The sequence below is a fragment of the Lactuca sativa genome, chromosome 8 (genome assembly GCF_002870075.4).
Source record: "Lactuca sativa cultivar Salinas chromosome 8, Lsat_Salinas_v11, whole genome shotgun sequence".
NCBI lineage: Eukaryota > Viridiplantae > Streptophyta > Magnoliopsida > Asterales > Asteraceae > Lactuca > Lactuca sativa.
The window spans coordinates 191,995,169-192,139,347 of NC_056630.2; the positions used below are offsets into that span (position 1 = coordinate 191,995,169).

The window sequence follows — 144,179 nt, forward strand, 5'->3', positions numbered from 1 at the left end:
TTATTAATGAAAGAAATCATGTTGTTCTTGAGAACAAATTTTTATTGTATTGACTAGTAGATAAAGATTGTAATAAACCAATTGATCGAAAGCTAAAGAAAAACCACACTACACCAACCGTTAAATTGGAAGTCCAAAACTGAAAAGCCACAACAAACGACACTCTTAATGGAATTTAAATAAACCTTCGATGTAAGGGAGTACACCATGAAATCGTAATTGTCATTGGAATCATTAAGGTTACCGCATCTAAACAGTCTTGATAATCAAACCTTGCATAGTTTCGTAAATAAACTAAAAACTTGTTAATAGTCTGGAAAATTTTGTCTATAACTAAGGACCCCTAAATGCCACATAATACTTCATTTTTATTTATATTTTCTAAGTTTATCACAAAAGAAATAAATGCATCTGAAAATAAGAAAATGAAATACAAAAAAACCGCACAAAAGAAAATGCAACACATTTTTGGAACTCTGGCATTAGATTCAACAAAATAATTCCATGCATATTAGGGTTTTGGATCACCTCTAATGGTAGCATACTCAATTCGTCTCTCCTAATTTAGATCTCTTTCCCCTTACATCCTTCTTGGCATCAACAATCGTTAACCTTTATTTTTAACCTTTTCAAGCAGCCATGATCGACACCTCCTCATCATTTTTCTCAATCTTGGGAGCCTAAACTATGATTCCCGACAAGAAATATTTTACACACATAATATTGGGTTCAATGTTTTTTTTATCATACTGACGAAACATGTCCTAAACTCCTACTACACATTATGATCGTGAGAGCATAAAAATCGACTTGATCGTCAAACATTCGATCTACGGTATAATCTAACAGCTATATTTTATAAAATAAAATGATCCTAAACCGAATACGGCTACCATGTAGATTCTCGAGAAATCTGAGACCTTATTTCTTGAGATGTTAAGGGAAATCAACAGTTGTATAATACCTCTACTACCTCTACTGGGACCCGACTAACAATGAGTATTACACCTAAATCATGTCGGTTACACTTCTCTTAGAAAAAACTGATTTGATAGTCGTGTATTAGAATTTCCTCATATATACCGTTAAAGATTTGTGTTGCCATGAAAATGACGACATTGCTAGTATCATTCAATTATGTTCCCACGTTCTCTATCAACGTTTTTAATACGACAACATTGGATGGATATATTTAGAAATTAATATGATTTCCATTTCGATCACTCCTAATCACTCATGGTTTTAGGCGAAGGTGAAGTTCAAAGCCCAGGAGTGTAGTACCAAACGGTGACGGCCATAACACTTTAATTATTGGTCACCCTTAGCCACCTTCGTTTGTCAAAAAACCAAGGTTTTTTTTTGTATATATAAAGAATAACTATTGTGTTTGTTTGTTTCGTGAGGCGACTCCTAATGAAATGCTTTAGAGACTTTGGTTTTTCACATATCTCACACCCGATGGAAGTTAAAAAAAAAAAAAAAAGTATTGGCTAATAAAGCTTATAAATGGTGGAGGACAGATATTTCCACCAATAGAACTTTAGTTCTTCACCCACAAACAAACAAGGGGGTTGAATAATCCACATTTTGAGAAAATTTTCCGATGAAAAAGTTTTTAAATTAACAAACAATAATAATATAAATTAATAACATACAATCAAAAGTTACATTTAACATTGAAAATAATTGATGAAATAATTATCATGATTGAAATCATAAAAATGGCAAAATGAATAGTTTTTAAATATACTTTTTCAATTTTGATTTTCAATGATTTCCCTTTAGCACATTTTGTACCTTTTAAAACATATCTTCACGATTTCCCTTTGTTAACATGGTAAACTGGCTTTTTTCTTCTCCATTTTAATTTGGTGGGCATGTGGACAAGTTTGCTACAGTAATATTGTGGAAAATGAGCTTGGACAGGGATAGTTCGCACAAGGTCAATGTTGGTGCACACTATTCGCTTTGATTGTCATTTTTGAGGAGGTTTTGTCAAATAAGTATCGGAGTATCATGTCGTGACAACCGACTTCAGGGAAAATTCAGACATCACATCGGGCATCACTCATTTTTTGTGAAATGTGGCCGTGAAGAAGCATTCATGCATTATGGCCAAATTAAAATTCTGAAATATTATTTTTCTTGATCGTTTTGGGAATCCTGCAAGTCTTGTTGAAGGGATCATTATATATTATATATAACAAGCTCCTTGCAATTGCAATGTATGTTGTGATGAGATTGATATTGCGTACAACCAATCAAATTCTTTTACTGGATAGTATTCTTCAAATGCATTGAATGTGTGGGTAAAGTTCACATAAATCAAGACGGAGACAAATAGAATAAAGGCATGCATATCTGGGTTTTGAACATCTAAAACCTAGACAATTTAAAAAAAAAAAATTAGAAATAAAAAAATATCTGGTACGTATCAGACCCTTAGAGAATTTTCTTCATATAGGTCACAACTACATACCAAAATAATGGCCACGCTATGTTCAGCTTTTACATAACCTACCTATGCGTGTGTTAAGAAAACAAATTAGCACAAAACAATTTTAGTCAATAGGAGTATACTCCAAAAGGAAAATCCAAGTAAATTACTGGCATCAATCATAAATCTAAACAACGTAACATGTGTGTTTTCCTCAAATTTTTGATTAATATATATCAATTGAACATCTTATCTTCCACGAAAGGTGATATATTTCCTAAACAATGACGAAACCATGCGATTCTATATAAAGCCGGGCAAAGAAATTATTCCCAATCATTCACATCCATTTTTTCTTATCTCTACCAGAACTATGACATCAACAAACCAGACAGCCCTGAGTTTTTTGGTATTAATCTTCTTCTCTGCTACTTTGCTTTCACACACTACATCTAGGCTGCTCCCTGAAACTTCCAGCTATGAGAGCCACGAACAATGGATGGCTCGTTATGGACGCCTGTACAAGGATGCTGATGAGAAAGAACAACGTTCAAAGATTTTTCAAGAGAATGTTCGGTACATAGAGTCATCCAACAGTGTCATGAACAAAGCTTACAAACTAGCAGTCAATGAGTTTGCAGACCTTACAAACCAAGAGTTCACGAGCACAAGGAACCGATTCAAGGCACACGAATGTTCCCCATCGACCTCTGCTTTCAGGTATGAAAATGTGACAGCAGTTCCATCATCAATGGACTGGAGAAAGAAAGGAGCAGTAACACCTGTTAAAGACCAAGGCCAATGTGGTAAGCAAAAACTACTACCGGGATTTTCAAACTTGAGACGTAGTCCAAGTAGTAATTAAGTTATGTTTGTTAACAAGACCATATTTAATTAAACTCGATATCGCATCATATATGTTTGTAGGGTGTTGCTGGGCGTTTTCAGCTGTGGCAGCTATGGAAGGAATAACCCAACTGAAAACAGGTAAATTGGTGTCTCTATCCGAACAAGAGCTCGTGGACTGCGACACCAGTGGTCAGGATCAGGGATGTGAGGGCGGTCTTATGGACGACGCCTTTGATTTCATCCTAAACAATAAAGGCCTTACTACAGAGAGCAACTACCCGTACAAAGGAGTCGATGGCACCTGCAACAGCAACGAGGAATCTAACCATGCTGCAGCGATTACGGGTCATGAAGATGTTCCTGCTAATAGTGAAAGTGCACTTTTGAAAGCTGTAGCTAGTCAGCCTATTTCTGTGGCCATTGATGCTAGTGGGTCCGACTTCCAATTCTACTCTAGCGGGGTGTTTACGGGAGAATGTGGTACTGAACTAGACCATGGTGTTACTGCGGTTGGTTATGGAGCGAGTGCAGACGGAACTAAATATTGGCTGGTGAAGAACTCTTGGGGAACAGGTTGGGGTCAAGAGGGGTACATAATGATGCAAAGAGATGTTGATGCGCAAGAAGGCCTTTGTGGCATTGCCATGATGGCTTCCTACCCGACTGCATAATTGTGTAACATCAAGAGTAATTATTGTAAATTAAGTGTATTTACAGTTATGTTATTACAAGGAAACATGTAAATTACAAAATGTATCCCAAAAATTAAATATTTGTAAGAATCGATGCAGCTATATATATATATATATATATATATATATATATATATATATATATATATATATTATTCATAAGAGAAATTGTGACCATGAATGTATTTTCGTATATGCATATTCTTCTCCGAGTATTGCAAATTAATTTCGGACAAACAATCACCCAAGCAAAACATGTTGAAACGAGTGAATTCTTTTTTGATCAAACGAAGGGTCAAATGAACAAGAAATACTTTTGACCAAATAACAAAGTTTACCATAAGTTGGTAGCAGATTCAAGTGCAAACTTCCAAATAATCCAAAATGAAGCACATCACAAATCAGGGAATGAGAATCTGCAGGCCAGATAGATGTCAGACCCGAGTCAAATCCAAGTCATGCCAATCAAAACACCAACTTTCCTTGAGAACCACTTGAAACATTTTTTTTGGGTGCTAAGCTGCATTTGGAAGTACCGATGAAGTTGCTTTGAGAGCTATGCAATTTATTGGCTAGATGGAAGAAGCTATGAAACCGCACATGTTATTTTTAAGAAAACTATTAACATTTATGTATTTATAATAAAAAGAAAAGAAATTGCGTGTATTTATGTTATGTGTATTTATAATCCTACGTTTTGGCCCATGTATGGCCGTTTTATATATAGTTTCTTTTGTACAACGTAGTTGTTAATATATTATTATTAATGAAAGAAATCATGTTGTTCTTGAGAACAAATTTTTATTGTATTGACTAGTAGATAAAGATTGTAATAAACCAATTGATCGAAAGCTAAAGAAAAACCACACTACACCAACCGTTAAATTGGAAGTCCAAAACTGAAAAGCCACAACAAACGACACTCTTAATGAAATTTAAATAAACCTTCGATGTAAGGGAGTACACCATGAAATCGTAATTGTCATTGGAATCATTAAGGTTACCGCATCTAAACAGTCTTGATAATCAAACCTTGCATAGTTTCGTAAATAAACTAAAAACTTGTTAATAGGCTGGAAAATTTTGTCTATAACTAAGGACCCCTAAATGCCACATAATACTTCATTTTTATTTATATTTTCTAAGTTTATCACAAAAGAAATAAATGCATCTGAAAATAAGAAAATGAAATACAAAAAAACCGCACAAAAGAAAATGCAACACATTTTTGGAACTCTGGCATTAGATTCAACAAAATAATTCCATGCATATTACGGTTTTGGATCACCTCTAATGATAGCATACTCAATTCGTCTCTCCTAATTTTGATCTCTTTCCCCTTACATCCTTCTTGGCATCAACAACCGTTAACCTTTATTTTTAACCTTTTCAAGCAGCCATGATCGACACCTCTTCATCATTTTTCTCAATCTTGGGAGCCTAAACTATGATTCCCGACAAGAAATATTTTACACACATAATATTGGGTTCAATGTTTTTTTTATCATACTGACGAAACATGTCCTAAACTCCTACTACACATTATGATCGTGAGAGCATAAAAATCGACTTGATCGTCAAACATTCGATCTACGGTATAATCTAACAGCTATATTTTATAAAATAAAATGATCCTAAACCGAATACGGCTACCATGTAGATTCTCGAGAAATCTGAGACCTTATTTCTTGAGATGTTAAGGGAAATCAAAAGTTGTATAATACCTCTACTACCTCTACTGGGACCCGACTAACAATGAGTATTACACCTAAATCATGTCGGTTACACTTCTCTTAGAAAAAAACTGATTTGATAGTCGTGTATTAGAATTTCCTCATATATACCGTTAAAGATTTGTGTTGCCATGAAAATGACGACATTGCTAGTATCATTCAATTATGTTCCCACGTTCTCTATCAACGTTTTTAATACGACAACATTGGATGGATATATTTAGAAATTAATATGATTTCCATTTCGATCACTCCTAATCACTCATGGTTTTAGGCGAAGGTGAAGTTCAAAGCCCAGGAGTGTAGTACCAAACGGTGACGGCCATAACACTTTAATTATTGGTCACCCTTAGCCACCTTCGTTTGTCAAAAAACCAAGGTTTTTTTTTGTATATATAAAGAATAACTATTGTGTTTGTTTGTTTCGTGAGGCGACTCCTAATGAAATGCTTTAGAGACTTTGGTTTTTCACATATCTCACACCCGATGGAAGTTAAAAAAAAAAAAAAAAAAGTATTGGGTAATAAAGCTTATAAATGGTGGAGGACAGATATTTCCACCAATAGAACTTTAGTTCTTCACCCACAAACAAACAAGGGGGTTGAATAATCCACATTTTGAGAAAATTTTCCGATGAAAAAGTTTTTAAATTAACAAACAATAATAATATAAATTAATAACATACAATCAAAAGTTACATTTAACATTGAAAAAAATTGGTGAAATAATTATCATGATTGAAATCATAAAAATGGCAAAATGAATAGTTTTTAAATATACTTTTTCAATTTTGATTTTCAATGATTTCCCTTTAGCACATTTTGTACCTTTTCAAACATATCTTCACGATTTCCCTTTGTTAACATGGTAAACTGACTTTTTTCTTCTCCATTTTAATTTGGTGGGCATGTGGACAAGTTTGCTACAGTAATATTGTGGAAAATGAGCTTGGACAGGGATAGTTCGCACAAGGTCAATGTTGGTGCACACTATTCGCTTTGATTGTCATTTTTGAGGAGGTTTTGCCAAATAAGTATCGGAGTATCATGTCGTGACAACCGACATCAGGGAAAATTCAGACATCACATCGGGCATCACTCATTTTTTGTGAAATGTGGCCGTGAAGAAGCATTCATGCATTATGGCCAAATTAAAATTCTGAAATATTATTTTTCTTGATCGTTTTGGGAATCCTGCAAGTCTTGTTGAAGGGATCATTATATATTATATATAACAAGCTCCTTGCAATTGCAATGTATGTTGTGATGAGATTGATATTGCGTACAACCAATCAAATTCTTTTACTGGATAGTATTCTTCAAATGCATTGAATGTGTGGGTAAAGTTAACATAAATCAAGACGGAGACAAATAGAATAAAGGCATGCATATCTGGGTTTTGAACATCTAAAACCTAGACAATTTAAAAAAAAAAATTAGAAATAAAAAAATATCTGGTACGTATCAGACCCTTAGAGAATTTTCTTCATATAGGTCACAACTACATACCAAAATAATGGCCAAGCTATGTTCAGCTTTTACATAACCTACCTATGCGTGTGTTAAGAAAACAAATTAGCACAAAACAATTTTAGTCAATAGGAGTATACTCCAAAAGGAAAATCCAAGTAAATTAGTGGCATCAATCATAAATCTAAACAACGTAACATGTGTGTTTTCCTCAAATTTTTGATTAATATATATCAACTGAACATCTTATCTTCCACGAAAGGTGATATATTTCCTAAACAATGACGAAACCATGCGTTTCTATATAAAGCCGGGCAAAGAAATTATTCCAAATCATTCACATCCATTTTTTCTTATCTCTACCAGAACTATGACATCAACAAACCAGACAGCCCTGAGTTTTTTGGTATTAATCTTCTTCTCTGCTACTTTGCTTTCACACACTACATCTAGGCTGCTCCCTGAAACTTCCAGCTATGAGAGCCACGAACAATGGATGGCTCGTTATGGACGCGTGTACAAGGATGCTGATGAGAAAGAACAACGTTCAAAGATTTTTCAAGAGAATGTTCGGTACATAGAGTCATCCAACAGTGTCATGAACAAAGCTTACAAACTAGCAGTCAATGAGTTTGCAGACCTTACAAACCAAGAGTTCACGAGCACAAGGAACCGATTCAAGGCACACGAATGTTCCCCATCGACCTCTGCTTTCAGGTATGAAAATGTGACAGCAGTTCCATCATCAATGGACTGGAGAAAGAAAGGAGCAGTAACACCTGTTAAAGACCAAGGCCAATGTGGTAAGCAAAAACTACTACCGGGATTTTCAAACTTGAGACGTAGTCCAAGTAGTAATTAAGTTATGTTTGTTAACAAGACCATATTTAATTAAACTCGATATCGCATCATATATGTTTGTAGGGTGTTGCTGGGCGTTTTCAGCTGTGGCAGCTATGGAAGGAATAACCCAACTGAAAACAGGTAAATTGGTGTCTCTATCCGAACAAGAGCTCGTGGACTGCGACACCAGTGGTCAGGATCAGGGATGTGAGGGCGGTCTTATGGACGACGCCTTTGATTTCATCCTAAACAATAAAGGCCTTACTACAGAGAGCAACTACCCGTACAAAGGAGTCGATGGCACCTGCAACAGCAACGAGGAATCTAACCATGCTGCAGCGATTACGGGTCATGAAGATGTTCCTGCTAATAGTGAAAGTGCACTTTTGAAAGCTGTAGCTAGTCAGCCTATTTCTGTGGCCATTGATGCTAGTGGGTCCGACTTCCAATTCTACTCTAGCGGGGTGTTTACGGGAGAATGTGGTACTGAACTAGACCATGGTGTTACTGCGGTTGGTTATGGAGCGAGTGCAGACGGAACTAAATATTGGCTGGTGAAGAACTCTTGGGGAACAGGTTGGGGTCAAGAGGGGTACATAATGATGCAAAGAGATGTTGATGCGCAAGAAGGCCTTTGTGGCATTGCCATGATGGCTTCCTACCCGACTGCATAATTGTGTAACATCAAGAGTAATTATTGTAAATTAAGTGTATTTACAGTTATGTTATTACAAGGAAACATGTAAATTACAAAATGTATCCCAAAAATTAAATATTTGTAAGAATCGATGCAGCTATATATATATATATATATATATATATATATATATATATATATATATATATATATATATATATATATATATATATATATATATATATATATATATATATATTATTCATAAGAGAAATTGTGACCATGAATGTATTTTCGTATATGCATATTCTTCTCCGAGTATTGCAAATTAATTTCGGACAAACAATCACCCAAGCAAAACATGTTGAAACGAGTGAATTCTTTTTTGATCAAACGAAGGGTCAAATGAACAAGAAATACTTTTGACCAAATAACAAAGTTTACCATAAGTTGGTAGCAGATTCAAGTGCAAACTTCCAAATAATCCAAAATGAAGCACATCACAAATCAGGGAATGAGAATCTGCAGGCCAGATAGATGTCAGACCCGAGTCAAATCCAAGTCATGCCAATCAAAACACCAACTTTCCTTGAGAACCACTTGAAACATTTTTTTTGGGTGCTAAGCTGCATTTGGAAGTACCGATGAAGTTGCTTTGAGAGCTATGCAATTTATTGGCTAGATGGAAGAAGCTATGAAACCGCACATGTTATTTTTAAGAAAACTATTAACATTTATGTATTTATAATAAAAAGAAAAGAAATTGCGTGTATTTATGTTATGTGTATTTATAATCCTACGTTTTGGCCCATGTATGGCCGTTTTATATATAGTTTCTTTTGTACAACGTAGTTGTTAATATATTATTATTAATGAAAGAAATCATGTTGTTCTTGAGAACAAATTTTTATTGTATTGACTAGTAGATAAAGATTGTAATAAACCAATTGATCGAAAGCTAAAGAAAAACCACACTACACCAACCGTTAAATTGGAAGTCCAAAACTGAAAAGCCACAACAAACGACACTCTTAATGGAATTTAAATAAACCTTCGATGTAAGGGAGTACACCATGAAATCGTAATTGTCATTGGAATCATTAAGGTTACCGCATCTAAACAGTCTTGATAATCAAACCTTGCATAGTTTCGTAAATAAACTAAAAACTTGTTAATAGTCTGGAAAATTTTGTCTATAACTAAGGACCCCTAAATGCCACATAATACTTCATTTTTATTTATATTTTCTAAGTTTATCACAAAAGAAATAAATGCATCTGAAAATAAGAAAATGAAATACAAAAAAACTGCACAAAAGAAAATGCAACACATTTTTGGAACCCTGGCATTAGATTCAACAAAATAATTCCATGCATATTAGGGTTTTGGATCACCTCTAATGGTAGCATACTCAATTCGTCTCTCCTAATTTTGATCTCTTTCCCCTTACATCCTTCTTGGCATCAACAACCGTTAACCTTTATTTTTAACCTTTTCAAGCAGCCATGATCGACACCTCCTCATCATTTTTCTCAATCTTGGGAGCCTAAACTATGATTCCCGACAAGAAATATTTGACACACATAATATTGGGTTCAATGTTTTTTTTATCATACTGACGAAACATGTCCTAAACTCCTACTACACATTATGATCGTGAGAGCATAAAAATCGACTTGATCGTCAAACATTCGATCTACGGTATAATCTAACAGCTATATTTTATAAAATAAAATGATCCTAAACCGAATACGGCTACCATGTAGATTCTCGAGAAATCTGAGACCTTATTTCTTGAGATGTTAAGGGAAATCAAAAGTTGTATAATACCTCTACTACCTCTACTGGGACCCGACTAACAATGAGTATTACACCTAAATCATGTCGGTTACACTTCTCTTAGAAAAAAACTGATTTGATAGTCGTGTATTAGAATTTCCTCATATATACCGTTAAAGATTTGTGTTGCCATGAAAATGACGACATTGCTAGTATCATTCAATTATGTTCCCACGTTCTCTATCAACGTTTTTAATACGACAACATTGGATGGATATATTTAGAAATTAATATGATTTCCATTTCGATCACTCCTAATCACTCATGGTTTTAGGCGAAGGTGAAGTTCAAAGCCCAGGAGTGTAGTACCAAACGGTGACGGCCATAACACTTTAATTATTGGTCACCCTTAGCCACCTTCGTTTGTCAAAAAACCAAGGTTTTTTTTTGTATATATAAAGAATAACTATTGTGTTTGTTTGTTTCGTGAGGCGACTCCTAATGAAATGCTTTAGAGACTTTGGTTTTTCACATATCTCACACCCGATGGAAGTTAAAAAAAAAAAAAAAAAAAGTATTGGGTAATAAAGCTTATAAATGGTGGAGGACAGATATTTCCACCAATAGAACTTTAGTTCTTCACCCACAAACAAACAAGGGGGTTGAATAATCCACATTTTGAGAAAATTTTCCGATGAAAAAGTTTTTAAATTAACAAACAATAATAATATAAATTAATAACATACAATCAAAAGTTACATTTAACATTGAAAAAAATTGGTGAAATAATTATCATGATTGAAATCATAAAAATGGCAAAATGAATAGTTTTTAAATATACTTTTTCAATTTTGATTTTCAATGATTTCCCTTTAGCACATTTTGTACCTTTTCAAACATATCTTCACGATTTCCCTTTGTTAACATGGTAAACTGACTTTTTTCTTCTCCATTTTAATTTGGTGGGCATGTGGACAAGTTTGCTACAGTAATATTGTGGAAAATGAGCTTGGACAGGGATAGTTCGCACAAGGTCAATGTTGGTGCACACTATTCGCTTTGATTGTCATTTTTGAGGAGGTTTTGCCAAATAAGTATCGGAGTATCATGTCGTGACAACCGACATCAGGGAAAATTCAGACATCACATCGGGCATCACTCATTTTTTGTGAAATGTGGCCGTGAAGAAGCATTCATGCATTATGGCCAAATTAAAATTCTGAAATATTATTTTTCTTGATCGTTTTGGGAATCCTGCAAGTCTTGTTGAAGGGATCATTATATATTATATATAACAAGCTCCTTGCAATTGCAATGTATGTTGTGATGAGATTGATATTGCGTACAACCAATCAAATTCTTTTACTGGATAGTATTCTTCAAATGCATTGAATGTGTGGGTAAAGTTAACATAAATCAAGACGGAGACAAATAGAATAAAGGCATGCATATCTGGGTTTTGAACATCTAAAACCTAGACAATTTAAAAAAAAAAATTAGAAATAAAAAAATATCTGGTACGTATCAGACCCTTAGAGAATTTTCTTCATATAGGTCACAACTACATACCAAAATAATGGCCAAGCTATGTTCAGCTTTTACATAACCTACCTATGCGTGTGTTAAGAAAACAAATTAGCACAAAACAATTTTAGTCAATAGGAGTATACTCCAAAAGGAAAATCCAAGTAAATTAGTGGCATCAATCATAAATCTAAACAACGTAACATGTGTGTTTTCCTCAAATTTTTGATTAATATATATCAACTGAACATCTTATCTTCCACGAAAGGTGATATATTTCCTAAACAATGACGAAACCATGCGTTTCTATATAAAGCCGGGCAAAGAAATTATTCCAAATCATTCACATCCATTTTTTCTTATCTCTACCAGAACTATGACATCAACAAACCAGACAGCCCTGAGTTTTTTGGTATTAATCTTCTTCTCTGCTACTTTGCTTTCACACACTACATCTAGGCTGCTCCCTGAAACTTCCAGCTATGAGAGCCACGAACAATGGATGGCTCGTTATGGACGCGTGTACAAGGATGCTGATGAGAAAGAACAACGTTCAAAGATTTTTCAAGAGAATGTTCGGTACATAGAGTCATCCAACAGTGTCATGAACAAAGCTTACAAACTAGCAGTCAATGAGTTTGCAGACCTTACAAACCAAGAGTTCACGAGCACAAGGAACCGATTCAAGGCACACGAATGTTCCCCATCGACCTCTGCTTTCAGGTATGAAAATGTGACAGCAGTTCCATCATCAATGGACTGGAGAAAGAAAGGAGCAGTAACACCTGTTAAAGACCAAGGCCAATGTGGTAAGCAAAAACTACTACCGGGATTTTCAAACTTGAGACGTAGTCCAAGTAGTAATTAAGTTATGTTTGTTAACAAGACCATATTTAATTAAACTCGATATCGCATCATATATGTTTGTAGGGTGTTGCTGGGCGTTTTCAGCTGTGGCAGCTATGGAAGGAATAACCCAACTGAAAACAGGTAAATTGGTGTCTCTATCCGAACAAGAGCTCGTGGACTGCGACACCAGTGGTCAGGATCAGGGATGTGAGGGCGGTCTTATGGACGACGCCTTTGATTTCATCCTAAACAATAAAGGCCTTACTACAGAGAGCAACTACCCGTACAAAGGAGTCGATGGCACCTGCAACAGCAACGAGGAATCTAACCATGCTGCAGCGATTACGGGTCATGAAGATGTTCCTGCTAATAGTGAAAGTGCACTTTTGAAAGCTGTAGCTAGTCAGCCTATTTCTGTGGCCATTGATGCTAGTGGGTCCGACTTCCAATTCTACTCTAGCGGGGTGTTTACGGGAGAATGTGGTACTGAACTAGACCATGGTGTTACTGCGGTTGGTTATGGAGCGAGTGCAGACGGAACTAAATATTGGCTGGTGAAGAACTCTTGGGGAACAGGTTGGGGTCAAGAGGGGTACATAATGATGCAAAGAGATGTTGATGCGCAAGAAGGCCTTTGTGGCATTGCCATGATGGCTTCCTACCCGACTGCATAATTGTGTAACATCAAGAGTAATTATTGTAAATTAAGTGTATTTACAGTTATGTTATTACAAGGAAACATGTAAATTACAAAATGTATCCCAAAAATTAAATATTTGTAAGAATCGATGCAGCTATATATATATATATATATATATATATATATATATATATATATATATATATATATATATATATATATATATATATATATATATATATATATATATATATATATATATATATATATATATATATATTATTCATAAGAGAAATTGTGACCATGAATGTATTTTCGTATATGCATATTCTTCTCCGAGTATTGCAAATTAATTTCGGACAAACAATCACCCAAACAAAACATGTTGAAACGAGTGAATTCTTTTTTGATCAAACGAAGGGTCAAATGAACAAGAAATACTTTTGACCAAATAACAAAGTTTACCATAAGTTGGTAGCAGATTCAAGTGCAAACTTCCAAATAATCCAAAATGAAGCACATCACAAATCAGGGAATGAGAATCTGCAGGCCAGATAGATGTCAGACTCGAGTCAAATCCAAGTCATGCCAATCAAAACACCAACTTTCCTTGAGAACCACTTGAAACATTTTTTTTGGGTGCTAAGCTGCATTTGGAAGTACCGATGAAGTTGCTTTGAGAGCTATGCAATTTATTGGCTAGATGGAAGAAGCTATGAAACCGCACATGTTATTTTTAAGAAAACTATTAACATTTATGTATTTATAATAAAAAGAAAAGAAATTGCGTGTATTTATGTTATGTGTATTTATAATCCTACGTTTTGGCCCATGTATGGCCGTTTTATATATAGTTTCTTTTGTACAACGTAGTTGTTAATATATTATTATTAATGAAAGAAATCATGTTGTTCTTGAGAACAAATTTTTATTGTATTGACTAGTAGATAAAGATTGTAATAAACCAATTGATCGAAAGCTAAAGAAAAACCACACTACACCAACCGTTAAATTGGAAGTCCAAAACTGAAAAGCCACAACAAACGACACTCTTAATGGAATTTAAATAAACCTTCGATGTAAGGGAGTACACCATGAAATCGTAATTGTCATTGGAATCATTAAGGTTACCGCATCTAAACAGTCTTGATAATCAAACCTTGCATACTTTCGTAAATAAACTAAAAACTTGTTAATAGTCTGGAAAATTTTGTCTATAACTAAGGACCCCTAAATGCCACATAATACTTCATTTTTATTTATATTTTCTAAGTTTATCACAAAAGAAATAAATGCATCTGAAAATAAGAAAATGAAATACAAAAAAACCGCACAAAAGAAAATGCAACACATTTTTGGAACCCTGGCATTAGATTCAACAAAATAATTCCATGCATATTAGGGTTTTGGATCACCTCTAATGGTAGCATACTCAATTCGTCTCTCCTAATTTTGATCTCTTTCCCCTTACATCCTTCTTGGCATCAACAACCGTTAACCTTTATTTTTAACCTTTTCAAGCAGCCATGATCGACACCTCCTCATCATTTTTCTAAATCTTGGGAGCCTAAACTATGATTCCCGACAAGAAATATTTTACACACATAATATTGGGTTCAATGTTTTTTTTATCATACTGACGAAACATGTCCTAAACTCCTACTACACATTATGATCGTGAGAGCATAAAAATCGACTTGATCGTCAAACATTCGATCTACGGTATAATCTAACAGCTATATTTTATAAAATAAAATGATCCTAAACCGAATACGGCTACCATGTAGATTCTCGAGAAATCTGAGACCTTATTTCTTGAGATGTTAAGGGAAATCAACAGTTGTATAATACCTCTACTACCTCTACTGGGACCCGACTAACAATGAGTATTACACCTAAATCATGTCGGTTACACTTCTCTTAGAAAAAACTGATTTGATAGTCGTGTATTAGAATTTCCTCATATATACCGTTAAAGATTTGTGTTGCCATGAAAATGACGACATTGCTAGTATCATTCAATTATGTTCCCACGTTCTCTATCAACGTTTTTAATACGACAACATTGGATGGATATATTTAGAAATTAATATGATTTCCATTTCGATCACTCCTAATCACTCATGGTTTTAGGCGAAGGTGAAGTTCAAAGCCCAGGAGTGTAGTACCAAACGGTGACGGCCATAACACTTTAATTATTGGTCACCCTTAGCCACCTTCGTTTGTCAAAAAACCAAGGTTTTTTTTTGTATATATAAAGAATAACTATTGTGTTTGTTTGTTTCGTGAGGCGACTCCTAATGAAATGCTTTAGAGACTTTGGTTTTTCACATATCTCACACCCGATGGAAGTTAAAAAAAAAAAAAAAAAAAAAAAAAAAAAAAAAAAAAAAAAAAGTATTGGGTAATAAAGCTTATAAATGGTGGAGGACAGATATTTCCACCAATAGAACTTTAGTTCTTCACCCACAAACAAACAAGGGGGTTGAATAATCCACATTTTGAGAAAATTTTCCGATGAAAAAGTTTTTAAATTAACAAACAATAATAATATAAATTAATAACATACAATCAAAAGTTACATTTAACATTGAAAATAATTGATGAAATAATTATCATGATTGAAATCATAAAAATGGCAAAATGAATAGTTTTTAAATATACTTTTTCAATTTTGATTTTCAATGATTTCCCTTTAGCACATTTTGTACCTTTTCAAACATATCTTCACGATTTCCCTTTGTTAACATGGTAAACTGGCTTTTTTCTTCTCCATTTTAATTTGGTGGGCATGTGGACAAGTTTGCTACAGTAATATTGTGGAAAATGAGCTTGGACAGGGATAGTTCGCACAAGGTCAATGTTGGTGCACACTATTCGCTTTGATTGTCATTTTTGAGGAGGTTTTGCCAAATAAGTATCGGAGTATCATGTCGTGACAACCGACATCAGGGAAAATTCAGACATCACATCGGGCATCACTCATTTTTTGTGAAATGTGGCCGTGAAGAAGCATTCATGCATTATGGCCAAATTAAAATTCTGAAATATTATTTTTCTTGATCGTTTTGGGAATCCTGCAAGTCTTGTTGAAGGGATCATTATATATTATATATAACAAGCTCCTTGCAATTGCAATGTATGTTGTGATGAGATTGATATTGCGTACAACCAATCAAATTCTTTTACTGGATAGTATTCTTCAAATGCATTGAATGTGTGGGTAAAGTTAACATAAATCAAGACGGAGACAAATAGAATAAAGGCATGCATATCTGGGTTTTGAACATCTAAAACCTAGACAATTTAAAAAAAAAAATTAGAAATAAAAAAATATCTGGTACGTATCAGACCCTTAGAGAATTTTCTTCATATAGGTCACAACTACATACCAAAATAATGGCCACGCTATGTTCAGCTTTTACATAACCTACCTATGCGTGTGTTAAGAAAACAAATTAGCACAAAACAATTTTAGTCAATAGGAGTATACTCCAAAAGGAAAATCCAAGTAAATTACTGGCATCAATCATAAATCTAAACAACGTAACATGTGTGTTTTCCTCAAATTTTTGATTAATATATATCAATTGAACATCTTATCTTCCACGAAAGGTGATATATTTCCTAAACAATGACGAAACCATGCGATTCTATATAAAGCCGGCCAAAGAAATTATTCCCAATCATTCACATCCATTTTTTCTTATCTCTACCAGAACTATGACATCAACAAACCAGACAGCCCTGAGTTTTTTGGTATTAATCTTCTTCTCTGCTACTTTGCTTTCACACACTACATCTAGGCTGCTCCCTGAAACTTCCAGCTATGAGAGCCACGAACAATGGATGGCTCGTTATGGACGCGTGTACAAGGATGCTGATGAGAAAGAACAACGTTCAAAGATTTTTCAAGAGAATGTTCGGTACATAGAGTCATCCAACAGTGTCATGAACAAAGCTTACAAACTAGCAGTCAATGAGTTTGCAGACCTTACAAACCAAGAGTTCACGAGCACAAGGAACCGATTCAAGGCACACGAATGTTCCCCATCGACCTCTGCTTTCAGGTATGAAAATGTGACAGCAGTTCCATCATCAATGGACTGGAGAAAGAAAGGAGCAGTAACACCTGTTAAAGACCAAGGCCAATGTGGTAAGCAAAAACTACTACCGGGATTTTCAAACTTGAGACGTAGTCCAAGTAGTAATTAAGTTATGTTTGTTAACAAGACCATATTTAATTAAACTCGATATCGCATCATATATGTTTGTAGGGTGTTGCTGGGCGTTTTCAGCTGTGGCAGCTATGGAAGGAATAACCTAACTGAAAACAGGTAAATTGGTGTCTCTATCCGAACAAGAGCTCGTGGACTGCGACACCAGTGGTCAGGATCAGGGATGTGAGGGCGGTCTTATGGACGACGCCTTTGATTTCATCCTAAACAATAAAGGCCTTACTACAGAGAGCAACTACCCGTACAAAGGAGTCGATGGCACCTGCAACAGCAACGAGGAATCTAACCATGCTGCAGCGATTACGGGTCATGAAGATGTTCCTGCTAATAGTGAAAGTGCACTTTTGAAAGCTGTAGCTAGTCAGCCTATTTCTGTGGCCATTGATGCTAGTGGGTCCGACTTCCAATTCTACTCTAGCGGGGTGTTTACGGGAGAATGTGGTACTGAACTAGACCATGGTGTTACTGCGGTTGGTTATGGAGCGAGTGCAGACGGAACTAAATATTGGCTGGTGAAGAACTCTTGGGGAACAGGTTGGGGTCAAGAGGGGTACATAATGATGCAAAGAGATGTTGATGCGCAAGAAGGCCTTTGTGGCATTGCCATGATGGCTTCCTACCCGACTGCATAATTGTGTAACATCAAGAGTAATTATTGTAAATTAAGTGTATTTACAGTTATGTTATTACAAGGAAACATGTAAATTACAAAATGTATCCCAAAAATTAAATATTTGTAAGAATCGATGCAGCTATATATATATATATATATATATATATATATATATATATATATATATATATATATATATATATATATATATATATATATATATATATATATATATATATATATATATATATATATATATATTATTCATAAGAGAAATTGTGACCGTGAATGTATTTTCGTATATGCATATTCTTCTCCGAGTATTGCAAATTAATTTCGGACAAACAATCACCCAAGCAAAACATGTTGAAACGAGTGAATTCTTTTTTGATCAAACGAAGGGTCAAATGAACAAGAAATACTTTTGACCAAATAACAAAGTTTACCATAAGTTGGTAGCAGATTCAAGTGCAAACTTCCAAATAATCCAAAATGAAGCACATCACAAATCAGGGAATGAGAATCTGCAGGCCAGATAGATGTCAGACCCGAGTCAAATCCAAGTCATGCCAATCAAAACACCAACTTTCCTTGAGAACCACTTGAAACATTTTTTTTGGGTGCTAAGCTGCATTTGGAAGTACCGATGAAGTTGCTTTGAGAGCTATGCAATTTATTGGCTAGATGGAAGAAGCTATGAAACCGCACATGTTATTTTTAAGAAAACTATTAACATTTATGTATTTATAATAAAAAGAAAAGAAATTGCGTGTATTTATGTTATGTGTATTTATAATCCTACGTTTTGGCCCATGTATGGCCATTTTATATATAGTTTCTTTTGTACAACGTAGTTGTTAATATATTATTATTAATGAAAGAAATCATGTTGTTCTTGAGAACAAATTTTTATTGTATTGACTAGTAGATAAAGATTGTAATAAACCAATTGATCGAAAGCTAAAGAAAAACCACACTACACCAACCGTTAAATTGGAAGTCCAAAACTGAAAAGCCACAACAAACGACACTCTTAATGGAATTTAAATAAACCTTCGATGTAAGGGAGTACACCATGAAATCGTAATTGTCATTGGAATCATTAAGGTTACCGCATCTAAACAGTCTTGATAATCAAACCTTGCATACTTTCGTAAATAAACTAAAAACTTGTTAATAGTCTGGAAAATTTTGTCTATAACTAAGGACCCCTAAATGCCACATAATACTTCATTTTTATTTATATTTTCTAAGTTTATCACAAAAGAAATAAATGCATCTGAAAATAAGAAAATGAAATACAAAAAAACCGCACAAAAGAAAATGCAACACATTTTTGGAACCCTGGCATTAGATTCAACAAAATAATTCCATGCATATTAGGGTTTTGGATCACCTCTAATGGTAGCATACTCAATTCGTCTCTCCTAATTTTGATCTCTTTCCCCTTACATCCTTCTTGGCATCAACAACCGTTAACCTTTATTTTTAACCTTTTCAAGCAGCCATGATCGACACCTCCTCATCATTTTTCTCAATCTTGGGAGCCTAAACTATGATTCCCGACAAGAAATATTTTACACACATAATATTGGGTTCAATGTTTTTTTTTATCATATTGACGAAACATGTCCTAAACTCCTACTACACATTATGATCGTGAGAGCATAAAAATCGACTTGATCATCAAACATTCGATCTACGGTATAATCTAACAGCTATATTTTATAAAATAAAATGATCCTAAACCGAATACGGCTACCATGTAGATTCTCGAGAAATCTGAGACCTTATTTCTTGAGATGTTAAGGGAAATCAACAGTTGTATAATACCTCTACTACCTCTACTGGGACCTGACTAACAATAAGTATTACACCTAAATCATGTCGGTTACACTTCTCTTAGAAAAAAACTGATTTGATAGTCGTGTATTAGAATTTCCTCATATATACCGTTAAAGATTTGTGTTGCCATGAAAATGACGACATTGCTAGTATCATTCAATTATGTTCCCACGTTCTCTATCAACGTTTTTAATACGACAACATTGGATGGATATATTTAGAAATTAATATGATTTCCATTTCGATCACTCCTAATCACTCATGGTTTTAGGCGAAGGTGAAGTTCAAAGCGCAGGAGTGTAGTACCAAACGGTGACGGCCATAACACTTTAATTATTGGTCACCCTTAGCCACCTTCGTTTGTCAAAAAACCAAGGTTTTTTTTTGTATATATAAAGAATAACTATTGTGTTTGTTTGTTTCGTGAGGCGACTCCTAATGAAATGCTTTAGAGACTTTGGTTTTTCACATATCTCACACCCGATGGAAGTTAAAAAAAAAAAAAAAAAAGTATTGGGTAATAAAGCTTATAAATGGTGGAGGACAGATATTTCCACCAATAGAACTTTAGTTCTTCACCCACAAACAAACAAGGGGGTTGAATAATCCACATTTTGAGAAAATTTTCCGATGAAAAAGTTTTTAAATTAACAAACAATAATAATATAAATTAATAACATACAATCAAAAGTTACATTTAACATTGAAAAAAATTGGTGAAATAATTATCATGATTGAAATCATAAAAATGGCAAAATGAATAGTTTTTAAATATACTTTTTCAATTTTGATTTTCAATGATTTCCCTTTAGCACATTTTGTACATTTTCAAACATATCTTCACGATTTCCCTTTGTTAACATGGTAAACTGGCTTTTTTCTTCTCCATTTTAATTTGGTGGGCATGTGGACAAGTTTGCTACAGTAATATTGTGGAAAATGAGCTTGGACAGGGATAGTTCGCACAAGGTCAATGTTGGTGCACACTATTCGCTTTGATTGTCATTTTTGAGGAGGTTTTGTCAAATAAGTATCGGAGTATCATGTCGTGACAACCGACTTCAGGGAAAATTCAGACATCACATCGGGCATCACTCATTTTTTGTGAAATGTGGCCGTGAAGAAGCATTCATGCATTATGGCCAAATTAAAATTCTAAAATATTATTTTTCTTGATCGTTTTGGGAATCCTGCAAGTCTTGTTGAAGGGATCATTATATATTATATATAACAAGCTCCTTGCAATTGCAATGTATGTTGTGATGAGATTGATATTGCGTACAACCAATCAAATTCTTTTACTGGATAGTATTCTTCAAATGCATTGAATGTGTGGGTAAAGTTAACATAAATCAAGACGGAGACAAATAGAATAAAGGCTAGCATATCTGGGTTTTGAACATCTAAAACCTAGACAATTTAAAAAAAAAAAATTAGAAATAAAAAAATATCTGGTACGTATCAGACCCTTAGAGAATTTTCTTCATATAGGTCACAACTACATACCAAAATAATGGCCAAGCTATGTTCAGCTTTTACATAACCTACCTATGCGTGTGTTAAGAAAACAAATTAGCACAAAACAATTTTAGTCAATAGGAGTATACTCCAAAAGGAAAATCCAAGTAAATTAGTGGCATCAATCATAAATCTAAACAACGTAACATGTGTGTTTTCCTCAAATTTTTGATTAATATATATCAACTGAACATCTTATCTTCCACGAAAGGTGATATATTTCCTAAACAATGACGAAACCATGCGTTTCTATATAAAGCCGGGCAAAGAAATTATTCCAAATCATTCACATCCATTTTTTCTTATCTCTACCAGAACTATGACATCAACAAACCAGACAGCCCTGAGTTTTTTGGTATTAATCTTCTTCTCTGCTACTTTGCTTTCACACACTACATCTAGGCTGCTCCCTGAAACTTCCAGCTATGAGAGCCACGAACAATGGATGGCTCGTTATGGACGCGTGTACAAGGATGCTGATGAGAAAGAACAACGTTCAAAGATTTTTCAAGAGAATGTTCGGTACATAGAGTCATCCAACAGTGTCATGAACAAAGCTTACAAACTAGCAGTCAATGAGTTTGCAGACCTTACAAACCAAGAGTTCACGAGCACAAGGAACCGATTCAAGGCACACGAATGTTCCCCATCGACCTCTGCTTTCAGGTATGAAAATGTGACAGCAGTTCCATCATCAATGGACTGGAGAAAGAAAGGAGCAGTAACACCTGTTAAAGACCAAGGCCAATGTGGTAAGCAAAAACTACTACCGGGATTTTCAAACTTGAGACGTAGTCCAAGTAGTAATTAAGTTATGTTTGTTAACAAGACCATATTTAAATAAACTCGATATCGCATCATATATGTTTGTAGGGTGTTGCTGGGCGTTTTCAGCTGTGGCAGCTATGGAAGGAATAACCCAACTGAAAACAGGTAAATTGGTGTCTCTATCCGAACAAGAGCTCGTGGACTGCGACACCAGTGGTCAGGATCAGGGATGTGAGGGCGGTCTTATGGACGACGCCTTTGATTTCATCCTAAACAATAAAGGCCTTACTACAGAGAGCAACTACCCGTACAAAGGAGTCGATGGCACCTGCAACAGCAACGAGGAATCTAACCATGCTGCAGCGATTACGGGTCATGAAGATGTTCCTGCTAATAGTGAAAGTGCACTTTTGAAAGCTGTAGCTAGTCAGCCTATTTCTGTGGCCATTGATGCTAGTGGGTCCGACTTCCAATTCTACTCTAGCGGGGTGTTTACGGGAGAATGTGGTACTGAACTAGACCATGGTGTTACTGCGGTTGGTTATGGAGCGAGTGCAGACGGAACTAAATATTGGCTGGTGAAGAACTCTTGGGGAACAGGTTGGGGTCAAGAGGGGTACATAATGATGCAAAGAGATGTTGATGCGCAAGAAGGCCTTTGTGGCATTGCCATGATGGCTTCCTACCCGACTGCATAATTGTGTAACATCAAGAGTAATTATTGTAAATTAAGTGTATTTACAGTTATGTTATTACAAGGAAACATGTAAATTACAAAATGTATCCCAAAAATTAAATATTTGTAAGAATCGATGCAGCTATATATATATATATATATATATATATATATATATATATATATATATATATATATATATATATATATATATATATATATATATATATATATATATATATATATTATTCATAAGAGAAATTGTGACCGTGAATGTATTTTCGTATATGCATATTCTTCTCCGAGTATTGCAAATTAATTTCGGACAAACAATCACCCAAGCAAAACATGTTGAAACGAGTGAATTCTTTTTTGATCAAACGAAGGGTCAAATGAACAAGAAATACTTTTGACCAAATAACAAAGTTTACCATAAGTTGGTAGCAGATTCAAGTGCAAACTTCCAAATAATCCAAAATGAAGCACATCACAAATCAGGGAATGAGAATCTGCAGGCCAGATAGATGTCAGACCCGAGTCAAATCCAAGTCATGCCAATCAAAACACCAACTTTCCTTGAGAACCACTTGAAACATTTTTTTTGGGTGCTAAGCTGCATTTGGAAGTACCGATGAAGTTGCTTTGAGAGCTATGCAATTTATTGGCTAGATGGAAGAAGCTATGAAACCGCACATGTTATTTTTAAGAAAACTATTAACATTTATGTATTTATAATAAAAAGAAAAGAAATTGCGTGTATTTATGTTATGTGTATTTATAATCCTACGTTTTGGCCCATGTATGGCCATTTTATATATAGTTTCTTTTGTACAACGTAGTTGTTAATATATTATTATTAATGAAAGAAATCATGTTGTTCTTGAGAACAAATTTTTATTGTATTGACTAGTAGATAAAGATTGTAATAAACCAATTGATCGAAAGCTAAAGAAAAACCACACTACACCAACCGTTAAATTGGAAGTCCAAAACTGAAAAGCCACAACAAACGACACTCTTAATGGAATTTAAATAAACCTTCGATGTAAGGGAGTACACCATGAAATCGTAATTGTCATTGGAATCATTAAGGTTACCGCATCTAAACAGTCTTGATAATCAAACCTTGCATAGTTTCGTAAATAAACTAAAAACTTGTTAATAGTCTGGAAAATTTTGTCTATAACTAAGGACCCCTAAATGCCACATAATACTTCATTTTTATTTATATTTTCTAAGTTTATCACAAAAGAAATAAATGCATCTGAAAATAAGAAAATGAAATACAAAAAAACCGCACAAAAGAAAATGCAACACATTTTTGGAACTCTGGCATTAGATTCAACAAAATAATTCCATGCATATTAGGGTTTTGGATCACCTCTAATGGTAGCATACTCAATTCGTCTCTCCTAATTTAGATCTCTTTCCCCTTACATCCTTCTTGGCATCAACAATCGTTAACCTTTATTTTTAACCTTTTCAAGCAGCCATGATCGACACCTCCTCATCATTTTTCTCAATCTTGGGAGCCTAAACTATGATTCCCGACAAGAAATATTTTACACACATAATATTGGGTTCAATGTTTTTTTTATCATACTGACGAAACATGTCCTAAACTCCTACTACACATTATGATCGTGAGAGCATAAAAATCGACTTGATCGTCAAACATTCGATCTACGGTATAATCTAACAGCTATATTTTATAAAATAAAATGATCCTAAACCGAATACGGCTACCATGTAGATTCTCGAGAAATCTGAGACCTTATTTCTTGAGATGTTAAGGGAAATCAACAGTTGTATAATACCTCTACTACCTCTACTGGGACCCGACTAACAATGAGTATTACACCTAAATCATGTCGGTTACACTTCTCATAGAAAAAACTGATTTGATAGTCGTGTATTAGAATTTCCTCATATATACCGTTAAAGATTTGTGTTGCCATGAAAATGACGACATTGCTAGTATCATTCAATTATGTTCCCACGTTCTCTATCAACGTTTTTAATACGACAACATTGGATGGATATATTTAGAAATTAATATGATTTCCATTTCGATCACTCCTAATCACTCATGGTTTTAGGCGAAGGTGAAGTTCAAAGCCCAGGAGTGTAGTACCAAACGGTGACGGCCATAACACTTTAATTATTGGTCACCCTTAGCCACCTTCGTTTGTCAAAAAACCAAGGTTTTTTTTTGTATATATAAAGAATAACTATTGTGTTTGTTTGTTTCGTGAGGCGACTCCTAATGAAATGCTTTAGAGACTTTGGTTTTTCACATATCTCACACCCGATGGAAGTTAAAAAAAAAAAAAAAAGTATTGGCTAATAAAGCTTATAAATGGTGGAGGATAGATATTTCCACCAATAGAACTTTAGTTCTTCACCCACAAACAAACAAGGGGGTTGAATAATCCACATTTTGAGAAAATTTTCCGATGAAAAAGTTTTTAAATTAACAAACAATAATAATATAAATTAATAACATACAATCAAAAGTTACATTTAACATTGAAAATAATTGATGAAATAATTATCATGATTGAAATCATAAAAATGGCAAAATGAATAGTTTTTAAATATACTTTTTCAATTTTGATTTTCAATGATTTCCCTTTAGCACATTTTGTACCTTTTAAAACATATCTTCACGATTTCCCTTTGTTAACATGGTAAACTGGCTTTTTTCTTCTCCATTTTAATTTGGTGGGCATGTGGACAAGTTTGCTACAGTAATATTGTGGAAAATGAGCTTGGACAGGGATAGTTCGCACAAGGTCAATGTTGGTGCACACTATTCGCTTTGATTGTCATTTTTGAGGAGGTTTTGTCAAATAAGTATCGGAGTATCATGTCGTGACAACCGACTTCAGGGAAAATTCAGACATCACATCGGGCATCACTCATTTTTTGTGAAATGTGGCCGTGAAGAAGCATTCATGCATTATGGCCAAATTAAAATTCTGAAATATTATTTTTCTTGATCGTTTTGGGAATCCTGCAAGTCTTGTTGAAGGGATCATTATATATTATATATAACAAGCTCCTTGCAATTGCAATGTATGTTGTGATGAGATTGATATTGCGTACAACCAATCAAATTCTTTTACTGGATAGTATTCTTCAAATGCATTGAATGTGTGGGTAAAGTTCACATAAATCAAGACGGAGACAAATAGAATAAAGGCATGCATATCTGGGTTTTGAACATCTAAAACCTAGACAATTTAAAAAAAAAAAATTAGAAATAAAAAAATATCTGGTACGTATCAGACCCTTAGAGAATTTTCTTCATATAGGTCACAACTACATACCAAAATAATGGCCACGCTATGTTCAGCTTTTACATAACCTACCTATGCGTGTGTTAAGAAAACAAATTAGCACAAAACAATTTTAGTCAATAGGAGTATACTCCAAAAGGAAAATCCAAGTAAATTACTGGCATCAATCATAAATCTAAACAACGTAACATGTGTGTTTTCCTCAAATTTTTGATTAATATATATCAATTGAACATCTTATCTTCCACGAAAGGTGATATATTTCCTAAACAATGACGAAACCATGCGATTCTATATAAAGCCGGGCAAAGAAATTATTCCCAATCATTCACATCCATTTTTTCTTATCTCTACCAGAACTATGACATCAACAAACCAGACAGCCCTGAGTTTTTTGGTATTAATCTTCTTCTCTGCTACTTTGCTTTCACACACTACATCTAGGCTGCTCCCTGAAACTTCCAGCTATGAGAGCCACGAACAATGGATGGCTCGTTATGGACGCCTGTACAAGGATGCTGATGAGAAAGAACAACGTTCAAAGATTTTTCAAGAGAATGTTCGGTACATAGAGTCATCCAACAGTGTCATGAACAAAGCTTACAAACTAGCAGTCAATGAGTTTGCAGACCTTACAAACCAAGAGTTCACGAGCACAAGGAACCGATTCAAGGCACACGAATGTTCCCCATCGACCTCTGCTTTCAGGTATGAAAATGTGACAGCAGTTCCATCATCAATGGACTGGAGAAAGAAAGGAGCAGTAACACCTGTTAAAGACCAAGGCCAATGTGGTAAGCAAAAACTACTACCGGGATTTTCAAACTTGAGACGTAGTCCAAGTAGTAATTAAGTTATGTTTGTTAACAAGACCATATTTAATTAAACTCGATATCGCATCATATATGTTTGTAGGGTGTTGCTGGGCGTTTTCAGCTGTGGCAGCTATGGAAGGAATAACCCAACTGAAAACAGGTAAATTGGTGTCTCTATCCGAACAAGAGCTCGTGGACTGCGACACCAGTGGTCAGGATCAGGGATGTGAGGGCGGTCTTATGGACGACGCCTTTGATTTCATCCTAAACAATAAAGGCCTTACTACAGAGAGCAACTACCCGTACAAAGGAGTCGATGGCACCTGCAACAGCAACGAGGAATCTAACCATGCTGCAGCGATTACGGGTCATGAAGATGTTCCTGCTAATAGTGAAAGTGCACTTTTGAAAGCTGTAGCTAGTCAGCCTATTTCTGTGGCCATTGATGCTAGTGGGTCCGACTTCCAATTCTACTCTAGCGGGGTGTTTACGGGAGAATGTGGTACTGAACTAGACCATGGTGTTACTGCGGTTGGTTATGGAGCGAGTGCAGACGGAACTAAATATTGGCTGGTGAAGAACTCTTGGGGAACAGGTTGGGGTCAAGAGGGGTACATAATGATGCAAAGAGATGTTGATGCGCAAGAAGGCCTTTGTGGCATTGCCATGATGGCTTCCTACCCGACTGCATAATTGTGTAACATCAAGAGTAATTATTGTAAATTAAGTGTATATTACAGTTATGTTATTACAAGGAAACATGTAAAATACAAAATGTATCCCAAAAATTAAATATTTGTAAGAATCGATGCAGCTATATATATATTATTCATAAGAGAAATTGTGACCGTGAATGTATTTTCGTATATGCATATTCTTCTCCGAGTATTGCAAATTAATTTTGGACAAACAATCACCCAAGCAAAACATGTTGAAACGAGTGAATTCTTTTTTGATCAAACGAAGGGTCAAATGAACAAGAAATACTTTTGACCAAATAACAAAGTTTACCATAAGTTGGTAGCAGATTCAAGTGCAAACTTCCAAATAATCCAAAATGAAGCACATCACAAATCAGGGAATGAGAATCTGCAGGCCAGATAGATGTCAGACCCGAGTCAAATCCAAGTCATGCCAATCAAAACACCAACTTTCCTTGAGAACCACTTGAAACAATTTTTTTGGGTGCTAAGCTGCATTTGGAAGTACCGATGAAGTTGCTTTGAGAGCTATGCAATTTATTGGCTAGATGGAAGAAGCTATGAAACCGCACATGTTATTTTTAAGAAAACTATTAACATTTATGTATTTATAATAAAAAGAAAAGAAATTGCGTGTATTTATGTTATGTGTATTTATAATCCTACGTTTTGGCCCATGTATGGCCGTTTTATATATAGTTTCTTTTGTACAACGTAGTTGTTAATATATTATTATTAATGAAAGAAATCATGTTGTTCTTGAGAACAAATTTTTATTGTATTGACTACTAGATAAAGATTGTAATAAACCAATTGATCGAAAGCTAAAGAAAAACCACACTACACCAACCATTAAATTGGAAGTCCAAAACTGAAAAGCCACAACAAACGACACTCTTAATGGAATTTAAATAAACCTTCGATGTAAGGGAGTACACCATGAAATCGTAATTGTCATTGGAATCATTAAGGTTACCGCATCTAAACAGTCTTGATAATCAAACCTTGCATAGTTTCGTAAATAAACTAAAATCTTGTTAATAGTCTGGAAAATTTTGTCTATAACTAAGGACCCCTAAATGCCACATAATACTTCATTTTTATTTATATTTTCTAAGTTTATCACAAAAGAAATAAATGCATCTGAAAATAAGAAAATGAAATACAAAAAAACCGCACAAAAGAAAATGCAACACATTTTTGGAACTCTGGCATTAGATTCAACAAAATAATTCCATGCATATTAGGGTTTTGGATCACCTCTAATGGTAGCATACTCAATTCGTCTCTCCTAATTTTGATCTCTTTCCCCTTACATCCTTCTTGGCATCAACAACCGTTAACCTTTATTTTTAACCTTTTCAAGCAGCCATGATCGACACCTCCTCATCATTTTTCTCAATCTTGGGAGCCTAAACTATGATTCCCGACAAGAAATATTTTACACACATAATATTGGGTTCAATGTTTTTTTTATCATACTGACGAAACATGTCCTAAACTCCTACTACACATTATGATCGTGAGAGCCATAAAATCGACTTGATCGTCAAACATTCGATCTACGGTATAATCTAACAGCTATATTTTATAAAATAAAATGATCCTAAACCGAATACGGCTACCATGTAGATTCTCGAGAAATCTGAGACCTTATTTCTTGAGATGTTAAGGGAAATCAACAGTTGTATAATACCTCTACTACCTCTACTGGGACCCGACTAACAATGAGTATTACACCTAAATAATGTCGGTTACACTTCTCTTAGAAAAAACTGATTTGATAGTCGTGTATTAGAATTTCCTCATATATACCGTTAAAGATTTGTGTTGCCATGAAAATGACGACATTGCTAGTATCATTCAATTATGTTCCCACGTTCTCTATCAACGTTTTTAATACGACAACATTGGATGGATATATTTAGAAATTAATATGATTTCCATTTCGATCACTCCTAATCACTCATGGTTTTAGGCGAAGGTGAAGTTCAAAGCCCAGGAGTGTAGTACCAAACGGTGACGGCCATAACACTTTAATTATTGGTCACCCTTAGCCACCTTCGTTTGTCAAAAAACCAAGGTTTTTTTTTGTATATATAAAGAATAACTATTGTGTTTGTTTGTTTCGTGAGGCGACTCCTAATGAAATGCTTTAGAGACTTTGGTTTTTCACATATCTCACACCCGATGGAAGTTAAAAAAAAAAAAAAAGTATTGGCTAATAAAGCTTATAAATGGTGGAGGACAGATATTTCCACCAATAGAACTTTAGTTCTTCACCCACAAACAAACAAGGGGGTTGAATAATCCACATTTTGAGAAAATTTTCCGATGAAAAAGTTTTTAAATTAACAAACAATAATAATATAAATTAATAACATACAATCAAAAGTTACATTTAACATTGAAAATAATTGATGAAATAATTATCATAATTGAAATCATAAAACTGGCAAAATGAATAGTTTTTAAATATACTTTTTCAATTTTGATTTTCAATGGTTTCCCTTTAGCACATTTTGTACCTTTTCAAACATATCTTCACGATTTCCCTTTGTTAACATGGTAAACTGGCTTTTTTCTTCTCCATTTTAATTTGGTGGGCATGTGGACAAGTTTGCTACAGTAATATTGTGGAAAATGAGCTTGGACAGGGATAGTTCGCACAAGGTCAATGTTGGTGCACACCATTCGCTTTGATTGTCATTTTTGAGGAGGTTTTGTCAAATAAGTATCGGAGTATCATGTCGTGACAACCGACTTCAGGGAAAATTCAGACATCACATCGGGCATCACTCATTTTTTGTGAAATGTGGCCGTGAAGAAGCATTCATGCATTATGGCCAAATTAAAATTCTGAAATATTATTTTTCTTGATCGTTTTGGGAATCCTGCAAGTCTTGTTGAAGGGATCATTATATATTATATATAACAAGCTCCTTGCAATTGCAATGTATGTTGTGATGAGATTGATATTGCGTACAACCAATCAAATTCTTTTACTGGATAGTATTCTTCAAATGCATTGAATGTGTGGGTAAAGTTAACATAAATCAAGACGGAGACAAATAGAATAAAGGCATGCATATCTGGGTTTTGAACATCTAAAACCTAGACAATTTAAAAAAAAAAAATTAGAAATAAAAAAATATCTGGTACGTATCAGACCCTTAGAGAATTTCCTTCATATAGGACACAACTACATACCAAAATAATGGCCAAGCTATGTTCAGCTTTTACATAACCTACCTATGCTTGTGTTAAGAAAACAAATTAGCACACAACAATTTTAGTCAATAGGAGTATAGTCCAAAAGGAAAATCCAAGTAAATTAGTGGCATCAATCATAAATATAAACAACGTAACATGTGTGTTTTCCTCAAATTTTTGATTAATATATATATCAACTGAACATCTTATCTTCCACGAAAGGTGATATATTTCCTAAACAATGACGAAACCATGCGTTTCTATATAAAGCCGGGCAAAGAAATTATTCCAAATCATTCACATCCATTTTTTCTTATCTCTACCAGAACTATGACATCAACAAACCAGACAGCCCTGAGTTTTTTGGTATTAATCTTCTTCTCTGCTACTTTGCTTTCACACACTACATCTAGGCTGCTCCCTGAAACTTCCAGCTATGAGAGCCACGAACAATGGATGGCTCGTTATGGACGCGTGTACAAGGATGCTGATGAGAAAGAACAACGTTCAAAGATTTTTCAAGAGAATGTTCGGTACATAGAGTCATCCAACAGTGTCATGAACAAAGCTTACAAACTAGCAGTCAATGAGTTTGCAGACCTTACAAACCAAGAGTTCACGAGCACAAGGAACCGATTCAAGGCACACGAATGTTCCCCATCGACCTCTGCTTTCAGGTATGAAAATGTGACAGCAGTTCCATCATCAATGGACTGGAGAAAGAAAGGAGCAGTAACACCTGTTAAAGACCAAGGCCAATGTGGTAAGCAAAAACTACTACCGGGATTTTCAAACTTGAGACGTAGTCCAAGTAGTAATTAAGTTATGTTTGTTAACAAGACCATATTTAATTAAACTCGATATCGCATCATATATGTTTGTAGGGTGTTGCTGGGCGTTTTCAGCTGTGGCAGCTATGGAAGGAATAACCCAACTGAAAACAGGTAAATTGGTGTCTCTATCCGAACAAGAGCTCGTGGACTGCGACACCAGTGGTCAGGATCAGGGATGTGAGGGCGGTCTTATGGACGACGCCTTTGATTTCATCCTAAACAATAAAGGCCTTACTACAGAGAGCAACTACCCGTACAAAGGAGTCGATGGCACCTGCAACAGCAACGAGGAATCTAACCATGCTGCAGCGATTACGGGTCATGAAGATGTTCCTGCTAATAGTGAAAGTGCACTTTTGAAAGCTGTAGCTAGTCAGCCTATTTCTGTGGCCATTGATGCTAGTGGGTCCGACTTCCAATTCTACTCTAGCGGGGTGTTTACGGGAGAATGTGGTACTGAACTAGACCATGGTGTTACTGCGGTTGGTTATGGAGCGAGTGCAGACGGAACTAAATATTGGCTGGTGAAGAACTCTTGGGGAACAGGTTGGGGTCAAGAGGGGTACATAATGATGCAAAGAGATGTTGATGCGCAAGAAGGCCTTTGTGGCATTGCCATGATGGCTTCCTACCCGACTGCATAATTGTGTAACATCAAGAGTAATTATTGTAAATTAAGTGTATATTACAGTTATGTTATTACAAGGAAACATGTAAATTACAAAATGTATCCCAAAAATTAAATATTTGTAAGAATCGATGCAGCTATATATATATATATATATATATATATATATATATATATATATATATATATATATATATATATATATATATATATATTATTCATAAGAGAAATTGTGACCGTGAATGTATTTTCGTATATGCATATTCTTCTCCGAGTATTGCAAATTAATTTTGGACAAACAATCACCCAAGCAAAACATGTTGAAACGAGTGAATTCTTTTTTGATCAAACGAAGGGTCAAATGAACAAGAAATACTTTTGACCAAATAACAAAGTTTACCATAAGTTGGTAGCAGATTCAAGTGCAAACTTCCAAATAATCCAAAATGAAGCACATCACAAATCAGGGAATGAGAATCTGCAGGCCAGATAGATGTCAGACCCGAGTCAAATCCAAGTCATGCCAATCAAAACACCAACCTTCCTTGAGAACCACTTGAAACAATTTTTTTGGGTGCTAAGCTGCATTTGGAAGTACCGATGAAGTTGCTTTGAGAGCTATGCAATTTATTGGCTAGATGGAAGAAGCTATGAAACCGCACATGTTATTTTTAAGAAAACTATTAACATTTATGTATTTATAATAAAAAGAAAAGAAATTGCGTGTATTTATGTTATGTGTATTTATAATCCTACGTTTTGGCCCATGTATGGCCGTTTTATATATAGTTTCTTTTGTACAACGTAGTTGTTAATATATTATTATTAATGAAAGAAATCATGTTGTTCTTGAGAACAAATTTTTATTGTATTGACTAGTAGATAAAGATTGTAATAAACCAATTGATCGAAAGCTAAAGAAAAACCACACTACACCAACCATTAAATTGGAAGTCCAAAACTGAAAAGCCACAACAAACGACACTCTTAATGGAATTTAAATAAACCTTCGATGTAAGGGAGTACACCATGAAATCGTAATTGTCATTGGAATCATTAAGGTTACCGCATCTAAACAGTCTTGATAATCAAACCTTGCATAGTTTCGTAAATAAACTAAAATCTTGTTAATAGTCTGGAAAATTTTGTCTATAACTAAGGACCCCTAAATGCCACATAATACTTCATTTTTATTTATATTTTCTAAGTTTATCACAAAAGAAATAAATGCATCTGAAAATAAGAAAATGAAATACAAAAAAACCGCACAAAAGAAAATGCAACACATTTTTGGAACTCTGGCATTAGATCCAACAAAATAATTCCATGCATATTAGGGTTTTGGATCACCTCTAATGGTAGCATACTAAATTCGTCTCTCCTAATTTTGATCTCTTTCCCCTTACATCCTTCTTGGCATCAACAACCGTTAACCTTTATTTTTAACCTTTTCAAGCAGCCATGATCGACACCTCCTCATCATTTTTCTCAATCTTGGGAGCCTAAACTATGATTCCCGACAAGAAATATTTTACACACATAATATTGGGTTCAATGTTTTTTTTATCATACTGACGAAACATCTCCTAAACTCCTACTACACATTATGATCGTGAGAGCATAAAAATCGACTTGATCGTCAAACATTCGATCTACGGTATAATCTAACAGCTATATTTTATAAAATAAAATGATCCTAAACCGAATACGGCTACCATGTAGATTCTCGAGAAATCTGAGACCTTATTTCTTGAGATGTTAAGGGAAATCAACAGTTGTATAATACCTCTACTACCTCTACTGGGACCTGACTAACAATAAGTATTACACCTAAATCATGTCGGTTACACTTCTTTTAGAAAAAAACTGATTTGATAGTCGTGTATTAGAATTTCCTCATATATACCGTTAAAGATTTGTGTTGCCATGAAAATGACGACATTGCTACTATCATTCAATTATGTTCCCACGTTCTCTATCAACGTTTTTAATACGACAACATTGGATGGATATATTTAAAAATTAATATCATTTCCATTTCGATCACTCCTAACCACTCATGGTTTTAGGCGAAGGTGAAGTTCAAAGCCCAGGAGTGTAGTACCAAACGGTGACGGCCATAACACTTTAATTATTGGTCACCCTTAGCCACCTTCGTTTGTCAAAAAACCAAGGTTTTTTTTTGTATATATAAAGAATAACTATTGTGTTTGTTTGTTTCGTGAGGCGACTCCTAATGAAATGCTTTAGAGACTTTGGTTTTTCACATATCTCACACCCGATGGAAGTTAAAAAAAAAAAAGTATTGGGTAATAAAGCTTATAAATGGTGGAGGACAGAGATTTCCACCAATAGAACTTTAGTTCTTCACCCACAAACAAACAAGGGGGTTGAATAATCCACATTTTGAGAAAATTTTCCGATGAAAAAGTTTTTAAATTAACAAACAATAATAATATAAATTAATAACATACAATCAAAAGTTACATTTAACATTGAAAATAATTGATGAAATAATTATCATGATTGAAATCATAAAAATGGCAAAATGAATAGTTTTTAAATATACTTTTTCAATTTTGATTTTCAATGATTTCCCTTTAGCACATTTTGTACCTTTTCAAACATATTTTCACGATTTCCCTTTGTTAACATTGTAAACTGGCTTTTTTCTTCTCCATTTTAATTTGGTGGGCATGTGGACAAGTTTGCTACAGTAAAATTGTGGAAAATGAGTTTGGACAGGGATAGTTCGCACAAGGTCAATGTTGGTGCACACTATTCGTTTTGATTGTCATTTTTGAGGAGGTTTTGTCAAATAAGTATCGGAGTATCATGTCGTGACAACCGACTTCAGGGAAAATTCAGACATCACATCGGGCATCACTCATTTTTTGTGAAATGTGGCCGTGAAGAAGCATTCACGCATTATGGCCAAATTAAAATTCTGAAATATTATTTTTCTTGATCATTTTGGGAATCCTGCAAGTCTTGTTGAAGGGATCATTATATATTATATATAACAAGCTCCTTGCAATTGCAATGTATGTTGTGATGAGATTGATATTGCGTACAACCAATCAAATTCTTTTACTGGATAGTATTCTTCAAATGCATTGAATGTGTGCGTAAAGTTACCATAAATCAAGATGGAGAAAAATAGAATAAAGGCATGCATATCTGGGTTTTGAACATCTAAAACCCAGACAATTTTAAAAAAATTAGAAATAAAAAAATATCTTGTACGTATCAGACCCTTAGAGAATTTCCTTCATATAGGACACAACTACATACCAAAATAATGGCCAAGCTATGTTCAGCTTTTACATAACCTACCTATGCTTGTGTTAAGAAAACAAATTAGCACACAACAATTTTAGTCAATAGGAGTATAGTCCAAATGGAAAATCCAAGTAAATTAGTGGCATCAATCATAAATATAAACAACGTAACATGTGTGTTTTCCTCAAATTTTTGATTAATATATATATCAACTCAACATCTTATCTTCCACGAAAGGTGATATATTTCCTAAACAATGACGAAACCATGCGTTTCTATATAAAGCCGGGCAAAGAAATTATTCCAAATCATTCACATCCATTTTTTCTTATCTCTACCAGAACTATGACATCAACAAACCAGACAGCCCTGAGTTTTTTGGTATTAATCTTCTTCTCTGCTACTTTGCTTTCACACACTACATCTAGGCTGCTCCCTGAAACTTCCAGCTATGAGAGCCACGAACAATGGATGGCTCGTTATGGACGCGTGTACAAGGATGCTGATGAGAAAGAACAACGTTCAAAGATTTTTCAAGAGAATGTTCGGTACATAGAGTCATCCAACAGTGTCATGAACAAAGCTTACAAACTAGCAGTCAATGAGTTTGCAGACCTTACAAACCAAGAGTTCACGAGCACAAGGAACCGATTCAAGGCACACAAATGTTCCCCATTAACCTCTGCTTTCAGGTATGAAAATGTGACAGCAGTTCCATCATCAATGGACTGGAGAAAGAAAGGAGCAGTAACACCTGTTAAAAACCAAGGCCAATGTGGTAAGCAAAAACTACTACCGGGATTTTCAAACTTGAGACGTAATCCAAGTAGTAATTAAGTTATGTTTGTTAACAAGACCATATTTAATTAAACTCGATATCGCATCATATATGTTTGTAGGGTGTTGCTGGGCGTTTTCAGCTGTGGCAGCTATGGAAGGAATAACCCAACTGAAAACAGGTAAATTGGTGTCTCTATCCGAACAAGAGCTCGTGGACTGCGACACCAGTGGTCAGGATCAGGGATGTGAGGGCGGTCTTATGGACGACGCCTTTGATTTCATCCTAAACAATAAAGGCCTTACTACAGAGAGCAACTACCCGTACAAAGGAGTCGATGGCACCTGCAACAGCAACGAGGAATCTAACCATGCTGCAGCGATTACGGGTCATGAAGATGTTCCTGCTAATAGTGAAAGTGCACTTTTGAAAGCTGTCGCTAGTCAGCCTATTTCTGTGGCCATTGATGCTAGTGGGTCCGACTTCCAATTCTACTCTAGCGGGGTGTTTACGGGAGAATGTGGTACTGAACTAGACCATGGTGTTACTGCGGTTGGTTATGGAGCGAGTGCAGACGGAACTAAATATTGGCTGGTGAAGAACTCTTGGGGAACAGGTTGGGGTCAAGAGGGGTACATAATGATGCAAAGAGATGTTGATGCGCAAGAAGGCCTTTGTGGCATTGCCATGATGGCTTCCTACCCGACTGCATAATTGTGTAACATCAAGAGTAATTATTGTAAATTAAGTGTATATTACAGTTATGTTATTACAAGGAAACATGTAAATTACAAAATGTATCCCAAAAATTAAATATTTGTAAGAATCGATGCAGCTATATATATATATATATATATATATATATATATATATATATATATATATATATATATATATATATATATATATATATATATATATATATATATATATATATATATATATATATATATATATATATTATTCATAAGAGAAATTGTGACCGTGAATGTATTTTCGTATATGCATATTCTTCTCCGAGTATTGCAAATTAATTTTGGACAAACAATCACCCAAGCAAAACATGTTGAAACGAGTGAATTCTTTTTTGATCAAATGAAGGGTCAAATGAACAAGAAATACTTTTGACCAAATAACAAAGTTTACCATAAGTTGGTAGCAGATTCAAGTGCAAACTTCCAAATAATCCAAAATGAAGCACATCACAAATCAGGGAATGAGAATCTGCAGGCCAGATAGATGTCAGACCCGAGTCAAATCCAAGTCATGCCAATCAAAACACCAACCTTCCTTGAGAACCACTTGAAACAATTTTTTTGGGTGCTAAGCTGCATTTGGAAGTACCGATGAAGTTGCTTTGAGAGCTATGCAATTTATTGGCTAGATGGAAGAAGCTATGAAACCGCACATGTTATTTTTAAGAAAACTATTAACATTTATGTATTTATAATAAAAAGAAAAGAAATTGCGTGTATTTATGTTATGTGTATTTATAATCCTACGTTTTGGCCCATGTATGGCCGTTTTATATATAGTTTCTTTTGTACAACGTAGTTGTTAATATATTATTATTAATGAAAGAAATCATGTTGTTCTTGAGAACAAATTTTTATTGTATTGACTAGTAGATAAAGATTGTAATAAACCAATTGATCGAAAGCTAAAGAAAAACCACACTACACCAACCATTAAATTGGAAGTCCAAAACTGAAAAGCCACAACAAACGACACTCTTAATGGAATTTAAATAAACCTTCGATGTAAGGGAGTACACCATGAAATCGTAATTGTCATTGGAATCATTAAGGTTACCGCATCTAAACAGTCTTGATAATCAAACCTTGCATAGTTTCGTAAATAAACTAAAATCTTGTTAATAGTCTGGAAAATTTTGTCTATAACTAAGGACCCCTAAATGCCACATAATACTTCATTTTTATTTATATTTTCTAAGTTTATCACAAAAGAAATAAATGCATCTGAAAATAAGAAAATGAAATACAAAAAAACCGCACAAAAGAAAATGCAACACATTTTTGGAACTCTGGCATTAGATCCAACAAAATAATTCCATGCATATTAGGGTTTTGGATCACCTCTAATGGTAGCATACTAAATTCGTCTCTCCTAATTTTGATCTCTTTCCCCTTACATCCTTCTTGGCATCAACAACCGTTAACCTTTATTTTTAACCTTTTCAAGCAGCCATGATCGACACCTCCTCATCATTTTTCTCAATCTTGGGAGCCTAAACTATGATTCCCGACAAGAAATATTTTACACACATAATATTGGGTTCAATGTTTTTTTTATCATACTGACGAAACATCTCCTAAACTCCTACTACACATTATGATCGTGAGAGCATAAAAATCGACTTGATCGTCAAACATTCGATCTACGGTATAATCTAACAGCTATATTTTATAAAATAAAATGATCCTAAACCGAATACGGCTACCATGTAGATTCTCGAGAAATCTGAGACCTTATTTCTTGAGATGTTAAGGGAAATCAACAGTTGTATAATACCTCTACTACCTCTACTGGGACCTGACTAACAATAAGTATTACACCTAAATCATGTCGGTTACACTTCTTTTAGAAAAAAACTGATTTGATAGTCGTGTATTAGAATTTCCTCATATATACCGTTAAAGATTTGTGTTGCCATGAAAATGACGACATTGCTACTATCATTCAATTATGTTCCCACGTTCTCTATCAACGTTTTTAATACGACAACATTGGATGGATATATTTAAAAATTAATATCATTTCCATTTCGATCACTCCTAACCACTCATGGTTTTAGGCGAAGGTGAAGTTCAAAGCCCAGGAGTGTAGTACCAAACGGTGACGGCCATAACACTTTAATTATTGGTCACCCTTAGCCACCTTCGTTTGTCAAAAAACCAAGGTTTTTTTTTGTATATATAAAGAATAACTATTGTGTTTGTTTGTTTCGTGAGGCGACTCCTAATGAAATGCTTTAGAGACTTTGGTTTTTCACATATCTCACACCCGATGGAAGTTAAAAAAAAAAAGTATTGGGTAATAAAGCTTATAAATGGTGGAGGACAGAGATTTCCACCAATAGAACTTTAGTTCTTCACCCACAAACAAACAAGGGGGTTGAATAATCCACATTTTGAGAAAATTTTCCGATGAAAAAGTTTTTAAATTAACAAACAATAATAATATAAATTAATAACATACAATCAAAAGTTACATTTAACATTGAAAATAATTGATGAAATAATTATCATGATTGAAATCATAAAAATGGCAAAATGAATAGTTTTTAAATATACTTTTTCAATTTTGATTTTCAATGATTTCCCTTTAGCACATTTTGTACCTTTTCAAACATATTTTCACGATTTCCCTTTGTTAACATTGTAAACTGGCTTTTTTCTTCTCCATTTTAATTTGGTGGGCATGTGGACAAGTTTGCTACAGTAAAATTGTGGAAAATGAGTTTGGACAGGGATAGTTCGCACAAGGTCAATGTTGGTGCACACTATTCATTTTGATTGTCATTTTTGAGGAGGTTTTGTCAAATAAGTATCGGAGTATCATGTCGTGACAACCGACTTCAGGGAAAATTCAGACATCACATCGGGCATCACTCATTTTTTGTGAAATGTGGCCGTGAAGAAGCATTCACGCATTATGGCCAAATTAAAATTCTGAAATATTATTTTTCTTGATCGTTTTGGGAATCCTGCAAGTCTTGTTGAAGGGATCATTATATATTATATATAACAAGCTCCTTGCAATTGCAATGTATGTTGTGATGAGATTGATATTGCGTACAACCAATCAAATTCTTTTACTGGATAGTATTCTTCAAATGCATTGAATGTGTGCGTAAAGTTACCATAAATCAAGATGGAGAAAAATAGAATAAAGGCATGCATATCTGGGTTTTGAACATCTAAAACCCAGACAATTTTAAAAAAATTAGAAATAAAAAAATATCTTGTACGTATCAGACCCTTAGAGAATTTCCTTCATATAGGACACAACTACATACCAAAATAATGGCCAAGCTATGTTCAGCTTTTACATAACCTACCTATGCTTGTGTTAAGAAAACAAATTAGCACACAACAATTTTAGTCAATAGGAGTATAGTCCAAAAGGAAAATCCAAGTAAATTAGTGGCATCAATCATAAATATAAACAACGTAACATGTGTGTTTTCCTCAAATTTTTGATTAATATATATATCAACTCAACATCTTATCTTCCACGAAAGGTGATATATTTCCTAAACAATGACGAAACCATGCGTTTCTATATAAAGCCGGGCAAAGAAATTATTCCAAATCATTCACATCCATTTTTTCTTATCTCTACCAGAACTATGACATCAACAAACCAGACAGCCCTGAGTTTTTTGGTATTAATCTTCTTCTCTGCTACTTTGCTTTCACACACTACATCTAGGCTGCTCCCTGAAACTTCCAGCTATGAGAGCCACGAACAATGGATGGCTCGTTATGGACGCGTGTACAAGGATGCTGATGAGAAAGAACAACGTTCAAAGATTTTTCAAGAGAATGTTCGGTACATAGAGTCATCCAACAGTGTCATGAACAAAGCTTACAAACTAGCAGTCAATGAGTTTGCAGACCTTACAAACCAAGAGTTCACGAGCACAAGGAACCGATTCAAGGCACACAAATGTTCCCCATTAACCTCTGCTTTCAGGTATGAAAATGTGACAGCAGTTCCATCATCAATGGACTGGAGAAAGAAAGGAGCAGTAACACCTGTTAAAAACCAAGGCCAATGTGGTAAGCAAAAACTACTACCGGGATTTTCAAACTTGAGACGTAATCCAAGTAGTAATTAAGTTATGTTTGTTAACAAGACCATATTTAATTAAACTCGATATCGCATCATATATGTTTGTAGGGTGTTGCTGGGCGTTTTCAGCTGTGGCAGCTATGGAAGGAATAACCCAACTGAAAACAGGTAAATTGGTGTCTCTATCCGAACAAGAGCTCGTGGACTGCGACACCAGTGGTCAGGATCAGGGATGTGAGGGCGGTCTTATGGACGACGCCTTTGATTTCATCCTAAACAATAAAGGCCTTACTACAGAGAGCAACTACCCGTACAAAGGAGTCGATGGCACCTGCAACAGCAACGAGGAATCTAACCATGCTGCAGCGATTACGGGTCATGAAGATGTTCCTGCTAATAGTGAAAGTGCACTTTTGAAAGCTGTCGCTAGTCAGCCTATTTCTGTGGCCATTGATGCTAGTGGGTCCGACTTCCAATTCTACTCTAGCGGGGTGTTTACGGGAGAATGTGGTACTGAACTAGACCATGGTGTTACTGCGGTTGGTTATGGAGCGAGTGCAGACGGAACTAAATATTGGCTGGTGAAGAACTCTTGGGGAACAGGTTGGGGTCAAGAGGGGTACATAATGATGCAAAGAGATGTTGATGCGCAAGAAGGCCTTTGTGGCATTGCCATGATGGCTTCCTACCCGACTGCATAATTGTGTAACATCAAGAGTAATTATTGTAAATTAAGTGTATATTACAGTTATGTTATTACAAGGAAACATGTAAATTACAAAATGTATCCCAAAAATTAAATATTTGTAAGAATCGATGCAGCTATATATATATATATATATATATATATATATATATATATATATATATATATATATATATATATATATATATATATATATATATTATTCATAAGAGAAATTGTGACCGTGAATGTATTTTCGTATATGCATATTCTTCTCCGAGTATTGCAAATTAATTTCGGACAAACAATCACCCAAGCAAAACATGTTGAAACGAGTGAATTCTTTTTTGATCAAACGAAGGGTCAAATGAACAAGAAATACTTTTGACCAAATAACAAAGTTTACCATAAGTTGGTAGCAGATTCAAGTGCAAACTTCCAAATAATCCAAAATGAAGCACATCACAAATCAGGGAATGAGAATCTGCAGGCCAGATAGATGTCAGACCCGAGTCAAATCCAAGTCATGCCAATCAAAACACCAACTTTCCTTGAGAACCACTTGAAACATTTTTTTTGGGTGCTAAGCTGCATTTGGAAGTACCGATGAAGTTGCTTTGAGAGCTATGCAATTTATTGGCTAGATGGAAGAAGCTATGAAACCGCACATGTTATTTTTAAGAAAACTATTAACATTTATGTATTTATAATAAAAAGAAAAGAAATTGCGTGTATTTATGTTATGTGTATTTATAATCCTACGTTTTGGCCCATGTATGGCCGTTTTATATATAGTTTCTTTTGTACAACGTAGTTGTTAATATATTATTATTAATGAAAGAAATCATGTTGTTCTTGAGAACAAATTTTTATTGTATTGACTAGTAGATAAAGATTGTAATAAACCAATTGATCGAAAGCTAAAGAAAAACCACACTACACCAACCGTTAAATTGGAAGTCCAAAACTGAAAAGCCACAACAAACGACACTCTTAATGGAATTTAAATAAACCTTCTATGTAAGGGAGTACACCATGAAATCGTAATTGTCATTGGAATCATTAAGGTTACCGCATCTAAACAGTCTTGATAATCAAACCTTGCATAGTTTCGTAAATAAACTAAAAACTTGTTAATAGTCTGGAAAATTTTGTCTATAACTAAGGACCCCTAAATGCCACATAATACTTCATTTTTATTTATATTTTCTAAGTTTATCACAAAAGAAATAAATGCATCTGAAAATAAGAAAATGAAATACAAAAAAACCGCACAAAAGAAAATGCAACACATTTTTGGAACTCTGGCATTAGATTCAACAAAATAATTCCATGCATATTACGGTTTTGGATCACCTCTAATGGTAGCATACTCAATTCGTCTCTCCTAATTTTGATCTCTTTCCCCTTACATCCTTCTTGGCATCAACAACCGTTAACCTTTATTTTTAACCTTTTCAAGCAGCCATGATCGACACCTCCTCATCATTTTTCTCAATCTTGGGAGCCTAAACTATGATTCCCGACAAGAAATATTTTACACACATAATATTGGGTTCAATGTTTTTTTTATCATACTGACGAAACATGTCCTAAACTCCTACTACACATTATGATCGTGAGAGCATAAAATCGACTTGATCGTCAAACATTCGATCTACGGTATAATCTAACAGCTATATTTTATAAAATAAAATGATCCTAAACCGAATACGGCTACCATGTAGATTCTCGAGAAATCTGAGACCTTATTTCTTGAGATGTTAAGGGAAATCAACAGTTGTATAATACCTCTACTACCTCTACTGGGACCCGACTAACAATGAGTATTACACCTAAATCATGTCGGTTACACTTCTCTTAGAAAAAACTGATTTGATAGTCGTGTATTAGAATTTCCTCATATATACCGTTAAAGATTTGTGTTGCCATGAAAATGACGGCATTGCTAGTATCATTCAATTATGTTCCCACGTTCTCTATCAACGTTTTTAATACGACAACATTGGATGGATATATTTAGAAATTAATATGATTTCCATTTCGATCACTCCTAATCACTCATGGTTTTAGGCGAAGGTGAAGTTCAAAGCCCAGGAGTGTAGTACCAAACGGTGACGGCCATAACACTTTAATTATTGGTCACCCTTAGCCACCTTCATTTGTCAAAAAACCAAGGTTTTTTTTTGTATATATAAAGAATAACTATTGTGTTTGTTTGTGTCGTGAGGCGACTCCTAATGAAATGCTTTAGAGACTTTGGTTTTTCACAAACCTCACACCCGATGGAAGTTAAAAAAAAAAAAAAAAAAAGTATTGGGTAATAAAGCTTATAAATGGTGGAGGACAGATATTTCCACCAATAGAACTTTAGTTCTTCACCCACAAACAAACAAGGGGGTTGAATAATCCACATTTTGAGAAAATTTTCCGATGAAAAAGTTTTTAAATTAACAAACAATAATAATATAAATTAATAACATACAATCAAAAGTTACATTTAACATTGAAAATAATTGATGAAATAATTATCATGATTGAAATCATAAAAATGGCAAAATGAATAGTTTTTAAATATACTTTTTCAATTTTGATTTTCAATGATTTCCCTTTAGCACATTTTGTACCTTTTCAAACATATCTTCACGATTTCCCTTTGTTAACATGGTAAACTGGCTTTTTTCTTCTCCATTTTAATTTGGTGGGCATGTGGACAAGTTTGCTACAGTAATATTGTGGAAAATGAGCTTGGACAGGGATAGTTCGCACAAGGTCAATGTTGGTGCACACCATTCGCTTTGATTGTCATTTTTGAGGAGGTTTTGTCAAATAAGTATCGGAGTATCATGTCGTGACAACCGACTTCAGGGAAAATTCAGACATCACATCGGGCATCACTCATTTTTTGTGAAATGTGGCCGTGAAGAAGCATTCATGCATTATGGCCAAATTAAAATTCTGAAATATTATTTTTCTTGATCGTTTTGGGAATCCTGCAAGTCTTGTTGAAGGGATCATTATATATTATATATAACAAGCTCCTTGCAATTGCAATGTATGTTGTGATGAGATTGATATTGCGTACAACCAATCAAATTCTTTTACTGGATAGTATTCTTCAAATGCATTGAATGTGTGGGTAAAGTTAACATAAATCAAGACGGAGACAAATAGAATAAAGGCATGCATATCTGGGTTTTGAACATCTAAAACCTAGACAATTTAAAAAAAAAAAAAATTAGAAATAAAAAAATATCTGGTACGTATCAGACCCTTAGAGAATTTTCTTCACATAGGTCACAACTACATACCAAAATAATGGCCAAGCTATGTTCAGCTTTTACATAACCTACCTATGCGTGTGTTAAGAAAACAAATTAGCACAAAACAATTTTAGTCAATAGGAGTATACTCCAAAAGGAAAATCCAAGTAAATTACTGGCATCAATCATAAATCTAAACAACGTAACATGTGTGTTTTCCTCAAATTTTTGATTAATATATATCAATTGAACATCTTATCTTCCACGAAAGGTGATATATTTCCTAAACAATGACGAAACCATGCGATTCTATATAAAGCCGGCCAAAGAAATTATTCCCAATCATTCACATCCATTTTTTCTTATCTCTACCAGAACTATGACATCAACAAACCAGACAGCCCTGAGTTTTTTGGTATTAATCTTCTTCTCTGCTACTTTGCTTTCACACACTACATCTAGGCTGCTCCCTGAAACTTCCAGCTATGAGAGCCACGAACAATGGATGGCTCGTTATGGACGCGTGTACAAGGATGCTGATGAGAAAGAACAACGTTCAAAGATTTTTCAAGAGAATGTTCGGTACATAGAGTCATCCAACAGTGTCATGAACAAAGCTTACAAACTAGCAGTCAATGAGTTTGCAGACCTTACAAACCAAGAGTTCACGAGCACAAGGAACCGATTCAAGGCACACGAATGTTCCCCATCGACCTCTGCTTTCAGGTATGAAAATGTGACAGCAGTTCCATCATCAATGGACTGGAGAAAGAAAGGAGCAGTAACACCTGTTAAAGACCAAGGCCAATGTGGTAAGCAAAAACTACTACCGGGATTTTCAAACTTGAGACGTAGTCCAAGTAGTAATTAAGTTATGTTTGTTAACAAGACCATATTTAATTAAACTCGATATCGCATCATATATGTTTGTAGGGTGTTGCTGGGCGTTTTCAGCTGTGGCAGCTATGGAAGGAATAACCCAACTGAAAACAGGTAAATTGGTGTCTCTATCCGAACAAGAGCTCGTGGACTGCGACACCAGTGGTCAGGATCAGGGATGTGAGGGCGGTCTTATGGACGACGCCTTTGATTTCATCCTAAACAATAAAGGCCTTACTACAGACAGCAACTACCCGTACAAAGGAGTCGATGGCACCTGCAACAGCAACGAGGAATCTAACCATGCTGCAGCGATTACGGGTCATGAAGATGTTCCTGCTAATAGTGAAAGTGCACTTTTGAAAGCTGTAGCTAGTCAGCCTATTTCTGTGGCCATTGATGCTAGTGGGTCCGACTTCCAATTCTACTCTAGCGGGGTGTTTACGGGAGAATGTGGTACTGAACTAGACCATGGTGTTACTGCGGTTGGTTATGGAGCGAGTGCAGACGGAACTAAATATTGGCTGGTGAAGAACTCTTGGGGAACAGGTTGGGGTCAAGAGGGGTACATAATGATGCAAAGAGATGTTGATGCGCAAGAAGGCCTTTGTGGCATTGCCATGATGGCTTCCTACCCGACTGCATAATTGTGTAACATCAAGAGTAATTATTGTAAATTAAGTGTATATTACAGTTATGTTATTACAAGGAAACATGTAAATTACAAAATGTATCCCAAAAATTAAATATTTGTAAGAATCGATGCAGCTATATATATATTATTCATAAGAGAAATTGTGACCGTGAATGTATTTTCGTATATGCATATTCTTCTCCGAGTATTGCAAATTAATTTCGGACAAACAATCACCCAAGCAAAACATGTTGAAACGAGTGAATTCTTTTTTGATCAAACGAAGGGTCAAATGAACAAGAAATACTTTTGACCAAATAACAAAGTTTACCATAAGTTGGTAGCAGATTCAAGTGCAAACTTCCAAATAATCCAAAATGAAGCACATCACAAATCAGGGAATGAGAATCTGCAGGCCAGATAGATGTCAGACCCGAGTCAAATCCAAGTCATGCCAATCAAAACACCAACTTTCCTTGAGAACCACTTGAAACATTTTTTTTGGGTGCTAAGCTGCATTTGGAAGTACCGATGAAGTTGCTTTGAGAGCTATGCAATTTATTGGCTAGATGGAAGAAGCTATGAAACCGCACATGTTATTTTTAAGAAAACTATTAACATTTATGTATTTATAATAAAAAGAAAAGAAATTGTGTGTATTTATGTTATGTGTATTTTTAATCCTACGTTTTGGCCCATGTATGGCCGTTTTATATATAGTTTCTTTTGTACAACGTAGTTGTTAATATATTATTATTAATGAAAGAAATCATGTTGTTCTTGAGAACAAATTTTTATTGTATTGACTAGTAGATAAAGATTGTAATAAACCAATTGATCGAAAGCTAAAGAAAAACCACACTACACCAACCGTTAAATTGGAAGTCCAAAACTGAAAAGCCACAACAAACGACACTCTTAATGGAATTTAAATAAACCTTCTATGTAAGGGAGTACACCATGAAATCGTAATTGTCATTGGAATCATTAAGGTTACCGCATCTAAACAGTCTTGATAATCAAACCTTGCATAGTTTCGTAAATAAACTAAAAACTTGTTAATAGTCTGGAAAATTTTGTCTATAACTAAGGACCCCTAAATGCCACATAATACTTCATTTTTATTTATATTTTCTAAGTTTATCACAAAAGAAATAAATGCATCTGAAAATAAGAAAATGAAATACAAAAAAACCGCACAAAAGAAAATGCAACACATTTTTGGAACTCTGGCATTAGATTCAACAAAATAATTCCATGCATATTAGGGTTTTGGATCACCTCTAATGGTAGCATACTCAATTCGTCTCTCCTAATTTTGATCTCTTTCCCCTTACATCCTTCTTGGCATCAACAACCGTTAACCTTTATTTTTAACCTTTTCAAGCAGCCATGATCGACACCTCCTCATCATTTTTCTCAATCTTGGGAGCCTAAACTATGATTCCCGACAAGAAATATTTTACACACATAATATTGGGTTCAATGTTTTTTTTATCATACTGACGAAACATGTCCTAAACTCCTACTACACATTATGATCGTGAGAGCATAAAATCGACTTGATCGTCAAACATTCGATCTACGGTATAATCTAACAGCTATATTTTATAAAATAAAATGATCCTAAACCGAATACGGCTACCATGTAGATTCTCGAGAAATCTGAGACCTTATTTCTTGAGATGTTAAGGGAAATCAACAGTTGTATAATACCTCTACTACCTCTACTGGGACCCGACTAACAATGAGTATTACACCTAAATCATGTCGGTTACACTTCTCTTAGAAAAAACTGATTTGATAGTCGTGTATTAGAATTTCCTCATATATACCGTTAAAGATTTGTGTTGCCATGAAAATGACGGCATTGCTAGTATCATTCAATTATGTTCCCACGTTCTCTATCAACGTTTTTAATACGACAACATTGGATGGATATATTTAGAAATTAATATGATTTCCATTTCGATCACTCCTAATCACTCATGGTTTTAGGCGAAGGTGAAGTTCAAAGCCCAGGAGTGTAGTACCAAACGGTGACGGCCATAACACTTTAATTATTGGTCACCCTTAGCCACCTTCATTTGTCAAAAAACCAAGGTTTTTTTTTGTATATATAAAGAATAACTATTGTGTTTGTTTGTGTCGTGAGGCGACTCCTAATGAAATGCTTTAGAGACTTTGGTTTTTCACATACCTCACACCCGATGGAAGTTAAAAAAAAAAAAAAAAAAAGTATTGGGTAATAAAGCTTATAAATGGTGGAGGACAGATATTTCCACCAATAGAACTTTAGTTCTTCACCCACAAACAAACAAGGGGGTTGAATAATCCACATTTTGAGAAAATTTTCCGATGAAAAAGTTTTTAAATTAACAAACAATAATAATATAAATTAATAACATACAATCAAAAGTTACATTTAACATTGAAAATAATTGATGAAATAATTATCATGATTGAAATCATAAAAATGGCAAAATGAATAGTTTTTAAATATACTTTTTCAATTTTGATTTTCAATGATTTCCCTTTAGCACATTTTGTACCTTTTCAAACATATCTTCACGATTTCCCTTTGTTAACATGGTAAACTGGCTTTTTTCTTCTCCATTTTAATTTGGTGGGCATGTGGACAAGTTTGCTACAGTAATATTGTGGAAAATGAGCTTGGACAGGGATAGTTCGCACAAGGTCAATGTTGGTGCACACCATTCGCTTTGATTGTCATTTTTGAGGAGGTTTTGTCAAATAAGTATCGGAGTATCATGTCGTGACAACCGACTTCAGGGAAAATTCAGACATCACATCGGGCATCACTCATTTTTTGTGAAATGTGGCCGTGAAGAAGCATTCATGCATTATGGCCAAATTAAAATTCTGAAATATTATTTTTCTTGATCGTTTTGGGAATCCTGCAAGTCTTGTTGAAGGGATCATTATATATTATATATAACAAGCTCCTTGCAATTGCAATGTATGTTGTGATGAGATTGATATTGCGTACAACCAATCAAATTCTTTTACTGGATAGTATTCTTCAAATGCATTGAATGTGTGGGTAAAGTTAACATAAATCAAGACGGAGACAAATAGAATAAAGGCATGCATATCTGGGTTTTGAACATCTAAAACCTAGACAATTTAAAAAAAAAAAAAATTAGAAATAAAAAAATATCTGGTACGTATCAGACCCTTAGAGAATTTTCTTCACATAGGTCACAACTACATACCAAAATAATGGCCAAGCTATGTTCAGCTTTTACATAACCTACCTATGCGTGTGTTAAGAAAACAAATTAGCACAAAACAATTTTAGTCAATAGGAGTATACTCCAAAAGGAAAATCCAAGTAAATTACTGGCATCAATCATAAATCTAAACAACGTAACATGTGTGTTTTCCTCAAATTTTTGATTAATATATATCAATTGAACATCTTATCTTCCACGAAAGGTGATATATTTCCTAAACAATGACGAAACCATGCGATTCTATATAAAGCCGGGCAAAGAAATTATTCCCAATCATTCACATCCATTTTTTCTTATCTCTACCAGAACTATGACATCAACAAACCAGACAGCCCTGAGTTTTTTGGTATTAATCTTCTTCTCTGCTACTTTGCTTTCACACACTACATCTAGGCTGCTCCCTGAAACTTCCAGCTATGAGAGCCACGAACAATGGATGGCTCGTTATGGACGCGTGTACAAGGATGCTGATGAGAAAGAACAACGTTCAAAGATTTTTCAAGAGAATGTTCGGTACATAGAGTCATCCAACAGTGTCATGAACAAAGCTTACAAACTAGCAGTCAATGAGTTTGCAGACCTTACAAACCAAGAGTTCACGAGCACAAGGAACCGATTCAAGGCACACGAATGTTCCCCATCGACCTCTGCTTTCAGGTATGAAAATGTGACAGCAGTTCCATCATCAATGGACTGGAGAAAGAAAGGAGCAGTAACACCTGTTAAAGACCAAGGCCAATGTGGTAAGCAAAAACTACTACCGGGATTTTCAAACTCGAGACGTAGTCCAAGTAGTAATTAAGTTATGTTTGTTAACAAGACCATATTTAATTAAACTCGATATCGCATCATATATGTTTGTAGGGTGTTGCTGGGCGTTTTCAGCTGTGGCAGCTATGGAAGGAATAACCCAACTGAAAACAGGTAAATTGGTGTCTCTATCCGAACAAGAGCTCGTGGACTGCGACACCAGTGGTCAGGATCAGGGATGTGAGGGCGGTCTTATGGACGACGCCTTTGATTTCATCCTAAACAATAAAGGCCTTACTACAGAGAGCAACTACCCGTACAAAGGAGTCGATGGCACCTGCAACAGCAACGAGGAATCTAACCATGCTGCAGCGATTACGGGTCATGAAGATGTTCCTGCTAATAGTGAAAGTGCACTTTTGAAAGCTGTAGCTAGTCAGCCTATTTCTGTGGCCATTGATGCTAGTGGGTCCGACTTCCAATTCTACTCTAGCGGGGTGTTTACGGGAGAATGTGGTACTGAACTAGACCATGGTGTTACTGCGGTTGGTTATGGAGCGAGTGCAGACGGAACTAAATATTGGCTGGTGAAGAACTCTTGGGGAACAGGTTGGGGTCAAGAGGGGTACATAATGATGCAAAGAGATGTTGATGCGCAAGAAGGCCTTTGTGGCATTGCCATGATGGCTTCCTACCCGACTGCATAATTGTGTAACATCAAGAGTAATTATTGTAAATTAAGTGTATATTACAGTTATGTTATTACAAGGAAACATGTAAATTACAAAATGTATCCCAAAAATTAAATATTTGTAAGAATCGATGCAGCTATATATATATTATTCATAAGAGAAATTGTGACCGTGAATGTATTTTCGTATATGCATATTCTTCTCCGAGTATTGCAAATTAATTTCGGACAAACAATCACCCAAGCAAAACATGTTGAAACGAGTGAATTCTTTTTTGATCAAACGAAGGGTCAAATGAACAAGAAATACTTTTGACCAAATAACAAAGTTTACCATAAGTTGGTAGCAGATTCAAGTGCAAACTTCCAAATAATCCAAAATGAAGCACATCACAAATCAGGGAATGAGAATCTGCAGGCCAGATAGATGTCAGACCCGAGTCAAATCCAAGTCATGCCAATCAAAACACCAACTTTCCTTGAGAACCACTTGAAACATTTTTTTGGGTGCTAAGCTGCATTTGGAAGTACCGATGAAGTTGCTTTGAGAGCTATGCAATTTATTGGCTAGATGGAAGAAGCTATGAAACCGCACATGTTATTTTTAAGAAAACTATTAACATTTATGTATTTATAATAAAAAGAAAAGAAATTGCGTGTATTTATGTTATGTGTATTTATAATCCTACGTTTTGGCCCATGTATGGCCGTTTTATATATAGTTTCTTTTGTACAACGTAGTTGTTAATATATTATTATTAATGAAAGAAATCATGTTGTTCTTGAGAACAAATTTTTATTGTATTGACTAGTAGATAAAGATTGTAATAAACCAATTGATCGAAAGCTAAAGAAAAACCACACTACACCAACCGTTAAATTGGAAGTCCAAAACTGAAAAGCCACAACAAACGACACTCTTAATGAAATTTAAATAAACCTTCGATGTAAGGGAGTACACCATGAAATCGTAATTGTCATTGGAATCATTAAGGTTACCGCATTTAAACAGTCTTGATAATCAAACCTTGCATAGTTTCGTAAATAAACTAAAAACTTGTTAATAGTCTGGAAAATTTTGTCTATAACTAAGGACCCCTAAATGCCACATAATACTTCATTTTTATTTATATTTTCTAAGTTTATCACAAAAGAAATAAATGCATCTGAAAATAAGAAAATGAAATACAAAAAAACCGCACAAAAGAAAATGCAACACATTTTTGGAACTCTGGCATTAGATTCAACAAAATAATTCCATGCATATTAGGGTTTTGGATCACCTCTAATGGTAGCATACTCAATTCGTCTCTCCTAATTTTGATCTCTTTCCCCTTACATCCTTCTTGGCATCAACAACCGTTAACCTTTATTTTTAACCTTTTCAAGCAGCCATGATCGACACCTCCTCATCATTTTTCTCAATCTTGGGAGCCTAAACTATGATTCCCGACAAGAAATATTTTACACACATAATATTGGGTTCAATGTTTTTTTTATCATACTGACGAAACATGTCCTAAACTCCTACTACACATTATGATCGTGAGAGCATAAAAATCGACTTGATCGTCAAACATTCGATCTACGGTATAATCTAACAGCTATATTTTATAAAATAAAATGATCCTAAACCGAATACGGCTACCATGTAGATTCTCGAGAAATCTGAGACCTTATTTCTTGAGATGTTAAGGGAAATCAACAGTTGTATAATACCTCTACTACCTCTACTGGGACCCGACTAACAATGAGTATTACACCTAAATCATGTCGGTTACACTTCTCTTAGAAAAAACTGATTTGATAGTCGTGTATTAGAATTTCCTCATATATACCGTTAAAGATTTGTGTTGCCATGAAAATGACGACATTGCTAGTATCATTCAATTATGTTCCCACGTTCTCTATCAACGTTTTTAATACGACAACATTTGATGGATATATTTAGAAATTAATATGATTTCCATTTCGATCACTCCTAATCACTCATGGTTTTAGGCGAAGGTGAAGTTCAAAGCCCAGGAGTATAGTACCAAACGGTGACGGCCATAACACTTTAATTATTGGTCACCCTTAGCCACCTTCGTTTGTCAAAAAACCAAGTTTTTTTTTTGTATATATAAAGAATAACTATTGTGTTTGTTTGTTTCGTGAGGCGACTCCTAATGAAATGCTTTAGAGACTTTAGTTTTTCACATATCTCACACCCGATGGAAGTTAAAAAAAAAAAAAAAGTATTGGGTAATAAAGCTTATAAATGGTGGAGGACAGAGATTTCCACCAATAGAACTTTAGTTCTTCACCCACAAACAAACAAGGGGGTTGAATAATCCACATTTTGAGAAAATTTTCCGATGAAAAAGTTTTTAAATTAACAAACAATAATAATATAAATTAATAACATACAATCAAAAGTTACATTTAACATTGAAAATAATTGATGAAATAATTATCATGATTGAAATCATAAAAATGGCAAAATGAATAGTTTTTAAATATACTTTTTCAATTTTGATTTTCAATGATTTCCCTTTAGCACATTTTGTACCTTTTCAAACATATATTCACGATTTCCCTTTGTTAACATTGTAAACTGGCTTTTTTCTTCTCCATTTTAATTTGGTGGGCATGTGGACAAGTTTGCTACAGTAATATTGTGGAAAATGAGCTTGGACAGGGATAGTTCGCACAAGGTCAATGTTGGTGCACACCATTCGCTTTGATTGTCATTTTTGAGGAGGTTTTGTCAAATAAGTATCGGAGTATCATGTCGTGACAACCGACTTCAGGGAAAATTCAGACATCACATCGGGCATCACTCATTTTTTGTGAAATGTGGCCGTGAAGAAGCATTCATGCATTATGGCCAAATTAAAATTCTGAAATATTATTTTTCTTGATCGTTTTGGGAATCCTGCAAGTCTTGTTGAAGGGATCATTATATATTATATATAACAAGCTCCTTGCAATTGCAATGTATGTTGTGATGAGATTGATATTGCGTACAACCAATCAAATTCTTTTACTGGATAGTATTCTTCAAATGCATTGAATGTGTGGGTAAAGTTAACATAAATCAAGACGGAGACAAATAGAATAAAGGCATGCATATCTGGGTTTTGAACATCTAAAACCTAGACAATTTAAAAAAAAAAAAAAATTAGAAATAAAAAAATATCTGGTACGTATCAGACCCTTAGAGAATTTTCTTCACATAGGTCACAACTACATACCAAAATAATGGCCAAGCTATGTTCAGCTTTTACATAACCTACCTATGCGTGTGTTAAGAAAACAAATTAGCACAAAACAATTTTAGTCAATAGGAGTATACTCCAAAAGGAAAATCCAAGTAAATTACTGGCATCAATCATAAATCTAAACAACGTAACATGTGTGTTTTCCTCAAATTTTTGATTAATATATATCAATTGAACATCTTATCTTCCACGAAAGGTGATATATTTCCTAAACAATGACGAAACCATGCGATTCTATATAAAGCCGGCCAAAGAAATTATTCCCAATCATTCACATCCATTTTTTCTTATCTCTACCAGAACTATGACATCAACAAACCAGACAGCCCTGAGTTTTTTGGTATTAATCTTCTTCTCTGCTACTTTGCTTTCACACACTACATCTAGGCTGCTCCCTGAAACTTCCAGCTATGAGAGCCACGAACAATGGATGGCTCGTTATGGACGCGTGTACAAGGATGCTGATGAGAAAGAACAACGTTCAAAGATTTTTCAAGAGAATGTTCGGTACATAGAGTCATCCAACAGTGTCATGAACAAAGCTTACAAACTAGCAGTCAATGAGTTTGCAGACCTTACAAACCAAGAGTTCACGAGCACAAGGAACCGATTCAAGGCACACGAATGTTCCCCATCGACCTCTGCTTTCAGGTATGAAAATGTGACAGCAGTTCCATCATCAATGGACTGGAGAAAGAAAGGAGCAGTAACACCTGTTAAAGACCAAGGCCAATGTGGTAAGCAAAAACTACTACCGGGATTTTCAAACTCGAGACGTAGTCCAAGTAGTAATTAAGTTATGTTTGTTAACAAGACCATATTTAATTAAACTCGATATCGCATCATATATGTTTGTAGGGTGTTGCTGGGCGTTTTCAGCTGTGGCAGCTATGGAAGGAATAACCCAACTGAAAACAGGTAAATTGGTGTCTCTATCCGAACAAGAGCTCGTGGACTGCGACACCAGTGGTCAGGATCAGGGATGTGAGGGCGGTCTTATGGACGACGCCTTTGATTTCATCCTAAACAATAAAGGCCTTACTACAGAGAGCAACTACCCGTACAAAGGAGTCGATGGCACCTGCAACAGCAACGAGGAATCTAACCATGCTGCAGCGATTACGGGTCATGAAGATGTTCCTGCTAATAGTGAAAGTGCACTTTTGAAAGCTGTAGCTAGTCAGCCTATTTCTGTGGCCATTGATGCTAGTGGGTCCGACTTCCAATTCTACTCTAGCGGGGTGTTTACGGGAGAATGTGGTACTGAACTAGACCATGGTGTTACTGCGGTTGGTTATGGAGCGAGTGCAGACGGAACTAAATATTGGCTGGTGAAGAACTCTTGGGGAACAGGTTGGGGTCAAGAGGGGTACATAATGATGCAAAGAGATGTTGATGCGCAAGAAGGCCTTTGTGGCATTGCCATGATGGCTTCCTACCCGACTGCATAATTGTGTAACATCAAGAGTAATTATTGTAAATTAAGTGTATATTACAGTTATGTTATTACAAGGAAACATGTAAATTACAAAATGTATCCCAAAAATTAAATATTTGTAAGAATCGATGCAGCTATATATATATATTATTCATAAGAGAAATTGTGACCGTGAATGTATTTTCGTATATGCATATTCTTCTCCGAGTATTGCAAATTAATTTCGGACAAACAATCACCCAAGCAAAACATGTTGAAACGAGTGAATTCTTTTTTGATCAAACGAAGGGTCAAATGAACAAGAAATACTTTTGACCAAATAACAAAGTTTACCATAAGTTGGTAGCAGATTCAAGTGCAAACTTCCAAATAATCCAAAATGAAGCACATCACAAATCAGGGAATGAGAATCTGCAGGCCAGATAGATGTCAGACCCGAGTCAAATCCAAGTCATGCCAATCAAAACACCAACTTTCCTTGAGAACCACTTGAAACATTTTTTTTGGGTGCTAAGCTGCATTTGGAAGTACCGATGAAGTTGCTTTGAGAGCTATGCAATTTATTGGCTAGATGGAAGAAGCTATGAAACCGCACATGTTATTTTTAAGAAAACTATTAACATTTATGTATTTATAATAAAAAGAAAAGAAATTGCGTGTATTTATGTTATGTGTATTTATAATCCTACGTTTTGGCCCATGTATGGCCGTTTTATATATAGTTTCTTTTGTACAACGTAGTTGTTAATATATTATTATTAATGAAAGAAATCATGTTGTTCTTGAGAACAAATTTTTATTGTATTGACTAGTAGATAAAGATTGTAATAAACCAATTGATCGAAAGCTAAAGAAAAACCACACTACACCAACCGTTAAATTGGAAGTCCAAAACTGAAAAGCCACAACAAACGACACTCTTAATGAAATTTAAATAAACCTTCGATGTAAGGGAGTACACCATGAAATCGTAATTGTCATTGGAATCATTAAGGTTACCGCATCTAAACAGTCTTGATAATCAAACCTTGCATAGTTTCGTAAATAAACTAAAAACTTGTTAATAGGCTGGAAAATTTTGTCTATAACTAAGGACCCCTAAATGCCACATAATACTTCATTTTTATTTATATTTTCTAAGTTTATCACAAAAGAAATAAATGCATCTGAAAATAAGAAAATGAAATACAAAAAAACCGCACAAAAGAAAATGCAACACTTTTTTGGAACTCTGGCATTAGATTCAACAAAATAATTCCATGCATATTACGGTTTTGGATCACCTCTAATGATAGCATACTCAATTCGTCTCTCCTAATTTTGATCTCTTTCCCCTTACATCCTTCTTGGCATCAACAACCGTTAACCTTTATTTTTAACCTTTTCAAGCAGCCATGATCGACACCTCTTCATCATTTTTCTCAATCTTGGGAGCCTAAACTATGATTCCCGACAAGAAATATTTTACACACATAATATTGGGTTCAATGTTTTTTTTATCATACTGACGAAACATGTCCTAAACTCCTACTACACATTATGATCGTGAGAGCATAAAAATCGACTTGATCGTCAAACATTCGATCTACGGTATAATCTAACAGCTATATTTTATAAAATAAAATGATCCTAAACCGAATACGGCTACCATGTAGATTCTCGAGAAATCTGAGACCTTATTTCTTGAGATGTTAAGGGAAATCAACAGTTGTATAATACCTCTACTACCTCTACCGGGACCCGACTAACAATGAGTATTACACCTAAATCATGTCGGTTACACTTCTCTTAGAAAAAACTGATTTGATAGTCGTGTATTAGAATTTCCTCATATATACCGTTAAAGATTTGTGTTGCCATGAAAATGACGACATTGCTAGTATCATTCAATTATGTTCCCACGTTCTCTATCAACGTTTTTAATACGACAACATTTGATGGATATATTTAGAAATTAATATGATTTCCATTTCGATCACTCCTAATCACTCATGGTTTTAGGCGAAGGTGAAGTTCAAAGCCCAGGAGTATAGTACCAAACGGTGACGGCCATAACACTTTAATTATTGGTCACCCTTAGCCACCTTCGTTTGTCAAAAAACCAAGTTTTTTTTTTGTATATATAAAGAATAACTATTGTGTTTGTTTGTTTCGTGAGGCGACTCCTAATGAAATGCTTTAGAGACTTTAGTTTTTCACATATCTCACACCCGATGGAAGTTAAAAAAAAAAAAAGTATTGGGTAATAAAGCTTATAAATGGTGGAGGACAGAGATTTCCACCAATAGAACTTTAGTTCTTCACCCACAAACAAACAAGGGGGTTGAATAATCCACATTTTGAGAAAATTTTCCGATGAAAAAGTTTTTAAATTAACAAACAATAATAATATAAATTAATAACATACAATCAAAAGTTACATTTAACATTGAAAATAATTGATGAAATAATTATCATGATTGAAATCATAAAAATGGCAAAATGAATAGTTTTTAAATATACTTTTTCAATTTTGATTTTCAATGATTTCCCTTTAGCACATTTTGTACCTTTTCAAACATATATTCACGATTTCCCTTTGTTAACATTGTAAACTGGCTTTTTTCTTCTCCATTTTAATTTGGTGGGCATGTGGACAAGTTTGCTACAGTAATATTGTGGAAAATGAGCTTGGACAGGGATAGTTCGCACAAGGTCAATGTTGGTGCACACCATTCGCTTTGATTGTCATTTTTGAGGAGGTTTTGTCAAATAAGTATCGGAGTATCATGTCGTGACAACCGACTTCAGGGAAAATTCAGACATCACATCGGGCATCACTCATTTTTTGTGAAATGTGGCCGTGAAGAAGCATTCATGCATTATGGCCAAATTAAAATTCTGAAATATTATTTTTCTTGATCGTTTTGGGAATCCTGCAAGTCTTGTTGAAGGGATCATTATATATTATATATAATAAGCTCCTTGCAATTGCAATGTATGTTGTGATGAGATTGATATTGCGTACAACCAATCAAATTCTTTTACTGGATAGTATTCTTCAAATGCATTGAATGTGTGGGTAAAGTTAACATAAATCAAGACGGAGACAAATAGAATAAAGGCATGCATATCTGGGTTTTGAACATCTAAAACCTAGACAATTTAAAAAAAAAAAATTAGAAATAAAAAAATATCTGGTACGTATCAGACCCTTAGAGAATTTTCTTCACATAGGTCACAACTACATACCAAAATAATGGCCAAGCTATGTTCAGCTTTTACATAACCTACCTATGCGTGTGTTAAGAAAACAAATTAGCACAAAACAATTTTAGTCAATAGGAGTATACTCCAAAAGGAAAATCCAAGTAAATTACTGGCATCAATCATAAATCTAAACAACGTAACATGTGTGTTTTCCTCAAATTTTTGATTAATATATATCAATTGAACATCTTATCTTCCACGAAAGGTGATATATTTCCTAAACAATGACGAAACCATGCGATTCTATATAAAGCCGGGCAAAGAAATTATTCCCAATCATTCACATCCATTTTTTCTTATCTCTACCAGAACTATGACATCAACAAACCAGACAGCCCTGAGTTTTTTGGTATTAATCTTCTTCTCTGCTACTTTGCTTTCACACACTACATCTAGGCTGCTCCCTGAAACTTCCAGCTATGAGAGCCACGAACAATGGATGGCTCGTTATGGACGCGTGTACAAGGATGCTGATGAGAAAGAACAACGTTCAAAGATTTTTCAAGAGAATGTTCGGTACATAGAGTCATCCAACAGTGTCATGAACAAAGCTTACAAACTAGCAGTCAATGAGTTTGCAGACCTTACAAACCAAGAGTTCACGAGCACAAGGAACCGATTCAAGGCACACGAATGTTCCCCATCGACCTCTGCTTTCAGGTATGAAAATGTGACAGCAGTTCCATCATCAATGGACTGGAGAAAGAAAGGAGCAGTAACACCTGTTAAAGACCAAGGCCAATGTGGTAAGCAAAAACTACTACCGGGATTTTCAAACTCGAGACGTAGTCCAAGTAGTAATTAAGTTATGTTTGTTAACAAGACCATATTTAATTAAACTCGATATCGCATCATATATGTTTGTAGGGTGTTGCTGGGCGTTTTCAGCTGTGGCAGCTATGGAAGGAATAACCCAACTGAAAACAGGTAAATTGGTGTCTCTATCCGAACAAGAGCTCGTGGACTGCGACACCAGTGGTCAGGATCAGGGATGTGAGGGCGGTCTTATGGACGACGCCTTTGATTTCATCCTAAACAATAAAGGCCTTACTACAGAGAGCAACTACCCGTACAAAGGAGTCGATGGCACCTGCAACAGCAACGAGGAATCTAACCATGCTGCAGCGATTACGGGTCATGAAGATGTTCCTGCTAATAGTGAAAGTGCACTTTTGAAAGCTGTAGCTAGTCAGCCTATTTCTGTGGCCATTGATGCTAGTGGGTCCGACTTCCAATTCTACTCTAGCGGGGTGTTTACGGGAGAATGTGGTACTGAACTAGACCATGGTGTTACTGCGGTTGGTTATGGAGCGAGTGCAGACGGAACTAAATATTGGCTGGTGAAGAACTCTTGGGGAACAGGTTGGGGTCAAGAGGGGTACATAATGATGCAAAGAGATGTTGATGCGCAAGAAGGCCTTTGTGGCATTGCCATGATGGCTTCCTACCCGACTGCATAATTGTGTAACATCAAGAGTAATTATTGTAAATTAAGTGTATATTACAGTTATGTTATTACAAGGAAACATGTAAATTACAAAATGTATCCCAAAAATTAAATATTTGTAAGAATCGATGCAGCTATATATATATATTATTCATAAGAGAAATTGTGACCGTGAATGTATTTTCGTATATGCATATTCTTCTCCGAGTATTGCAAATTAATTTCGGACAAACAATCACCCAAGCAAAACATGTTGAAACAAGTGAATTCTTTTTTGATCAAACGAAGGGTCAAATGAACAAGAAATACTTTTGACCAAATAACAAAGTTTACCATAAGTTGGTAGCAGATTCAAGTGCAAACTTCCAAATAATCCAAAATGAAGCACATCACAAATCAGGGAATGAGAATCTGCAGGCCAGATAGATGTCAGACCCGAGTCAAATCCAAGTCATGCCAATCAAAACACCAACTTTCCTTGAGAACCACTTGAAACATTTTTTTTGGGTGCTAAGCTGCATTTGGAAGTACCGATGAAGTTGCTTTGAGAGCTATGCAATTTATTGGCTAGATGGAAGAAGCTATGAAACCGCACATGTTATTTTTAAGAAAACTATTAACATTTATGTATTTATAATAAAAAGAAAAGAAATTGCGTGTATTTATGTTATGTGTATTTATAATCCTACGTTTTGGCCCATGTATGGCCGTTTTATATATAGTTTCTTTTGTACAACGTAGTTGTTAATATATTATTATTAATGAAAGAAATCATGTTGTTCTTGAGAACAAATTTTTATTGTATTGACTAGTAGATAAAGATTGTAATAAACCAATTGATCGAAAGCTAAAGAAAAACCACACTACACCAACCGTTAAATTGGAAGTCCAAAACTGAAAAGCCACAACAAACGACACTCTTAATGAAATTTAAATAAACCTTCGATGTAAGGGAGTACACCATGAAATCGTAATTGTCATTGGAATCATTAAGGTTACCGCATCTAAACAGTCTTGATAATCAAACCTTGCATAGTTTCGTAAATAAACTAAAAACTTGTTAATAGTCTGGAAAATTTTGTCTATAACTAAGGACCCCTAAATGCCACATAATACTTCATTTTTATTTATATTTTCTAAGTTTATCACAAAAGAAATAAATGCATCTGAAAATAAGAAAATGAAATACAAAAAAACCGCACAAAAGAAAATGCAACACATTTTTGGAACTCTGGCATTAGATTCAACAAAATAATTCCATGCATATTACGGTTTTGGATCACCTCTAATGGTAGCATACTCAATTCGTCTCTCCTAATTTTGATCTCTTTCCCCTTACATCCTTCTTGGCATCAACAACCGTTAACCTTTATTTTTAACCTTTTCAAGCAGCCATGATCGACACCTCCTCATCATTTTTCTCAATCTTGGGAGCCTAAACTATGATTCCCGACAAGAAATATTTTACACACATAATATTGGGTTCAATGTTTTTTTTATCATACTGACGAAACATGTCCTAAACTCCTACTACACATTATGATCGTGAGAGCATAAAAATCGACTTGATCGTCAAACATTCGATCTACGGTATAATCTAACAGCTATATTTTATAAAATAAAATGATCCTAAACCGAATACGGCTACCATGTAGATTCTCGAGAAATCTGAGACCTTATTTCTTGAGATGTTAAGGGAAATCAACAGTTGTATAATACCTCTACTACCTCTACTGGGACCCGACTAACAATGAGTATTACACCTAAATCATGTCGGTTACACTTCTCTTAGAAAAAACTGATTTGATAGTCGTGTATTAGAATTTCCTCATATATACCGTTAAAGATTTGTGTTGCCATGAAAATGACGACATTGCTAGTATCATTCAATTATGTTCCCACGTTCTCTATCAACGTTTTTAATACGACAACATTGGATGGATATATTTAGAAATTAATATGATTTCCATTTCGATCACTCCTAATCACTCATGGTTTTAGGCGAAGGTGAAGTTCAAAGCCCAGGAGTATAGTACCAAACGGTGACGGCCATAACACTTTAATTATTGGTCACCCTTAGCCACCTTCGTTTGTCAAAAAACCAAGTTTTTTTTTTCTATATATAAAGAATAACTATTGTGTTTGTTTGTTTCGTGAGGCGACTCCTAATGAAATGCTTTAGAGACTTTGGTTTTTCACATATCTCACACCCGATGGAAGTTAAAAAAAAAAAAAAAAGTATTGGGTAATAAAGCTTATAAATGGTGGAGGACAGAGATTTCCACCAATAGAACTTTAGTTCTTCACCCACAAACAAACAAGGGGGTTGAATAATCCACATTTTGAGAAAATTTTCCGATGAAAAAGTTTTTAAATTAACAAACAATAATAATATAAATTAATAACATACAATCAAAAGTTACATTTAACATTGAAAATAATTGATGAAACAATTATCATGATTGAAATCATAAAAATGGCAAAATGAATAGTTTTTAAATATACTTTTTCAATTTTGATTTTCAATGATTTCCCTTTAGCGCATTTTGTACCTTTTCAAACATATTTTCACGATTTCCCTTTGTTAACATTGTAAACTGGCTTTTTTCTTCTCCATTTTAATTTGGTGGGCATGTGGACAAGTTTGCTACAGTAAAATTGTGGAAAATGAGCTTGGACAGGGATAGTTCGCACAAGGTCAATGTTGGTGCACACTATTCGTTTTGATTGTCATTTTTGAGGAGGTTTAGTCAAATAAGTATCGGAGTATCATGTCGTGACAACCGACTTCAGGGAAAATTCAGACATCACATCGGGCATCACTCATTTTTTGTGAAATGTGGCCGTGAAGAAGCATTCATGCATTATGGCCAAATTAAAATTCTGAAATATTATTTTTCTTGATCGTTTTGGGAATCCTGCAAGTCTTGTTGAAGGGATCATTATATATTATATATAACAAGCTCCTTGCAATTGCAATGTATGTTGTGATGAGATTGATATTGCGTACAACCAATCAAATTCTTTTACTGGATAGTATTCTTCAAATGCATTGAATGTGTGGGTAAAGTTAACATAAATCAAGACGGAGACAAATAGAATAAAGGCATGCATATCTGGGTTTTGAACATCTAAAACCTAGACAATTTAAAAAAAAAAAAAATTAGAAATAAAAAAATATCTGGTACGTATCAGACCCTTAGAGAATTTTCTTCACATAGGTCACAACTACATACCAAAATAATGGCCAAGCTATGTTCAGCTTTTACATAACCTACCTATGCGTGTGTTAAGAAAACAAATTAGCACAAAACAATTTTAGTCAATAGGAGTATACTCCAAAAGGAAAATCCAAGTAAATTACTGGCATCAATCATAAATCTAAACAACGTAACATGTGTGTTTTCCTCAAATTTTTGATTAATATATATCAATTGAACATCTTATCTTCCACGAAAGGTGATATATTTCCTAAACAATGACGAAACCATGCGATTCTATATAAAGCCGGCCAAAGAAATTATTCCCAATCATTCACATCCATTTTTTCTTATCTCTACCAGAACTATGACATCAACAAACCAGACAGCCCTGAGTTTTTTGGTATTAATCTTCTTCTCTGCTACTTTGCTTTCACACACTACATCTAGGCTGCTCCCTGAAACTTCCAGCTATGAGAGCCACGAACAATGGATGGCTCGTTATGGACGCGTGTACAAGGATGCTGATGAGAAAGAACAACGTTCAAAGATTTTTCAAGAGAATGTTCGGTACATAGAGTCATCCAACAGTGTCATGAACAAAGCTTACAAACTAGCAGTCAATGAGTTTGCAGACCTTACAAACCAAGAGTTCACGAGCACAAGGAACCGATTCAAGGCACACGAATGTTCCCCATCGACCTCTGCTTTCAGGTATGAAAATGTGACAGCAGTTCCATCATCAATGGACTGGAGAAAGAAAGGAGCAGTAACACCTGTTAAAGACCAAGGCCAATGTGGTAAGCAAAAACTACTACCGGGATTTTCAAACTCGAGACGTAGTCCAAGTAGTAATTAAGTTATGTTTGTTAACAAGACCATATTTAATTAAACTCGATATCGCATCATATATGTTTGTAGGGTGTTGCTGGGCGTTTTCAGCTGTGGCAGCTATGGAAGGAATAACCCAACTGAAAACAGGTAAATTGGTGTCTCTATCCGAACAAGAGCTCGTGGACTGCGACACCAGTGGTCAGGATCAGGGATGTGAGGGCGGTCTTATGGACGACGCCTTTGATTTCATCCTAAACAATAAAGGCCTTACTACAGAGAGCAACTACCCGTACAAAGGAGTCGATGGCACCTGCAACAGCAACGAGGAATCTAACCATGCTGCAGCGATTACGGGTCATGAAGATGTTCCTGCTAATAGTGAAAGTGCACTTTTGAAAGCTGTAGCTAGTCAGCCTATTTCTGTGGCCATTGATGCTAGTGGGTCCGACTTCCAATTCTACTCTAGCGGGGTGTTTACGGGAGAATGTGGTACTGAACTAGACCATGGTGTTACTGCGGTTGGTTATGGAGCGAGTGCAGACGGAACTAAATATTGGCTGGTGAAGAACTCTTGGGGAACAGGTTGGGGTCAAGAGGGGTACATAATGATGCAAAGAGATGTTGATGCGCAAGAAGGCCTTTGTGGCATTGCCATGATGGCTTCCTACCCGACTGCATAATTGTGTAACATCAAGAGTAATTATTGTAAATTAAGTGTATATTACAGTTATGTTATTACAAGGAAACATGTAAATTACAAAATGTATCCCAAAAATTAAATATTTGTAAGAATCGATGCAGCTATATATATATATTATTCATAAGAGAAATTGTGACCGTGAATGTATTTTCGTATATGCATATTCTTCTCCGAGTATTGCAAATTAATTTCGGACAAACAATCACCCAAGCAAAACATGTTGAAACAAGTGAATTCTTTTTTGATCAAACGAAGGGTCAAATGAACAAGAAATACTTTTGACCAAATAACAAAGTTTACCATAAGTTGGTAGCAGATTCAAGTGCAAACTTCCAAATAATCCAAAATGAAGCACATCACAAATCAGGGAATGAGAATCTGCAGGCCAGATAGATGTCAGACCCGAGTCAAATCCAAGTCATGCCAATCAAAACACCAACTTTCCTTGAGAACCACTTGAAACATTTTTTTTGGGTGCTAAGCTGCATTTGGAAGTACCGATGAAGTTGCTTTGAGAGCTATGCAATTTATTGGCTAGATGGAAGAAGCTATGAAACCGCACATGTTATTTTTAAGAAAACTATTAACATTTATGTATTTATAATAAAAAGAAAAGAAATTGCGTGTATTTATGTTATGTGTATTTATAATCCTACGTTTTGGCCCATGTATGGCCGTTTTATATATAGTTTCTTTTGTACAACGTAGTTGTTAATATATTATTATTAATGAAAGAAATCATGTTGTTCTTGAGAACAAATTTTTATTGTATTGACTAGTAGATAAAGATTGTAATAAACCAATTGATCGAAAGCTAAAGAAAAACCACACTACACCAACCGTTAAATTGGAAGTCCAAAACTGAAAAGCCACAACAAACGACACTCTTAATGGAATTTAAATAAACCTTCGATGTAAGGGAGTACACCATGAAATCGTAATTGTCATTGGAAACATTAAGGTTACCACATCAAAACAGTCTTGATAATCAAACCTTGCATAGTTTCGTAAATAAACTAAAAACTTGTTAATAGTCTGGAAAATTTTGTCTATAACTAAGGACCCCTAAATGCCACATAATACTTCATTTTTATTTATATTTTCTAAGTTTATCACAAAAGAAATAAATGCATCTGAAAATAAGAAAATGAAATACAAAAAAACCGCACAAAAGAAAATGCAACACATTTTTGGAACTCTGGCATTAGATTCAACAAAATAATTCCATGCATATTACGGTTTTGGATCACCTCTAATGGTAGCATACTCAATTCGTCTCTCCTAATTTTGATCTCTTTCCCCTTACATCCTTCTTGGCATCAACAACCGTTAACCTTTATTTTTAACCTTTTCAAGCAGCCATGATCGACACCTCCTCATCATTTTTCTCAATCTTGGGAGCCTAAACTATGATTCCCGACAAGAAATATTTTACACACATAATATTGGGTTCAATGTTTTTTTTATCATACTGACGAAACATGTCCTAAACTCCTACTACACATTATGATCGTGAGAGCATAAAAATCGACTTGATCGTCAAACATTCGATCTACGGTATAATCTAACAGCTATATTTTATAAAATAAAATGATCCTAAACCGAATACGGCTACCATGTAGATTCTCGAGAAATCTGAGACCTTATTTCTTGAGATGTTAAGGGAAATCAACAGTTGTATAATACCTCTACTACCTCTACTGGGACCCGACTAACAATGAGTATTACACCTAAATCATGTCGGTTACACTTCTCTTAGAAAAAACTGATTTGATAGTCGTGTATTAGAATTTCCTCATATATACCGTTAAAGATTTGTGTTGCCATGAAAATGACGACATTGCTAGTATCATTCAATTATGTTCCCACGTTCTCTATCAACGTTTTTAATACGACAACATTGGATGGATATATTTAGAAATTAATATGATTTCCATTTCGATCACTCCTAATCACTCATGGTTTTAGGCGAAGGTGAAGTTCAAAGCCCAGGAGTATAGTACCAAACGGTGACGGCCATAACACTTTAATTATTGGTCACCCTTAGCCACCTTCGTTTGTCAAAAAACCAAGTTTTTTTTTTCTATATATAAAGAATAACTATTGTGTTTGTTTGTTTCGTGAGGCGACTCCTAATGAAATGCTTTAGAGACTTTGGTTTTTCACATATCTCACACCCGATGGAAGTTAAAAAAAAAAAAAAAAAAGTATTGGGTAATAAAGCTTATAAATGGTGGAGGACAGAGATTTCCACCAATAGAACTTTAGTTCTTCACCCACAAACAAACAAGGGGGTTGAATAATCCACATTTTGAGAAAATTTTCCGATGAAAAAGTTTTTAAATTAACAAACAATAATAATATAAATTAATAACATACAATCAAAAGTTACATTTAACATTGAAAATAATTGATGAAACAATTATCATGATTGAAATCATAAAAATGGCAAAATGAATAGTTTTTAAATATACTTTTTCAATTTTGATTTTCAATGATTTCCCTTTAGCACATTTTGTACCTTTTCAAACATATTTTCACGATTTCCCTTTGTTAACATTGTAAACTGGCTTTTTTCTTCTCCATTTTAATTTGGTGGGCATGTGGACAAGTTTGCTACAGTAAAATTGTGGAAAATGAGCTTGGACAGGGATAGTTCGCACAAGGTCAATGTTGGTGCACACTATTCGTTTTGATTGTCATTTTTGAGGAGGTTTAGTCAAATAAGTATCGGAGTATCATGTCGTGACAACCGACTTCAGGGAAAATTCAGACATCACATCGGGCATCACTCATTTTTTGTGAAATGTGGCCGTGAAGAAGCATTCATGCATTATGGCCAAATTAAAATTCTGAAATATTATTTTTCTTGATCGTTTTGGGAATCCTGCAAGTCTTGTTGAAGGGATCATTATATATTATATATAACAAGCTCCTTGCAATTGCAATGTATGTTGTGATGAGATTGATATTGCGTACAACCAATCAAATTCTTTTACTGGATAGTATTCTTCAAATGCATTGAATGTGTGGGTAAAGTTAACATAAATCAAGACGGAGACAAATAGAATAAAGGCATGCATATCTGGGTTTTGAACATCTAAAACCTAGACAATTTAAAAAAAAAAAAAATTAGAAATAAAAAAATATCTGGTACGTATCAGACCCTTAGAGAATTTTCTTCACATAGGTCACAACTACATACCAAAATAATGGCCAAGCTATGTTCAGCTTTTACATAACCTACCTATGCGTGTGTTAAGAAAACAAATTAGCACAAAACAATTTTAGTCAATAGGAGTATACTCCAAAAGGAAAATCCAAGTAAATTACTGGCATCAATCATAAATCTAAACAACGTAACATGTGTGTTTTCCTCAAATTTTTGATTAATATATATCAATTGAACATCTTATCTTCCACGAAAGGTGATATATTTCCTAAACAATGACGAAACCATGCGATTCTATATAAAGCCGGCCAAAGAAATTATTCCCAATCATTCACATCCATTTTTTCTTATCTCTACCAGAACTATGACATCAACAAACCAGACAGCCCTGAGTTTTTTGGTATTAATCTTCTTCTCTGCTACTTTGCTTTCACACACTACATCTAGGCTGCTCCCTGAAACTTCCAGCTATGAGAGCCACGAACAATGGATGGCTCGTTATGGACGCGTGTACAAGGATGCTGATGAGAAAGAACAACGTTCAAAGATTTTTCAAGAGAATGTTCGGTACATAGAGTCATCCAACAGTGTCATGAACAAAGCTTACAAACTAGCAGTCAATGAGTTTGCAGACCTTACAAACCAAGAGTTCACGAGCACAAGGAACCGATTCAAGGCACACGAATGTTCCCCATCGACCTCTGCTTTCAGGTATGAAAATGTGACAGCAGTTCCATCATCAATGGACTGGAGAAAGAAAGGAGCAGTAACACCTGTTAAAGACCAAGGCCAATGTGGTAAGCAAAAACTACTACCGGGATTTTCAAACTCGAGACGTAGTCCAAGTAGTAATTAAGTTATGTTTGTTAACAAGACCATATTTAATTAAACTCGATATCGCATCATATATGTTTGTAGGGTGTTGCTGGGCGTTTTCAGCTGTGGCAGCTATGGAAGGAATAACCCAACTGAAAACAGGTAAATTGGTGTCTCTATCCGAACAAGAGCTCGTGGACTGCGACACCAGTGGTCAGGATCAGGGATGTGAGGGCGGTCTTATGGACGACGCCTTTGATTTCATCCTAAACAATAAAGGCCTTACTACAGAGAGCAACTACCCGTACAAAGGAGTCGATGGCACCTGCAACAGCAACGAGGAATCTAACCATGCTGCAGCGATTACGGGTCATGAAGATGTTCCTGCTAATAGTGAAAGTGCACTTTTGAAAGCTGTAGCTAGTCAGCCTATTTCTGTGGCCATTGATGCTAGTGGGTCCGACTTCCAATTCTACTCTAGCGGGGTGTTTACGGGAGAATGTGGTACTGAACTAGACCATGGTGTTACTGCGGTTGGTTATGGAGCGAGTGCAGACGGAACTAAATATTGGCTGGTGAAGAACTCTTGGGGAACAGGTTGGGGTCAAGAGGGGTACATAATGATGCAAAGAGATGTTGATGCGCAAGAAGGCCTTTGTGGCATTGCCATGATGGCTTCCTACCCGACTGCATAATTGTGTAACATCAAGAGTAATTATTGTAAATTAAGTGTATATTACAGTTATGTTATTACAAGGAAACATGTAAATTACAAAATGTATCCCAAAAATTAAATATTTGTAAGAATCGATGCAGCTATATATATATATTATTCATAAGAGAAATTGTGACCGTGAATGTATTTTCGTATATGCATATTCTTCTCCGAGTATTGCAAATTAATTTCGGACAAACAATCACCCAAGCAAAACATGTTGAAACAAGTGAATTCTTTTTTGATCAAACGAAGGGTCAAATGAACAAGAAATACTTTTGACCAAATAACAAAGTTTACCATAAGTTGGTAGCAGATTCAAGTGCAAACTTCCAAATAATCCAAAATGAAGCACATCACAAATCAGGGAATGAGAATCTGCAGGCCAGATAGATGTCAGACCCGAGTCAAATCCAAGTCATGCCAATCAAAACACCAACTTTCCTTGAGAACCACTTGAAACATTTTTTTTGGGTGCTAAGCTGCATTTGGAAGTACCGATGAAGTTGCTTTGAGAGCTATGCAATTTATTGGCTAGATGGAAGAAGCTATGAAACCGCACATGTTATTTTTAAGAAAACTATTAACATTTATGTATTTATAATAAAAAGAAAAGAAATTGCGTGTATTTATGTTATGTGTATTTATAATCCTACGTTTTGGCCCATGTATGGCCGTTTTATATATAGTTTCTTTTGTACAACGTAGTTGTTAATATATTATTATTAATGAAAGAAATCATGTTGTTCTTGAGAACAAATTTTTATTGTATTGACTAGTAGATAAAGATTGTAATAAACCAATTGATCGAAAGCTAAAGAAAAACCACACTACACCAACCGTTAAATTGGAAGTCCAAAACTGAAAAGCCACAACAAACGACACTCTTAATGGAATTTAAATAAACCTTCGATGTAAGGGAGTACACCATGAAATCGTAATTGTCATTGGAAACATTAAGGTTACCGCATCAAAACAGTCTTGATAATCAAACCTTGCATAGTTTCGTAAATAAACTAAAAACTTGTTAATAGTCTGGAAAATTTTGTCTATAACTAAGGACCCCTAAATGCCACATAATACTTCATTTTTATTTATATTTTCTAAGTTTATCACAAAAGAAATAAATGCATCTGAAAATAAGAAAATGAAATACAAAAAAACCGCACAAAAGAAAATGCAACACATTTTTGGAACTCTGGCATTAGATTCAACAAAATAATTCCATGCATATTACGGTTTTGGATCACCTCTAATGGTAGCATACTCAATTCGTCTCTCCTAATTTTGATCTCTTTCCCCTTACATCCTTCTTGGCATCAACAACCGTTAACCTTTATTTTTAACCTTTTCAAGCAGCCATGATCGACACCTCCTCATCATTTTTCTTAATCTTGGGAGCCTAAACTATGATTCCCGACAAGAAATATTTTACACACATAATATTGGGTTCAATGTTTTTTTTATCATACTGACGAAACATGTCCTAAACTCCTACTACACATTATGATCGTGAGAGCATAAAAATCGACTTGATCGTCAAACATTCGATCTAAGGTATAATCTAACAGCTATATTTTATAAAATAAAATGATCCTAAACCGAATACGGCTACCATGTAGATTCTCGAGAAATCTGAGACCTTATTTCTTGAGATGTTAAGGGAAATCAACAGTTGTATAATACCTCTACTACCTCTACTGGGACCCGACTAACAATGAGTATTACACCTAAATCATGTCGGTTACACTTCTCTTAGAAAAAACTGATTTGATAGTCGTGTATTAGAATTTCCTCATATATACCGTTAAAGATTTGTGTTGCCATGAAAATGACGGCATTGCTAGTATCATTCAATTATGTTCCCACGTTCTCTATCAACGTTTTTAATACGACAACATTGGATGGATATATTTAGAAATTAATATGATTTCCATTTCGATCACTCCTAATCACTCATGGTTTTAGGCGAAGGTGAAGGTCAAAGCCCAGGAGTGTAGTACCAAACGGTGACGGCCATAACACTTTAATTATTGGTCACTCTTAGCCACCTTCGTTTGTCAAAAAACCAAGGTTTTTTTTTTGTATATATAAAGAATAACTATTGTGTTTGTTTGTTTCGTGAGGCGACTCCTAATGAAATGCTTTAGAGACTTTGGTTTTTCACATATCTCACACCCGATGGAAGTTAAAAAAAAAAAAAAAAAGTATTGGGTAATAAAGCTTATAAATGGTGCAGGACAGATATTTCCACCAATAGAACTTTAGTTCTTCACCCACAAACAAACAAGGGGGTTGAATAATCCACATTTTGAGAAAATTTTCCGATGAAAAAGTTTTTAAATTAACAAACAATAATAATATAAATTAATAACATACAATCAAAAGTTACTTTTAACATTGAAAATAATTGATGAAATAATTATCATGATTGAAATCATAAAAATGGCAAAATGAATAGTTTTTAAATATACTTTTTCAATTTTGATTTTCAATGATTTCCCTTTAGCACATTTTGTACCTTTTCAAACATATCTTCACGATTTCCCTTTGTTAACATGGTAAACTGGCTTTTTTCTTCTCCATTTTAATTTGGTGGGCATGTGGACAAGTTTGCTACAGTAATATTGTGGAAAATGAGCTTGGACAGGGATAGTTCGCACAAGGTCAATGTTGGTGCACACCATTCGCTTTGATTGTCATTTTTGAGGAGGTTTTGTCAAATAAGTATCGGAGTATCATGTCGTGACAACCGACTTCAGGGAAAATTCAGACATCACATCGGGCATCACTCATTTTTTGTGAAATGTGGCCGTGAAGAAGCATTCATGCATTATGGCCAAATTAAAATTCTGAAATATTATTTTTCTTGATCGTTTTGGGAATCCTGCAAGTCTTGTTGAAGGGATCATTATATATTATATATAACAAGCTCCTTGCAATTGCAATGTATGTTGTGATGAGATTGATATTGCGTACAACCAATCAAATTCTTTTACTGGATAGTATTCTTCAAATGCATTGAATGTGTGGGTAAAGTTAACATAAATCAAGACGGAGACAAATAGAATAAAGGCATGCATATCTGGGTTTTGAACATCTAAAACCTAGACAATTTAAAAAAAAAAAAAATTAGAAATAAAAAAATATCTGGTACGTATCAGACCCTTAGAGAATTTTCTTCACATAGGTCACAACTACATACCAAAATAATGGCCAAGCTATGTTCAGCTTTTACATAACCTACCTATGCGTGTGTTAAGAAAACAAATTAGCACAAAACAATTTTAGTCAATAGGAGTATACTCCAAAAGGAAAATCCAAGTAAATTACTGGCATCAATCATAAATCTAAACAACGTAACATGTGTGTTTTCCTCAAATTTTTGATTAATATATATCAATTGAACATCTTATCTTCCACGAAAGGTGATATATTTCCTAAACAATGACGAAACCATGCGATTCTATATAAAGCCGGCCAAAGAAATTATTCCCAATCATTCACATCCATTTTTTCTTATCTCTACCAGAACTATGACATCAACAAACCAGACAGCCCTGAGTTTTTTGGTATTAATCTTCTTCTCTGCTACTTTGCTTTCACACACTACATCTAGGCTGCTCCCTGAAACTTCCAGCTATGAGAGCCACGAACAATGGATGGCTCGTTATGGACGCGTGTACAAGGATGCTGATGAGAAAGAACAACGTTCAAAGATTTTTCAAGAGAATGTTCGGTACATAGAGTCATCCAACAGTGTCATGAACAAAGCTTACAAACTAGCAGTCAATGAGTTTGCAGACCTTACAAACCAAGAGTTCACGAGCACAAGGAACCGATTCAAGGCACACGAATGTTCCCCATCGACCTCTGCTTTCAGGTATGAAAATGTGACAGCAGTTCCATCATCAATGGACTGGAGAAAGAAAGGAGCAGTAACACCTGTTAAAGACCAAGGCCAATGTGGTAAGCAAAAACTACTACCGGGATTTTCAAACTTGAGACGTAGTCCAAGTAGTAATTAAGTTATGTTTGTTAACAAGACCATATTTAATTAAACTCGATATCGCATCATATATGTTTGTAGGGTGTTGCTGGGCGTTTTCAGCTGTGGCAGCTATGGAAGGAATAACCCAACTGAAAACAGGTAAATTGGTGTCTCTATCCGAACAAGAGCTCGTGGACTGCGACACCAGTGGTCAGGATCAGGGATGTGAGGGCGGTCTTATGGACGACGCCTTTGATTTCATCCTAAACAATAAAGGCCTTACTACAGAGAGCAACTACCCGTACAAAGGAGTCGATGGCACCTGCAACAGCAACGAGGAATCTAACCATGCTGCAGCGATTACGGGTCATGAAGATGTTCCTGCTAATAGTGAAAGTGCACTTTTGAAAGCTGTAGCTAGTCAGCCTATTTCTGTGGCCATTGATGCTAGTGGGTCCGACTTCCAATTCTACTCTAGCGGGGTGTTTACGGGAGAATGTGGTACTGAACTAGACCATGGTGTTACTGCGGTTGGTTATGGAGCGAGTGCAGACGGAACTAAATATTGGCTGGTGAAGAACTCTTGGGGAACAGGTTGGGGTCAAGAGGGGTACATAATGATGCAAAGAGATGTTGATGCGCAAGAAGGCCTTTGTGGCATTGCCATGATGGCTTCCTACCCGACTGCATAATTGTGTAACATCAAGAGTAATTATTGTAAATTAAGTGTATATTACAGTTATGTTATTACAAGGAAACATGTAAATTACAAAATGTATCCCAAAAATTAAATATTTGTAAGAATCGATGCAGCTATATATATATTATTCATAAGAGAAATTGTGACCGTGAATGTATTTTCGTATATGCATATTCTTCTCCGAGTATTGCAAATTAATTTCGGACAAACAATCACCCAAGCAAAACATGTTGAAACGAGTGAATTCTTTTTTGATCAAACGAAGGGTCAAATGAACAAGAAATACTTTTGACCAAATAACAAAGTTTACCATAAGTTGGTAGCAGATTCAAGTGCAAACTTCCAACTAATCCAAAATGAAGCACATCACCAATCAGGGAATGAGAATCTGCAGGCGAGATAGATGTCAGACCCGAGTCAAATCCAAGTCATGCCAATCAAAACACCAACCTTCCTTGAGAACCACTTGAAACATTTTTTTTGGGTGCTAAGCTGCATTTGGAAGTACCGATGAAGTTGCTTTGAGAGCTATGCAATTTATTGGCTAGATGGAAGAAGCTATGAAACCGTACATGTTATTTTTAAGAAAACTATTAACATTTATGTATTTATAATAAAAAGAAAAGAAATTGCGTGTATTTATGTTATGTGTATTTATAATCCTACGTTTTGGCCCATGTATGGCCGTTTTATATATAGTTTCTTTTGTACAACGTAGTTGTTAATATATTATTATTAATGAAAGAAATCATGTTGTTCTTGAGAACAAATTTTTATTGTATTGACTAGTAGATAAAGATTGTAATAAACCAATTGATCGAAAGCTAAAGAAAAACCACACTACACCAACCATTAAATTGGAAGTCCAAAACTGAAAAGCCACAACAAACGACACTCTTAATGGAATTTAAATAAACCTTCGATGTAAGGGAGTACACCATGAAATCGTAATTGTCATTGGAATCATTAAGGTTACCGCATCTAAACAGTCTTGATAATCAAACCTTGCATAGTTTCGTAAATAAACTAAAAACTTGTTAATAGTCTGAAAATTTTGTCTATAACTAAGGACCCCTAAATGCCACATAATACTTCATTTTTATTTATATTTTCTAAGTTTATCACAAAAGAAATAAATGCATCTGAAAATAAGAAAATGAAATACAAAAAAACCGCACAAAAGAAAATGCAACACATTTTTGGAACTCTGGCATTAGATTCAACAAAATAATTCCATGCATATTACGGTTTTGGATCACCTCTAATGGTAGCATACTCAATTCGTCTCTCCTAATTTTGATCTCTTTCCCCTTACATCCTTCTTGGCATCAACAACTGTTAACCTTTATTTTTAACCTTTTCAAGCAGCCATGATCGACACCTCCTCATCATTTTTCTCAATCTTGGGAGCCTAAACTATGATTCCCGACAAGAAATATTTTACACACATAATATTGGGTTCAATGTTTTTTTTATCATACTGACGAAACATGTTCTAAACTCCTACTACACATTATGATCGTGAGAGCATAAAAATCGACTTGATCGTCAAACATTCGATCTACGGTATAATCTAACAGCTATATTTTATAAAATAAAATGATCCTAAACCGAATACGGCTACCATGTAGATTCTCGAGAAATCTGAGACCTTATTTCTTGAGATGTTAAGGGAAATCAACAGTTGTATAATACCTCTACTACCTCTACTGGGACCCGACTAACAATGAGTATTACACCTAAATCATGTCGGTTACACTTCTCTTAGAAAAAACTGATTTGATAGTCGTGTATTAGAATTTCCTCATATATACCGTTAAAGATTTGTGTTGCCATGAAAATGACGGCATTGCTAGTATCATTCAATTATGTTCCCACGTTCTCTATCAACGTTTTTAATACGACAACATTGGATGGATATATTTAGAAATTAATATGATTTCCATTTCGATCACTCCTAATCACTTATGGTTTTAGGCGAAGGTGAAGTTCAAAGCCCAGGAGTGTAGTACCAAACGGTGACGGCCATAACACTTTAATTATTGGTCACCCTTAGCCACCTTCGTTTGTCAAAAAACCAAGTTTTTTTTTGTATATATAAAGAATAACTATTGTGTTTGTTTGTTTCGTGAGGCGACTCCTAATGAAATGCTTTAGAGACTTTGGTTTTTCACATATCTCACACCCGATGGAAGTTAAAAAAAAAAAAGTATTGGGTAATAAAGCTTATAAATGGTGGAGGACAGAGATTTCCACCAATAGAACTTTAGTTCTTCACCCACAAACAAACAAGGGGGTTGAATAATCCACATTTTGAGAAAATTTTCCGATGAAAAACTTTTTAAATTAACAAACAATAATAATATAAATTAATAACATACAATCAAAAGTTACATTTAACATTGAAAATAATTGATGAAATAATTATCATGATTGAAATCATAAAAATGGCAAAATGAATAGTTTTTAAATATACTTTTTCAATTTTGATTTTCAATGATTTCCCTTTAGCACATTTTGTACCTTTTCAAACATATTTTCACGATTTCCCTTTGTTAACATGGTAAACTGGCTTTTTTCTTCTCCATTTTAATTTGGTGGGCATGTGGACAAGTTTGCTACAGTAATATTGTGGAAAATGAGCTTGGACAGGGATAGTTCGCACAAGGTCAATGTTGGTGCACACTATTCGCTTTGATTGTCATTTTTGAGGAGGTTTTGTCAAATAAGTATCGGAGTATCATGTCGTGACAACCGACTTCAGGGAAAATTCAGACATCACATCGGGCATCACTCATTTTTTGTGAAATGTGGCCGTGAAGAAGCATTCATGCATTATGGCCAAATTAAAATTCTGAAATATTATTTTTCTTGATCGTTTTGGGAATCCTGCAAGTCTTGTTGAAGGGATCATTATATATTATATATAACAAGCTCCTTGCAATTGCAATGTATGTTGTGATGAGATTGATATTGCGTACAACCAATCAAATTCTTTTACTGGATAGTATTCTTCAAATGCATTGAATGTGTGGGTAAAGTTAACATAAATCAAGACGGAGACAAATAGAATAAAGGCATGCATATCTGGGTTTTGAACATCTAAAACCTAGACAATTTAAAAAAAAAAAAAATTAGAAATAAAAAAATATCTGGTACGTATCAGACCCTTAGAGAATTTTCTTCACATAGGTCACAACTACATACCAAAATAATGGCCAAGCTATGTTCAGCTTTTACATAACCTACCTATGCGTGTGTTAAGAAAACAAATTAGCACAAAACAATTTTAGTCAATAGGAGTATACTCCAAAAGGAAAATCCAAGTAAATTACTGGCATCAATCATAAATCTAAACAACGTAACATGTGTGTTTTCCTCAAATTTTTGATTAATATATATCAATTGAACATCTTATCTTCCACGAAAGGTGATATATTTCCTAAACAATGACGAAACCATGCGATTCTATATAAAGCCGGGCAAAGAAATTATTCCCAATCATTCACATCCATTTTTTCTTATCTCTACCAGAACTATGACATCAACAAACCAGACAGCCCTGAGTTTTTTGGTATTAATCTTCTTCTCTGCTACTTTGCTTTCACACACTACATCTAGGCTGCTCCCTGAAACTTCCAGCTATGAGAGCCACGAACAATGGATGGCTCGTTATGGACGCGTGTACAAGGATGCTGATGAGAAAGAACAACGTTCAAAGATTTTTCAAGAGAATGTTCGGTACATAGAGTCATCCAACAGTGTCATGAACAAAGCTTACAAACTAGCAGTCAATGAGTTTGCAGACCTTACAAACCAAGAGTTCACGAGCACAAGGAACCGATTCAAGGCACACGAATGTTCCCCATCGACCTCTGCTTTCAGGTATGAAAATGTGACAGCAGTTCCATCATCAATGGACTGGAGAAAGAAAGGAGCAGTAACACCTGTTAAAGACCAAGGCCAATGTGGTAAGCAAAAACTACTACCGGGATTTTCAAACTTGAGACGTAGTCCAAGTAGTAATTAAGTTATGTTTGTTAACAAGACCATATTTAATTAAACTCGATATCGCATCATATATGTTTGTAGGGTGTTGCTGGGCGTTTTCAGCTGTGGCAGCTATGGAAGGAATAACCCAACTGAAAACAGGTAAATTGGTGTCTCTATCCGAACAAGAGCTCGTGGACTGCGACACCAGTGGTCAGGATCAGGGATGTGAGGGCGGTCTTATGGACGACGCCTTTGATTTCATCCTAAACAATAAAGGCCTTACTACAGAGAGCAACTACCCGTACAAAGGAATCGATGGCACCTGCAACAGCAACGAGGAATCTAACCATGCTGCAGCGATTACGGGTCATGAAGATGTTCCTGCTAATAGTGAAAGTGCACTTTTGAAAGCTGTCGCTAGTCAGCCTATTTCTGTGGCCATTGATGCTAGTGGGTCCGACTTCCAATTCTACTCTAGCGGGGTGTTTACGGGAGAATGTGGTACTGAACTAGACCATGGTGTTACTGCGGTTGGTTATGGAGCGAGTGCAGATGGAACTAAATATTGGCTGGTGAAGAACTCTTGGGGAACAGGTTGGGGTCAAGAGGGGTACATAATGATGCAAAGAGATGTTGATGCGCAAAAAGTCCTTTGTGGCATTGCCATGATGGCTTCCTACCCGACTGCATAATTGTGTAACATCAAGAGTAATTATTGTAAATTAAGTGTATTTACAGTTATGTTATTACAAGGAAACATGTAAATGACAAAATGTATCCCAAAAATTAAATATTTGTAAGAATCCATGCAACTATATATATATATATATATATATATATATATATATATATATATATATATATATATATATATATATATATATATATATATATATATATATATATATATATATATATATATATATATATATATATATATATATATATATATTATGCATCAGAAAAGTTGTGACCTTAAATGTATTTTGGTATATGCATATACTTCTCCGAGTATAGGTAATGTCAAACAAAACAGTCACCATGAAAGCACAAAAATCGACTTGATCGTGAAACATTCGATCTACGTTTTATAAAAAGTGATCCTTAACCGAATACGACTACCATGTAGACCTTCTTTCTTGAGATGTTAAGGGAACTCAACAGCAATATAATACATCTATTAGAGACTCGACTAACAATGACTATTACACCTAAATCATGTAGGTTACACTTCTCATAGAAATAATTGATATGATGGCCGTGTATTAGAATTTCCCACGTTCTCTGAAACCCACTAAATGTTGTTATTATGACAACATCAGATGAATAAATTTAGAAATTAAAATGATTTCCGTCTGGAACCCTCATAATCAATCATGGTTTTAATCTTAAAGTCTAGAAGGTGATGGTGAAGTTCAAAACCAAGGAGTCTAGTACCAAACGGTGACCAACATAACACTTTAATTTTGTATATATAAAGAATAATTATCGTGTTTGTCTGTTTCATGAGGCGACTCCTAATGAAATGGTTTAGAGACTTTGGTTTTTCACATATCTCACACCTCGATGGGAGGGTAAAAAATAATAGGGTTATAAAGCTTATAAAAGTTGGAGGACTCATATTTCCACTAATAGAACTCTAGTTCTTCACCCACAAACAAACAAGGAGGTTGAATAAGTCTACATTTTGAGAAAAAATTTCGATGAAAAAGTTTTTAAATTAAAAAACAATAATAATAGATAATAATATCATAAAATCAAAAGTTACATTTAACATTGAAAACAATTGATTGAAATTACAAAAATGGCTAAATAAACAGTTTTTAAATATACTTTTTCAAATTTGATTTTCCATGTTTTCCCTTTAGCACATTTTGTATCTTTTCAAGCATATTTTCTTGACTTTCCTTTATTAAAAGAGTAAACTTGCTTTTTTTTCATCACCATTTCAATTTGGTGGGTATGTGGACAAGTTTGCTAAAGTAATGTAGAGGCAAATGAGCTTGGAAAGGGAGAGTTCGCATAAGATCATTGTTGGTGCACATAAGATCATTGTTGGTGGTGCATATAAGATCATTGTTGGTGCACATTATGCGTTTTGATTCTCATTTTTATGGAGGTTTTGTCAAATTATTATTGGAGTATCATGTCTTGATAACCGAATTCAGTGGAAAATACAGACATTGGGCATCACTCATTGATTGTGAAAACTGGTCATCAAGAAGCATTGATGCATTAGGGCCAAATTAAAATTCTAAAAATAAATGATATGTATCATTTGGGGATACTGCATGTCTTGTTGAAAGGATTAATACATATTATAAGAAGCTCCGTGTAATTGAAATGCATGTTGTGATGAGATTGATATTGTGTAACAACCCAAAGTTGTTCATCGCCGAAAACCCATTCTACCCGTATAACTCGTCGTATATCGATTCGTTCCGATGTCGTTTTTGGGTTAAATTAATTAAACTTATATGTTTAATTGATGCTAATGAGTGTCCAAACCTGTTAGGAACTCACGAAATTAGCCCAAACTGCTTATTCCAAAAAATTTAGAAACGTCACCGCCGAGTTACGGAAACTTAATCGGGTGCGATCAAAAGCCCCGTTTAGTGCCGGTATCGGGTAGAATTCCATTGTGTCCAAGTTTTGGGACCTATTTAAACGTGTTCAAGCTTTCATTTGAAGCTTTTGCTTCATCTCTCTACTCTCTCTCTAACCTCTCTCCTAAATCCAAGTTTAAGGGTCCAAATCATCAATTTAAGGCTTCAAATCTTTGAGGGACATCGCGAGTAATCTGGCCTCGAACCGACGTTTAATGTCCAAAATCGTCACATTTCCGAGTCCGGTGAGTTCATACCCCTACCCTTTTTCCGTGTTTTCAATGGTTTTTCAATGTTTTTAGGGGGGAATACAAGCAAAAAGTACAAGTGTATTTTGTACTTAAACTGATTTTCAACTCAATGGTTTTACTTACTAAATGTCTTGATTTCCAAAGATTTGTGATAACTGACGTTTCGAATTGCAGGTTAAACATAGATTTCTTTTAAGAGTGTTATAACTATATTCTTTTTGAATAAGAAATCATACTAATCATATTTAAGATCAATACGAATACGAATATAATCTAGTACGAATACGAATACGAATGTAACTTAGTACGAATACGAATACGAATATAATCTAGTACGAATACGAATACGAATGTAACTTAGTACGAATACGAATACGAATATAATCTAGTACGAATACGAATACGAATGTAACTTAGTACGAATACGAATACGATTATGAATACGAATGCGAATACGAATACGAATACAAATACAAATACAAATACGAATACGAATACGAATACAAATACGACTACGACTACGAATACGAATACGACTACGAATACGAATACGACTACGAATGCGAAAACGAATACGAATGCGAAATGACGCCTTTGGTTGACACTAAGACTTCGAATATACAGTTAGTGTACTCCTTGAGTGTCACCAGAGTTTCGAATCTAATACGAAAATACGCCTCTGGACCTCTACTGAGTTTCAAATATATCCGCCTTAGAATGTCGACAGAGCTTCGAATACACAACTAATATACTCTTTTGGAACTCAGCAGAACTTCGAAAATACTGTAATGTACGCTTCTGTGTGATTCCAAATATTCAAAAATACAACTAAGTTAGTAGATAATAGTCATTCGAATGTAGAATAACTAAGGGTTTAGAATACTTAACAAATACTATACATATGGGAATTACTATTACTTCGAAATCAAACCTAAGAAACCAACCACCATACATAGGAAAATATGAGATTTTCCTGGGATAACATAACAACCAGTAACGAACCTAGATACAAATAGACAACTCAATACATAGGAAAATATGGGATTTTCCTGGGATAACATAACAACCAGTAACGAACCTAGATACAAATAGACAACTCAACACATAGGAAAATATGGGATTTTCCGGGTAGTACAACAAAACATAAACGGATAAAGTAACAAACCAATAACTAAAACTATATGGAAAATATGGGATTTTCCTGGAATGTCATAACCAACTGTTTTCGAAATTGTAATAAAGGATAACCAAACTGTTTTCATAAGAAAATATGGGATTTTCTTGATCAACAACTTTTCCAAGTAAAGGAACTCGTTCTTTTCAAAACTAAACCGCTTATGAACTCACCAGCTTTATGCTGATTTTCAAACTGCTTGTATTCTCAGGTCAGCGATAGACAGGTACACCGCCACTTTTTGGAGAAGAAGGAGCGTCCCGAAGACTCGTCTTTACTTTTGTTCATATCATATATGTATAAAACACTTGTATAACTTTTCTTTCAAACAGATGTAAACAATATTATGTCATGTAATGTTTTGTGATTACTGCTTTACTATGCGCATTGGATTTGATACTCAACGTGGAGTCAACCCCGGAAATGTTTCCGCCTTTGGTTTTCGGGGTGTGACAGATTGGTATCAGAGCCCTTGTTTATAGTGAACTGGTATACCAAAGCTTACATGGTATAAGACTATAAACATTCAAGGGCCTAAGTGCTCTGAACTAAAAGTATACTCTACGAATATAAGTATTTTCTAAAGTATACAAGTATACCGACTGTCGAGATCCGTAACTACAAATAGAACAAAATATAAGTAAATAGGTGTTGTACACTGCGGTTAAACCTGGGCAGTTATGTAGTCGTGTCTAGGATCAATATAGCCTGGCCAACTATATTCATTCGAGACACGACCAACATGTGCTTGGGAGTGACTGTGGTACGCAACATACCTAAAACTTACCTAATATCCCAAACAACGAGTCGTCGCTGCAGCGAACCATGAAATACTATGGGAGTATTTCTCGAGCCGATCCTTTGTAGAAATCCTCATATACGTGTTGTTCCTTGATCATTCCTCTAGCGATAAAAATTATCTGCCTTGATAACTCTTTCCTGCCTTATCGCTTAATATAATGTTATATCTGTCTTGATGAGATATCCCCCGATCTGTATCACTGGATACAATTCAGAGGACTTATAATCCTCTCTTTCCTGATCTTTTTAGATCAAGATGCCTCCAAGAAAGAGACCCAGCTCAAAGAACACCAACAACCCTCCGCCGCCACTACCCCTGCTGTTGTTTCTGTTGTCAATTCCACATCTCAAGTACCTGTTACCGGATATGTCGGTACCCTCCCGTGGTGTGACCGATGTAACTACCACCATCGCATCCCTGGCCCTTGTCGTGCAAAGTTCTATAGAAGTTGTGGCCAGGAAGGTCACCTCGCACGAACCTGCAAAACCCCAACCCCGTCAACTAGTCAAGCTTCCGGAGCAGGTATCGGTCAAACCTGCTACAGTTGTGGAGAGGTCGGTCACTATAAGCGAAACTATCCAAAGACAGTAACATCTGGCAACACGGGGAGAGTCCTAACCATGGGGCAAGAAAGGACAGCCGCCGATCCCACCGTTGCCACAGGTATACTTCTTTTCGATAAATCTTGTGCCCGTAATCCTTTTCGATTCTAATGATGAAAGGATTTGCTAACCTTTCATTCAAATATCTTTCTAAATTAAATCCTTCGTTAATAATCAAAATTTGCACTGTTGAGATGACCAACCAGTGAGAAAGAAAGCGTTAACGTCATACCATAGATCGTATCCTCAAATCGGATGGTTATCCCTTTCCATTTGATCTAAAGGTAAACCTTTCATGGAAAGCTTTGATGCAAACTCGGCATGGAATGACTTGGTCTCATTCATGCGGTTAGTCTTGTCTTCGAAAGGGTCGTCTGTTCGTAACTTTCCTTTGACCCAACTCTCATATTCTTCGTGCATCAAAACTTAGAAAGTTTTTCCATCCGTTCCCCGTCCGTATGATATTTAGGAAAATGGGAAGTCTGTAACTTTTTCCCTGATGCCTTTCCAAGAATCTTCGAGAATTCTTTTCCAAACGTCTAGTCAAGTCTCGTACTAATCTAGTTCCTAGAGCTACCTCGTAGCCGAACCTCCGGAAGATGATGTATCCAATACAGCGACCAGGACCTGATGTGATTACCACGAGTTCGTAGTGGTACCCTTCAGTCAAATCTTTTTCCTTGATCTTGTAGTAAACAAAGCAGCCATACCCGTGGGCCCATAACCCACAGGTCCCAAAATTCTCTTTCAGGATCATCAAACCCTTAGTTACTCTGCCACATGAAGATGTACCTTCTTGTTGGAGTTTGTTTCTATTGGAAGCCTTATGCTAGGGAAAACATGGAATGCTTTGGAAAAGCGAAATACTTCCCTCATGGTACATTAGATCCTTCGCGACCCTTGTGAAACCGATTCCGTAACCTTCAAACTTCGATTGCCCTCGGAACTCAGTAGCACTCATCTGATACTTCACGTCTCGGTCTTTGAGAAGTATCTACCCAACAAAACCAAGACGCGTCCCGATAGTGAGGGTTCGCTGAGACGTCAAGCGGAGACCCGATGTCACTTAGGAGCGCGAAAACCCGAAGCAGCAAATCCATCCGTATTTCATTCAAATTCATGACTTGTATCGTAATCATTGAATTTCAGGACGAAATTCCATCTAACGGGGGGATAATGTAACAACCCAAAGTTGTTCGTCGCCGAAAACCCATTCCTACTCGTATAACTCGTCGTATATCGATTCGTTCCGATGTCGTTTTTGTGTTAAATTAACTAAACTTATATGTTTAATTGATGCTAATGAGTGTCCAAATCTGTTAGGAACTCACGAAATTAGCCCAAAATGCTTATTCCAAAAATTTTAGAAACGTCCCCGCCGAGTTACGGAAACTTAATCGGGTGCAATCACAAGCCCCGTTTAGTGCCGTTATTGGGTAGAATTCCATCGTGTCCAAGTTTTGGGACCTATTTAAATGTGTTCAAGCTTTCATTTGAAGCTTTTCCTTCATCTCTCTACTCTCTTTCTAACCTCTCTCCTAAATCCAAGTTTAAGGGTCCAAATCATCAATTTAAGGCTTCAAATCTTTGAGGGACATCGCGAGTAATCAGGCCTCGAACCGACGTTTAGTGTCCGAAATCGTCGCATTTCCGAGTCCGGTGAGTTCATACCCCTACCCTTTTTCCGTGTTTTCAATGTTTTTCAATGTTTTTAGGGGGGAATACAAGCAAAAAGTACAAGTGTATTTTGTACTTAAACTGATTTTCAACTCAATGGTTTTACTTACTAAATGTCTTGATTTCCAAAGATTTGTGATAACTGACGTTTCGAATTGCAGGTTAAACATAGATTTCTTTTAAGAGTGTTATAACTATATTCTCTTTGAATAAGAAGTCATACTAATCATATTTAAGATCAATACGAATACGAATATAATCTAGTACGAATACGAATACGAATACGAATGTAACTTAGTACGAATACGAATACGAATATAATCTAGTACGAATACGAATACGAATGTAACTTAGTACGAATACGAATACGAATATAATCTAGTACAAATACGAATACGAATGTAACTTAATACGAATACGAATACGAATACGAATACGAATACGAATACGAATACGAATACGAATACGAATACGAATGAGAATACGACTACGAATGCGAAAACGAATACGAATGCGAAATGACGCCTTTGGTTGACACTAAGACTTCGAATATACAGTTAGTGTACTCCTTGAGTGTCACCAGAGTTTCAAATCTAATACGGAAATACACCTCTGGACCTCTACTGAGTTTCAAATATATCCGCCTCAGAATGTTGACAGAGCTTCGAATACACAACTAATATACTCTTTTGGAACTCAGCAGAACTTCGAAAATACTGTAATGTACGCTTCTGTGTGATTCCAAATATTCGAAAATACAACTAAGTTAGTAGATAATAGTCATTCGAATGTAGAATAACTAAGGGTTTAGAATACTTAACAAATACTATACATATGGGAATTACTATTACTTCGAAATCAAACCTAAGAAACCAACCACCATACATAGGAAAATATGGGATTTTCCTGGGATAACATAACAACCAGTAACGAACCTAGATACAAATAGACAACTCAATACATAGGAAAATATAGGATTTTCCTGGGATAACATAACAACCAATAACGAACCTAGATACAAATAGACAACTCAACACATAGGAAAATATGGGATTTTCCGGGTAGTACAACAAAACATAAACAGATAAAGTAACAAACGAATAACTAAACTATAAGGAAAATATGGGATTTTCCTGGAATGTCATAACCAACCGTTTTTAAAATTGTAACAAAGGATAACCAAACCGTTTTCATAAGAAAATATGGGATTTTCTTGATCAACAACTTTTCCAAGTAAAGGAACTCGTTCTTTTCAAAACTAAACCGCTTATGAACTCACCAGCTTTATGTTGATTTTCAAACTGCTTGTATTCTCAGGTCAGCGATAGACAGGTACACTGCCACTTTTTGGAGAAGACGGAGCGTCCCGATGACTTGTCTTTAGGGACTCGTCTTTACTTTTGTTCATATCATATATGTAGAAAACACTTGTATAACGTTTCTTTCAAACAAATGTAAACAATATTATGTAATGTAATGTTTTGTGATTACTGCTTTACTATGTGCATTGGATTTGATACTCAACGTGGAATCAACCCCGGAAATGTTTCCGCCTTTGGTTTTCGAGGTGTGACATATTGCCTAAAACAAACTAAATTCCTTTACCGACAATTATTCTTCTAATGCATTCAATGTATCGCTAAAGTTAACATAACCCAAGCTGGAGACAAATAGAATAAAGGCTTGCATATCTGCTTTTTGAAAATTTAAAACCCAAACAAGAAAAAATAGTTAGACATAAAAAAAATGTTGTACACATCAGACCCTTAGAGAATTTCCTTAACTAGCTAGTTATACCTTAAGTGAAGGGCACTCTATGGCTCTATTTGGACTCATGAAAGTCATGAATGACAAGATGGATGGGGGTTTTGAGTGTTTGACTTCTTCTTTCACTCCTTACACTCTCATAAAGTATGGATTTCACATTAAATAAGGTATGCAACTTTTTTATGCATTAGAGTATATAAAATATACACAGGATGAAGAAAAGTTAGTTTCTCCATCCTATTTTCTCTCTTTTAGGGCTGCCAAATTCGTGGTTTCAAAGATCTCTTTCCCTCTCCTTCTTCTTTAAATTTGGTGCTTGATTTAAGAGCTTATAAGTTGCTTCTCCTTAAGACTTATTTGGTGTCACATTTGGATTTTAGGTATTCGTTTTAACCCTTGAGTTATGTTTATTTTGCAAGTTTAGTCCCTGGTAGCAATTTTGTAAATTCGAAGTTCCTTGAAGTACATGGAGCGTGCACCCTCGTACGCGGGGCATGCTCTAGAGCGCCTTAGAACAGTGAGGGTACGCAGGTACGCTGGGTGTACGCAGCCAGGGTGCAAACCCTAAGATTTAGGGTTTGGACCGTATTTAACCTCACTTGTAGCCTCAAACATCTTTTTACCTTCAACCTCCCTCCTCAATTTGTTGGAGCATGGAAATGCTCTACAAATTATGAGTGATAAGTTAGGTTATTTTATTACACTTTATTGTTTGTAAGGTACCTCTCTCTATAAATAGAGAGACTGGTCATTGTTTTAGAGTGCACCAAATATGTTGTTTTTTGTATTAGTCAGAGAGAAACTCTCGGCTAGGATCTCTCTCACGGAAGTGTTCTTCATTCTTCATATTGTAACCTCTCTTTCTAGTAATATCATTTGATTACTCATCTTATGTTCTTCATTTATATTTTTGTAATCGTTAAATATCAAGATCCTTTTATTGCGCAACTAGTCGATCGTACAAATGGGTTTCTTCAATTGGTATCAGAGTCGTACATTGAAGATCTAAGAGATTATTTCAATGGAAGGACTCCCGGTCGACTACTTTCATCTAGTATTTTTCGATTTTCATATAAGAATTTTTGGGTTCGTAAAAGTAATTTTTCTATGATGAGTTTTAGATTTTTGAAGAGTTGATTCAAAGCTTTTTCAAGCTTTCAAGAATAAATGTTGTTGCTATATCGTTCATATTTTTGCTGAAAATCTGGGTTTAAGAAGATCTTATTTTGTTGTTGAAGAAAAAAGAAGAAAGATGATATTTGTGGTCTAAATCAGTTGAAGAAATTTTGGTCTAAGCGTATTTATGTTATGGAAAAGACACAATATCTTAGGTATTATGAAGATGGAAAAGTTTTCTTTTTTGAAGACTTCATCAGTTTATTCTTTTGAATTTATGATCTTCAATCACTAAAGGTATGATGTTCTTGTTCCTATACTTGAAGTTGATTAGTTAATAAATATATTGAAGGACCTTGAAAGCTACATCATTTTACTCTTTTTTAATGAAAGAGTACTTCACCATAAAGTCTTCTCATACTTTCCTGACATTTCCATGTGATAAAGGAATCATTTTACTTGAAACCCACACCTTATCCTTACTTTTTGTCTTTCTCTCTCATACTTTCTACCACTTTTTCCTCTTCCCAATACCCACCTTATCCTCGTATGTTTTAGAAAGCATTTCCTTGGATAAAAACGAAGTTATGGCCTCTAAGGTATCAATTTTCATGGAAAATGGCTTTTTCGTCGTCGGCATGCTCATCCTCGGAGCTCAGTACCGAGGACCAAAGATAAGACCCTACCGAGGAATTATAGTCCATACCAGACTACTGACCTCGCATACCGGAGACTAATTCCTTGTACCAAAAACTAAAGCATGACACCCACATCCTCGTAACTCCCTCTGCTCCTCGCAACTCTACCCTCCTCTATGCCCTGTCTTCACAATCTACGCACCTTCACTACAAACCTCACTCCTTTGATCCCGCCTAACTCACCGAAGACTTCGATCTTCAATCTCAACCCCATCCCCACTGCAGCCTAGCCTCTCTTCGTCTCCTACTCCACAATACCCCAACCAAACCTGCCTAACCATCCAACCCTCTCACTGGAGACATCATGTCCTCGATACTTCCTCCCTCTTTGGTACTCACCTTCAGCCTATGAGTACCCTCCTCCTTGCTCTTATCAACCCTCTTCTCATCAGCCCTCCTCAACCAATTTTTTTTTCAACCCAATTTTTTTTTTTGTTTCTCGTTAATTTTATTTTCAAAACCATTTTCATCCTTTTTATTATTTTTTTTACACTCATTTATTTTTTTTAAAACCTTTTTTTTAATACGCACTTCTTTTTACTTATTATTATTTTTTAACGCCAATTATTTTTTATTAGTACCAATTAGATGTTTTTTTTAATTAACACCAGTTTTTACCACCGCAACCCAAGCTTGAAGCACTTTTGTGAAGAATGATTTTTACAAGACTCGGTTTATTGTCTTCACGAAAGAGTTCATTATTGGTTATTTATTCAATCTTCGATTGTCACGATGGATTACTTCTTGCTGATTATATTGGAAAAATTTTATTATTCTTTCCATTTGAATTGCCCTTTAATCAAGGACCGTCGACCTGCATTCCTTGGATCAGTGTCTTAGGATCAGTTATCCTCCATACCATACTCGGACATCATATTCCTCTTCACGAAGTTGGCACCGTAGTTGTGTCAGATCAACAAAATTGTTTTGCAATCTTCACTCTACGAAGACCTTTTATGACTTGTAGCTCTTGATCTTCGGTTGACGAACCATGTGTCTTGAGCAAGTGGACTTTATTTATTGAAGTCACTTCATGAGTTCTGGCACTGCAGTTTGGGTACATCAGCATTTCTCAGCAGAGTAGAGATTTTTCACGCAGAGTTCTTATTTGTTACTATGGTACTTGTTCAAGTAGTTTTCATGTACATAATCAATCGGCTACTTATGACCTTGGAAGTATTAATATACTATCCGTCTTGTGTTTTATCGATACCCTTCATACATCTATGGAGAGCATGTGAAGCTCTTGGTATCCAACACTCTCCATCCTGATTTATTTATTTATTTATTTATTTTTGATATTCGAACATTGGTTATCAAAGTTAGGGAGAGAATATTATGAGCATCTGGATTATTGGTTATGTTTTATAGAGTGTCGATTTTGAAGATTTCTGGGAAAAGGATATCATTTAGTATGCAGTTTTTCTAATTGATCTTAGCTTATCATTTACTTGTTTAGTCAAATCGACGACATGATGATAGTTCTGATTGAAGTTTGAAGTCCAATCCTTGGGCGGATCACTGCAGTTGCTATTCCTCGATCCAGACTTGTTTATTATTCCAACTCTATCACAGCATGTTTTCATGTTTTTAGCATGTTTTTTCTTCTTTGAAGAATTTTGGGTATATTATGTTTTGAGTACTAGAGATGCTTCATACTTTTGAAGCCGAAGTGTGACTTGAATATAGGATTCAGTTCAAGAGTTATTGGTACACTTTTGAAGTTGATCAGCATGGTTTACTGATCACATTTGTAGATTAGAATCTTACTCTTCAACATCGGAGATGTTGGACTTTGTTTCTTAGAAGACTTTGACTATAGAGATTTCATTGCCCAATTTTAGACATCAAATACACTTTAGAGTTTTAGAGACGTTTCAACATTTGGTTCTCATTATGTATCAGTTTATTACCGCAGTTGCTAGTTGGTTACTATGTATTTTAGCCTTTTATCATTGTATTTGTATCCCTCATCATTTGCGAGCATTTAGGAAGAGATTGTTGGAGCATGGAAATGCTCTACAAATTATGAGTGATAATTTAGGTTATTTTATTACCCATTATTGTTTGTAAGTTACCTCTCTCTATAAATAGAGAGAGTGTGTGTTTATTGTTTTAGAGTGCACCAAATATGTAGTCTTTTGTATTAGTCAGAGAGAGACTCTTGGCTGGGATCTCTCCCACCGAAGTGTTCTTCGTTCTTTATGTTGTAACCTCTCTTTCTAGTAATATCATTCGATTACTCATCTTATGTTCTTCATTTATATTTTTTTAATCATTAAATATCAAGATCTTTTTATTCTGCAACTAGTCGATCGTACAAATGGGTTCCTATAATCTCGAAAATCCTAAGAGCATTTGTGATTTGTCAAGCTTTTTGAGACATTTTGGTGCCTTTTTGGAGCTCTTGGAGTAGAAGGAATAACTTTGAAGTGGTGGTGTTTCACTCAAGGCTTTGGATCCAGCACTTTGCCCCCTTGTGCACCCTATAGAGGTAAAATGTTTCAAACTTGATGAAAGAATATCTTGGATCTAGTTTTGCTCAAGTTGTTTCCTTTTTGGTCCCAAACTTAGCCTTTGTGAGTAGGAGGTACTCCAAGGCATTTGAGTTGTCCTTTCAGAGGTTTATAGGGGTGTTAAGTCATAAAGTTGGAGTCTTGGTCATTAGTTTTCCCCCATGCAAGTGCTAGATGGTCTTAATGATTTAAAAGGCTAGGGTTTTTGGTTTTAAGGACTTAATACCCATGCTAGGCCATAAAGTTGGAAACATTATGGCTTAGAACATCTTATGTGACCTAGATCTAAAGTTTCGACATAAATGCTTAAGGGATTAACCACTCAGTTAAGTGTTTGGCAAGCAGCCTCATATGTAGGGAGTATCAAACGGTATGCCGAGTGTATAAGGTCGGCGGCTCGTTCCTCGATCAACTTCTAGGTACGCCCCGCATAAATGATAAGTACGCCCCGCGTACTGACTAAGTCAAATCGGTTGACTCGGTTGGCTTTGACTTGGATTTGACTAGGGTTTGAGGGCATTTTAGGTATTTGGATGGTAGCCTGAGTTTTGGCTACTATTGTTTGTAAAGGTGATCGGTAGTCAGGATTTTAGAGCAACGTGTCAGTTCAGTTTTCCGTCAGCCTGTGAGGTGAGTCTTCTTACCACCTCAAGTAGGTCGAAGGCCCCAAGGCCGACACACTGTATTGTATGAGTAGAACTGTATGTTATCATATGATTTGGCTTGTTGTGCTTGTATGATTCATGCATTTCTCGAAGTTATTATGGACTCGGGGTTGATACGGACCCAGGGGTTGATTCAGATCTGACACAGCTATAAGCTATATTTTGGGTTAATACAGACCCATGGGTTGTTACAAACCTGACATAGCCACGTGTTGTTCTTTTCAATGTATGTTGTATGTGGTAATTTGGGAAGCTCACTAAGCTTTATGCTTACAGTTTATGTTTATTTTTTTAGGTACTTCCAATTCAAAAGGGAAGGGCCTAGCATGATGGAACAACATCCTCCCTGCATGATTTTTTCACTTGATGTATTTGCACTTTGATGTTTCAGAATATTGTAATGAATAATGACTTTTGATACAATCAATGAACAAAAACTAATGGCTTTTAAATGAAAATTTTTGGCACTTATTTTGGGTTGTTACAAGTTGGTATCAGAGCCTTGGTATGAGGGATTCGGGCACACTCTCGAGTGTATCAAAACTCAAACTAAGGAAATGATAATTTTTTCAAAAGAAAAATAAATTGAGCTTTGAATAAGATTCATTTTAAGCAAAAAGGGGAGTGCAATGCATGTAATCAGTCGAGCTCAAGTAACCATAGTTATGCATTGTGATTAGTATGCTTGATATGTGAATTGCATGTTAGATTAGGGCTAAGGATACCTTCATGAATCTTATGATAGAATTTCCTGACTTGTGTGATGCCTTGCAACTCTATAGCACTTGATGCCATGTATTACATAGAATTGATATCCGCTCAGTTATTTGTTATGTGTATGTTTTCAAAGTTGTATACAATTAGGATTGTATTGCCCTAGAATGATCGGTTTAGCCTGATTTCTTGTTCCTTGTTTGGCTGTGGACTTAGGGTAGAATCTTCATTTGACAGTCTATGTGATCCTCTTTGTGTATAACTTGCATGCATAGGGTAACCAGCAGTGTTGATTAAAATTCTTGGTACTGCTAGTGGTGAGGGTTGCAAGTTCCTAGAAGGCAGTATTGGGCCCGTGCTGCTGGAAGCATAGGACCTGTACCTGAGACAAGGGTATATCTAAGGGTTCTAAGGGTGCCTGTGTGTTGCGAGTTTCCCTCGAGTGTTTGCTGACTGTTTATGTCTTTGTGTTTCATTTTGAGGATGGTGCTCACTCGTTTGGGATTGGAAAGTATTGGTCTTGCCTTTGGTTCGGGTTCAATTTCTGGCTCTAGCTCAGAACCGATTGATGAGAGGTTGTGTGAGCTTATTACAGCTGAGGTTACTCGCGACATTCTTGAAGTTACCCCTATGATTTTTGTTACCATCAACGAGGGGATTTTGGAGCTCATTTATGATCGGCTCAGGACCTTTCGAGCCGAGATTGCTGCAAGGCGGATTGGGGCATGAGTCCCCTCATTTCAAGAGTTTAAGGCCTGTGGAGCTCCTGAGTTCTTTGGGGCTAAGGACCCCATCGCTAGTTGTCATTGGATCGCTGACATAGAGAATACCCAGTGGATAAGCTTTTTTCCTGAGGGGGCAAAGTTGGGATTTCCATCCTTTCTGTTGAGGGACAGGGCACGAGTTTGATGGAAGGAGGTTACCCGAGCTTTTGGGATAGCGGTAGTGGTAGTGATGAACTGGGTGGACTTTCTGCAGAGATTCCAGAGGGATTTTGCACTGGCTATCGAGGTGTAGCAGCTGACGAAGGAGTTCCAGGACCTTCGCCAGATCACCGAGACTATGGCGGAGATCACTACCAAGTTCCGAGAAAGGGCCCTGTTGGTTCCGAAGTGTGCTGCGGATGAGGAGATGAAAAAGACAATGCATCATGACATGTTGAGAGACGACATTAGGGAGTTTGTGAGTTTTTTAGGGTGCAAGACCCTAAATGATATGATTGAGAGGGCATGTGAGCGAGAGATTGAGATGTGTCTTCAAACAAAGTGCAAGCAAGAACAGGTGCATACTGTGGTGGGCCAGAGCAAGAAGTCGAAGGTTTCTGATTTGCATTCTAGGGGCCAGGGTCGGGGCTGCTGGGGAAAGTATGGCCAGTAGCACAGTAGGGTGTGTTGGTCCATGGGTTCGGGTTGTTATAGTTGTGGGTTGACTAGTCATATGAGTAGGGATTGCCCCCAGAGCGCACTGATTTGCTTCCATTGCAATCATACCGGCCACAAAAAGGCTGATTGGTTGAGACTGAGAGGGGTAGTTGTGGTGGCACCTACACCAGCCATGTTGAGGATTACTGATGGCTGCCACAGCAAAGTGGGGACCCCATTGGTGAAGATCAGGGCATTTCAGCTGATCACTGATGAGGTTGTGTAGCACCAGATGTGGTTATGGGTAGGTGTCTTATCTCTATCATTTATTTCTTTCTTTATTCTATGCTCATATTTATACTTGATTCTGTATAGGGACCTTTTTGGTCAATGGTATGTATGTCCATGTTATGTTTGTTGGATTAGGTGTTTAAGCCCACAACTACAATTGGTATGTACTTGACCCTAGAGTAGCATGGTCCATTTGGGTTGCCTTCAACAGAACAATCTGATAGGATGAATATTTGAGAAAGAGGTTATTTATGATTTATTAATATATTACAAGTATAATATATTAATTGAGAAATTATAATATTTAATTAGTATTGATCAAGAATTAATTTGGAATTAATTTACTGATCAAAAGAGACTACTTAAATTAACGGTGACTGATTATGTAAATCAGTGATATATAGTGTTTGGGCTATTGATCCATGATGGGCTAAGTTTATGTAAGTGTCCATAAGAGTTAACCCACATGAGATATAGATCATAACCTAAGTGTATGGATTAGGGTTTACCCATGACCCTTGGAATCCTACACAATATAAATGTTGCCCCTTAGCCAAAATCATGACCTAATGCATTCTAAGAGATTCATCGCCGATTTTAGAGTGTCTAGCCTCTCTCTCTCAAAGTCTTCCTTTGTTCATGGTGTTTGTGAACCATTTGAGGCATCACACTTGATGTGCTAAGCTCTTTAAAGGCCAAAACTACAAGCTACAATTAAGAGGTATTCTTCTAATTTGATTTTATGATTAATGTACCAAAATCGTATGCTAGTTGTAGGCTTCAAGCTTTGGAAATTTTATTGCATGTATAATTAGAGAAAACATAGATCCAAAGCTATTAGGGTTACATGTGAACCATAGGAGTGTTATAGTGCTTAAAACCCAACAATGTCTGATTCGAGGGCTACCCGATCCTTTGTATCTCTTGCACTCAGCAAGAAGTTTTACGATGCTCCCGAGACTTTGGATTTTCTTCTGGAAGTGGAGATTGCGGATGACCATACTGTGAGTACTTCGAGGGTTTTGCATAGGTGTGTCCTGTTCGTGTCTAGCGAGAGGTTCCCTATTGATTTGGTGTTGATTCCCTTGAGAGGATCGAAGGTTAACTTTGGGATGGATTAGTCAGGCCCCAATGGGGTCGTGATTGATTGCGAGCTGAATTTGGAGAGAGTCCGAATACCAAGTGGGGGAGAACTGATTATTTTTTGTGAGAGAGCTCCGTATGGGCCAGCTCTCTGTTCAACTGCGAGGGCCATGAGATATCTTCAGCAGGGATGTTCTAGGTTCTTAGCCTATGTTTCTAACACGCAAGTTGAGGATATGACGAAGTTGAGTAGGGTAACCATTGTGCGGGATTTTCCTAATGTTTCCCCGAGGATTTTCTTGGAGTACCTCCCGAGAGTCAGGTTGAGTTCCGGATTGATTTCATGCCCGGTGCGGCTCCGATAGCTAAGGCGTTATATCGCCTGGCACCACCGAAGATACAAGAGTTGTCTATGCAGCTGCAGGAGCTGCTAGAAAAGGGTTTTATTCATCCGCACAGCTCTCCGTGGGGAGCATCGTTCCTATTTGTGAGGAAGAAATACAGTTTGCACAGGATGTGCCTTGATTATCGGGAGTAGAATAAGCTAATGGTAAAGAACCGTTACCCACTCCCGAGGATTGATGATTTGTTTGATCAGCTTCAAGGTGCATCTTTGTTTTCAAAGATTGATTTTCAATTAGGGTACCAAATGAGGATGTACAGAAGATAGCTTTCAGGGCTCATTATGGTCATTATGAGTTCGTGGTGATGCTATTCGAGCTTACCAATGCACTAGCAGCATTCATGGGCCTCATGAACCGGGTATGCATGCCGATGCTGGATCATTCTGTGATTTTATTCATTGATGATATTTTTCTCCACTCCAAGACTAAGGAGCAGCACGAGTAGCATTTGTGAGAGGTGTTGGAGACCCTGGGGAGGGAGAGGCTTTATACCAAATTCTCCAAATGTGATTTTTAGTTGTGCGAGGTAAAATTTCTGTGGCACGTCGTCAACCAGAAGGGGATCTCGGTTGACACGGCCAAGATCGACGTTGTGATGAATTGGGAGGTCCAGAGGACCGTGTCTGAGATACGGATTTTCTTGGGCCTCGCATGGTATTATCAGAGATTCATCCAGGATTTCTGCAAGATTTTTGTGTCATTATCCCATTTGACAAAGAAGATTCTGATATTTCGTTGGGCCCGATCAACAGTTGGCTTTTGAGACTCTGAGCCAATATTGGACTCTAGGTTTTGGGCTCTTGTTGGGCCAAAAGTTTTATTGAGTCGGGCCATTGTTAGGCCTTTATGGATTTAGGCTATTATAGGGCTTCGGGTGTTTTTGGGTTTTGGCCATAGTTAATTCTGCTAACTAATGGGAAGGGTAAAATGGTATTTTACCGTAGGAGTCGGGGTTAGTAAATCAAGGTCCTGATTATGGTTTATGACCTAATTATTAATTAAGGTTGTATTTGATTGGTTAGCATGGGGATTCTCCAGTTCAGTAGCTCGAGCATCTATTTGTTTAGAAGCAGATCGAGGTGAGTTTGTTCACTATACTGTAGGACACTAAGGATTGTATGTGCTTGTAGTTTTTGTGACCCATGATGTATGCATGTATGTCTTTGTGCCTATTTGATATATGTATGTGGGGTGAAATAGACCTGTACGGTAGAAAAATATCGATTGAGTTGAAATAGACTCGTGGGTGAAATAGACCCGGGGGGTGAAATAGACCCAGTATAGCCTTGTCCTGACATATGAGTTGAAATCGATTCTGGGGTCAAATAGACTCGGTGGAGAAATTGACCTGGTACAGCCTTGAGCTGATGTATATGTATGGTATGCAGTATTTTGGGGAACTCATTAAGCTTTGTGCTTACGGTTTTCAATTTATGTTTCAGGTACTTCCGGTTCGAAAGGGAAGAGTTCGGGATGATCACAATGCACACACCATGATTTTCCTCTCTACTTGACTTTGATGTATTTTTGGATGATATTTGATATACTTTGATTTCCTTTACGGTTTCTATAAACAATGTTTGGTTGATGGTTTCATTATTACAAAAACAAAATATTTTTGTTCTAATTTTTGGGACTTTACATACTAGCAGAATACATTCTGTTATAATACACTCTCTCGTTCTCCATATTTTCTTTCTTTTGCACATCTATGACAACCTCTTCAAAACCTAAAAAGAATATATATATATATATATATATATATATATATATATATATATATATATATATATATATATATATATATATATATATATATATATATATATATATATATATATATATATATATATATATATATATAACAAAAACACTAATTGATTATGAAATAATATTATTGCATGCTATATTCTGGTAGAATACATAAAATACATAGTTCCATCTAGAGCATGTAAGTATGGTTTCTTTTCTGGATCATCTTCACCATATTTCTATGGAACCAGAACAAATCAAACATGAAGAAATATGAACAAATTAAACATAAAGAAATATGAATAATTACAAAGTAATCTTCATCTAGGCATTTTATCGAACATTTGGTGTTCATAAAAATATAAAGACTCACAGATGATTGAAAACACTTAGTGTTCAGTTATACATGTTTCTACTAGAGGAAGAAAAGAGACGAAGAAAGGAGAAAGTGTATCAAACTGAAACATTGATTCGTTTTTCACGAAATACTACTGATACCTTAATTTATCTTCCTGGAAATATTAATTCACAGTTCTAGTTCTATAAATTGAACTGTGAAGTTGGTTCAAACCATAGAAGGCAGTTTGAATCAAATAAACATCGCTATCATCGTTGGAAAAGAAACAGATTGTCTATTTTATTTTAGATGATGGTGTACAAAATCGATTAAACCACTAGCATAGTATCAAGCATCAAGTGTAGATATTAAAACCACTACTCAAATTAACGGAAAGAATAAGAAATCAACAGGAAGAATAATCGAAAATCAGTGAACAAATCAAATGGGAAATCCAGAGCAAGAATCGTAAATCAGTAGTATTTTTAGGAAGAATCGCAAGAAAATAATATGTAAAAGAATCGGAAATCGAATATTTACAGGGGAAAAATCGCAAAGCTTTCATTAGAACGGGAAAAATCGAGACGTAGTAGATGAATGCAATAGCGACTATGGATGATCGATGAAGAGGGTAAGAGAGAGTCGTCAAGACGAAATCAATGAATTTGGTGGATCAATCGTATTCTATGTGTGTGTGTGTGAAGACACGGATGATATAGGGTTTTTGTTAAATGACAACCTTATTTTCTTGATATTAATTGAATTATTTTTACAGAGCTTTCAATTGTATATATTTTAATTATCTACCATAACAAAATAGCAAAGATTACTATTATACCCCTAAATCATTTATTTAATTAGTTTTTATTTCCTGAATTCTCATTGGTCCTTACATGCACACAATAGTTGTCAAAAACATATGAACATCTCTCTCTCTCTCTCTCTCTATATATATATATATATATATATATATATATATATATATATATATATATATATCATGGTTCTAAGTAACGTAAGGCGTGACTTGACGGCAATGTCAAGCCTCAAGCTTTTTTGAGCTGTAGCAAGCCAAATCGTTTATAAAGCGTAACTTAAGGCGGCAATTTTGTATATAATTAAATAAAATTATATATTTTCTACTATTATTCATTTTTATATAGATATGTGACTTAAGGCGGCATTTCATCAAAGCTTGACGGCAAGTACAACCTTGAATATATATATATATATATATATATATATATATATATATATATATATATATATATATATATATATATATATATATATATATAGAGAGAGAGAGAGAGAGAAAGAGAGAGAGAGAGAGAGAGAGAGAGTTTATGCATGTAGATAAGATAACTAATGTTTAAAAAATAAGATGGGGAAAGGGGAAATACACACAAAAATTTATTATAGAGTTAAGATATGAGAAATAATTTAGCTTTAGGAGAATGTTTTACTAAAAAAGATATTTGTTTATATATTTATACTTATGATTTCCTAATGTAATAAGTATAGTTTTTTAGTTGGTTATTTGTATAATTTTTTGTTACTGATACCTAAATAATCGATAGTTAATATGCACCTAATTTAGGTTTTACACTCACGTCATCTTTAATAATAATAATATAGTCATATTTTACGACAGATATTTATTAATATTTTTTAGAGTAAATTACATGAATCGTCCCTCTTGCAGAAATACACGTTCGGTCTCTATTTTCAAAAATTAACTTTGATCATCATTTATATCGTAAAAGGATACATGACTCATCCCTTGTTGAAATAAAATGACTAAATTTTCATATTCTATTTCTTTTTCATTTATTTATAATATATCTGAATACTTTTTAGCACGGTTGTAAAAATCGTTTGACGGTAGCTCGACGGTCGACTGGTGTTAAGGGATTAATCGGTCTTGGCAGGGATTAATCGATGATTAATTGGGGACCATAGATTATTAATAAAATATTTAAATTAATTAAATATTAATATATCTTAAGAAAAACATGTACTTCAAAATTTGACTTTTTTTTTTACTTTTTTGACTTTTTTCGATTTTTTTGACTTTTGTTGACCGTTTAATCCCGCCAAACCCGATTAATCCTAAATTTCTTATTAATGCCCTAATCCTCAACGGTTGGAGAACGCCAAATGATTAATCCACGATTAATCGCCGATTAATCCCGATTTCTGCAACCATGTTTTTTAGTTATTAAAAAAAATAGTTAAATTGCGGATCTCACTTTGGCACCCACACTTACCTTATCTAAACATTGTCTCTACCTTCCCTCTTTCTAAGCTATCATTTTCTCTTTGAAGAACCAATAGAGGAACACCACCATTGTTTCTAGAGACTCCGACACCTCCATTGTTTCTATCGACTCCAACACCTCCATTGCTGCTCTATTCCTACAAACCATTTATCGCCTCCATGGTCTACCACAAAGCATCTTTACAGACCGTGACCCGCTATTTCTTAGTGATTTTTGGAAGGAAATGTTTAAACAGTTAGGAATCGGACGGACAAACTAAAGTGGTCAATAGGTGCCTACAAAGCTATCTACATGACTTTGCTAGCGATGAACCCAACGCATGGAACAAATACTTGTATCTTCCGGAGTATTGGTACAACACCACCCATCATTCCACCATTAACATGAGTCCCTTTCAGGCATTGTATGGACGACAGATTTCGGACCCCAACTGATACAAACTGGGTCAATCCATGCACACATCAATGGATGCTACGTTATCTGAATAAGTCCGACTCAGATCTCTCCTAAGAGACAATTCACGACGCGCCTAATAGCGCATGGAAAACTTAGCTAATACTCATCGTCTTGATAAGAAATTCAATGTGGGGGGACAAGGTTTATTTAGGCTTGCGTGACTACTACCAACAATCGGTGCATATACGAGCTACAAAAAAGTTGACTAAAAGATTCTTCGGGCCCTTTGAGATCATAGAACGTATCAGACCTGTTGCATATCGCTTAGCACTACCAAGTAGATCACGCATACACTTGGTGTTCCATGTGCCTTTGCTACGACAAGCTTTTGGAAATATTGAACCAACACCACTACCGGAGTTTTTTTTTTTTGAAGAACCACCACAGCAAGAGCTCGAGGATGATCTCCTTGTTAAGGAGGGGGAAGTTGATAAAGACCACGGGATCAACACTACTAACCCAACTGCTGGAAACCAATGGAGGAACGTCGGTCCAAGAGAATCACTAAAAGGCCAACCTGTTTTATGGATGGGAAAACCTAGAAGTAGTCATAGAACGATGCATAGTTTTAGGACGAGGACTGGTTCTTTTCTCCTGAGTCAATAAGGGAGCAAGTGCACTGGTCAAGCAGTCACGTTTTCTTTTTGGATGCATGATCCTATTTACTAGCTTAGTGGTAGTCAGCATTTTTTTATATATTGTAATGTTGGAAGTTAAAATAAAACACAGAAAATTGCTTCAAACTTGTCCCTTTTTCTTCTTCTCAGTTCTTGGAGCCTGACCCCCTCTACGAGTCCTATCATTTTGGTGCTTTCATCGATCTTTCCTCAACATGCCTCTAAAGTCAGAGCCATCTACTTCAGCTGTCACAACTGACAAAACACCAACCCTGGAAGCTTCCATGGCAGCTATGGTAAATAGCATCTCCCAACTTGTCACCTCATCCACCGCCAATCAAACCACCACCCACGCCTAACTGGACATTATCATGAAACAATTAACGTCTCTATGAACAAACCAATGCCCTACTCGCCACCCTAAAAAAACATCAAAAAAAACCATCAGCATCCTTCCATACCCCTAAACCAAAAACCAAACCCCTTCACACCGATCACCAATCCCTTCCACCGAAAATATTACTACCAAACTTTGATGGTAGTCACCCACTAGATTTGTTGTTTCAAGCAGAAAATTACTTTCACTAATATGACATTCCATCGCAACAGCTCCTGGCGTTATCATTTTTCTATTTTACATGATATGCTCTATTGATAGAACCCATTTTTATACGAACGGTGGATGCGGAATAAAATATCTTGAGATTTATTGGGTATAAAAAGATATAACATGAAGATCATATGATGAGTATTCACAGATAGATAAGAAAAGAAAGAGAGAACATGCATAAGAACGTGAAAAGAACATGGGAGAGAAGATTCTCCCTTGGTGGGAGAGATCCAACCACTTTTCTCTCTCTAGAGATTACATTTTTAGAAAGTGCACACTTAGAAAAGTGACCATCTCTCCCTTTGTATAGGAGGGAGAAAATACACCTACAATACAATAAAGGGAAGTAAATAACCTAACTATCACTCATTATTTGTAGAGCATTTCCATGCTCCAACATTCTCTCCCTAAATGCTTACAAATGATGAGAGATACAATAAGTGATACAAGGCTATAATACAATAATCTGACTAGCATGTGTGGTAATAAAATGAAACATAATGAGGACCAAATGCTGAAATGTCTGTGAAACTATGAAGTGTATGTGAAGTCTAAAACTGGCCATGAATCTCTAAACAATGAAGGTCTTCGGCTTCAAAGCACCACCAATGAAGCAGAAAAGTAAGTTCCAAATCTTCAAACTAGTCATAAGCGCCATGAGCAAGAAGAAGATCACCATGAGCAAGTAGAAGATCCAATAAAAGAAACACTTCGGCTTCAAAAAGTCTGAAAAACATCTCGAGTTCTCGAATCATAATACACCAAAATTCTTCAAAGAATAACCTCCTAAAAATGTGAATCATCCAAAAAAATGAAGTCCAGATAATAAATAATGTGAGTCCAAAAACATGGTCCAACAATGCCAAAATTTTGATCAAAAGATCAAAAATAAGTGCCACGTCACATCGCCAAAATAATCTTCGTCTTCAAAATATCACAAATCCAAACTCGAAAAAAGCATAGTATCTGAACCAAATGCAAACACAAAGAATCATCCTGTGATGTAGTCCGAATAATAAATAATATGGAACCGGGAAACATCTAATAATGCCAAAAATTTGATCCGTGAAAACCAAAAATAAGTGCCACATCGCATCACTAACGAAATCATCGTCTTCAAAAGTATTCAAAAATAAAAACTTACACAATAAGAACCATATCCGGATGATATCATAATCTTCTCTCCCTATTTTTGATAACCAAAGCTTGGATATCAAAAATAAATATATCATCGGATGGAGAGTGTCGGATACCAAGAGCTAAGAAGGCTCTCCCTAGATGTATGAAGGGTCTCGATAAGACACGAGAAATAGAGTAAAGGAGATACTTTGTGGTCATGAGAAGATAGGTGATGTAATTGCTGAAGTTGCACGAACAAATACCATAGAAAGAAGAATCACTACATGAAAACTAATCTCTGTTGTGCCGAAAATATACCAAAATACCCAAACTGTGGTACCGGAACTCTCGAAGTGGTCTTTAAAAGAAAGTAAAGTCCACATGCTCAAGATACATGATTCGTCAACCGAAGATCAAGTGTGACAAGTCATAAATCCCATAAAGTGAAGAATGCGAAACAACTTTGTTGATCAGTCGCCGTTGCGGTGCAAACGTCACAAAGAATAATATGAAGTTCGACTGCGATATGGAATAATCTTCCAAAATAATCGGCATGAAATGAACCAATGTGACTACCCAAGGCTGTGGCAAAAATTGGTATTAAAAAAATAATTGGTTTTTTTTTAAAAAAAATGGTGTTAAAAAAACTTGGCTAAATAAAAAAAAATAGTGTTAAAAAAATAATAAGCTAAAAAATGGTGTTTCTTTATAAAAAAAATGGCTAAAAAATGGAGTTAAAAAATGGCTTGTTTAAGAAAAAGGACGGAAGGAAAGAGGAGGAAAGGAGGGGGAGAGGAGGAGGAAGAAGGAGGAAACCCTTGTGCCATATTTCCTTGTTTTTTTTAGAAGATTTTTATAAGAAAGAAATGAGCTTTAGTGGTATAGAAGGCTTTTCAAAATCAAAATTTTGTTATAAAAAGCAACCACTTTGGCTCTAATACCAATTGATAGAACTCATTTTTATACGAACGGTGGATGCGGAATAAAATATCTCGAGATTTATAGGGTATAAAAAGATATAACGTGAAGAACATATGATGAGTATGTTGGATTAGTGTCTAAGTCCGTAACTATATTTGGTATGTACTTGACCCGGTTGTACATGGTTCTTTTAGGTTGCCTTCACCAAAGCAACTTGATAGGATGATTTATTAATATATTATATGAATAATATATTAAAGGAGAAATCATATTGTTTAATTAATATTAGTTAAGAATTAATTGATAGTTAGTTTTGTGACTAAAAGACATTAATTAAACTTAGGGGACCGGAATTGTAATTATAAGATAATTGCAATTGGGCTATGGATCACCTTGGAACATAGGTTGGACAAATTTTATGGGAAGCCGATAACGAATTCGTCCAAGGGGTGTTCTAAAGGGAGTCCATGGGCTGCTTAGGGCCTAAGCAGTCAAATTAGGGTTTCCTAGTTGAAAACCCTAATAGCCTCACTATATAAAGACCCCTATGGCCCCAAAAACGTGGTGAACTCTTTTGGAAGAACCCTAGGTCGTTTTTGGTGCTCCTCCTCCTTCTCATAAGTCATTCTCTTGCTTGTGGTGTTTGTAATCCGTTAGAGGAGTGACACTTGTGACTCTAAGCTCCAAAGACAAGAAGATTCAAGCCATTGAAGAAGAGGTGATCATCTAGATCTGCTCTTATGTGATAAGTACAAAATGCATATGCTAGATTAGGGTTCTTGAGCCTTGGATGAATTGCATGTACAATAGAGAAACTTAGATCCAAATATTAGGGTTTGCATGAGCACATAGGTTGTTGTTTTGGCTCAAACCCATCAGTGGTATTCATAGATAGATAAGAAAAGAAAGAGAGAACATGCATAAGAACGTGAAAAGAACATGGAAGAGAAGATTCTCCCTTGGTGGGAGAGATCCCATCACTTTTCTCTCTCTAGAGATTAGATTTTTATAAAGTGCACACTTAGAAAAGTGACCATATCTCCCTTTTTATAGGAGGGAGAAAATACACCTACAATACAATAAAGGGAAATAAATAACCTAACTATCACTCATTATTTGTAGAGCATTTCCATGCTCCAACAACTATCATGGTACAAACACCAAGCCACGAACGACCTAATCGACACTTGGGAGGAGTTTTGTAGAGCTCTCGAGCTCACCAGGCAGCACGCTTCTAATTGCGACAAACAGCAATTATTGCCATGTATCAATCAGACTTCAAAAAGTTAAGCAATCGTGTGAACGGCCTCAACAACGATTCTCTCCTCAATTGTTTTAGTCTTGTCTCCACAAAGATATTCAAAACGAGTTGGCACTTTTCCACCCACCTCCCTGAATCAAGCATATGGGTTAACCAAACTAGTCAAAGGGAAGTTAAGCATGTCACGAAATCATTTTTCTTACAATAACAACTACAATACTAACCCTCCTCCCACCTCAAACTAAACGACCAAACCTTCACTTGTGACTCCAACGAACACCATAACGGGTTACTTCCGTCACTAACAACCAAAACTCCGCTTCCTTTCACCTGAGTTTCCGCTAAGGAACTTCAAAAGCGTTGATCTGAAGGTTTGTGTTTCAAATGTCCGAAGAAATACTTTCGGGGCCATAAGTGCACCCCCCGCAATTCATGCTAATCGTTGACAATGATGAGCAGGATATCGAACAATCAATGGCTCAGTTGGAAAAGGTCACAACACCATCAAAACACCAATTTTTCCCTCTCCACCGCAGCCTACTTTGGCCTTTGGTCATCGCAAGCCTTACGTATTACTGGTTACATTGGCAATTGACCGGTTACCATCTTGATCGACTGTGGAAACACCCACAGTATTATTCAACCCATAATCATTTCCTTCTTCAAATTGGTGTGTCAAAGAATCCCAAAATTCAAAGTCATAGTGGGCAACAACGACCATATTAAATGAGACGGTATTTGTCCCAACCTGGTAGTCGAACTCGAGCAAACATCATTCACAATTCCAGTCTTTATTTTACCAGTGGCATTGCAGGTGAAAACCTTATCCTAGGTGTAGGGTGGTTGCGTACCCTAGGAACCGTATTAGCTAACTTTGTTATTCCACGGATCACCTTCAATCATGGCACAAAAACCATTACACTACATGGTGAGCCCAATTCTGATTCAGTATCCACACCACAATTAAATACGCTAATCAATAAAGAAAACATATTGTCCCTACATGTCATATATTTTCACTTCGATCCCAGTCCAGCAAAAACAATTTGCCCACCAATAACAGACCCCACCTTAACCCATATCCTTCAAATGTATTCGTCCATCTTTATCGCCTCCAAATCCCTACCACCATCACAATCCCAAGATCATCAAATACCAACAATACCCACAGTGGCACCGGTGAACGCCAAACCATACCGATGCCCGCACTATAGAAATAATTAATGACATCACTAATCTCAGAATGCTTACAGACAGTGTAATCAAACCAAGTCAAAGTCCTTATTCGTCTCCTGTACTACTAGTGAAAAAAAAGGACGACACATGGCGGTTTTGCATCGACAATGAAAAAAAAGGACGACACATGACGGTTTTGCGTCGACTACAGATCTCTCAATGTCATTATCATCAAAGATCAATATCCGATTCCAACAGTCAACGAATTACTAGATGCGTTACATGGTGCATCCATTTTTTCCAAGATAGACCTTCGAGCGTGGTAACACCAAATCCGAGTAACACCAGTAGACACGCATAAAACAGCTTTTCGTATCGTTGATGGATGTTATGAATTCCTCACAATGCACTTTGACATGTCGAATGCACCATCCATATATCTGGCAACAATGAACGACATATTTCGGAATGTATTGCACCGGTATGTACTTTTTTTTTCGATGACATCTTGATTTGCAGCTCCTCTACAAAACAACACTATGACCACCTGCAACACGTGTTAGATACTTTTGCAAAGAAACAATTGTATGCTAAGAAATCCAAGTGTACATTCGGGGTGCCAGCAATCGAATACTTAGGCCACATAATGTCCGCTAATGGTGTCTCAATGGATCCGGAAAAACTAGATGTCATCCATACATGGCCACCACCCACTCTTTTACTACTTTACGTGGCTTCCTTGGCCTTTCCTGGTACTATCGTTGCTTTGTCTAACACTACGCACAACTCGCCGCTCCAATAACTAACATCCTAAAAACCAAACAGTTCATGTGGTTAGATAAAGCACAAACAACGTGTGAATCCCTCAAACCAACCATGTCATCTCTCGCCACCGTCACCCTTCCCAACTTTGACTCAACCTTTGATATTACCACAGATCCTCAGGTATTGCCATTGGTGTTGTCTTGTCCCAAAATGACAAACCAATTGCTTTCTATAGAAAAAAATGTGCCCTCGAATGCAAAACTCATCAGCATACGTCTGTGAGTTGTTTGCCATTACTGAGTTGGTTCAAAAAATGGCGACAATACCTACTTGGGTGAAAGTTTTGTATCTTCACAGACCAACGAAGCTTGAAACACCTGTTATCGTAGGTAGTCCAAACCCCAGAACAATAAAAATGGGAAACAAGACTCATCGGGTTTGACTTTGAGATTGTTTACAAACCAAGTAAAGATAATAAGGTGGCAGATGCTCTTAGCTGGCGAGAGGAGGTTCACTTACTAGCCCTATCTTCAGCCCAGCCAAAACGGGTGTCATACTTTAAAAATTTTACCAAACATAAGCAGGTCAAAAATTGGTTACTGATGACTAAAAATAACGACATCAGATTTTGCATTCGCGAAGGCCTAGTGTACAACAACAAACTTTTCATGTCGGATGACACAAACACCCCGCAAAGCCTATTACAGGAGTATCACTCAATGACATTGGGAGGCCATTTAGGCGTAGCAGCAACCATTCACCGACCTGCGTCCACCTTTCAGTGGCCCAAGTTAATGACAGATGTATGTTCCTTTGTTCGTGACTGCAAGACTTGTCAAGAAACCAAATACCCCACCCATAATCCATATGGGTTACTTCAACCCCTTCCCATACCCACACAAGTTTGGAACGAAATTTTGAGGGATTTTATTACAGACCTACCGCCTTCAGGAAGCAAAACAGTCATATGGGTCGTACTTGATAGATTCTCCAAGTTTGCCCATTTTCTCTCACTTCCCTCGAAATTCACTACAAGCGCGTTTACTGATTTATTCCTACAAACCATTTATCGCCTCAATGATCTACCACAAAGCATCATTACAGACCGTGACCCGCTATTTCTTAGTGGTTTTTAGAAGGAAATGTTTAAACAGTTGGGAACCTGCCTAAAGTATTCCACATCCTACCATACTCAATCGGACATACAAACTGGAGTGGTCAACAGGTGCATACAAAGTTATCTACATGACTTTGCTAGCGACGAACCCAACACATGGAACAAAAACCTGTATCTTCCGGAGTATAGGTACAACACCACCCATCATTCCGCCATTAACATGAGTCCCTTTCAGGCACTATATGGACGACAAATACCGGACCTCAACCGATACAAACCGGGTCAATCCATGCACACATCAATGGATGTTATGCTATCCGAACAAGTCTGAATTAGATCTCTCCTAAGAGACAATTCACGACGCATCCAATAGCGCATGACAGACTTAGCTAATACTTATGCTTACGTGACAACTACCAGCAATCAATGCATATACGAGCTTCAAAAAATTGATTAAAAGATTCTTCTGTCCCTTTGAGATCATAGAACGCATCGGACCTGTCGCATACCGCTTAGCACTACCAACTGGATCACGCATACACTTGGTGTTCCATGTGTCCTTGCTACGACAAGATTTTGGAAACATTGAATCAACACCACTACTGGAGTTTTGTTTTGAAGAAACACCACAGCAAGAGCTCGAGGATGATCTCTTTGTCAAGGAGGGGACAGTTGATAAATATCACAAGACCAGCACTACTAACCCAACTGCCGAAAACCCAATGGGGGAACATTGGTCCAAGAGAAACACTAAAAGGCCAACCCGTTTTCTAGATTGAAACACCTAGAAGTAGTCATAGAACGTTACATGGTTTTAGGAGGAGGACCAGTTCTTTTCTCCTGATTCAATAAGGGAGCTAACGCTCCAGTCAAGCAGTCACGTTTTCTTTTTGCATGCATGATCCTATATACTAGCTTAGTGGTAGTCAGCATTTTTTATATATTGTAATGTTGGAAGTTGAAAATAAAAACACAAAAAATTGCTTCAAACTTGGCTCTTTTTCTTCTTCTCAGTTCTTGGAGCCTGACCCCCTCTACGGGTCCTATCTATTAGGAATATATCTCCATATATATTTGCATTTATTGTATTTATTGTAAATTGATAGTGATTAGTTGTTTCCTAGTGTAGTTCTGTGTAAATCCCTATAATTTCTCTTGTACCCTTTGTATATATAGAGGACTCCTCATTTCAATAAGATCATCAAGATTCATAGATTTACATGGTATCAGAGCCAAGTGCTCATCGCCATTTTCAAACCCTCTGCAACAGCCACGGATGTATTGTCCCTGTCCCTCACCTCCCTTTTTTCCTAAAAATCTCCAGCTTTCTCCATGGGAGACAAATCTGACCTCAACCCCACCAAATCCATTCATCCAGTTTACATTGTCACAAACATTCAAAACAAGGTCAAAATTCTAGATGGGAAGAAGGTTACATACTCATCTTGGGTTAAGCTCTTCAAACTCCATGCTCGTGGATATAAGGTTCTCTCCCACAATGATGGAACCGCACCCCCGGCCAAGACAGATCAAACCTACACGACCTGGTCAGAAATTGAAGCCATTGTTTTATAATGGATTTACAGGACGCTTTCTGATGATCTCCTCACCTAACTGGCCATTTCTGATCCTAACTGGCACTCAGCTATGACCAATGAATACATGGCCTTAATAGAAAATCACACATGGGATCTAGTGCCTCGCCCAAACGATGCCCACGTTATACGATGTATGTGGTTGTTTAGGCACAAATTTCATGCCGACGGGACACTTGAAAGATACAAAACACGCTTAGTAATTAATGGTAAATGCCAACATGTAAGTGTGGACTGTGACGAGACTTTTAGTCCAGTGGTTAAGCCCACAACGATACGGACTATGCTTATCCTTGCTGTATCACGATCATGGCCTATTCATCAGTTGGATGTAAAGAATGCCTTCTTACATGGGGATTTAAATGAAACTGTATACATGTTCCAATCCCCTAGGTTTGTCGATGCCAAAAACCCATCACAGGTATGCCACCTACAAAAATCTTTGTACGGACTCAAACAAGCCCCTCGATCCTGGTATCAACAGTTTGCCACATTCATTCAAACATGCGGTTTTAAAAGCACCAATAATGACACATCTCTTTTTGTCTACAAGCATGGAAACCAAATGGCTTATCTTTTACTTTATGTCGATGACATCGTCTTGACTGCCTCAAGAACATCTCTTCTTTAGCACATCATTGATTTATTATCTAAACAATTTGCAATGACATACCTTGGCAAACTTCACCACTTCCTAGGCATTAAAGTTCAACATCAAAATAGTGGTATATTCCTTTCTCAAGCTCAATACGTCAACGAAATCTTAACCCATGCCAACATCAACAACTGCAAGCCAAGTGCAACCCCTGTCGACACAGGTTCAAAGCTTAGTGCCACCACCGGACAACCAATATCAGACACCTTCCTCTACCGCAGCCTTGTCAGTGCTCTACAATACCTCACACGACCGGATTTAGCCTATGCGGTACAACAAGTGTGCCTCTTCAGGCATGATCCTCATGAACCACACTTCAATTTTCTTAAGCGCATTCTCAGATATCTCAAAGGAGCCACCAACCATGGCCTTCACATTACTCCCTCCAAGTCTACCAAGCTAACTGCATATTCAAATGCCGAATAGGGGGTTGCCCTGACTCTCGACGCTCCACTTCTGGATATTGTGTCTTCCTTGGAGACAACCTAGTCTCATGGTCCTCTAAAAGACAGCCCACAATCTCTCGGTCTAGCGTCGAGGCAGAATATAAAGGGGTCGCAAACACCGCAGCTGAAACCGCATGGCTACGCAACCTACTTCTCGAACTACATCTTCCAGTGCGCCAAGCCACGATCATTTACTACGACAACATCTTTGTTGTTTATCTCACACACAATCCAGTTGAACACCAATGCACGAAACACGTTGAAATCGACATTCACTTTGTCCGAGAAAAAGTTCGTTTGGGTTCTCTTCGCGTGCTTCATGTTCCCGTAGACTATCAATATGCCGATATCTTCACAAGGGGATTACCCAGTCAGCTATTCACCCGCTTCCGTTCCAATCTCTCCATCTGCCCGACTACAGTTTCGACTGCGGGGGACTATTAGCATAATATATCTCCATATATATTTGCATTTATTGTATCTATTGTAAATTGATAGTGATTAGTTATTTCCTAGTATAGTTCTGTGTAAATCCATGTAATCTCTTTTGTACCCTCTGTGTGTATATATATATATATATATATATATATATATATATATATATATATATATATATATGTGTGTGTGTGTGTGTGTGTGTGTGTGTGTATATATATATATATATATGTATATATATGTATATATAGAGGACTCCTCATTTCAATAAGATCATCAAGATTAATAGATCTACACTATCAACGGACGGCAGGAATATACATTAACAACACAATGATGCACCCAATTATACCACAACCAATAAACAAACTTTCTACGAAGATAGCATGTAAGGTCCTGAAACGGATCTTACCAGTGATCAAATAACAAACACAATCAGTAACAATAAAGAACAAGTAGAAATAAGAATGATAACAAGCTTGCACACGCTTTCTATTAGGAATAATGTCTGGTACAACTTGTAGAATAGCAGCCGTGAACTCTGTGGAATCAACAACTAACAAAAGACCTAGCACACCTCTATATATACTGGACATGGGCCAGCCTTGGGTTTACGGCCATAAACAGGCTTACGACCGTAAACTCTAATCTGGCCGTAAACTACACACAAACTACCAAAACATGTGTATTGACTCAAAAGAACCTACTACATTGAAAGCCTAGACCAAACCATTAATTAGACCCTTCAATCTTCCCCTTGGTTTAGTGCTAGCTTGAAGTCAACCTTTTTCTACGATCATCACATCGTCTATCCCCGTACCTCCATTCCACATCTGCTTGTTAATAATCTTAGCAACCATAGTGATGTATTCTTTCGCGGCTGACTCAAATATCTCCTCAGCAACCCTGATCTGAAAATGGCTTAAATGATAAATGTCCCATTTTCTAAACTGGATCAAATCCCTTCTATCATACAAACGAATGCATCCCTCCTTAATTTTCATGACAGCAGATGTTGTGGTTTCATCAAATACCCAGTAGAGCATAGAGCTTAAGGATCCATCTGAGTAATCTTGAAGCACGGGAATTTGTTTGACATGATTTGTAGCAGGCCACATCACCACCTAGAGGGGATTACCAATTTTGGGATCAATGGCATCAAGATACTGCTTTATCACAGATTCAGCAGTCTTCATAGACGTAAAACCCTTCTTTACTTGATCTTCCAAAAAATGTTTGAAGTTAGTTGCTTGCTGATTATCCGTCGGGTTTGAAAAAGGAGATTGAGACAACTTTGAAAGATCCACCCTGGTCCAAGAATTGGAATCATGACAATCCTTATAGAGCTCCGTCTTTCCGCTCTTTCTGCGAACAATCCACATTTTCTAGGGATCATGAAAACCCCAAGATACGATTCCTGACCGATCACCATACGTGTCTCTAAACCTTACGGCTTCGAGATTCGTAACAGTGATTGTGGATTGATTTCCAGGTGCATTCTTGTCAGAACTCCTCTTGAACAAGAGTTGTCCCTTCTCGGTGGCTTTGCCTTGTTGATCTCGAATAATCTCTGGAACATGTGGAGCATGAGCAGGCTCTTTTTCAAAACGATTCACCACTCGAGAAGTCTACGTAGTTGGCACGGCAATAAGATGAGCCTAAGAGTGAAGATCGATTATATGCTCATCTGCAAATGTCTTATACTTATCACCAAAGTCTTCTTCAAGCTTCTTCTTGAGATTAAAGTAGCTGGAAGTCAGAAGATTGAAATGATCTTGGAGCTTAGAGATTTGCCTGGACTTTATTGCTTTATCTTCTTGGAGATCAGAAACTTGAATCTTCAAATATTTATTCTCACTCAAGAGATCTTCAACACGAATGCTTAGCTCAATATTTTTCTGATCCAGCACATTCACTCTTTTCTGAAGCTCATCTATCACGGAGTCATCTTCTCTTGACTGACCTTCTCCAAAAGAAATTCCTTTGCCCTTAGAGGAAGGTGCGGGAGCTAGTTCCTGAGCAAGATGCAGGGCCAAACTCACAGAGGCCGGATCGATATCTGTTCTTGGAGGAGAGAATCTTGGTGGAACAGAGGAGCCACCGGCTTCAAAGAATGTGCTAGGGCCTTCACGTAAAGGTTCTGTACTTACAATAACAGGAGTAGTAGTTAAAGTAAATGGCAAGCCCTAAGATAGGCTAGAATCCAGATGCCCGAATCTAGGATCTCGTCATCTTCTTTTGGATGGAGGCTACGAAGTCTAGTCTGTTGAGAAATCACCCTGAAGTGGCTCAGATGTAGGTGAAACAATGTCAAGGGGAGGAATCCCAGACACTGTCACCATTGGAATTGGAGAGACAACCACTTTTTTTGTAGTAATGGGGGTTGATTCGAGAGCGTCTTCTGAATCCCTACTCTCTGTTGCCGTGTGAGCAACATCACTAAGATTATCTAGCAGCGAGTTGAGGTTGACGTTTGACATAAAATCATCATTAGTTCCAAAATTAGTTGGAATCTCATCTCTGTCGAAACCTGTGAGATCAAGGTCTTCAAATTGATTAGGCTCAGCAGTGTTCTTAGAAGACCCTTCATTGTAGTCTCCTTCAACTTGAACTGTTTGTAGGTCATGCTCCTCTGCCACTGACACAGCAGGATCAACAATCTCTTCTCCTTCTTGATCTGACACGGTGATCACATCTCCTTCTGAGATCACCTTTTCCGACGAAGTGTGCTCCGATGAAATCTTGTCTGAAGATCCGTGAGACTCGGTGGCTTCATTCGGCTCAGCAAATCGTCCGAACTTAACCAACGGATACAACCCTTGAAAGACCACCTTCCCCTTGCAGTTTTGTTTAATGAGCCCAATGGTATGAGGACCCAAAGACTTCATATCGAGTGTTTCTCCATCCTTTACCAAGTTAGGAAATTGCTTATTGATGAAGAGCTGAACGAACCGAGGGTACATTAGGAAAGTATCCTGAGTAGTGGCATTAATGTTCTCCCCGCAAGGAGAGAAACAATAGCGCCAGTGTTTCTCAAGGATATCTCATCAGCACCGGACCTTCTGCCGGAGATTTAGCTTACGAACACATGGGCTAGAAATCTCCAATAGGGCGGCAGAAGTTTCTTCATTGTTGGTGGAGAATCACCCTCATACCCCATCTTCCTTAATATTCTTTGAGCATCTTCAATACCAATCTTCGTGGGAAAGATTGGAAGGTCGTTGATCAGTAGGGTCTTTCTCAAAAAGATCTCATCGATAACAATCTTGCATCCCTGAACGATCGCATTCACAGTCACAGCTCCATCATCGTCCCTTGTCATTTTGGCAGTCTACCAGAATTCCCGAATGATTTTCTGGTAGACAACCGTGTTCATAGTGATGGCAAAGGCCAGACAACATTCTCGTAATCCGTGAATCATCGATTTGAAGTCCCCATGGGCCAACGGAGGATCAACGAGAACCATATCCAGTTTGTGCATATCTGCAAATTTTAAAGCTGCCATTTTATCTGCACTAAAACACACCAAGTAAGACAAGAGAGAAACTTGATAAAATAATGTTTTAAATAATTTAATTTTGAGCCCAAGAGTCAATTATTAAAAAAAAATTTCATGGTAAGTGGGGAGTTTATGGTCAACGGTTAGTTTACGGTCAACGGGAGTTTACGGCCGTAAACTCGTGACTGCAAGCCAGTGGCCGCAAACTGAGTTTACGGTCGTAAGCTCCTTACAGCCGTAAGCTTGGGCTGTAAACTCCGACAAACCCTTTTTCGTCGATTTTAGGCTCAAAAATCGTTCAATCACCGAAAGAAACACATATTCACGGTCAAAATCATGATACCTTTGAAGCTATCCGAGCAATTTCACTAAAAAACGAAAAAAAATATCGAAGAGAAAGAGAGGATGGAGGAGTTTGCGACCGGAAATCGAAAAGTGGGAAGGATTTCGGCTGTAAACTCCTTAAATACCCAAGAATTCTTTACCTGCTAGCCACACAGTGTAAAACACAGTCCAAGTTTTTTTTTTTTAATTTTAAAAATTTTAAAAATAAAACCTTTGAGGATTAAAATTAAAAATAAAACAAAATAAAATAAATCTGCAAAATTTAAAATTAAAAATAATCGTTAAAGTTTAACAGTTAATTAAATAAAAATAAAATTAAAATTAAAGATTAAAAAATAAAAATAACATCAAATAAAATATACAACTTAAAAATTTTAATTTCTGAGAATAAATTTGTGACGTTGGGATCAAAGTTGTTGGACAGCCCTATTCCACTTGTCGGTACCCTTATTTTCACGTCTTCGTCTGATCGATCGCCAGTATTATGGTCCACTTAAGCACGAAACATTTGTGACATAATTTTGGACAATTTACCAATAACATGACATTTTTAGCCCTTATTCTTAAATAAATTTCCTAGGGACCATTTACCTGACGACGACCAGGGATATTGTTGTCCACCTAAATTGAGCAACGAGATCTACAGACAATTTGTATGTGTTCAATTTTAATTGTACTAGAACGTGTTTCCCGCTTCCTGATATGCTCCAGCCATCAAGGACTTCCAGAATACTCCTTACACCGAGTGAGCAGACAATTATTAAGAGAGAAAATAGATTTAGAGTGCATATGCTATACATCCAGGTCGGATCTCTTCCAATCACACAGAGGATGAAACATATGACTAACTGAAGTTTTAGAGGAATTGAGAAGAAAATGATGCATATACTGTGTACCAAGTCGAATTATGAGTCACGCAGAGGAGACAGTATATGGCTAACAGATAGAAAGAATTACATAGAGAGAAGATGCAGAGAGATAGAATTTCATATGTTACAGTCCAGGTCAGATCTTTCGATCACGCAAAGGAGGCAACATATGACTAATAGACAGAAAGCAAGAAAATAACCTTCTACAGACCTAGTTTATTGGAATTCCCCATTCACCTCATCAAAACCAGAATTAAGGATAGAATCCGCACATTAAGGAAAAGTGAATCCACAGTTCTAGATATGGGTTCATTAGTGTGACCAGTAGATTCCCGTGTATATCTCCCTGCTCAACCTATCCAAGCGTCGTAATGTCAGACTAAACGGATCTAACTAGGTCAATGTTTGTCAAGTCCTTGAATTCCTTAGGTTCAACTCTCCCTAGTCAAGTCCATTTAAAATATTTCGTGCCTACCAGCGCATCGAGCACAGAACGTAGACAATTCAATTTAGGTACGTTACGTAGATTCAGATTGCCCGTTATCACTTACTAATATCATTTCCCGTCACAACACCTGCAAACAAGACTATTAGCAATATTTTTAATTTTCTAGATTTTTTATTGTTTTTAGATTTTTCAAATTTTTATTATTTTTGGATTTTTGATTATTTCTCCCCCTAAATTTGTGCATGGGTGAGAATAAAAATAAAAGAAAAATAAAATGCGCAAATTTAAACTAACCTACCTACAGAAACAAAAATAAATTAAAAAATTTAGAAGAATTAAGAAAAAACTAAAATAGAAAAACTTAATCCTCAAAACGAATCATTTTCAGAAATCCCACAAGCACATCGAAACGAGCTTTGTTAAAAGGCTTAGTGAACAAATCCGCCACATTGTTAGCAGTGGGAACCTATTCCAGCTGGATTAGTGAACGTTCATAACAATCTCTAATGAAATGGATTATACTATCGATGTGTTAGGTTTTAGAATGTTGGACTGCATTTTTGGCAATTTGAATTGCGGCCTCATTATCACAGTAAATGGGGGTTTCTAAGTAATTCAAACTGTAGTCCAACAGCTGATGTTGGATCCAGATAACTTGACAACAACAGGCAGATGCAGTAACGTATTCCGCCTCCGTTGTTGAGGTTAAGACAGTGTGTTGCTTCTTGCACTGCCATGACACTAGTCTGTCACCAAGATATTGACACCCTCCTGAAGTAGATTTCCTGTCAAGCTCACAGCCTCCATAATTACTATCAGCAAAAGCATATAAATCAAATTCAGAATTCTTCGGATACCAAAGACCCAATATTGGGCTACCTTTGATATACCGAAAAATTCTTTTGACAGCAATAAGATGTGAAAGTTTAGGATTAGCTTGATAATGTGCGCATTGACAAACTGCAAACATGATGTCAGGTCGGCTTACAGTAAGATACATCAACGATCCGATCATCGATCTGCAGTGTATCTGATCTACGAATTCACCATCAGGATCTGGAGTCAGAAGAGGTCTTTCAGCCATTAGCGTCGATGCAGATTTAGCGTCGTGAAACCTGAACTTCTCAAGAATATCCTCCACATACTTGGCTTGATGTAGCAGGATTCCGGTTGAATTTTTTTTGACCTGAAGCCCCAAAAACATGGTCATTTCCCCCAATGAACTCATTTTGAACCTATTTTTCATTACACCTTCGAATTCCTTGCAAAGCTGCAGTCTGGTCGACCCAAAGATAATGTCGTCAACATAGATTTGAACTAGAATCTGATCACTACCGACATGCTTGATAAACAAAGTTTGATCGATAGTTCCATGAGAGTATCCATGATCGAGCAAATGCTTTGTTAGAGTCGCATACCACGCTCGAGGAGCTTGATGTAACCCATACAATGCCTTGTCCAACTTGTAGACATGATTAGGAAACTTCGAGTCAACGAACCCAGGGGGTTGATCAACGTAGATTTCTTCCTTCACCTTGTCATACAAGAAGGCAGTCTTGACGTCCATTTGGTAAACGATGAAGTTCATGTAAGAGGCATATACAAGGAAGATACGAATAGCCTCCAAGCGATCTACTGGAGCATAAACTTCAGTGTAATCAAGACCCTCGACTTGTCAAACCCGTGAACCACCAATCTATCTTTATTTCACACTATAACCCCTGAATCATCCTGCTTGTTTCGATAGACCCATCGTGTGTCAAGAGACTTTTTACCCTTTGGCAACTCAACCAACTTCCAAACCCCGAGTTTTTCAAATTGATTTAATTCTTCATGCATTGCATCTACCCAACTGGGCTCATTCAGAACCATTTCAACATTCTTGGGCTCTATTTGAGAGATAAAGCAAGAGTAAAGACATGTATTGACATCTCCACTCTGACTTCTGGTTTTAACGTCGTCGCCCAGCTGACCAATGATGCTTTCGATCGGATGATCATGTTGAATCCTTGAGGATATTTCTTGGCTGATATCATTAAGCGAGACAGGAAGATTGTGAATATTGACACCTTCTTCATTTGCTGATTGAGCCACGCCAGACGACTCTGCCACAAACTCATTTGAAATGTCTTTAGGAAAGAGTAGTTCCATAAAGGTTGAAGTAACAGTGGAAGCATCTTTAGACATGAACTCTCTTTCTATAGGAGTGAGTGGTGTAGTTTCAGCATCAGGAGTATCATTCTGAACTGGAGATTTTAGACTATCATGATGTACAGATGACTCCCCCTCAGGTGAAGTAGAGGACTCCCCCTTAGGTTGTGAAGAAGATACCGTTGGAGGTCTGTAGACAACTTCTTCGTCTTCGTCTTTAGAAACATTCTTCGAACCAGTGACAGATCCAGATGAGTTACCTGAAAACACATTTATGGATTTGAAATGAGAAGTGTAATCAAACAACCAATCCAGACCTACTCGAGCATCCGTCTCATTTTCTTCCAACCAGCGCACGTCATAAGATTCTACAACCTGCTTTGTCTTCTTATTGTAAACCCTATAAGCGGTGCGAGCAACATACCCTACGAAGTAACAATCATCAGCTTTGGCATTAAACTTCGGGTTGGTTTCTAAGTGAAGAAGGGTGCAAGGGCAGCCAAATACACGGAAATGACTGACTGAAGGCTTGTGACCATATAGAATCTCATACGGGGTCTTCATCTGAGCTTTGTTGATCAACACGTGATTTTGAACGTAGCAAGCAGTGTTTACCACCTCAGCCCAAAAGAAAACTGGTAGTTTGGAGTCACACAGCATCGTCCTTGCGGCGTCTTTTAAAGTTTTGTTTCTCCTCTCAGCAACACCATTTTGTTGAAGTGTGTGAGCAGACCTGTATTGACGCATAATACCCTTTTCTGCGCAAAAATAATCGAGAACATAATTTTTGAACTATGTTCCATTGTCAGTACGAAGCGCCTTCACTCGGTTGTTAGTTTGGTACTCAATCAACACAATGAATTTCTTAATCAAATCAGCAACCCCAGCTTTGTTGGATAGAAAGAAAACTCACGTAAAACGAGAGAAATCATCAATCACAGCCAGACAATATGAATTTTTATTAATACTGAGAACGTTGACTGGTCCAAACAGATCCATATGTAGCAATTGAAGCACCTGAATAATTGAGTTAACCTATTTAGGCAGGTGTGGTTTTCTGTGATGCTTACCTTGGGCACATGACACACACTTTTCAAACGTGATAAAGTCTTTGACAGGCAAACCACGGACCATCTCATTCTTTGCAAGACGATTCAAGTTCTTGGCGTTAGCATGACCGAGTCTTCGGTGCCATAGCATTCCATTTTGTTCTGAGATCTTTGAAAAGAGGCACGTAACTTGTTCTGGAAGATTGCTATTCATATCAATGATGTAAGCATTCCCATCCCTTTTAGATTTAACAAGAATCCACTCTTCTGGGATGACAAAGCCTGGCTAGAGAATCATACATTCCTTTTCAGCGAAATGTGTGGAATAGCCTTTGTCGCATATCTAAGACACACTCAACAAACTATGCTTCAATTCGGGAGCAAAGTTGACATTCTCGAAACTTAACACCCCATTTGTGATGGTTCCTCTTTGAGTGATTTTTCCACCTTCTCCACCCACAAAAAAAATATATCCCCCATTAAAAGATTGAATGTTATGCAGTTGGGCTAAATATCCTGTCATATGTCGGGAGCAGCCACTGTCGACGAACCACGGTCTGAAGACATTCCCCCACAACTGTCCCTGCAAAATGTGTGGGTTTATTTAGATTTAGGAACCCAGGTCATTATTTTCCTGGGTTGTCCCGTTGCCTTTTCTGATCTATCATTATTTAATAACTTTTCAGAGGACACAGATGATGGATTGGAGGCTAATTTGGGCAACCATTGATAATTAGGTTTTCTAACAGTCCCGGGTGATTTTGAAATAGGATTTTTATCAGTTTTCTTGGAGCACTTGGGTTTTCTACCAGAATTGGTTGAAGACCCATTGCTGCTTCTTGACAAAACCGACCTTGGCTTGGCCATATTCGGTTTTGTCAAACTGCTTGGGACTTTGTTATGAATGACCTTTTTATGCTTTTGAAAAACAACCCGTTTTCCACTCCGGTCATCCTTCCAATCATCATTTCGAGAACGATTTCTAGAGTACTTTCTAGTTAAAGACCTTCTTCTGAATTCGTTCTCTCCTCTTGGTGACTCAAAATGTACAAACATACGATTAGGACAATTCCTAGCTATATGACCACCAATACCACAATTGAAACAAATATGTTTGTTATTGTTAAAACTTGTGTTACATTGTTCAGATTTGTATTCCATACCAACACCCTTGCTTTTATCACATGAACAAGAACAAGAATTAGGTTGTGAGACAAGTGAGGGTGCATTAGATGGAGACATTTGTAAAACTGATGGTTTTTCATTATTATCATCACAAACATTATAATTGCCAACCAAATCATTCAAAATAGTATCAGACACTTTAAAACCATTCAAAACAGTATCAGACGATGTAAAAACACCACAAAAAACATTTTCACTTGCAACATCAAAAAAAACTATTGTCTTTATTTAAAACTAAAACTTGAGGTTCAGACTCAATTTTATTTTCAGAAACAGATCCTTCAACTTCGTGCTTTGACTGATTTAAGGATTGATCTGCAGGAGAAGTAGAAATGTTAGTACTTTCAACATTAATAAATCCTCCCGAAACAAAACTAGATGGCTTGCCATAAACCATGGATGGTTTATTGGCAATTTCTTCCTTGGACAAAGCTTGAAACTGATATGAATGATTGAAAGGAGGAGGCACTTGATTATACCCTAGACCCTTTCACTGATTACGTTTAAATTGCATGCAGTGGTCTATCATATTGGCAACTACCTCACATGAATCATATTTTCGAAAATCAAAATCAACAGTTTCAAATTTGCCCTTTAATGTTTCAATCTCAGCCACTAACTCAGTGTTGTGTTTCTTTATGTAGTCATAATTTTCACATTTATTACTATAGTCTTCCTGAAGTCTCCTAAAGTCCTTTATTTTAGATTCTAACTGGGCCTTAAGAGGTTTTTGTCCTTTTCTAAGTTGGTAACCCTCATACTTAAGGCCCTCTACTTCCCTTTTAAGCAGGTCATTATGTTCACGAAGAATTGTAAGGTTATCTACTTCTCTACTTAGTGTCTCAATTTCCTCATGGAGAATTTTAAAATAATCAATACAAGCTTGAGAGCATGAGGGTAGACTTACCTCGTTTTTAATTGGTTCATGAGAAGAGGATACCATTAACGCAAACTGCAGCTCCATCATTTGATCTTCATCTGCAACAATCTCTGTCGGAGCATCATCACCAACCGGTGCCAAATGGGCATTTTCAGGTCCTGATATGTTTAGGGCTTACATCTGATCCTCCCAGTCGAACAATTATGCAACCATGGCCTTCTTGTTGTTGACCTGAGCACCGTTTCGGTTGTTTCCAACTGCAACCATTGTCCGGTCATTATTCCATCTTCTATCCGATTGCGGACACTCACGAGCAAAATGCCCTGGCTCGTGGCAGTTGAAACAACGCAGCTTTCCCTTACTGAACCCAACCTTCTTGTCAACACTCATCCCCCAGTTGTTCTTTACGGTCTTCTTGGAAAATTGTTTCGCACTGAAAACTGCCATGGCGATTTGCCATGTGATATCCATCTCTTCTATGTCTTCAGGGTGAATTTGATCGAGATCGGCAAATGACAATTGGGGTGGAAGATCTCCAGCTACAAGTGCATTGTAGCAGTTAACAAGCCCTATAGCAAGAGCAAGATTTTCATCACCCTCCTTTCCATTTGATGATGAAGCCACATTGGTGGGAGAAGCATCTTGAGTAGCCACGAATGATTGGTTCTGAGAGAGAAGCATGGCTGATGCAGCAGGAAGAGAAGAAGCTGATGGAGTGGAAAAGGACTGAATCTGAGCTTGTTGAGCAGCAAAGGGTTGACCTGCAGAAGAGAAAGTGAGAGATGAAAGAGCATTGTTAGAAAAGATCCCAAGGTTTGCAGTTGAGTATGAATTCACATGATTTATCTCCCGTTGTTTTGTCATCAATATCACAGGCCTTGATGACTACCATCACTTCAGCAAGAGAGAGTCGGCTTAGATCCTTAGTTTTCTTTATAACAGCTACATTCATGTCCCATGACTTTGGGAGAGCATTCAGTAGCTTCTTGTTTATTTCAGAATTGGTGTAAAAGATCCCGAATACAGTCATTTCAGTGGTAAGAGTTGTGAATCGCTGCAGCTGTGCTTCAAGAGTTTCTCCAAGAACGTAGTTAAACATGTTGAACCGTTGTCGCAACATATCTTGGTGACTTTCCTTCATGTCTTCATTCCCTTCATAAACCTCGATTAAGGCTTCCCACAAAGCCTTAGCAGAAGTGTACTCCCTAAAACCTTGAGCTATGTCCGGAGATAGGGCCATAGTTAGAGTGGCCAAAGCCCGTTCCTGCTCCTCAACCTTTTCAAAGTCTTCATCTGTGTAATTTTCAATCTTCTTGTCAACCACTTGCCCTGCAAAAGTGATGGTTATTCTGACAGGATCTTTTATGATGCTTCTCCAAATTTTGAAGTCCTTCATCTTGATGTACTTCTCAATCCTGTACTTCCATTCAGGGAAACCTTCAGCGGACAGCAGTCTTGGAATTCGAGTGGTTGTGCCCATTACAGAATCCAGCTCGTGGTGGTGTGTTTGACTTTGAGAATCCATTAATATTAAATTTAAATTTAATTATTTAAAAATAAATTAAGTTTCCGGTCAGACAAAGGTTCACGGTCAGAAGCAAGTTTACGGCCATAAACTCTGTTCAAGGTCTGGAGTTTACTGTCGTAAAGTGTTTGCGGTCTAAGCTTACGGTCCAAGAATCCAAGTTTCTGGTTGTTGAAAAATCCTTATTCACGGCCTAAGAAACAAGTTTACGGTTCAATAACTGATTTGAGTTTGCGGTCGTAATCTAAGTTTACGGCCGTAAGTTATGGTCGTAATCTCCCAGAAATTCAAGAAACACGTAGTTTTTGAATTAAGCTTAAAACTCTTTCGCAGAAAACACCAACTTCAGTCATAAGCAAAGAAGAACACGGTCAAAAATTCGATTGTAGGATGCTTTGACACTGGTTTTGCTCTGATACCAATTGTAAGGTCCTGAAACGGATCTTACTAGTGATCAAATAACAAACACAATCAGTAACAATAAAGAACAAGTAGAAATAAGAATGATAACAAGTTTGCACACGCTTTCTATTAGGAATAACGTCTGGTACAACTTGTGGAATAGCAGTCGTGAACTCTGTGGCATCAACAAATAACAAAAGACCTAGCACACCTCTATATATACTGGACCTGGGCCGGCCTTGGGTTTACGGCCGTAAACAGGCTTACGGACGTAAACTCTGAGCTATCCGTAAACTACACACAAACTACCAAAACATGTGTATTGACTCAAAAGAACCTATTACATTGAAAGCCTAGACCAAACCATTAATTAGACCCTTCATAGCGGTTGCGGTTTCTATTGGACTTGTGACTCTAGAAATGTTATCGGCATTAGGTTGCTTTATCTATAAACATAAATTGAAGCAAAAAACTGAATCGAGAAACCGTGTGGGAAGAAATAGGTTGCAGAGAAATGGTGAAGAAACATCAAGAAATTTTCCTCCATTGAGTTTTCTTTATATCGAGACAGTGGAGACGACGATAACAACAACTCCAAGGGAACAGAGGAAGAGAAATTGGGTGAATACAAGCATAAGAGATAGAGGGAGAGAAATCGGTTGAAGAACAAATCAATTATTTTTCGGTGGAGGTGGTGTATTTTCCAGATGAGATAAGGCGGTGGTACTCTTCAGATGCGAACAGAGGTGGTGGTTGGCGGTCAAGCGGGGTTCCCGGTAGTGGTGGTTAAGTGTTCCTCAACAAGAGAGAGAGAGAGAGAGAGAGAGAGAGATAGAGAGATTAGGTTTAAAGTTTTAAAAATGTTAGTTAGATCCATAATTTTAATTAAAATGGTTTTTATAATTAAAAAATAATCATAGCACATCATTTTAATAAACATGGCTATAATGAAAAAATAATCATAGCATATCATAATAAACATGGTTATTTATAGTTAAATCCTAAATATAATGGAAAGAGTGATTAAAAAGAATATGCGAGATTAGATTAACAATAGTATGGAGCAAAATCATAGCACATCAAAATGGGGAAATCAAATGCGAATGTAATTTACAGCCAAAAGGGTATTATGGTAATGTTTCAACAAAAAAAATTTACCCATGTACGGAATACTTCCTGTTTAAACAAATGAACATACATCGTCCATGCACTCATAATTCTATGAGTGTATGATTACAATGTTGGTTCAGGCCCTGTTTCACACAGCAAAAACAGAGGGAAAAAAGGGAGAAGATAGGCATGGACGAAACCTAATTCTCCCCCTTAATCCAAACCATTTCTGCCAAACTTCTTTCTTTCTCTCGGCCTCTTTCTCATGTAAACCGTTTGTCTCGTTTACTTCTTCCGTTTTCGGTGGTCTTCAGTCTATGTGTCACCCGGTCTTGAAGCTTTTCATTTGGTCTTGCGTCTTTCTTTCTTCCTCGATCAAAACAGATCGCTCTTGCTGCTTGCTTTCATCCTTCCTTCTGATCACCAAACCTGATCACCCATACTGCTCGCTTTCTTTCTTGTCTGTTACTTGCTACAGACTACATGCTTGCTATCTTGCTTTTCTTTCTTGCAACCAGCCCTCCCTGGGTCTTAATCACTTACTGCTTGCTTTAACAACACAAAGTTCTTATGTCTTGATCTTGCCAAACTTTCTATTTTCTTTCTTTTTTTGTTTCTTCTTGCTACTTGCTTTCTTGCTTTCTTGCTTACTGAATCTTGCTAACATACAACAACCTTTTGTTGCTACATCTTTCTTCCTCTCCACCTGCTTGCTATCTTCGGTATCACACCATCACAGTCGGACTGTCAACACCACTGTGAGCCATTAACTCCACAGCAGAGCCGGAACACACCACAGTCAAAAAACCACCCTGATTTGATCCTCCTTTCTGTGTTTCTTTCTTTCTCAAGAAAGCAACATCTAACAGGTTGCATGTCACAATCTTCACCTTGCTGCCTTTTTTTTCTCAGATAAGCAAGCAACTGGCCTCTTCTTTCTTCTTTCTTCTTTCTCCTTTCTACTTTCTTCTTTCTTTCTTTCTTTCTTTCTTTCTATCTATCTTTCTTTCTTTCTTATTTCTTTATTTCTTTCTTTCTTTCTTTCTTCTTTCTTTCTACTTCTTCTCTCCCTTCACCATTTTATCTGCTGATCTCACATGCTTCTTTTTCGCTCTTAGCCCTGCAGCCAAGGGATGCTCCTCCTTTCTCTACACCGACTCTCAAACCTGCTCCAATGTTGCTAGGTTAGGTTTTCGCCAGGTGGTGACTCATTGTGTTGGCTTTAAGCCCATTCCCCTCGATGTGAAGAGAAGTTGCTCTCTACTATGGCCTTTTGTCAAGGGATCAGCTATATTTTCCTTTGACTTTATGTAACTAATGGAAATGATTCCATTCTTCAGCAAGTCTCTTATTGTAATATGTCTGCGCCTAATGTGTCTCGACTTGCCATTATATATCTGACTTTGTGCTCTAGTAAGAGCAGCCATACTATCACAATGTATGCCAATGGCAGTAACAGGTTGAGGCCACAGAGGAATACCTTCTAGGAAGCTTTTAAGCCATTCAGCTTCTTCAGCAGCTTTGTCTAAAGCAACAAACTCTGCTTCCATTGTAGAACGAGTATTCATAGTTTGCTTAGATGATTCCAAGAGATAGCAGCTCCACCAAGAGTGAACACATATCCACTTGTGGATTTTGCCTCTGAAGTATTGGAAATCCAATTTGCACAATACCCTCCAAGAACAAGAGGATATCTCGTTTAATGCAATCCATAATTCATTGTATGCTTTAAATATCTAAGCACTCTCACTAATGCATACCAATGATCTTTCCCAGGATTGTGGGAGTAATGACTCAATCTACTTACACTATAAGCCAAGTCCGGTCTAGTACAATTCATAATATACATTAAGCTACCAAGATCTTGAGTTTAACTGAGCTACAGTATCACCTTTATGATGGGTTTTAGCTATAAGAACATCCTATGTGCTCATACAAACCCTAATTCTTGGATCTAGGTTTCTCTATTGTACATGCAATTCATCCAAGACTATAAACCCTAGATCTAGCATATGATAATCAATATAACATATAATTAGGGTTTAGATCATACCTTGATTATTATGTAGCAATAACAATCTCAAATCCTCCTTGTAATGACTTTAATAAGCTTAGAGTCACAAATGTCACTCCTCTAATGGTTCACAAACACCAAGAGCAAGAGGATGAAGAAGAGAAGAGAAGGAGGCTCTCAAAAACGTGTGGAAACCCTAAAGAATTAGTTCTCCACATTTTTGGAGCATAAGGGCTCTATATATAGTGAGGCTATTAGGGTTATCTAACAAGGAAACCCTAATTTGGATGGTTAAGCCGTAAGCAACCCATGGACTCCTTTCCTTAAAGGCCTTGGACGATTTCTAATGGGTTTCCCCATAGAATTCGTCCAACCTTATAATATAAGGCTATCCATGTCCCAATTGCAATTATCTTATAATTACAATTCCAGTCCCTTAAGTTTAATTAATCTCTTTTAGTCACAAACTTAATTCTTATTAATTCTTGACTAATATTAATTAAACAATATGATTTCTCCTTTAATATATTATTCTCATAATATATTAATAAATCATATTTAATCCTTTCTCTCCATAATTCATCCTATCAAGTTGCTTTGGTGAAGGCAACCCAAAAGGACCATGCACCATCGGGTCAAGTACATACCAAAATAGTTATGGACTTAGACACTAATCCAACACTTTATTCTTCTTTAGATGACTAGAAGCATCAAATGGGGTGACAACCGGCTTGTCATCATAGTGTCCAAACTTCTTGAGTACACTTTCAATATAATGGGACTGAGTAAGAGTATAACCATCTGGTCTTTTTTAAACTCTTACACCAAGGATCACATCTACTACTCCCAAGTCTTTCATGGAAAAGGAGGAGTGTAGCATTTTCTTGGTTTGATTGATCACATCCAAATTAGTACCCATTATAAGCATATCATCGACATACAAGCATATGATGACATAAGCATTCTTGTATTGTTTGACATAAACACATTTATCACATTCATTTATTCTAAATCCATTAGAGAGTAATGTGTTGTCAAACTTCTCATGCCATTGCTTTGGAGCTTGTTTTAGTCCATAAAGTGATCTAACTAACTTACAGACTTTGTTTTCTTGACCTTTAACCACAAACCCTTCAGGTTGATTCATATATATATCTCTTCATCTAGTTCACCATATAAGAAGGCAGTTTTCACATCCATTTGGTGTATTTCCAAATTGTGAATGGCTGCAATTGCTACTAATGTGCGAATTGATGTAATTCTTGTAACAGGTGAATAGGTGTCAAAGAAGTCTTGACCCTCTTTTTGACGATACCCTTTAGCTACTAAACGAGCTTTGTACTTCTCAATGGTACCATCAGGTCTAAACTTCTTCTTGAATATACATTTGTGCCCAATTGGTTTTTGCCCAGGTGGCAAATCTACCAATTTCCAAGTGTTATTTTGCACAATGGAGTCAATCTCACTTTTGATTGCCTCTTTCCAGTAAGGAGCTTCATAGGAGTCCATAGCTTCCTTATATGTTTGTGGTTCTTTATTCACTACATAGGTCATGTAATCAGGTCCAAAATCTTTGGCTATTTTGCCCCGTTTGCTTCTTCTAGGTTCTAAGTTCTCTTCTTGAACCTTTGAAGAATTCTCTTCATTTGATTGTAAACTTTTGTCTGGAATTGTATCATTCAGTCCATCATCTAAAGGTCTTTTCCTAGAGCAGGTAACCTCTTTCCCTTTATCCTTAAAAGGAAAAATATTTTCAAAGAATTTAGCCTCTGCTGATTCCATGATGGTTTGTTTATGGATCTCATCAACATGTGATTTATACACAAGAAACCTGTATGCTGCACTATTCATGGCAGGGCCAAGATAGATGCAATCTATGGTTTTTGGTCCAAGTTTAGTCCTCTTAGGAAGAGGTACTTGTACCTTAGCAAGGCAACCCCACACTTTCATCCTTTTATAAGAGGGTAACCTCCCTTTCCACAGATGATAAGGTGATTTATCACTCTTTTTATGAGGAATTCTATTAAGTATTGTATTTGTTGCAAGACATGCTTCTCCCCACAAATTATGTGGTGCTCCAGAAGTAATTAACATTAAATTAATCATGTTTTTCAATGTTCTATTCTTTCTTTCTGCCACTCCATTTTGTTGAGGAGTATATGGAGCAGTTGTTTGATGTATAATACCATTTAAAGAACAAAATTCAGCAAAGTCTTTGGATTCATATTCTCCTCCTCGATCAGACCTTAGAATTTTGATCTTTTTGTCAAGTTGATTTTCAACTTCAGCCTTGTAATTTTTAAAATAATTCAAGGCTTCCTCCTTGGTATTTAAAAAATAAATATAACAATACTTGCTGCAATCATCAATAAAAGATATATAAAAATTCTTTCCTCCTCTTGTAGATGTTGCTCTAAAATCACATAAATCAGAGTGGATTAAGCCAAGTATTTCATTAGATTTTTCAACTGATTTATGAGGATGTTGTGAAAATTTTGATTCTACACAAACCTAACATTTTATGTTTTTATCTAATGAACATTTTGGTAACATGCCAAGTTTTGCCATTCTTTGAATAGAACGAAAATTGACATGTCCCAAACGAGAATGCCACAAAATTGAAGGATCATGCATATACATAGAAGAGGGGCTAGTAGTGCCCATTATTGCATTAGCATTAATATTGGTTACATCATTGTTTGGTGTTTCAACACCATAGTACAAAGGTAAGACACTGACTTTGAAGAGACCCTCACTAAGGTATCCCTTTCCAACATACATCCCACCCTTGGTGAGAACAAACTTATCAGATTCAAATACAAGTTTGAAACCTTTGTTACTAAGAATAGGACCAGAAATCAAATTCTTAGTAATTTCAGGAACATGCAAGACATCACATAAAACAAGTTCTTTTTCAGAAGTCAGTTGTAGTTTCACTTTTCCTTTTCCTTCAACATTTGCAGTAGAGCCATTCCCCATAAACATTGGTTCAGAATCCGAGACTTTCTGGTATGTAGAAAACATGGTTCGGGAGTTGCAAATGTGCCTTGTGGCTCCAGTATCAATCCACCAATCCACACAATTGCTAACCATGTTGGTTTGAATCACAGCAACAAATTGATTTGGTGATTCAACCATGTTGACTTGACCAGAATTTCCTCCACCAGAATTACCACCATTGTTTCCATTGTTTCCTCCTTGACCCCTCCTGAATCTGCAATCTTTGGCCTTGTGTCCAATTTTGCCACAAACATAGCATGGACTAGATTTCTTCTTGAAATTCTTCTTGTTAGGGCCATGATTTTTTCCATCTTTGGAAGAGTTTTTGGAGCCTTGCTTCCCTTTCTTGTTGTTGTGCTTTGTCTTTGAAGTACTTGCTTCTCCAACAAAGTTTGCACTTGGTTCCAAGGAATTTGCATCTGCCTTCTCATTTAATCTGTTATCTTCTTCCACACGAATTTTCAACACAAGTTGCTCAAAACTCATGTCATCAGTTAAGTGCTTAAGATATAATTTGAAATTCTTCAAAGAAGGAGGAAGTTTTTCAATGATTGAACCAACAAGAAAGTTAGAGTTTATACCCATACCTTCAACTTCAAGATCATGTGCAATGACTTGAATTACCTCCACTTGTTTGAGGACAGATTTGGTATCCACCATCTTGAAATTCATGAACTTTCCAATTACGAATTTCTTGGAACATGTCACTTCTGTTTTGTATTTCTTTTCTAGTGATTCCCATATCTCTCTTACAGTAGTCATGGTAGAGTAGATATCATAGAGAGAATCATCCAGGGCATTCAGAATATAATTTCTGCAATTATATTCATTTGTGTTCCAAGTTTCCACAGCCCTTTGATGTTCTGCCATTTGGGCTTCACTGGGTGGTGTTGTTCCTTCTGCAGTGGTTATACCAATAGGAGGAGAGGGAGAATCATCGGTGAGAACATTGGAAACATGAAGAGTTGTTAGATAAAACAACATCTTCTGTAGCCATCTCCGAAAATCTGAGCCTTTGAATTTCTCAGGCTTTTCCACATGTGTTTTGATGATGGATTGTTGATCCATTCTTCCACTTTTTGATTTCTGTCTTAGATTGTTATGACATAAGTATACAATCAACAATTCTAATTGAAATAAAACAAACGAAATTGAAATATATATATGAAATATACAAGAATCAGTTTACAGAAAACATACTTGATGGTTTATGGTTACAATCGAAACACAAAAAACGAAATTATGTAGATTGAGGCCTGCAAATTGCAGTGTCCTAAGACAGAAATTTCCCTGGTAGGGATCTGTCTAGAGGATACAACAATCAACCAAGAACTTCTCTTGATTCTGACGAAATTCTCTATGTTCCCTTCATTGTATTTGGAGTACGAAATTATAAGAGGAATCTGTATGAAATTTTTCTGAACCCGAAATCTGGTCTTTGGTGATCTATTTATACATATAGATTGACAGGTTTTTTTTTCTTCAAAACTGCTAATCGAAAATAATTGTCAAAACAGTTAAAACAAATTTAACAGATGTTTAATATATAATAAAAGTCAAAATCGGAATTAATATATATAATAGTGTAACTAGTCAATGAGACCCTAAGAGCCCCAAGGCCCAAGGCCAATCTTTGACCATTAAATATATATATATATATATATATATATATATATATATATATATATATATATATATATATATATATATATATATATTAATATAAGCTTTCAAGACCAATTTGACTAGCCCAATCACCAAATCCAACCCAATCCCTCTAGTCCAAGCCTTTGATCTAATTAGTAAACAACTAGTATGAGGTTTTTTAAGAGAGTATAAGTTTCCTCTTTCTTCCCATGTGGGACAAGTCCCAAAGAGAGTGTTTTCCATTTAACAAAGTTCCAACACTCTGATACCAAATGTTGGTTCAGGCCCTGTTTCACACAGCAAAAACAGAGAAAAAAAGGGAGAAGATAGTGGCAACTTTTCTGTGTTTATTCCAATGCTATTCACTCATCGACTACAAGGATATTTAAACAAGATAAATTAAACTACTTATCCTAAAATTACTGTACCTACTGCCCACTAAATCTCTACGTGGTATACTTAGTCATACTCCTAACAAAAGACTAAAATATCCCTGAATAAAATGCATGACTTTGACTTGGTTTGGATTAACACCAACATACAATTCTCATGGGCTATTCTCTAAAATTGCTTATGTTTCTTGATTTATACTTCAACAGAGAGTGGAATGGACAAAACAAACATACACACACAACACATACATAAACATGTATATTTATATTACTTGTAGTTTTAAAAAAATGAAGTTGCTATTTCTTGCTATCAAAAAGAAACTTGTTTATGTCAAGTGTGTTGCTTCTTTATCACCATATAAAAGTGAATTATAAACGACAAATAGCATCCCTTTGTTAACATTTAAATTTAAAGATATTTGAAAAATGAAATTCACCTGATCTTAAAAAATACCCCTGAATAAAACGCATGACTTTGACTTGGTTTGGATTAACACCAACATACAATTCTCAAGGGCTATTCTCTAAAATTGCTTATGTTTCTTGATTTATAATTCAACAGAGAGTGGAATGGACAAAACAAACATACACACACAACACATACATAAACATGTATATTTATATTACTTGTAGTTTAAAAAAAATGAAGTTGCTATTTCTTGCTATCAAAAAGAAACTTGTTTATGTCAAGTGTGTTGCTTCTTTATCACCATATAAAAGTGAATTATAAACGACAAATAGCATCCCTTTGTTAACATTTAAATTTAAAGATATTTGACAAATGAAATTCACCTGATCTTAATGTGTGGTTAAAGAGCTAACCATAAGAACTCCAAGATCTATTACCATGTGTGTGGTGGAATTGGGATTCTTGCTTTGGAGTATTTATGCCGGTTGCTAGTGTTTTACCGTTTGACTTTTACATGTGCAGAACAACAATTCATAGAACACTTGTTGTGCAGAAATTGAAGCAATTCATTAAAGACATATCCGAACCAAAACAGGTTGGAAGGGATAATGCTATAAAAGGCCTTAAGTTTGGCCAAAAATGTCGGTTTTACCCTTTGACGATTTTTGGTTCGTTTATGCCGTAAACTTTTCATTTTTTGTCGGTTTTGCCCTTTATATCTGTAATAGTAATTACCGGTTTCTAGATTACCATGAAATATTATTTGCAAAAAAAATCTTAAGTTTACGAATACTTCACAAAGAAACCCTTAAGATTATAAACCTTAATAATAGTCTGGAATATGTTATTAAGGATTCTCGAAGTGACATCGTTTCATATAAAGACCAAATGGAATAAAATACTTCTTAGTAAGGTTAATATATTTCGATAGAGAGCTGTCTTAGACTGTTTTCCTACCAAAAGAAACTTGTCTAGCTGTGATATTGACATTCTTTGTTCCTTATGTTTGATTTGTAACAACCGTACAAAAATATATTCGACATGTGGTCATAAGTGTTAAGTAACGTCCCAAATTCTTCTCAATATAATTTGTTGGTGTGATATATGTTTGTCTAATATTATTCTTCTTCGTGATTTACGTGGTTTTTTGGATTCGTTGTATATATCAATGGCTTTTAAAGCAGTTTTGGAGGTGATCATAGTCATTACGTGGTGGCATTATTTCCCATACAGTTAGTTTTAAAGGAAAATAAAAATATTTTATATGTTTAAAAGGTTTGTATTTCAGAAATAATAATATATCATAATTTTTATAAAAGTAAATATAGTTTATAAGTTATTATTTCTAAAACACGAACATAAATATTTTATATGTTTAAAAAGTTTAACTATATTAGCATAGTTAATTATTAGTTAACAAATATTTTTTAATTTTTCTTTGAAAAGTTTAAGTATTAATTAAGAAAATTTATTTAAATTTTGATAAAATTTATATTGCTTTGATATTAACTTTTGGTATTTAAATTTTAAAAACTATTTCGTTCTATCAAATTTTGAATATATATTTATATTTATATGTTTATAATCTTAAGGGTTTTTTGCAAAATATTTGTAAACTTAAAGGTTTTTTCGCAAATAATATTTTATGGTAACTTGGAAACCTGCTATTACAAGTAAAAAGGACAAAACCGACAAAAAAAATGAAAAATTTGTGTTATAAACAAACCAAAAATCCGTCGGAGGATAAAACGAAATTTCGGCCAAACTTAAGGCTTTTTATGGCATTATCCCATCAAAGGAATCAATAGCAAACGTCGATGCTAGTTACTGCACTTCCGAATCCAAATGTCTCCGATCAACGAAGAATTTTATGAAAATTTATCCAAATGAAGAAAATTTCTATCATAAAAATTAAAAATCGATCATATTTATACCTTATGTGATGCTTACTTCAAGCATGGTCTTCATTTCTCCATCCTAATTATAAAAATAAAAAAAAAATAAAAAAATAAAAAATAAAAAATAAAAAAACCTTCATTATGTCCTTTAGGACACTATTTGTCTTGAGTAGTGGACCGGAAGAGATGATTGAGAGAGTTTGGTGTGATTCTACGCAAGCCATCATTTTTTATTCTCCAATCACGCTTCAATTTGGTAGACAATTAGTTTGCTGATTTATTGCTCAAAATCCATCAGTTCAAATCCATAGATGATTAATTAATGATTGATTGGGATAATTTTATCCTTTCCAAACTTGGATTCCTGATTTAAAGTGATTACATGCGCATAATGAAAGAAGAAGAGTTGAACAGCAGAGAAGGTGAAGTGAAACTTCCTGAATCTTGTACTTAGAAAGAAAAGTGTATCCGTCAAAGGGATAGAAAGGTGAATTGGCGGCAACACCCTTATACAATGTACAGGGTAATGCCACAGGAGTTTAAAAGGCTAGAAAGGTATTTTCGGTATTTCATAATGAAAATATTTGGGTAGGAAAACATTTAGGATGGAGCCGAAGAGAGATATCATAAGCCAATAGTTATACTCTTTTATTAAAGTAGGAGAGGAGATTTAATAAAAAACTAGAAGGTGATTCGTGCTTCGCGACGGTCTGATTTTTTTTCATGTTTACATATTTCGGTGTCTTTGGTTTTTTCCATTTGTTGTTTCTATTTTTATGTTTGTATAATGTTTTGAGGAAAATATGGTCGTATAGTAAAATATCGAAGGTGGGGAACTAAAAGTGCCAACTCCACGGACCAATGTTGCAAAAACTTAAGATGTCACATTTGTTAAATGTCAGGGTCTAAAAGTGAAGACTCTTGAAGCTTTTATGGCTAACAATTGAAAATATCTAAATGGGGGACAAAAAATATGAACCGGACAAACTAATGTGGTAAAAATTTGAGAAGAGATCAAAAGTGACAAACTCATAAAACTAAAGTGTAAAGTCATCAAAGTATATGGTAAAAGAAGCGACCAAAAGTGCATAAAGCCGTGATTTAATAGTGAGAAAATGACAGGGTAAGATATTTTTTTAAATGTATATTTTTTGTCCTTATTCTTTTTTTTGTAAAATAAATTCTTATATTTTATTTTTTGTAACAATACAATCCTTGGACCCGCTATACCCGGTATACCGGTCATATACGAATTTTCTTTTAGGAAAAATGACTTGATAGAGTAAGATACTTTTTGAATTGTACACATTTAGTCCTTATTTTTTTTTTTGTAAAATAAACCCTTATACTTTATTAATATATACACATTAGGTCCTTTTTACCGGATTCTACAGGTTTTGCTGATGTGTAAGCACAAGTGGCACTAAATAGCAATTAGTTAGCTTAGTCACCAGAGGTGGGTGATCCTCCAGCAATAAGAAAAGGGTGGCGACCCTTCTCTTTCTCGTCTCTCTTCCTTCCGGTCGAACAGCAACAGCCAAACACCCTTTACCTGTTGTGTTTCTCCGATTTGTCTCTCTTTGCCTCCATCTTTGAGATATGTTGCTAGAAAAAGAAGAAAGAATCGACGAGGGGGCTACCAGAGCAGCTCCTCGCCGCCAACTACCATCTCTACTTCCTCCTGCCTCCCCCTTCGACCTTGTTGTTTTTGCCATCATTCCTCCTTGCTACCAGTGATGTGTAGGAACACACAAAGGAGTCGCCGGAGATCGGGGTTCTCCCTCTTTTTCATGATGAATAAAAGTTGGAAAAATCTCGTTGTGGATATGTGGATGCCACCTAGATATTTCATTTCAAAAAAAAAGGAAATGACTTGATAGGGTAAGATACTTTTTGAAATGTATAAATTTAGTCATTTTTTTGTAAAATAAACCCTTCCACGTCAGCAAAACCTGTAGAATCCGGTGAAAATGACCTAATGTGTATATATTAATCAAGTATAAGGGTTTATTTTACAAAAAAAAAAAATAAGGACTAAATATGTACATTTCAAAAAGTATCTTACCCTATTAAGTTATTATCCCTTTAATAGTATATATAATGATGTACCATTTTACAAAACAGAAAATTAAACATAATAAAATCTTATAAGAACCCAAATAAAATTTTATTAAAACATATTTTCTGCTTACTTTTGGAAAATAAAATTCTAATTTAATTAAGATTGGAAAATTAAAAAATAAAAACTATGCCGTCAATAAAATTTCATAAATAAGAAAGGTTACATTGCAAATTTTCATTTCTTTGCTTCAAAGAAAATCCCTTGACCAATTAACGAAAACTATACAGTGCAATTCCAATAGAATAAGACCATTTCAATTTTTTACTTATTACAGCCTACAGAACAACTTAATGATCAACAAAACTTTTCAACATGAGGAATATCTATGTTATTGAATGCCAAAAGAACGGCATATGCACAAAGTGTTTCCTGTTAAATCCTAATATTTTACAAATTCGTCCTTACTTTATTTTCCTTCAATTTCCCCAAAATATGGCATCATTTTCTCATTTAGTCCTTGGCAAAGAAGTTAACGGTTGATATACAGAATTCCTCACACCGAAAATATAATCTGATCAAGCAGTTTACTATTTTTGTTTTATATTTCAGACAAAACTTAATAAAAAAATAAAAAACATGTGTATACAACTACACAACAACTTAAGCGGGTGATTCGAAAGGACCTCGAGACCTTTTTAAACCGAGAGTCTTATAATCCCACACGATCTCTCCAAGCATGTCTTGAGGTAAACACAATCGTTGTTCTTTAACCGATCTTTGTAGCTCACAAAACAACTTTAAATCCCGTAATTTTATATAATCAAGCAACACCCGTTCATGATGTGGGACCCACTTCCTAGGAAACGGAGTATAATCACACGATGGAATCATAGACATATGCGAAAACCTAATTCCTTCAATAGCATCTGCAAGCCCTAATCTTAACAACTCCGCATACTCGGGTGTCCGATTGTCCATACTTTGCCTAAGCGGACGGCTAAGATCGCGTGTCGCTTTCTTGAAAACCTTTGCCCGTGATTTCATTTTATACCTCGCGGCATATAATTTCCCCACCGAGTTTCGAATCACGTACGCGCAAAAGCCCACGATTTTTTTTCGGTTATCTGCGTATCGATACCAATCCGCCATTGTTTCAAGAAACTTATTCATTTGAGCATTCGTTTGAGCTTGACCACAATAAAGCATTGGAGTGCAAGGTAAAGGTTCGGGATCTTTATCACCTTTTACTAATTTAAGCCTTCGAAAGTGTCGTATGCATTGAGGCAAACTTGCAGTGACTGAAAGCAAAATTCCTACGCTTTTTTGAGTCACTATATGACCACCATTTGATGCGAAACGTATATTTGGATAGATTATTCTTTGGCAAATTATATGATCCAGGAATTGAACACCTCTACTTATGTGTTCGATCTCTAGATTTGATTCGTTTATTGTTATCCCGTATTTATTTGAGGAAAACTCGATTATTGTGTTCCTTATTTCAACCGCATCCTTTCTTGATCCTGTAATTCCAATCAAGAAATGACCTCCATAACGAATGTAATCCATTTTTTTGGTTTTATCTTTTCCACCCCCACGAACGAATTCAGGCCATGATGGAGTAGAACTACCATAACCATCAGTAGTGGAAGCATTTGTAACGAAATTATCATTTGAAAACTGAGAAAAGCTAAGGATTCTCTCCTCCATCATGTGGTCTAATTCATTAAGACAAATATTAGCAAGTAAAGGACTTAATATCCCACAATAACCATAATTTGGTACCTTAAGTGCTTCCATAGGAGCAAAATCATAGAAAGTTCTGAGCCAATAAGGGTCTGGTTTGGCCTCATTTTCATCTAGAACTTTCTTCTTCTTCAACCCCCTTTTCTTGTTTTTTCTCCTCCATACCTTCTCATTGGAAAGATGAACTGGTTTTGGTAGATCTTTTAGTCCTGATTTGATCAAAGACAGTACTTTCTGATCCTTCACACCTTTTTCAACAAACCCCATCAATAAATTGACATCGACATTATCAAAAATTAGGGTTAAATCACCTTTTAAGAACCATACATACCCAGCAAAATTACTCCTAATTGTTCGAATTACCGTATGCGCGTTTCTCCTAGGGCGAAACCCGTGTGATTTGGGCGAAAATCTCGGCTCAAAAATAGGTTCCAGAATCATCAAAAGCAATTCTTGAACGACAGTGTCTTGAAACGGAGTTTCAATGGAGTCTGAAATCGTACGAAGCTTGCGACTTGAGAGCTTCGAAAAAGGGATTTTATCGTTTGGGTTTTGGATGTAGGGATGGGTTTTCATGTTCCATTGAAACTGGCCGTGTACTACAGCGTTCCGGAGAGAGAGGAGGTCGGTGAGGACGTGCGATTGGAGAGCGTTGCGCGAGGGAAAAGAGCCCGTGAAGTGGGCGCAGGTGCGTTGGTAGGCTAAGACCCATAGGTCGAGTTTGGAGAGGAAACCGGTGAGGTTGAAGAATGGAGTCTGGTTGTGGTCAGAGAAGGTTCGGACCCATAAATCAGAGAGGACTTGAACTGGGTCCTCTTTTAAGAGGCTATATGGGTCTCGTGGGGGAGACTGTGGTTGACGGCGGCGGCCGTCGTCGTGTTGGCCGTGGTGATTTTTGTGGGGAGTAGAGAAGTGTGAGAAGTTGCGGATGCAGGAAAGGTGTTTGAGTTTAGTCCTGATTAGTGACATCTGCGGGATTCATTTGGATTGTGGGTTGTTTTAGTCTTTAGAACGTTAGGTTTTGTTACTACGGACTACGGAGAGACCTCGCTCTACACTAAGTCGCTAACTATCTAATAAGATACTATGCTATTTATTATGTTATATTTTGGGTTAACCGTTAACGCCACAAAAACTATTATATTCATATCTTTCTGATGTTTAAACTTAAATAAATACATAAATAAAATTACTTATTATATTTTTAAAAAAAATATATTTTTGGGCTTTTGGCAAAAATTATTATATTTATTTGGTTTTGTTACACAGCATCTTTTTTGTTTCATTTTTTTTTGAACTGGCACCTAAATTCATCTATGTCCACAACAAGACTTGAACTCTGAACCTTAAGGAGGGAGGACATCACCTGATACCGCTAAGTTATAAACCTTTTGGTATCTTTTTTGTTTCATATTTGTCATTATTGTCTGGAAAGTTTTTCATTTTTAGTCATTGGTTAGTCACTAATAGGTATTTTAAGACACAATAACTTAAAATGAAAAAAAAAAAAAAAAAAACCGTTAAATGTGAAATTCAAAACCACGACTTCTCCGTAAGGACGAGACGTGTTAGTTAGTAAAGCAAGGACTCTCTTTTTTGTATTACCAATATTTAACGTAAGTCTCAAACTCATACTATATAATAAATAATGTGACATGCTAATATATACAACAATCAAATTTGTTAATTCATTTGTAATTTATCTAAAAAACAATTTGTTATTTTTAATGACATATTTACAGAGAAACCAAATAAATAAAACAACGATACATATAGTTTTAAGGCTTAAATGCAAAAAATACATTATATTTTTTTTCCTGCTTTTATAGTTTTGTACTTTTATATTTTTTTTATGCATACTATCATCCCATTTATTTGGTTTTTTCAACAAGTATGTCACATTGTTTATTAGATGTCTCATGTTCGAGATTTACATTAGGTGTTTTTCCTTTTTTGTAAAATACATGTATGCATTAAAGACAACAAACACTAGCAATAAAAAAAGCCCTTGGATACCAGCTAAAACGTCCCGCCCCTCAAGGAAATCGCAATTTCGAACTTTGCCTTCAAAACCGCTCCCTTTTTCATTTAAAGGGGTTTTGAACTAGCAATAAAAAAAAGCCCTTGGATTACTAGCTAAAATACATGATGAAATCAATGGAGGAAATCATAAAGTAAGCCTCATACAAACCTGAAGCAAAATTCAAACAAATGGTTTCTTATGAAATCGATGGAGGCAGATCCAAAGTTGATGAAATCGATTAATTCTTGATGAAATCAATGGATGAAATCAGAAAGTAAGACTCATACAAACCTGAAGCAAAGTTCAAAATCAATTCCTTCATGTTGTACATATTCACCAGAGACTGTAGAGTTGATTTAATCATCTTCTCTAGTGGTGTCAATCTAATTGTTAAGAGAGAGAGAGAGAGAGAGAGAGAGAGAGAGAGAGATAAGGGGATGGTCTGAATTTTGAACCAAGAGAATAAGAGAGATCGAAAGGAGAAGTGTTTAGAGAAAGAGACATATCACGTTTTGATAGAAGATAGGGAATAGTATTTCTTTTGATTTTTATATTATTAAAAAACAAAATCAATAATAAAAATGGTTAAAAATATACTTAAGGGTATAACGGTCTTTCTAATTTGGTCATGGACCAAAAGCGTAACAAAAACATACAATAGGGACAGTCTTAGTTAAAAATTCTTTATATGGACCAACTACGCAGATTACCCCAAACCACAGGGACCATTCATGTAATTTACCCATATCATTTATTTAAAGGATCCCAATGTCATACCTTGTTTATTGAGAAAGAAAGCACAATAAGATCATAAAAGACATATAGTGTTTTTCAATCATCCAAAGAAGCAAGTCCTAAAGCTTTTCTTACATGATCTCGTTAAATACTTTATATAATCGAAAACCCCTTGCTAGTATTCAATTCTAAATTGTTATTTTTTGTTAGTGTACACATATTTTTGTAGAATGTCAATGATTTTAAGTGTTGCTAATAGGGATCTTGTATATTTAAAAGTTGAACTTAACTACCAAGGGGTTTTTGTAAGGTGTAATGTAACACCCAGAATCAGAAAGGCCAAGAAAGGAAAGGAAAACCCTAAGTCAAAAAGGGGTCAACTCGTTGAGTCCAAGGAATGACTCGACGAGTCGGAGAGTGGACTCGGTGAGTCAGGTCTGGGTTAGGAAGCCCTAATTCCGGGACTTGGTATTCTATTTAAGCATCTCATTCTCTTCCCTAGGGCTCATTTGCGGCCCCTGTTGTCCAGAACTTGAAACCCTAGCCACCCAACTCCATTGTTGAGTTAGTTCTTGCCTTGAGAGAGAATTAAAGCTTGGAGAAAGAAGAAGGACCTTGGTGGTGCAAGAAGAAGCTATAGATCCAGAGTTAGGGTAGCATTTCAGACCATTTAGAGGTAAAAAGCTTATACATTGGCTGTTAATCATCTAGATCCCCTTTCTAGTATAGATTTGGTCACATTTGGATCATTTCCAAGGTCAATCCGAACTTTGAGCCATTGAGGACGAAAAGGACTTAAGATCTATGCATTTCTGAGCTTTAAAAGCTCTAAGGGGGCAGCTTTACCCAGCCATGGCTCCATTTGGACCTAGGCCTTCATTGTAGCTTTGACCTTGAGAAGGACCTTGACCAAAGTTGACCTAGTTGACTTTGGGAGGACAGTTAGGCTAATTGTTATTATTGGTATTGGTAGCTTGGGGAGCCAGTGGAGCAGCGGTTCAGAGAGTTGTCGGATAGCAGCCAGAGGGTTATCAGTAGAGTTCAGCAGTGCAGGTGAGTTTCCCTTTGTGTGAATGGGTCTACGGCCACAATGTCAGCCCATGTAGTTATGAGTAGGAAGACTCGGGGGTTAACCTTAGGCACTGTTTGCTAGTATGATATTCAGGACCAAGGTCCAATGTCGGGCGGGTGCCCAATGAATGGTTTTCATGATAGAGTATACTTGTTGTCTGTGTGATACTTGTATGTGCCTGGTAGGGAGGTGAGTGTCGGCAAGGTCCCGTATCTCACTATTAGCAAAGTATCGATGGGGTTCCATATCTCATCAGTAGCCGAGCAGGGGCGAGGCACAAGATAGGAATGGAGTGAGTGTGGGATGGGCCCGTATCTCACTATCAGCAGGAATGTGGACGGGGTTCCATGACTCATCAGTAGCTGAGACAGGGGCGGGGCCCAAGACAGGCAAGGCCTTAGTACAGGAATGCAATAGAGTAGTTATGGTTTATGTGTTATGCGATATGTTATATGTTTGTATATGTTTAGCGAGCGGGGCCCAGAGACAAGCGGGGCCTAAGAGAAACAGATTTGTACACTGAGCGGGGCTCGAAACCAGGTGGGGCCTGTTGTAGCGAGCGGGGCCCAAGGTAGTGGGTGAGGCCCAGTATTTGTAGTATGCAGTTATGTGTATGGTATGTGGCAGGTTGGGGAACTCACTAAGCTTTGTGCTTACAGTTTTCAGTTTTGGTGTCAGGTACTTTTGGTAGCGGAAGGAAGAGCTCGAGATGATCGCATGGCACACACCATAGTTAGTCAGCCTGGGATGTTTTACTCTGATAATAAGAACATGTTTTGAATTGATACTCCGAATTTATGTTATGACTTATGATATGGTTTTATAAATATGGTTTTAGTAATGTTTTAAAGGAAATTTTTAGTCGTGATTTTTGGGTCGTTAGATGTTAGTATCAGAGCCTTGGTTTGAGGGATTCGGACATACTTTCGGGTGTGTCAGGACTCAAACTGAGGAATTGGTATAGAAATTTTCAAAAGAAAATCAATTTTCGTAAAGATGAATTTTTGAGAAAAGAAAAAGAGTTTTAGAAAAAGCGAAAGGAATTTTAAAAAGAAAAGAACCTTGAAAAGAGAAAAGGGTGTGGTGGATGCAATCAGCCGAGCTCAAGTATGTTCTCCCAAAATACCCATACAAGTTATCTTATGATTATCAGTTAGTAGAATAGCATGCTAGATTAGGGCTAAGGATCTAGAGAGGATGCCTTATGTGCCTGTTATATGTGCTTTTGAGCAGCATGATAGTATTGATTAGACAGTAGTAGGATAGCCTGATTAGGTTATGCCTGAGTAG

At 36.1% G+C, this 144,179-nt stretch overlaps 19 protein-coding genes and 1 pseudogene across 19 annotated transcripts; 19 read left to right on the forward strand and 1 right to left on the reverse strand.

Moving 5' to 3' along the window:
- The first annotated feature begins 2,810 nt into the window (after positions 1-2,810).
- LOC128127797 (senescence-specific cysteine protease SAG39-like) lies at positions 2,811-3,957 on the forward strand. The gene is made up of 2 exons (XM_052766489.1): positions 2,811-3,243; positions 3,365-3,957. The coding sequence occupies exons 1-2, from the start codon at positions 2,811-2,813 to the stop codon at positions 3,955-3,957; spliced, it is 1,026 nt and encodes a 341-aa protein (XP_052622449.1).
- Positions 3,958-7,550: 3,593 nt separating this feature from the next.
- On the forward strand, positions 7,551-8,697 carry LOC128127615 (senescence-specific cysteine protease SAG39-like). Its single transcript, XM_052766260.1, has 2 exons — positions 7,551-7,983; positions 8,105-8,697. The coding sequence occupies exons 1-2, from the start codon at positions 7,551-7,553 to the stop codon at positions 8,695-8,697; spliced, it is 1,026 nt and encodes a 341-aa protein (XP_052622220.1).
- Positions 8,698-12,339: 3,642 nt separating this feature from the next.
- LOC128127617 (senescence-specific cysteine protease SAG39-like) lies at positions 12,340-13,486 on the forward strand. The gene is made up of 2 exons (XM_052766262.1): positions 12,340-12,772; positions 12,894-13,486. The coding sequence occupies exons 1-2, from the start codon at positions 12,340-12,342 to the stop codon at positions 13,484-13,486; spliced, it is 1,026 nt and encodes a 341-aa protein (XP_052622222.1).
- Positions 13,487-17,175: 3,689 nt separating this feature from the next.
- LOC128127896 (senescence-specific cysteine protease SAG39-like) lies at positions 17,176-18,322 on the forward strand (annotated as a pseudogene).
- A 3,663-nt stretch (positions 18,323-21,985) lies between these two features.
- Positions 21,986-23,132, forward strand: LOC128127621 (senescence-specific cysteine protease SAG39-like). The gene is made up of 2 exons (XM_052766273.1): positions 21,986-22,418; positions 22,540-23,132. Exons 1-2 carry the CDS (start codon positions 21,986-21,988, stop codon positions 23,130-23,132), a joined length of 1,026 nt encoding a protein of 341 aa, XP_052622233.1.
- A 3,641-nt stretch (positions 23,133-26,773) lies between these two features.
- On the forward strand, positions 26,774-27,920 carry LOC128127870 (senescence-specific cysteine protease SAG39-like). Its single transcript, XM_052766591.1, has 2 exons — positions 26,774-27,206; positions 27,328-27,920. Exons 1-2 carry the CDS (start codon positions 26,774-26,776, stop codon positions 27,918-27,920), a joined length of 1,026 nt encoding a protein of 341 aa, XP_052622551.1.
- Positions 27,921-31,471: 3,551 nt separating this feature from the next.
- On the forward strand, positions 31,472-32,618 carry LOC128127625 (senescence-specific cysteine protease SAG39-like). The gene is made up of 2 exons (XM_052766278.1): positions 31,472-31,904; positions 32,026-32,618. The coding sequence occupies exons 1-2, from the start codon at positions 31,472-31,474 to the stop codon at positions 32,616-32,618; spliced, it is 1,026 nt and encodes a 341-aa protein (XP_052622238.1).
- A 3,611-nt stretch (positions 32,619-36,229) lies between these two features.
- LOC128127897 (senescence-specific cysteine protease SAG12-like) lies at positions 36,230-37,376 on the forward strand. Its single transcript, XM_052766628.1, has 2 exons — positions 36,230-36,662; positions 36,784-37,376. The coding sequence occupies exons 1-2, from the start codon at positions 36,230-36,232 to the stop codon at positions 37,374-37,376; spliced, it is 1,026 nt and encodes a 341-aa protein (XP_052622588.1).
- A 3,658-nt stretch (positions 37,377-41,034) lies between these two features.
- Positions 41,035-42,181, forward strand: LOC128127898 (senescence-specific cysteine protease SAG12-like). The gene is made up of 2 exons (XM_052766629.1): positions 41,035-41,467; positions 41,589-42,181. The coding sequence occupies exons 1-2, from the start codon at positions 41,035-41,037 to the stop codon at positions 42,179-42,181; spliced, it is 1,026 nt and encodes a 341-aa protein (XP_052622589.1).
- Positions 42,182-45,807: 3,626 nt separating this feature from the next.
- Positions 45,808-46,954, forward strand: LOC128128069 (senescence-specific cysteine protease SAG39-like). Its single transcript, XM_052766869.1, has 2 exons — positions 45,808-46,240; positions 46,362-46,954. Exons 1-2 carry the CDS (start codon positions 45,808-45,810, stop codon positions 46,952-46,954), a joined length of 1,026 nt encoding a protein of 341 aa, XP_052622829.1.
- A 3,554-nt stretch (positions 46,955-50,508) lies between these two features.
- On the forward strand, positions 50,509-51,655 carry LOC128127658 (senescence-specific cysteine protease SAG39-like). Its single transcript, XM_052766315.1, has 2 exons — positions 50,509-50,941; positions 51,063-51,655. Exons 1-2 carry the CDS (start codon positions 50,509-50,511, stop codon positions 51,653-51,655), a joined length of 1,026 nt encoding a protein of 341 aa, XP_052622275.1.
- Positions 51,656-55,206: 3,551 nt separating this feature from the next.
- LOC128127693 (senescence-specific cysteine protease SAG39-like) lies at positions 55,207-56,353 on the forward strand. The gene is made up of 2 exons (XM_052766365.1): positions 55,207-55,639; positions 55,761-56,353. The coding sequence occupies exons 1-2, from the start codon at positions 55,207-55,209 to the stop codon at positions 56,351-56,353; spliced, it is 1,026 nt and encodes a 341-aa protein (XP_052622325.1).
- A 3,549-nt stretch (positions 56,354-59,902) lies between these two features.
- Positions 59,903-61,049, forward strand: LOC128127781 (senescence-specific cysteine protease SAG39-like). Its single transcript, XM_052766470.1, has 2 exons — positions 59,903-60,335; positions 60,457-61,049. Exons 1-2 carry the CDS (start codon positions 59,903-59,905, stop codon positions 61,047-61,049), a joined length of 1,026 nt encoding a protein of 341 aa, XP_052622430.1.
- A 3,554-nt stretch (positions 61,050-64,603) lies between these two features.
- Positions 64,604-65,750, forward strand: LOC128127879 (senescence-specific cysteine protease SAG39-like). Its single transcript, XM_052766604.1, has 2 exons — positions 64,604-65,036; positions 65,158-65,750. The coding sequence occupies exons 1-2, from the start codon at positions 64,604-64,606 to the stop codon at positions 65,748-65,750; spliced, it is 1,026 nt and encodes a 341-aa protein (XP_052622564.1).
- A 3,556-nt stretch (positions 65,751-69,306) lies between these two features.
- LOC128127922 (senescence-specific cysteine protease SAG39-like) lies at positions 69,307-70,453 on the forward strand. Its single transcript, XM_052766673.1, has 2 exons — positions 69,307-69,739; positions 69,861-70,453. Exons 1-2 carry the CDS (start codon positions 69,307-69,309, stop codon positions 70,451-70,453), a joined length of 1,026 nt encoding a protein of 341 aa, XP_052622633.1.
- Positions 70,454-74,009: 3,556 nt separating this feature from the next.
- On the forward strand, positions 74,010-75,156 carry LOC128127952 (senescence-specific cysteine protease SAG39-like). Its single transcript, XM_052766702.1, has 2 exons — positions 74,010-74,442; positions 74,564-75,156. The coding sequence occupies exons 1-2, from the start codon at positions 74,010-74,012 to the stop codon at positions 75,154-75,156; spliced, it is 1,026 nt and encodes a 341-aa protein (XP_052622662.1).
- A 3,672-nt stretch (positions 75,157-78,828) lies between these two features.
- LOC128127899 (senescence-specific cysteine protease SAG39-like) lies at positions 78,829-79,849 on the forward strand. The gene is made up of 2 exons (XM_052766630.1): positions 78,829-79,135; positions 79,257-79,849. The coding sequence occupies exons 1-2, from the start codon at positions 78,829-78,831 to the stop codon at positions 79,847-79,849; spliced, it is 900 nt and encodes a 299-aa protein (XP_052622590.1).
- A 21,988-nt stretch (positions 79,850-101,837) lies between these two features.
- On the forward strand, positions 101,838-102,317 carry LOC111911772 (uncharacterized). The gene has a single exon (XM_023907514.1). The coding sequence runs from the start codon at positions 101,838-101,840 to the stop codon at positions 102,315-102,317; it is 480 nt and encodes a 159-aa protein (XP_023763282.1).
- Positions 102,318-111,556: 9,239 nt separating this feature from the next.
- Positions 111,557-111,973, forward strand: LOC111911771 (uncharacterized mitochondrial protein AtMg00810-like). The gene has a single exon (XM_023907513.1). The coding sequence runs from the start codon at positions 111,557-111,559 to the stop codon at positions 111,971-111,973; it is 417 nt and encodes a 138-aa protein (XP_023763281.1).
- A 25,905-nt stretch (positions 111,974-137,878) lies between these two features.
- Positions 137,879-140,121, reverse strand: LOC111911778 (nuclear intron maturase 1, mitochondrial). Its single transcript, XM_023907520.3, has one exon. The coding sequence runs from the start codon at positions 140,026-140,028 to the stop codon at positions 137,974-137,976; it is 2,055 nt and encodes a 684-aa protein (XP_023763288.1). The 5' UTR covers positions 140,029-140,121; the 3' UTR covers positions 137,879-137,973.
- Positions 140,122-144,179: the final 4,058 nt, after the last annotated feature.

Excerpts from the sequence above, each read along its gene's own strand:
- LOC128127693 (XM_052766365.1), top strand. The coding sequence starts at position 55,207 with ATGACATCAACAAACCAGACAGCCCTGAGTTTTTTGGTATTAATCTTC. Across the intron at positions 55,640-55,760 it reads TAAAGACCAAGGCCAATGTG|GGTGTTGCTGGGCGTTTTCA; the intron begins GTAAGCAAAAAC and ends ATATGTTTGTAG.
- LOC128127797 (XM_052766489.1), top strand. The coding sequence starts at position 2,811 with ATGACATCAACAAACCAGACAGCCCTGAGTTTTTTGGTATTAATCTTC. Across the intron at positions 3,244-3,364 it reads TAAAGACCAAGGCCAATGTG|GGTGTTGCTGGGCGTTTTCA; the intron begins GTAAGCAAAAAC and ends ATATGTTTGTAG.
- LOC128127615 (XM_052766260.1), top strand. The coding sequence starts at position 7,551 with ATGACATCAACAAACCAGACAGCCCTGAGTTTTTTGGTATTAATCTTC. Across the intron at positions 7,984-8,104 it reads TAAAGACCAAGGCCAATGTG|GGTGTTGCTGGGCGTTTTCA; the intron begins GTAAGCAAAAAC and ends ATATGTTTGTAG.
- LOC111911771 (XM_023907513.1), top strand. The coding sequence starts at position 111,557 with ATGACATACCTTGGCAAACTTCACCACTTCCTAGGCATTAAAGTTCAA.
- LOC111911772 (XM_023907514.1), top strand. The coding sequence starts at position 101,838 with ATGTGGGGGGACAAGGTTTATTTAGGCTTGCGTGACTACTACCAACAA.
- LOC128127658 (XM_052766315.1), top strand. The coding sequence starts at position 50,509 with ATGACATCAACAAACCAGACAGCCCTGAGTTTTTTGGTATTAATCTTC. Across the intron at positions 50,942-51,062 it reads TAAAGACCAAGGCCAATGTG|GGTGTTGCTGGGCGTTTTCA; the intron begins GTAAGCAAAAAC and ends ATATGTTTGTAG.
- LOC111911778 (XM_023907520.3), bottom strand. The coding sequence starts at position 140,028 with ATGTCACTAATCAGGACTAAACTCAAACACCTTTCCTGCATCCGCAAC.
- LOC128127625 (XM_052766278.1), top strand. The coding sequence starts at position 31,472 with ATGACATCAACAAACCAGACAGCCCTGAGTTTTTTGGTATTAATCTTC. Across the intron at positions 31,905-32,025 it reads TAAAGACCAAGGCCAATGTG|GGTGTTGCTGGGCGTTTTCA; the intron begins GTAAGCAAAAAC and ends ATATGTTTGTAG.
- LOC128127621 (XM_052766273.1), top strand. The coding sequence starts at position 21,986 with ATGACATCAACAAACCAGACAGCCCTGAGTTTTTTGGTATTAATCTTC. Across the intron at positions 22,419-22,539 it reads TAAAGACCAAGGCCAATGTG|GGTGTTGCTGGGCGTTTTCA; the intron begins GTAAGCAAAAAC and ends ATATGTTTGTAG.
- LOC128127879 (XM_052766604.1), top strand. The coding sequence starts at position 64,604 with ATGACATCAACAAACCAGACAGCCCTGAGTTTTTTGGTATTAATCTTC. Across the intron at positions 65,037-65,157 it reads TAAAGACCAAGGCCAATGTG|GGTGTTGCTGGGCGTTTTCA; the intron begins GTAAGCAAAAAC and ends ATATGTTTGTAG.
- LOC128127617 (XM_052766262.1), top strand. The coding sequence starts at position 12,340 with ATGACATCAACAAACCAGACAGCCCTGAGTTTTTTGGTATTAATCTTC. Across the intron at positions 12,773-12,893 it reads TAAAGACCAAGGCCAATGTG|GGTGTTGCTGGGCGTTTTCA; the intron begins GTAAGCAAAAAC and ends ATATGTTTGTAG.
- LOC128127897 (XM_052766628.1), top strand. The coding sequence starts at position 36,230 with ATGACATCAACAAACCAGACAGCCCTGAGTTTTTTGGTATTAATCTTC. Across the intron at positions 36,663-36,783 it reads TAAAAACCAAGGCCAATGTG|GGTGTTGCTGGGCGTTTTCA; the intron begins GTAAGCAAAAAC and ends ATATGTTTGTAG.
- LOC128127870 (XM_052766591.1), top strand. The coding sequence starts at position 26,774 with ATGACATCAACAAACCAGACAGCCCTGAGTTTTTTGGTATTAATCTTC. Across the intron at positions 27,207-27,327 it reads TAAAGACCAAGGCCAATGTG|GGTGTTGCTGGGCGTTTTCA; the intron begins GTAAGCAAAAAC and ends ATATGTTTGTAG.
- LOC128127898 (XM_052766629.1), top strand. The coding sequence starts at position 41,035 with ATGACATCAACAAACCAGACAGCCCTGAGTTTTTTGGTATTAATCTTC. Across the intron at positions 41,468-41,588 it reads TAAAAACCAAGGCCAATGTG|GGTGTTGCTGGGCGTTTTCA; the intron begins GTAAGCAAAAAC and ends ATATGTTTGTAG.
- LOC128127922 (XM_052766673.1), top strand. The coding sequence starts at position 69,307 with ATGACATCAACAAACCAGACAGCCCTGAGTTTTTTGGTATTAATCTTC. Across the intron at positions 69,740-69,860 it reads TAAAGACCAAGGCCAATGTG|GGTGTTGCTGGGCGTTTTCA; the intron begins GTAAGCAAAAAC and ends ATATGTTTGTAG.
- LOC128127781 (XM_052766470.1), top strand. The coding sequence starts at position 59,903 with ATGACATCAACAAACCAGACAGCCCTGAGTTTTTTGGTATTAATCTTC. Across the intron at positions 60,336-60,456 it reads TAAAGACCAAGGCCAATGTG|GGTGTTGCTGGGCGTTTTCA; the intron begins GTAAGCAAAAAC and ends ATATGTTTGTAG.
- LOC128127952 (XM_052766702.1), top strand. The coding sequence starts at position 74,010 with ATGACATCAACAAACCAGACAGCCCTGAGTTTTTTGGTATTAATCTTC. Across the intron at positions 74,443-74,563 it reads TAAAGACCAAGGCCAATGTG|GGTGTTGCTGGGCGTTTTCA; the intron begins GTAAGCAAAAAC and ends ATATGTTTGTAG.
- LOC128128069 (XM_052766869.1), top strand. The coding sequence starts at position 45,808 with ATGACATCAACAAACCAGACAGCCCTGAGTTTTTTGGTATTAATCTTC. Across the intron at positions 46,241-46,361 it reads TAAAGACCAAGGCCAATGTG|GGTGTTGCTGGGCGTTTTCA; the intron begins GTAAGCAAAAAC and ends ATATGTTTGTAG.
- LOC128127899 (XM_052766630.1), top strand. The coding sequence starts at position 78,829 with ATGGCTCGTTATGGACGCGTGTACAAGGATGCTGATGAGAAAGAACAA. Across the intron at positions 79,136-79,256 it reads TAAAGACCAAGGCCAATGTG|GGTGTTGCTGGGCGTTTTCA; the intron begins GTAAGCAAAAAC and ends ATATGTTTGTAG.